General features: G+C 42.6%; 2 protein-coding genes across 3 annotated transcripts; one reads left to right on the top strand and one right to left on the bottom strand.

Annotated features, from left to right (window-relative positions):
* The first annotated feature begins 14276 nt into the window (after positions 1 to 14276).
* FDX1 (ferredoxin 1) lies at positions 14277 to 31518 on the top strand. Its single transcript, XM_071554525.1, has 4 exons — positions 14277 to 14614; positions 22028 to 22152; positions 25414 to 25543; positions 29315 to 31518. Exons 1-4 carry the CDS (start codon positions 14445 to 14447, stop codon positions 29427 to 29429), a joined length of 540 nt encoding a protein of 179 aa, XP_071410626.1. The 5' UTR covers positions 14277 to 14444; the 3' UTR covers positions 29430 to 31518.
* Positions 31519 to 57129: 25611 nt separating this feature from the next.
* Positions 57130 to 125587, bottom strand: ARHGAP20 (Rho GTPase activating protein 20). 2 transcript variants are annotated; one of them, XM_071571293.1, is made up of 15 exons: positions 125413 to 125587; positions 115316 to 115401; positions 94148 to 94318; positions 84328 to 84477; positions 82413 to 82454; positions 81375 to 81459; positions 78489 to 78566; positions 74736 to 74802; positions 72656 to 72838; positions 68165 to 68343; positions 65069 to 65230; positions 63364 to 63473; positions 62246 to 62435; positions 61703 to 61814; positions 57130 to 60118 (listed from the first exon to the last, which is right to left on the bottom strand). In XM_071571293.1, exons 1-15 carry the CDS (start codon positions 125512 to 125514, stop codon positions 59025 to 59027), a joined length of 2811 nt encoding a protein of 936 aa, XP_071427394.1. In that variant the 5' UTR covers positions 125515 to 125587; the 3' UTR covers positions 57130 to 59024. The 2 variants fall into 2 exon arrangements, with proteins under 2 accessions (XP_071427394.1, XP_071427403.1); XM_071571302.1 differs by lacking the exon at positions 125413 to 125587 and adding an exon at positions 122385 to 122463.
* Positions 125588 to 140445: the final 14858 nt, after the last annotated feature.

Below are 140445 nucleotides of genomic sequence, written 5' to 3'. Positions count from 1 at the left end.
ATTTCTTTTTTCTTAAGAAATTAAATAAATGAGAAGAGATTGAAATATGCAGGCCTGAGGCTTGGGAAAGGGAAAAAGAAACCCAACCTGTAAAAAACAAACCAAACCAAAACCACACCAGTCCTTTTCTGACCACTGCATAGGAACAGAAAACCAAGAGGGGGTGAGTGCACCACTGACATCCTGTGCACAGAAAAGGAGCTGAACAGAAACGAGCAAGCTTGAAACATTCTTTTGAAAGGTTATGCTTTGTTGTATTTCTGATACTAGGTCAGACACTGAGAAAAAATATGGTATAGATTTGAAACTGTGATGTAATTGCGTTAATGTGTGAAAAGCCTGGGCAAACTAGCTCAGCATAAATGTGCTCAGGGCTAGCAGTCATCTGAATCTAAAACCTCTCTCTGAGCCTGGGGTTGCAGCAGCTCCTAGCACAGAAAACTCTGTAAAAAACAATCTTCCTGCAGCAACAAGGATTATTTGTGTCTTTACATGTGATTCCTATGAGAAAGCATAAAATTACGAGCAAGTGACTAACAAAAAGCAACAGCCAGCAGGATGGGCAGTAGGAAAGGAGAGCAGAGGACTGGGATCAACTAACTCAAATTACATGGTGACACTCCCAACACACAACAGCCTAAATTGAGGCAAGTGGTCAACCCATTGGACTTGGCATTAACTGCCAATGAAAAAAGTCCAACCTAAGGAGGTAAGTAGCTGTCACCTGCCCTGAGAAATCAGAGGAACACTCTGAAGTTATGACTACTGTCTTTTAGGGAAAGTGTAATTGCTGTCCCATTTCCCTTCCTTTACTTTCCTCCTTTCTAAGTTCTGTTTTGTTGTTTGTAAATGGGAAGTACAGTATTACTTAGGCCACTTTTTTGTAAATATTCCCTATACATTCTGCATCAAGGTCGAGCAAAAAGATTGCAAACATAAAAATGGCACAGAGATTGTAGTTTGTAAGCTTTAAATTTTTTATTCTTGTAGTACAAGAGGAGGCAGACTCTGTAGCTGACAACTCATATATTTGAAACCAAGAGTTGTCTTTTAATCAGAAAACAAAATAGACTGTGAAACTCCCTGCTCCAGGATGTTATTAAAGTCAAAATGCACAGCAGGAGTCTAAGAGGGAGGAAAATATTCTCTTGTCCCTAATTACTGTATTTCTGGATATTCTTTGTATTCATCCAAGAGGTATTAAAAGTAAAAAGACCAGCTTGAAACACAAAGTTTAAACAAGTTAGTAATTACAATGAAGTCTCCATCACCCCAGTTCTGTCAGAAATATGTTTGAGTTTGTTTTGGTTTTCATCTCAGAAGCACTGGGAATCGGCAACAGTTACAGATACACAGCCAGGCTAAATGAACCTAATGCTGTATGGCAAGTTATACGCTTCAGTGAGATCAACATTTTCTTAGAAATAAAACTAGGTTTAGTCCACAGAGAGAGCATATCAGTGATCAAACTATACTTGGCCTGAGGAAAAACAGAGGAAGGAATCTCTATGGTTTAATTTTGTAAAGCAAAGTTTCAAAGAGACTGCTGAAAAGCAAGTAATTGCTCCAAACTCCCTTTTTCTGAAAGGTCAATTTTTAGTTCCTTTTAGGAGAATGTACCCTTTAGGAGAATAAAAGAAATACATGTTACACAACTGTTCAGAAAATCCTTCATTACCGTAGGAAGTCAGTTCTTCTAGGCAACTTGAGCTTTTTGGGAAATTCATTTATACAGAGATTCATTTCAGATGTTACTGTACAACTAGTGGGGCTTAGAAAACCTTGCTTGCAAATGCAACAGACCATGAAAATGGTGAGTTAGAATCCTGTTTATAGCTCTGCTTAGCAATTAAAATTTCTAACTTAAAAATGCAATTGTCAGCTATTAAGATCTTTGAAAGCACTGCCATTCCCTGTGGAATGGTCTGTCACAATTACACCCAAAATTCTTTATAGCTCACTATATTTGCAAAGGCTCATTTTGATATTCAATCTTCCACATATCTAAAATTGGATGTCAGTAGTCCTGCTATACAACTGCATGGAAGAGGATAGTTCTCACTGTAACTTATCTTTCAAATAGTAGCATAGTCACAGTGTTCCTGCAATAGCAGCAGAGCAGCATCAATTTTTGTTTTTGTGTCATTTTCATTAGTAGTTGTATGACAACACTGAAACACTACATCCTGAAAAATACAGTGAGGGAGGCTGTATTGTTAAGGTGGCTTTACAAGCAAAATGAAAATACACTCGAAGTCTGCTTGAGAGCTTTTAATCAAGATGCTGTGTGTAAAACCAGCAGCAGTACTGTCACCTGCACTGACATGTAGGCACGTTCCATGCCCACTTCTTCACTTTGTCACATGAGAACTACTGCTGAAATGTCTTCATCAAGACTAGAGCCTTCAGAGCTATGCTTTATAAATGTTTCAGGCCTTCTTCAAGATGCTAGTATAACCTGATGTCATTTGCTTCTCATCAGGTTTTCAAAATCCCTGGAAGAGATTTTTAATTGCTAACATTTTTCTTCATCAGTTTAAGATTCACAACCGGCTAATCTGTATCTTAATATATTCAGAAATCAGTTACAAAAATATTTGTGTAGTACCTAACATAATCTATTATTCAAAAGCTCACTACATTCTATAGCAGTAAATTAAAATACAGAGTACAATTAGTCTCACAAGACCTATGAGTCTCATTAGTAGTACTGATGATTTCAGTCAAAGAACTGCTATGCATTTTGGTTTGCAGAACGGATGATCTAAGTTTTTCCAGATTCAGTGAAATCTAAACCACCAGACTGGTATTTTTCCTATGGAGTAGGCAAAGCCACAAAGAAATCTGTGGGAGAAGACTGACAATTCAGCAAATCAAGCAAAGATGGATTACAAGATACTACTTACCCTAAATTAAGCCATGACCATTATATTTCTTTACACAAGATGTCAGAGCTCTAGCAGAAATCTGGGAGAAGAACACAGGATTTTCCCCAGATTTTTTTTTTCTTGTGAAGCAGAGGCAGATGCACTTGAGACATCAATACTGCAAAGAAGGATGTAGGTGATTCTGGTTCCATATTTGGTCTGAGTGGGTGTATGTCAGCTGCCTTTTGAGGGATGTTCCTCACTCTTCCTGTAGAATAGATGCACCCTGTCAGGCATAAACCCAGCTGTGCAGCATCAAGCCACGTGCTGGCGCATGGGGATCTGAGAGCCTCAGGGAAGCTCAGAGGTTGGTTCACAGTAAGTCAGCTTGGCCACCACTCTGCATTGGTACAGAGACAGGATGCCCATGGGCTGTCTATGAGCATTTCTGCAGGTGTCACGTGGGCTGACACCTGCATGAGGGACAGGCACACCTCGACACAGGTCATGCTCCAATGTGGTGCTGAAGGGTGGATGCTGTTCTAGCTGCTGACTTCTGTTATACTTCTATGAAAGTATAATACAGTCAAATGAAAGCATGGAACTCTGTGACTCTGTGCTTGAATTGAAGTATTTTTCCTTCAGTAAAATGTGTTTTGTGATAATCCAGATGTAAAAGTCCAAGTATTTTTCCTTTACCTGTTGTGCGACATCTTGGTCTTTCAGGCAGTGAGACTATTCTTTTGAATACAACTATTCATATGTTTGCAGTGGCAGGAACATCCATCTTTCATACACACCCTCTTAACTATTAACCCAGGATAGGTAGATACAAAAGGAAACAAGTTCAGTCTAATTGTATGTCCCAGCTAGCAAATAGCAAAGGCAGAGGAGACCTGCAATGACTACAGCAATAGCGGCCTAGGGAACAACCCACACATCCCTACCCTCCTTCAATAAACAAATAGTAATTTCTGGTAAAGCATTTGCTTCTCCATTATATAACTGAATAGTTCGAATTTCTCCCACCATAGCAAGACAGCAGTCTACAGATAAAATCTGTCAAGTGTAACAAACACCAGTCCTAAAATCACAACTGCAGGCAAGTCAGTGAGATCAGAATGTCTCAAGGAAACTTTAAAAGGCATTTGCTTTTAAGGTTACTAAAAGAAGTATCACGATTAATCACAGAGGGCATAAAAGCTGGAGCTAGACTTTGATTTACTTGTCTTGACACAGGCCTCTACATCATGATGGTGAACCCAGCTTCGAGCTGGTGTAACACAGCAGGACTCCCCTAACTTCACAGTTTAAATCACAGAATTTGGCCTGTTTTAAGACTTGAGAGGTGCGTCATTCTGTTATCCTTGTTTCTATGTAGAAAACAAGCGTATAAAAGAATAATGGGGTAGAGCACTACCTCAGCAGTTTGGAAAGGCACTGGTACCACCACGGGTTACTAACTTGAACCTTGTGCCCACAGTTTGGCTGAGAGCCTTCTGAGCAGTGCAAGAGAAACCTACTGTATGATACATATACACCAGCAGAGTGCTCTGCCTTGAAATAAGAGCCGACAGGCAAAGCCAGTGGAATACATTGGAAGCATTGTTTTATTGCTGCTTTACTGCTGAGATTCCTGAACGGTCAGGAAAATGCCTGACGCTGCTGCCGCACTGTTCCAGCAGGAACCTGCTGCGGGATGTGGCTGAACACTGTGTCTCTGTGGTGTGCAGCAGCAGCTGAAGAACTGGAAATATCAGACACGTTCTCTCTATGCAACTGATTTCCAGCAGCTGGACTACTGCCAGCTAAACTAGCACAATTTACAAGTAAATCAGAATTTCTACACCAGCAGGAGCATGTCAGCTGCACTAAACCCACATAGAAGCTGGTACCAGGAAAGCAAGTGAGATGTTGGCTCCTCACCCCAGCCCTGCTGGCCCACACTGTGAGCTGGGCCCCACAGCTTTGGGTCACTTTATTCATTTCATGCTTAAAGGTTCTTGACTGCACACAGCAATCTTGGATTACAAAGGAGCATAGGCTACATCTCAACTGTTTTAAGTGCTGCCAAAACAAAAAGGGGACTTGGGTCAAGCCCAAGCTAGCCAAGAACAGAACTGACAAACCAAGGCTTTCAATAAATCACTTCCCAGAAAGTCATGAGACTAGCATTAAAAAACAAAACTCAGGAGGACTTAAAAATAGTTTGAGCTTGTCTTTATTTCCTTTCTGTGTTCTTCTATTCCGGTTTCTCTTCAAGTCCAGGAAGAGAACTTCTTCCTTGCTTGGGTTTAGATTTTCAATTCCTAGCTGATTGCCAGATTTTGAAATTTACATAAAAGAATATTCTAGGTACAATATTTTAAAAATTACAAAATTTAGCACCTTTGAAAACTACAGTTCACATTCCTGATGTGCTATACATGCTCCTGGGGTGTCAGAGAGAAGGATCCCCATATCTAACTCCAGTTAGGCTGTCAGAGGAGGAGCATAACTGATAAGCTTAGTACATCATGGATTCTCATGAAGTCCCAAATATGCAAGTACTTATTTGTAAGCTTCTAGCTGCTTTTGCTATCTTTTTTATATTAAGATAGAGCAGATATCGTCCTTCACACAATAAACATTTCCAGCTTCACATGGTGTGGTTCTTGGCGTAGTCCCATGCAGTGCCAGGAGCTGGTCTTCAATGATTCTTGTGGGTCCCTTCCAACTCATGATATTCTATGGTTCTCAGGATATTCTATGATTCTAACCTTGTCCTTCTTCACATGCACATGGAGGTATCTAATTTGGTCTCTTACATAACTGCCAGTGTATACTTTAAGAAGCTGAGCCCCAGTATTGCTTTATACACTGCTTAGCATTTTTATTTTTCAGTCATATCACTTATGGCTTCCAATGACTGTGAACAACAGCAACAAAATTTATTTGAAATTATAGCCTTTGACCAGAGAACATTTTGACATATATGCATTTTATCCAGCCTCTTGTCAGTTATCCACATTTCCATTTTTTATTCTAAAATCTCCCCATTTTCTTTTGGACTTAAAAATCTGACTAAAACTTTTGCTTCCCTTCACTGCTAGTACATGCAGCCTGTTCAGGGCTGTGACCAAGACAGAGCCTGTGCTTGCTATGCCTCCTAGAGGACACACAAACCTCCTGCCTCAGTACACTACCTTTGTGCACCACACTTTCCCTAACAATCCTATTCTGAAGTCTTTCTCATGTGTACATGAGCTGCTTCCCATTACAAACCAACAGGCTACCACTTAGAGTAAACACATTCCTTTGTAGAAGTCTAAACAAAAGCGTATTTTTCAAAGCTAGTAAAGACCAGCATGCAGGACCTCATACATCACTCACTACTGACAGCACAGCATGACCTGCAGCATCTACAGCAATCAACGCACTTGCCTAATGGAGAGATTTTGCTTTCGCCTTGTTGCATGTGTTCTTAGAGAACAACTGTATGGAATTCTGGGAAGAGAGCTAAAATGTGTTACTGTGAATTCGTAACAGCATTATCCAGAGAAGAGAAGAGGGCACCAGTAGACAAGAGGAGTGAATATCAGGCTGTAATTCACTGACAGTGCCAATTTTGTGCAGTTAGAAATGCTTTTTGCTTTCATTGGAGATGAAGTTTACTGTCTTGATCAGAAGTGGGACACTGGTAGTGATTGACCCAACACAAATTTACTAGGAAAGGTGTGCTGGATTTTGGTCCTCAACTCCTGTCCTCCAGTAAGAACAAGTCCAATTTCAGGGAGTTATTATACAAAAGAAAATTAGGAAGGCATTAGACTAAAGAGTCATCTGTTTTACGTTACACCAAAGATCTCTCAAGCCCTGCGTTTTGTCTCCAGCAACTGTAAAAGTTGATACCTGGGAAAGAACGTAACAATGGAGCAAGCATTGACTTCCCCAGAATACTTTCCCATCTTCCAGCATTGTGCAGATGAAGGACTTCAGACATGAGCTGGACATGGTGTTTTTGTACTGCATAGCCTGCAGTGGTTTTCCCTTTTATGACATCGTATGGTTGTGTTTTGAACACACTTTAAGGTCCCCTACAGATGGAGACAAATAACCACAATGGAAATCTGGCTCTAACTCAGTGATGACAAATTCTGCTGTTTTGAAAATTTCACATTACGCTGTCCGTATATTTTTTCAACCTACCATAGGAAGGAGCTGTTTCTATGAAATGTTATGTATAACATGGAGTAGAAGAATTTCTGAAATTCAGAAGAGTAAGAAAAGTCTTTCTGTGGACAAAGTCACACATCTTTCTATTAAAGAGTATCAAGGCTTTCAGAAAACTAACTTTAATATACCCTTCTCAGAGATGCAAATTCCCATACAGATTTCTGTCTATTATGTGTGACAGAACCATGGTTTGAAGCAATAGATTATTTACAGTTTAGCAGAATTCCTCTGCAATAATTCCCCTTCCTGTCATAAGACAGACTCAACTTCTCTGCTTTCCTCTCTGAGTGGATAATACCAGGCTCTGGCATATTCTGAGAGCAACACCTCTTTGAATGACAAAACTCCAAATATTTGTATCTGTTTTCAGCTGTATTTTGGGTGCATTCATGCCATGGTCTCTTTTAGACAGAAAACTAGGTCTCAGATAATCTGTAGTAATATATAGAAATTTTTTGCTGACAATTGGTATTGAACCTTGGAATTCTATGCTAAATAGAAGAATATCTGATACTTTTGCTCAGCAGCATAAACCAACCCAAACTGGGACTGTGTTTTTCCCAGAACACATCGTGTTCTCCACAGTGGGTCTGTAGGCTGGTTGATGAATCTGAAATGTCTGGAAACAGCTTGCTTTCTTCTTTTTCCTTTCCTTTTTCTTTTCCTGTTAGTTGTTGCAAAAACCACCTCTGTGAATCCAGTCCACAACTGACTTATGAATACTAGAATGGCAAAAGGGAGGGAGAGGCAGCGAGGAGAAGGACTGTGTAAGTTTCACCCCAGATTTCTATGAATTGTCATGCAATGACATGCTATGGACTCAATGATCACAGAATCACGGAATGGTTTGGGTTGGAAGGAACCTTAAAATTCATGAAGTTCCAGCCCATCTTCCATGGGAAGAGACACCTCCCACAAGACAAGGTTGCTCAGGACCCTTCAACCTGGTCTTGAGCACTTCCAGGGATGAGGCATCCACATCTGGTCAACCTGTGCCAGTGTCTCACCATCCTCAGAGTAAAGAATTTTCTTTCTAACATCCAATCTAAATCTCTCCTCTATCAGTTTGAAGCCATTTCTCTGTGCCCTATCACTACACACTCTTGTCCAAAGTCCTTCTCCAGCTCTCTTGCAGCTCTCTTATGGTAACGGAAGGCTGCAATGAGGTCTCTCCAGACCTTTCTCTCCTCCAGGGGAACAACTCCAACCCTCTCCATCTGTCTTCATAAGAGAGGTGGTCTAGCCCTTTGATCATCTTTGTGGCTGTGGTAGTTTTAGCTCAGTCTCAAATTAGCAGGCTCAGAGAATCTACGTAGATTAAGAGAGACAAGGTATCACCTGACTTAAGCAACCAAAGAAATATTTCATACCAGATGACGCAAACCTGAGATATGAATACTGGAGTAGGAGGTCTTTTCTCAGTTCCATCATGGCTGAAGTAGAGGCAAGACACGCAGCTGCTCCCCTGCTGGAGTGGGCCCTGCTGCTGCTGCCACTACTTGCATTTGGATTTAGTTTCAAAGAAGTAAAGACATTTTGTTGTTATACTTTCTGTTTTTTGCTGGGTGTCTTTTAAGATGCTTATGGATCTAGAGTGATAGAATCAGTTTTCAGTGGGAAGTAAAAAACTGTTGTTATATCTAACTTCCATGTGTGGTATATTGTAGTTTTCATTTTCTCTTTTCTGTATAAATACATATATAGCTAGTTTAAGTTTAAATCTAGTTTAAAGTTGGGGGTTTTTTCCCTTTCTCCCTTTTCTCAGCTGGGAAGAAGAGAGAGACTGACTCTGTATTGGGCAGTTGGCATTTTGCAAGCCCAACCCAAGACAGTGGCCTTCCTCTAGACTCACTCCAGTAGGTCCAGTCCATGAAGCTGGACAGAAACAGAATGATGAAGCTGAGGACACAGAAGGTTGTATGAATAACCATCGTCTTGCTGAAACTGTTTGCCCTCTAGTGGTTTGTTGGCCGCCTACCAATACAAACTTAAACATAATAAAGAACTGGAGGATATAATTTCAGAAAAAAAAATGTTTGCATTACAATCTGTTCCATACAAAAAAAGATGAGTGCCTCTTGCAAAGTGTTTGCCATTAGAATGAACATCCCATGGAGACAAGCAACAAAAACTTGGACACAACCAAGGTGAGAGTCAGACAAAGGTATACATCATTGGTAATTTTTCTCTTCTTTATTTCACTTTATTACTATTATTGTGTCGAGATGTCCTGACCTAAATTGCTCCCCTATTTCCTTCAAGCTTGTCCACCCAAAACCGTACATTATATAGAAACCATGAGGGCATTAGGAGGGCTCTGTGTCTGGGGGTGGAAGCAGCATGAGCTGGCTGCTCTGCAATAGGAGGTGTGCCAGGAGCTAAGCACAATACTGAGGTGTGTTGGTACAGAAAAATCACAAGTGAGCAATTCAGATCTATGTAAGATCCTGTAGGACTGAAACCAGCCTGCACCAACCCTGTGAGACTGAAGGCAGCTAAGAATAAACAAGTCACAGCTGCTTTGAGGAGTTAGCTACTCCCTAGAGGTTTCTCATGGGAGCTCCTCAGGTTTCTTACAGCACACCTGAGAGGTTCTTGAAAACATCTAGAGTAAGTTCTCCAAAACACTGGACCTGTGAGATATGGGTTATAACCCATTAAAATTTGTGGCTTGATGGTGTTAGGTTTAACCTAGCTAATGGTGTGTACCTTTAAGACTATATAAACCATGTGTGGTATATAATAAATGGGCATTCACTCGATCACATTGATCTCTGTGTGGTGTCCAGTTCCTCCGCCGTATATTTATTTCTTTAGAGGTGGGTGAAAGCAGTCACCTCACCAACAAGAAGCCAGGATGTGGAGCAGCAACCCACGGCCAAGCTTGGGTTGAGAGACAGTGGTCAGGGTCAGACACAGCCCAGTGGTAACAAAGCAGGGCCACAGTGACAAGGCAGGTCTGTGGCCAAGCCAGGATCCCAAGTCAGCAAGTCTGGATCAGGGCCAGACAGTGCAAACCGAGCTGCTGCACAGCTGCACTGGGGCACAGATGAGGGCCAGCACAAAGCCTCAGCTACAAATTGGCTCTCAAAGGAAAGGAAAGGCAGGCCCTGCTACTGGCTTTTCTCACAACTGCTCTTATCAGTGGAGGAGCTGACCTTGGATTCTGCCAAATAAACTTCTGCATAGGGGTAACGTGCTCAGGGCCATGTCAGTCAGAGGGCTGGAACAGAGCTATGGAACATATCCAGCACAGGGATAAAGCAGGGTAATGGCCTTCCTCATTAAAATGGTATGTGAGTGAAAACCCCACATGAAAACAGATCGAAGCAAAGTTCAAAGAGCTTACTGTATTCAGTTGGGGTGAATCAAGAACTCTTGATGTTAATGATGGCTTCATTAATGAGAAGCAGCAAAGGATATCTGAATTATTAACTGATCACACTGATTTAAAGCTCACTGATTTGAGGCTGCTAATTTAATTTGTACATGAAAAAAGATCAAATACAATCCTAGGATGTATCAGGGCCATAGATTTCTACTGGAGACACTGTACAAGACCTGAAGTGAACATACTAACTAGTCACCCATGTTTAACAATGGGGAATTCAAACTAACATATGCATAAATGGATCAGTGGGATAATCAGGAGAACAGTGAGAGTTTCCTGTCTTATGGAAGGAGATTAGTAATAACAATGGCTAAAATAAACTGAAGGAGACAAGTTACAACAGAGGCTAAAATAACAGGACTGGAGGGGCTACAACAAATGACAGGTGAATGTCAGAAAAAACCAAAAACTATATAAATTCACAAGTAGCCCTGGCCAGGAAAAAATCAGCATAAATAATTTTATATACTAAGAATTAAACTAAGAGAATAAATTATTTGAAAATTGATAAATAATTAGGCCTTCTCCACTTTCAAGGAATGAAATCTTGGGAATTTATCAGTGCAGTTAATACCAGCAAGAAAACTCTAAGACATGAGCAAATATTCAGTTAAAAATTTATTTAGTTACTTGAGATGCATATGACAGTAAAGGTTTACATTAGAAGGTCCAGAGAATCCCTTTCAGACTTATTTCTTGCATTAACCATTAATTTGTAACAAAGAACCTTCTGGTTGAAGTCAAACTAGACTGTATGATGCACTCTTTTGGCTTTACAATATTAGAAGTCTGGCTAGAGCTGTATGTATTTAGCTATATACTGCCTTAGGATTACTCATATATGACTCCATGCTATAGTGACAGCATTGGAATAAACTGTATTATTTGTGGTCACATTCTCTTATGTTGCAAAAGAAACCAATGAAAAAGAGCTCAGTGTGGGTGAGGAGGTACCAGTAACGTAGCTGAGGATCTAGCCCTCAGAGTATTGATTTTGGTGACTTCTCTGTGATATATTCACATATTTTAACTGCATTTACATTGATATATGATTTAATAAACATATTGAGTGCATTGATTTCAGTTATATTTTTAAAATACTATTCTTTGTGTGGTATATTGAACAAATGCAATTATTTTGCTAGTAATCAAAGAATAACTGAAAGTTCTTCTGCCTGTATTGTACACAGTGGCAACGTGTGCCAAGTTACTGCAGTCTCTGTGACAGGTAAAATTTCTAAGGAAATTGCATAGAAAACATGGTCAGCCTCATGTCAGCTGAAATGTAGAGACACATTGTGTGTGCAGGTAATGGTATGTGTTTAAAATCCAATGCTAAATCTAGATGGGGAGAGCAGTAAATTTGTTTTTGTGGAAAGAATACTGTGATGTAAAGGATAACGAGATGAAACAAATTTGGTTTTACAGCATAGGTGCTGCAAAAGCTGCTTTGACATAGCAACAGTTGAAATAAGTATAAAAGACAAGATGCTGACTATGTAAAATATCATGTTTGCCATATTTGTAATGGGTAAAGGGAATCCCTCTAACAAGACTAAGCCTAATTTTGAGGGTAGTAACTACACACCCGAAGTAGGGAAAATTGGCACTTTCAAGTCACTTGGCCAGAGAGTTTGGAAGCTTTTGACACTTCCACCAGAACCTTTTCTCCTTGAAGAAAATGCACTGGTTCCAGTTATATAGTACGATGTTTGCTCCCTCTTTGATATTACTCTGATGCAACAAAAGCATAAGGCATCAGGAATAACGTTAGCAACTTCAAGAGCATCAGAGGGAAACAACATTTCCTCTTTTTACCCATTTATTTCCACTCCCATTTGATCAATTATTTCAAAGTACAGGCTCCATTTCTTCTCGTTCACCCAGAACTCTTTAGTCTGGGTGAGTTAGAGTGAAGGGTTTCTATATAACCATCTAATCAAAACCTGTAGAGAGACAAATCTACATGTGCAGTCTGTAGTTGCTCAGGAAATCTCAAAATTTCCTATTGCACATACTGATCTTTGAGTTAGTCACCATGAGTGCTCACCCCCTGTTTGATCCTCTGATAGCACATCTGTCCCTTTGCTGTCGCCTGGATTTTAGCAGTTGGATCTTCTGTCATAAGAAATAGTAATGAATTAAGAAACAATCAAATCCAATAGAATAGAACAAAATTCTTCCTTTTATTCAGCACTGGGAACATGGGGGATAATTCCACCAAAGACACGTTCAGCGAGACTACCTGAAGGGAAGTTCTAGCCAGGTGGGGGTTGGTCTCTTCTCCCAGGCACTCAGCAATAGGACAAGGGGGCACGGGCTCAAGCTCTGCCAGGGGAAATTTAAGTTGGAGATCAGAAAAAAATTCTTTCTAGAGAAAGTAATCAGGCATTGGAATGGCCTGCCCAGAGAGGTGGTGGATTCCCCATCCCTGGAGGTTTTTAAACTGAGGTTGGACGTGACACTGAGTGCCATGATCTGGTAAATGGACTGGAGTTGGACCAAGGGTTGGACTTGATGACCTCGGAGATCTTTTCCAATCCAATTGATTCTATGATTCTATGACACTTTTGCGTTTCCAGGTTTATATACTTACTTAGAACTGATAACCCCTCCCCAAAGTTAAGCTGTATATTTTGGATGACTTTTAACAGATCTAATGGGCTGCTCTTATCTATGCAGACCCATATTTCCTTTTAACTAAACAATGTTACAGATTCAAGTCTCAACCTGGACAGGTTTTCTGATTTATTTCTTTCAGTTTATCTTCTAAACAAGGTTTTGGGTTATTTCTTAAAGTTCAGCTTACAGCTACAGGGTTAATTCCTCTTTGTCTAAACCTATGCATGGTTAAGATAACTGACAAATTAAGCTACAAGCTAAAATCAAAATTAATATAAAATACAAAGTTAGTACAGGTCTGATTAAAAATTAGTAAAGATCACATGTTTTTATGGAGAAGGGATAAAATCCATTTTCTTGAGGGGTCCCTATATCAGTAAGGAGGAAGTGGGAATTTCCCTATGGTCCTGCATGGACAACCCTGCGGTCAGCTCAGACTCCACCAATGCCAGCTCCACTTCCCTGGGAGTTCCACACGTATATATGGCCAGACTTTGCGAACGCAGATTTGGGCAGGGCTCTCCCCACCTGGGTGTGCCCTTCCAGCCTGCACAGTGGATTTTTAGGTCAGGCACAGCGTGCGCAGAACTGGCCCCACCGCTTAAGTCCTGAGGTCCATCTGCCACGGCCGAGCGAGCTTGGACAGTGACAGTGAAGTCCTCGGGACTGTCACAGCACCTGGTACTAACCGGGGCTGACCCTGCTGAGTGAGCATCCGAGATGTGACGGGATGGGATGGCAGGGAGGCATTGAACTGCCAGGGGACGGTCCCACTGAGACTGGAACTCATGTCCTTGGGATTCAGAGTCCAGAGTGCTCTCCTTTACACCACGGGACCGCCCCGAGTTCCATCATAATATCAGCTATTTCAGTGGGGTTCCGGGTTGCACCGACCACTTGCCCAGCCCGGAGCTGGAGCTGGATCCCGGCCCCCCGCAGGTCGCGCTTCCCAGAGGGGCATTTGGGATGTAGTGACGACCCTCTGGGTGACACCTCCATGACCAGAAGCCCTCACTGGCCCAGCCGGACCAGGGGCTCAGCACCTGTCGGGTTTCCCTGCGCCTCCCTGGGAGGTGCAGGGCTGGTATGGAGCGCTGTGCGGTGTGAGCGCTCTGCGCCGTTTCCGTAGGGCCCGGTCCCTCCCCTCCGCGCATTTTGCGTAACCCCGCGAGGTTACGTAGGCGGGGCTGGGCCTCGCGCTGCGTAAGCGGCTGCGAGAATCGCCGCCGGGCGTGCCGGAGGCCGTAGGCGGCGGGACTTTGCCCCCGCCCCGGTGCCGGTGCCGCCACCGCCACCGCTGCCGAGGCCCCGCGCTCCCGTCCCGTCCCGTCCCGTCCCGTCCCGCCGCCATGACCGCCCCGGGGCCGGCGCGGCTCCTCCGGGCCGCCGCCGCTTCCTCCCGCCGCTGGCTCTTCTCCTCCACCTCGCCAGCAGCCGGGATGAGGCCGGGCCATGGCAGCGCCGCCGCTGCCGGGAGGGCAGCGCGGCTGTTCAGCCTGTCCGCCCGGGCGGTGCTCAGGTAAGGAGGTCGCATCATGAGGCCCGGAGGAGCCGGGCCGTGCTCGGCGCTGGGGGCACCCGCGGCCAGCGGCTGCCCGTGGCACGGAGTGACCTTCCCTTCAGGGCCGCGTCGCGCTCCTCCTCTCGCCGTGGCGGTGGCACCGGAGCGCTCTGGGGCCCTTCCGCCCAGCTGTGCCCCGCGGCCGGGCCGGGGCTGCGCCGGGGCCCGGCTGCGGCCCGAGGCGGTGGGACCCGCAACCCCCTTGGAACGGCTTGTGGTACCGAACGGTAAACCAGGGCTCCTCATGCTCAGGCTAGTTTTCTAAAAGGTTGTGACCTTACCAAAGTTGCTTTTTTTTCTTTCTATTTTTTTCTTTCTATTTTTTCTTTCTATTTTTTTCTTTCTATTTTTTTCTTTCTATTTTTTTCTTTCTATTTTTTTCTTTCTATTTTTTCTTTCTATTTTTTCTTTCTATTTTTTCTTTCTATTTTTTCTTTCTATTTTTTCTTTCTATTTTTTCTTTCTATTTTTTTCTTTCTATTTTTTTCTTTCTATTTTTTCTTTTTTCCTTTCCTTTTTTCCTTTCCTTTTTTTTCCTTTCCTTTTTTTCCTTTCCTTTTTTTTCCTTTCCTTTTTTTTCCTTTCCTTTTTTTCCTTTCCTTTTTTTTACTTTCCTTTTTTTTACTTTCCTTTTTTTTTACTTTCCTTTTTTTTTACTTTCCTTTTTTTTTACTTTCCTTTTTTTTTACTTTCCTTTTTTTTTCCTTTCCTTTTTTTTTCCTTTCCTTTTTTTTTCCTTTCCTTTTTTTTTCCTTTCCTTTTGTTTTTCCTTTCCTTTTTTTTTTCCTTTCCTTTTTTTTTTCCTTTCCTTTTTTTTTCCTTTCCTTTTTTTTTCCTTTCCTTTTTTTTTCCTTTCCTTTTTTTTTCCTTTCCTTTTTTTTGTCCTTTCCTTTTTTTTGTCCTTTCCTTTTTTTTGTCCTTTCCTTTTTTTTGTCCTTTCCTTTTTTTTGTCCTTTCCTTTTTTTTGTCTTTCCTTTTTTTTTCCTTTCCTTTTTTTTTCCTTTCCTTTTTTTTCCTTTCCTTTTTTTTCCTTTCCTTTTTTTTTCCTTTCCTTTTTTTTTCCTTTCCTTTTTTTTTTCCTTTCCTTTTTTTTTTCCTTTCCTTTTTTTTTCCTTTCCTTTTTTTTTCCTTTCCTTTTTTTTTCCTTTCCTTTTTTTTTCCTTTCCTTTTTTTCCTTTCTTTTTTTTATTCCTTTCCTTTTTTCCCTTTCCTTTTCTTTTCCTTTCCTTTTTTTCCTTTTCCTTTCCTTTTTTTCCTTTTCCTTTCCTTTTTTTCCTTTTCCTTTCCTTTTTTTCCTTTTCCTTTCCTTTTTTCCCTTTCCTTTCCTTTTTTTCCCTTTCCTTTTTTTTCCCTTTCCTTTTCTTTTTTCCCTTTCCTTTTCTTTTTTCCCTTTCCTTTTCTTTTTTCCCTTTTCTTTTTTCCCTTTTCTTTTTTCCCTTTTCTTTTTTCCCTTTCCTTTTCTTTTTTCCCTTTCCTTTTCTTTTTTCCCTTTCCTTTTCTTTTTTCCCTTTCCTTTTCTTTTTTCCCTTTCCTTTTCTTTTTTCCCTTTCCTTTTCTTTTTTTCCTTTCCTTTTCTTTTTTCCTTTCCTTTTCTTTTTTCCTTTTCCCCTTTTTTTCCTTATTTTTTCCTTTCTTTTTTATTCTTCCTTTTTTTCTTTTCTATTCTTCCTTTTTTTTCTTTCTTTTTCTTTCTTCCTTTTCCTTTTTTTTTTTTAAATTTCTGTTTCCTATTAAAGTCTGGCTAGGCTTGTGCTAAAAATACAGCACGTAATAATAGCAAACCCAATACTGAAAATCTCTTCTGCCTTTGATACAATTTTACCACTGCTGAAGAACATTTGTGCATCTTTCTCCAAGGAAAGACTGGACGTGGCAAGTGCCACGGTCTGGTTTGTGTTGCTGGACTCGATGATCTCAGAGGTGTTTTCCAGCTGCATTGATTCTGTGATCCAGGTGTGCAGAACCCCTCCTCTCCTCACCAGCATGTATGAGCAGGTGTTTCAAAGTGCCTTACATCCATAGACATTTAATATTCCACAGTCCACAACTATAGTTTTGAGACATGTTGTCAGAGACTATGCACAGCCTTCTGGCTGGTAGTCTGTATATTGGAAGGTAGGTCAGAGTCTACAGCAAACTTTCACTATTTAAAATGCACAGATTTTAAAAGCCTGGTCTACGTGGCTGTCAGAAAAGTGTCCTTGAGTCAGGACAGGACTCACAATCACCTCCCCCTCTTTCAAGGGGGTTGGGTAACACCCTCATGGTCAGAGCTGTTTCAGTAGCTTGCTTTTAAACTTTCCCCTAGATGTTCTTTGTCTTTGTTCCAGCAGATACTTTTCGTATGGAGAGAGAAACTTAACTTTTTATTCTAGGACTCCCATGTGAGATGGTTAAATTATTAGTCATATCTCTTCTCTGAGTGACCCTGTCAGTGATCAGTTGATTTTGAAGTCCCTGATTTGCAACTTTTAATTAAAAAAAAAAAAGTAAGATACTGTCAGGCTTTTTTAAAGGTATTAAAAAAAGAAACAGGGTAAAAGTAGGGGAGAAAAGAATACTAGGAAGGGAAAACATTTCCTTGCCTAACAGTAATAGAAGACCTGCAATCCATCAGGTCTTTCACAAACAAGCTGAATACAGAATGAGTTTATTCACACTAACTGTGCAAGCACACCAGCAGAAAAGCTTAGGCAAGCAAGTATTTAAAATATGTTGTTTATATACTCCATGTCTTAATCTGACTGAGTGAGTCGGGGTAAAAATGAACATGTTTGTATACTATTTTCTCCATTTATGTGCGAGCTGTTTTCTCTAGTCCAGCCATTTCTGGACACTGTATTATTTGAGACCTAGTGCCTGACCTTTACATAGTCAGCCAGTGTTATTTCAGCAAAAAGATACATCAGTGTTTATATATGTAAAATTACCTGTATTTGTGCCTAGAGGATGAAGACTTCACTGTGCAAAACATTACCTGAGGTGATTCTTGTGAGCAGAGGTTCCCAAGGGTTTCACTGAGGCATCAGGCGTTATGTTTGCATTTCCATTTCCTCTTTTGCTCTATTTTTTCCTATTCTTCTGTTTCATGTCAGGGTGAACAGTAGTTACTAGTATCAGTTGGGATAGCTGTACAGTGTTTCTGGTGCACAGCATAATTACTGCATGCTTTAAAGATTAGTTCAGGTTTTGTAACTTCTGTATTTTAATTGAGGCCTGTGTAATAGTTTCAGTCATTAAACTCTTCAGGCATTTAGGGCTGTTGGATTTGCTGTTTATTAAAACATCTGGAAATAACAGAATTGGCCTTGCCATGTGCAACACCAGGCTACAGTTGTTACCTTTGTTTTGTTCATAGGAATGTAAGAGGTGATTCTTAACTTGGAAGTAATATCTCAGACTAAAAATGATATTTCTTTTAAGGAGGAAGAGGTAGCTGTCAGGATTCTTACAGTATTTACTCTTTTTTGCACTGAGCAATGAACAGTTCTCTTCTGTGCATTTGGAGTATGCTCAATTTAGATTATCCTAGTGAAGCTTGATAAAAAAGCTGGTAGTGCTGTGACAACCATATGAAGAGATTAATTGAATTTTCAATCTGGTGAAAAGGGTTTATGTGAGAATGAATCGGGGTATTTGTGTTTCATGCTGCTAACACAAACTATGTTTTGTTGTTCTTGGTAATCCTAAGGCTACTCAGACGTGCAGAGACCTGATGAATGTTTTATGTTAATTGCCTGTGACTAGTTCACAGCATGTTGGTAGTTGTTGATTGTTTCTCTTCACGCAAACAGTGTCTGGGTAGACAAAAGCCATGATACTTGAAATTTATAAAGCCAAAGTATTGTTGTGTGCAGGTGTGAATTTTATTTTTTTTATGGTGTCCCCCACTCATTAAAAGGATCTACTCAGTGTGTGTTTTGAATGTCTGACTAGTCTAACTATTACATATGCATAATTCTGAAAGTATTTTCACCACTCCATAAAGCCTCAGTGATTTTTTTAAATTAAACATTTTGGCTACATGAAGAGTGGTAAAGGTGGCAATAGCAGAAAACCAGATCATATTGGAAGAGACACCTTGAGTACTGTGTTCAGTTCTGGGCCCCTCAGTTCAGAAAGGATATTGAGGTGCTGAAGCGGGTCCAGAGAAGAGCAACAAGGCTGGTGAAGGGACTGGAGCACAAGTCCTATGGGGAGAGGCTGAGGGAGCTGGGGTTGTTTAACCTGGAGAAGAGGAGACTCAGAGGTGATCTCATCACTGTCCAGAACTACCTGAAGGGCAGTTCTAGCCAGGTGGGGCTGGTCTCTTCTCCCAGGCACTCAGCAATAGGACAAGAGGACACGGGCTCAAGCTCTGCCAGGGGAAATTGAAGTTGGAGATCAGGAAAAAATTCTTTCCAGAGAGAGTAATCAGGCATTGGAATGGGCTGCCCAGAGAGGTGGTGGATTCCCCATCCCTGGAGGTTTTTAAACTGAGACTGGACGTGGCACTGAGTGCCATGATCTGGTAAATGGACTGGAGTTGGACCAAGGGTTGGACTTGATGATCTCAGAGGTCTCTTCCAACCCAGTCGATTCTATGATTCTATGATTTAAGAAGGCCGTGTCTAACTTAACACAAATAAATAAATTTTAGTTTCAGTTTTAAATCAGGGTAGATTTAGGTCCTGTAGAAAGATTAATTGCATCAGTCTTTAGCAAAAGGCAGTGACTTTTGAAGAAGTGGTATTTTTGTTTGTCTCCTTGCTGCACCCACACCAGTTAGGCAAGCACAGCCACAGTGCAGGTCCACAACTGGCTGAACCAAGTGTAAGATTGCTCCTACTGGAAAAGGGATCCTACTGCTGGTTCCTCATTTTTGTTGTGGGCAGTGGCACTTTTGTCAGTTTTGCTTTCTGGTCCAGCTGGGACTACTTTGTTTTTATGGTTAATTTTCATCCAGATTAGCAAAATTAGTTGACTTGTGGTAATACTGATGTAAGGATGATGGCAGGGCGATTTGAAGTGGGGGTCACCCAAACCCACATTTTTATACTATAAAGAGGTTGGTTTAGTCTGATTGTGAAGCTTAGGTTGTGTCATTGCATTATGAAGTTGCAATAACACAACTGTTCTAAACCAGTGTAAATTCTGTCTGAGGGTCAGATCCGACTGTGCTGACTCTGACATTCGTGCACCCACTGACCTATGGAGCTTGGCTTGGAGCCAGTTTTGTTTCCAGACCCAGTTTACCCCATGGCAAAGTATGAGCTCTGGAGAGAGAAGGAACAAAGCAGCGGGGTCAGGACTGTTCTTGTGAGGCTGTGGTTTTGTACTACATTAAAGTGTAATCACACATGAAAACAGTTTAAAGTGAGTTTTGAAAACTGGGAGCTGACTTGTCATTTAGGAAAGTTCCAGTAATATAACAGACATCTTGCTTCTTGGTCTGTGTTTGTTGCAATTGCCTCATCCTACAGTAGGGTAAAGGGTATATTTAGGGTATTGGAATAAATATTTAGTACTTGCCATGTACTGAAGGTGCCCAGAAGTGCAAGTATATCTGGCATTGTGTCTCCTGTCACAGTTGTGCTTGTCATCTTGACAGAAATATTTCATCAGAGTGTAATTTGAGCTCTATAAGGGCTTTCTGCAGCAGTTTTAAATTGCACTGTCAGTGGTTTACCTTGGCTCTCAGAATGTGACCCTTTCCAGATGCAGTCTAAACCCATCAGTCTTAAACTCCCCATGGAGGAGGTGAATTTTGTACTGGTTTATTTAAATGGGCGCTTTTTTCCTTGGTTCTGCTGTGGGAGGTGTTAACATAGCAGAGGAGCAAAACAAAAAGCAGAGTGGTAACTTAGACCCCCACAGAATGGTTTGCTGGAGGTGGGCTTTGGATATCGCAGGTGACTGTGTGTCATTAATTACATTTTGTGAAGATACATCTCTAAGACTTCGTAATTTTATTATAGTGCATGCTTCAGTTGTATGGCAGATCAGCAATTATAGTTTTGGAATGAATTAATAGTTTGTAATAGCTTGTGGCTGCCTTCTGGAGAATGGTCTGAGGGATGATAGGAAAACAATCGAGCATGACATCATAATGAGTCATCATGGCACACACAACTGAGCTTACAGTTGTGGCAAGTATAGAAATAAAGTCTACAGCAACAAACATTTGTTGTTTTTCGTAACAAGCTAGGACTCATATTGCTAAAAATGCATTTTCTTTTACAGCCAGTTACAAAAATAATTTTGCAGTGATGTTCCAGCAGGGCAACTTTCATTATTGCTTCAATATTCAGCTCTACAGGTTAGAGTTTTCCAGAGGATGACTGGATTTCAAGCTTGTATATTTTGTATGCCATAGATTACTCAAGGCCCACAGTTAGTAAACAGAGTACAGGTAATAAGAAGCATTTGGTTCCTAAGTATGGATTTCACATGGAAACGTGACTTTTTGCATCACCTTTTGCTTGTTCTCTTTGTGTATCTCATCTCTTGGAAGATTTCTTCACTGTCCATACAACAAGTTTTTCTTGTTTTGCTCACTTACTATAGGAAAGAAAATAGTCTGTGTAAAATAGAGCAAACTGTATCTCATCAGTTTATTTAAAGCCTTCCTTTAATTTACATGTGAAATAACATAATAGGGAATGCAAAACCCTCTTTTTTCATATTAAAAGCTTTAGTTTTAAGACATTTTTAAGCAGACCGCAAGAGAGTTTTTCTTAAATAATTGTCTGAAAACAGAAAAATACAAAACCGTCTTTCTTTGAAACTGATGTAAAAACTTTGAGCTTCACCAGAATTAATATTTACAAGTCAAACTCCTAAGAGAATCTGTGCCTAAAAACAGCAGAATGTTTTTGGAGTATTCTTTGCCAGTTTTGGCAGGAGAATAGAATTAAATTTTGAAACTAATAAAGTAAAAAAGCTAAAACTCTAAGCAGAAATGGGAAAACTTACAATGTATCCTAAATGATAATGATGAGAACAATAGAAATTTCATAAATCCAGAGCAAGAGTCCACAGAAAGGTGGGGAGAGAAACACTGAATTAAGCTGTTTTATTTGTTAAAAATACAAATATTGTGCCTAAAATAAAATAGCTTTGATGCTCTTTGGTGAAAGGCTAAACATCAAGATGCCATGTATCTTCTAGTGACAAACCCAATCCAAGGTTTTTGGGTTTTTTGTTTTTCATGATCTTTGTTCAATGTGCAGCAGTAAATGCCTGCACCTGTTACAGATTTTAAAAGCCAAAAATTCAGGTTTCTCTGCTCTTAGAGTTGATAGTGATTATTAGTTTAGTAGTATTCAATCAATTATAAAGCTCAGAGACTTCTAGATTTCTTTAATTCTGTTATATAATTTTCTTTTGCAGCTCAGAAGATAAAATAACTGTCCATTTCATAAATCGCGATGGTGACAAACTGACAGCCAAGGGAAAACCTGGGGATTCACTGCTGGATGTTGTTGTTGATAACAATCTAGACATAGATGGTTTTGGTAAGTAGATTCATGGAGTACTTTATTCAGTGTCTAGAAATTATGTTCCAATTTATGCGTAAATGTTTATAGTATCATTTAGAATGGGAAAGTCCCTTAAGATCATCGAGTCTGACAGGGAGCTCAACATGTCCCAACAGTGTGCCCAGGTGGCCAAGAAGGCCAATGGGATCCTGTCCTGTATCAAAAATAGTATGACCAGCAGGACCAGGGAAGTGATCCTTCCCCTGTACTCTGCGTTGGTGAGGCCACACCTTGAGTACTGTGTTCAGTTCTGGGCCCCTCAGTTCAGGAAAGATATTGAGGTGCTGGAGCGAGTCCAGAGAAGAGCAACAAGGCTGGTGAAGGGACTGGAGCACAAGCCCTGTGGGGAGAGGCTGAGGGAGCTGGGGTTGTTTAGCCTGGAGAAGAGGAGGCTCAGAGGTGACCTCATCACTGTCCAGAACTACCTGAAAGGAAGTTCTAGCCAGGTGGGGGTTGGTCTCTTCTCCCAGGCACTCAGCAATAGGACAAGAGGACACGGGCTCAAGCTCTGCCAGGGGAAATTGAAGTTGGAGATCAGGAAAAAATTCTTTCCAGAGTGAGTAATCAGGCATTGGAATGGCCTGCCCAGAGAGGTGGTGGATTCCCCATCCCTGAAGGTTTTTAAACTGAGACTGGACGTGGCACTGAGTGCCATGATCTGGTAAATGGACTGGAGTTGGACCAAGGGTTGGACTTGATGGTCTCGGAGATCTTTTCCAACCCAATCGATTCTATGATTCTATGAATGGTTCTGGAGGCAACACAACACTGATGTATTTCTAAAAGTGTCTGGTTACTTCTGTAGTGTCATACTATCTCAATTTATTATCAGGCTTTTTGTAGCAAAGTTTGCTGTAGTGTTTGAGTGCAAAGTTAAATAAACAACCAAATCCATGTCAGTTAGCAGGGAAGAGCAAGAAGTTTAATTCTTGTTGAAGAACTGGAGTGAAAGAGACCAATGCTCTGGTGAAATTCTAAAGTAGTATGAGTTCTGTTTAAAATCATCATAGGAAGAAGTTGTAATTTCTCCCTATTTCTTCAAATTTTTGCACTTCCCATAGTTCTCATCATAGAATGGTTTGAGTTGGAAGGGAACTTGAAGACTGTTTAGTTCCAAGCCTCCTCCAGTGGGCACCTCCCACTAAACTACATTGCTAAAAGGTAGTTCCACTGAAGTTGTAGGATTCTGCCCATGCAAAGCAGCAGTATTAGGAAATGACAAATACCTTGGGAGAGGTGTTTTTATGAATATGAGCTGAAGAATTAATAGAACTAAAGCAGGAAGTGGAAGTACAATTTGCAAGACTGAATGTGCAACAGGAAGCCATGGGAAATGGAAAAAAGCAGAGAATTGTAGCAATTTGACATCTGAGGCATTTTAGTTAAATGCAAGTAAGTTTTACTGCTAGCAATAAAATCTTTTATGTGATTTGAAATATCATACTTAGTATCTGAGACAACTCCTACGTCTAGAGCTGCATACATCTGGGGAAGAGGAATTGTCTCTTGAAAATATGTTATGCATTGGGTGAACCAGCTTTATGTATTACTTGCTAAAAATGACTCAGGCTTATGGCTGGTCTGCTTGTATCCTACAGTAAATGTTATCTGTGTAAATACTAGCTGTGTTCAGGCATTGTGGTAAAGTGGGAAAAATAATGCTGTCAATAAACAGAAGCCAAACTGAAAAAAAATTTTGAATCCTGTAAGAATCTTTAATTATGACATATGCTAGTCTCATGTCAATAATGACTTGCTAATGAACATCATTCTAGGGCAGAGAAATAATGCAGTAATAATGCATGTTCTGTATTTAGAATAAAGATAATGAGGGAAAAGTAAAATGTAAGCCTTATCTATTTGCTTCTATCACTAGGGGGCATCCCGTGTGCAGTAATAGTAATAGAAATATCTTTATATAAAGGCTTACAAAACTTTTGAGTCATTTGTCTGCACTCTGTTTGTTTGTTACTGCTGACTTTACAGTTGTGGAAAGACCTTCCACTGTCCAAAGAGACTGGACAGTGTTCTTTCCTTCCCGCCTCGCTCCTTCCCTCACCTTCCCAACATTCAAGATCCTTAAACTGCTGACAAGACGAATTTTATATTTGGCTCCTAATTTAAACTTTACGTTTTCATGTGCAGTTGAAGACGTGGTGTATTTTAAAAATCAAATGTTCTAGTACAGTGTCATTCTCACTTTGAATATCTGCTGTTGATACTGTTACTGCCTGTAACAGCATCCTGTGCTTTCTGTATGGTTCTTGTGGTCTGATGATAAATTCCACTGTTTTTTCATAGCAGTGGTTTTGCATGCAATCTTCCTTCCCTTATTTCCATAATGAGTACAAAGGTGATGTGATCACAGTATTCTCGGTTCTGCTTTCCCTGGAAATGAGTAAATAAATGAAAATTGACTTATGTGTTACCTGCTCTCTCCTATCAATTTAAATCAGCACCTGAGGTTTCTGTGCCCCAGTCCCAGTTTCCACAATATTCAACCTTTCCCCACGCATTGAAGTTGCATGTTTCCTTTTCAACAATGTGAAAAACTTGGTGTCAGCCCAATACAGTGACAAATTTGTTACTGTCCTAGCTTTTACTGTCCTGTGATGACCTAATTGCTGTAGCATGTAGGGGTAGCTGATACTTGGTCAGCTGAACCCCAGCAAATTACTAGATCCTTGACTCATAATATATATAGGCCTCTTTAGCACAGATAAAACCATCTCTCACTGTCCTGACTGCCTTTTAGTGTTCTGCTGAGTGAGAAGAAATACCAAGTATAAAATCCCTCCTTCATGTATTTCTGAGGAATTTTTTATGTGTAGCAGATATCTTCTGATAAACTTCTGGAGAAAACCACCTCAAAACCATGGGAAAGAGAGATAAGAAGGATCAGCCTTGGAAATAAATCAAGTAGTGCTGATTGACAATACTGTCTGCTTTTGCATTCTTATAGTAGAAAACTTCCCTTCCTCTACATGGTGGAAAGGGAATTAGTGAAGTATTTTAACTAATTACAACATTTAAATAAATCTTACCATTATAGGAACTGCAGAAATACTATTGACAGTTGAATGCAGAGTAAGTATCACCTAATGCTACATGAAACATTAATTTTACTAATCAACAGAGACTTCGTGTATGAGACAAACACATATGTAGGATTTCTTCTGAAATTCTGCTGCAATTTGAAACTTGGATTTTCTGTTCCTGGTTTATTTTTCCCTTTAGGTGCATGTGAAGGAACACTAGCCTGTTCAACTTGCCATTTAATATTTGAAGACCACATATTTGAGAAACTAGATGCAATTACTGATGAAGAGATGGACATGCTGGACCTGGCATATGGCCTCACAGAAACGTAAGGCAACCAACACTTCATTGCACCAAAGAATGGAAAGAAGGATTTGCAGATAGGGCAGTCCAATATTCTTGGAGCACCTTAATCAGCTTTCAAGGAATAGCTGGATTCTGTTACAGAAATGGGACTGACAAATTTAAATACTGTTTATCCAAATTCATACTAAAAGATGTCAGTGTTGCTTTTGTAACTAAAAAGTGTCAGTTGCCAGTACTTGTCTTCAGAGGTGCCTGGTGCAAAAACATTAGATACTAAAGTATGACTGAAAACCCAGCTCCTTCAACAGAAGCTCTGCTGCTCCTGTCCTGTGTGTGATTTTTCTTGTACTTGTTTCTCTTCCCTTCTGTTTTTGTCTCTGTTAGTGTGTAGCTAGTTAATTAATTTTATGAATGTGTTTACATTAGTATTTTAGGGTTTGGTCAGATCTTCTTTTCGCAGAATCACAGAAGGGTTGAGTTTGGAGGGGACCTCTTGAGGTCAACTGGTCCAACCCCCTGCTCAAGCAGGGCCACCTAGATCCGATGCCCAGGGGCCATGTTCAGATGGCTTTTGAATATCTCCAGGGATGGAGACTCCACAACCTCTCTGGTACTAATGTACATTGTTAAGATCCCTCCTCCAAAGCCTTCCCTACGACTGTCCCGTATGTCAGTGTAACCTACTCATAATGCCTTGATTCATATCAGAGTGCTCTCCGTGCACACAAACCAGATTCCCTTTTGGGTGAAACTGATCACGAAGTGTGCTCTGACTGCTGATAGGCATTAGGATTAGACTAGCATTAGTCTAAAGTAACCCTTTGTTCTGCATCCCCCCCCCCCCCACCATCACATGTCTTGGTAATTAGGGTGTCACATCCTCGTCACAGTCCCATTTCTAGTGGGCTGTTCTACTTCCTTGATCATAGACCATGCCCACATGAGCAGGAGGCAGCTGTGCCTTGCAAGGTTTCATAAGCCCTTTTCTTCACCCTTCAGTGCAACTGCTTATTGATGTTTTGAGAATCTTTCCAGTGGTACCAAAAGCTTTATAGCTGGCCTGTACAGCATAGAGGTTTTTATGTCTCTGCAAAGAAGTGCTCTGAGTTAACTCATCTGTCTCCTTATATCAATACTGAGAGTCCCATACACATAATTTCTATATAAGAATATACTTTCTTACTTCAGACAAATCTGAACTTTTGTGGGAGGTTGCAAAGGCAAAGAAGTCAAGCTACAAAATACTTGTTGCAGCTTCTTTTGTTTCATTCTTTTTGCCCATCTCACAAAAACCCATTTTCAGATTTGAAAAAAACATAAGCACGTTAAGTGTGAATTTAATTTGCTCTTACCATTTACTGTAATTGCCCTGAATTTTTAGTTTAAGGGCCAAAATAATTCCTAAATAGCTCTGAAGGCAAGTGATCTAATAAAAACCTTTTTTCTTTGGCTAACTTTTAGTTAAATGTTTAAAACAATGAGATTTTACTGAATAATTCAATAACAGTAGAAATCCAGAGCCTGTTGTTTAAATGGTTCTATTTTCTCTCTAAGTTCTTCATACCAAATTAAGTTTTAGACCCTCTGAAGATGTTTGCTACTTCTATTAGGTTTTCCTAGCATCATGTGTTTTTCCTATGGCCAAGGACCTTTCTATGTGTGACAGGATGACTCTTCTGGAAGATGGAGCTTTAAGTTACTGGTATTTGCTGCAGGTTACCTGGGCTCCTGTGCTGATACAAATTTTTGTAATGGAGGTGCACTTCTATGCTCTGCCATAAGTATAAGGCTAAAAGCTTTTTCTTGTCAGTGACACTATATTTGGGAAAGTTTCAGGTAGCAACTGCCATGGAAGTCATGTTTTTTAAAATGATGGATTAATTATGAAGGTTAAAATGAAATAGTTTTGATTAACTGCAGAACAGTAGAGATTATTAAAAGTAGTAAGATAGGGGAATCCAACTCTGCCAAGTTAAATATTTAAGAAGAATATTGAAGCAAAAAATAAGCTGAGAAACAGCTTCCAAAAAGTAGAAAAATACCTGTTTCTAATATATGAGAAGGAGGAACCTGTCTACATGAAGAGCTGGTGAGTGATATAGAAGGTGCACTTAAAATAGAAAAAGCAAAATTTCCTTTGTGTTGTTGTCTCTAGAGATGTTATGGGATGTCCCTGTACTGGAAGGTCTCTTTGCAGAGGGCTTCCTGGAGTATTCCATGATCTTCCTTCATCTTCCTGATGTGTCTGTAGAAGTAGTGTTTAAGCAGATAAGTAAAATGAGTAGTAACAAATGGTAATAACTAGGTAGAATTCACCAGGAGCTCTATAAGAATTCAGTATGGCATTTCTGAACTGCTGTCTGCAAGGCTTAAGCAGTTGGTTTAAAAACGCTTCCACATCAAAGGAGTGGGAAGGTAGCAACCCAACTTTTAAAATGAGGTGATCAAAAGTGAAGAGAATCCTGAAGCTCTATACTGGGCACTTTAATCTTGTGTCTCTGTTGCTTTTCTATACTATCTACTGTGGGTCGAATTCAACAGGAAAGAATTGAACAGAGGTTTTGTAGAGGGATGAAGCAGATATGGGAGTTCTTCAGATAAGTCACTGAACCATGAAGAAAGATCTTGCAGTTCATGTAATTTATTTAGGTCTACAAATCCTTTAAGTCTTGAGTTGCAATAAGATAAGAAGATAAGAGCAAAGGCCCTGTAAAGGGTGAGTAATTGGTTAAGAAAAAGTAACATGGTAGAGTATGATAAGAGTATGTGATCAACAGTGTGATCTAAAAGTGATTGGTGCTAGGGTTTAATGAGCATGTTTGTGGAAGACTTGGGAAAACACAGAGTAAGGTTTGTGTATAGTGCTGTGCTACTCTGTGGTAATATCAATAACTGTCAGTGAGGATGTGAGGATCTTGTGCTACTGAGCAGTAGGCGATTGGGTTTGGCGTTAAAAGGTGCAGAGAAATGCATGTGGAGAGGTGGATGGAAGAGTGGTAACTTTTACATTCTTGAAATAGGCTGTCAGCTGGTGTCTTCCCAGGCGCTAGTGCTACAGGACACTGCCCATCCTTGCTGATGTTTTCCAGTATTCTATACTTGAGTACCAAGATATGGACACTGAACTAAAAATATCCTAGCAATAAAAGTGGTTTGTGATGTCTACAGAATTTTGATGTTCTATTAAAGCTTCTGATTTTAATTGCTTACGTGCATTATCTTTTTTTTTTGTTCATGCTAGGAAGGTAGAAAAATGAAGGATGGCGTCTCCTCAGGTGGCTTGAGTGTTTTATCCTTTTATCCTTCTCCTTCCCGTATTTCTTGTCTTTTCACTCTTTTCTGGTGTAATGACCCAGTCTTGAGCTTTTTCGTTTGAAAACATTGGACCCTGGATGGGGGGGGGGGGGGTTGTGCTGTGGTTTTTCTGAGGCTTTCATTCAGATTCATTGCCTTCATCTTTTCAGAGGTGCCAAATACCCTTGACTGACTTGCTAGTGACCCACTGAATGGAAGGGCCACCCTTTTTATGTATTGTCTCAGCAAGCAGAAGTACTCGGTGTATTACTTGCCAATGTACTGAACTCTGATGCTGAACAGAAATCATTATTGTTACCATACAGACCTTTGTGTTGATGTGTGGGGTTCGCTACTGGGCTTGATTAAGGCCACACACTAGAGTGGCTATTTCTAATCCATGGTATGTTTGGGATGCCTCAATGTTGGAGGCATAAGGGGGGTAAATGCTATGAGACATCTGGTGGGCCAGTACTAACAACGTCATGTTTCCCTACAGATCACGTTTAGGCTGCCAAATCTGCTTGAAGAAATCAATGAATGATATGACTGTTCGAGTACCAGAAGCTGTTGCTGACGCCAGACAATCAGTAGATATGAGTAAAAACTCCTAAAAGAAAATACCTTGGGGGTTTTAAAGAAGCGTAATTATTTTTATAACTTATTTTTAAATGTGTAATTAAATACGGAAACTTACATAATTGTGAGTTATTTTATATGACTATCAATATTAGATTAATGCTATTTTAATTTTCTTTATAGAACCTCTTATATTTTTACGCTTAAAATGCAATAATACTTCTTATAAGTAATCATCAGATTATAAACATTAACAACTGTATTACAGATTTCATATAACATTTTTTTGCCAAAACATTTAATGACATTTGGAAACTGGATCATTTCTACAAGACGTTTCCTAAAGAAACCCGTAGTATTTCTCGGTTTCAGACCTGGTTATATAAGAAGACAAAACTTAAAAGACTTCATGGAGTCTTTTTGAAGTGTTGTCATTAAAGAGCCAATTCACATTTTCAGTGAACATGATGCTTCCTCGGCAAATAGTGGATTTTCAGGGTAGGAATTTTCCAAACTTTGGAATGGTGGTAAGATGTACCAAATTTTATCTTGCAAAAATACTGCTAAACTCATTCTGGGTGCCATGTTATGGTTTAACCCAACACCACACAGCCATTTGTTTGCACATCACTGCCCCCACCCCCACCCAAAGCAGAGTGGGAGATAGACTTGGGATGGGGTGGGGGGGAAGTGAGAGATAAAGACAGTTTAGTAGGACAAAAACAGAAGGGAAAACAACAATAATAAGGATAAAATAATTACAATATACAAAACAAGTGATGCACAGTGCAGTTGCTCACCACTTGCTAACTGATGTCCAGAAAGCTCCTGAGCAGTGACCCCTGGCCAACTTTCCTCCAGTTTAGCATTTTGAGTGTGACACTGTCTGGTCTGGGGCATCCCTTTGGTCAGTTGGGGTCACCTGTCCTGGCTGTGTCCCCTCTGAACTCCCTGTGCACCCCCAGCCCACTCACTTGTGGAGAGGGGTGGGGAACTAAAAAGTCTTCGTTGTTGCTAAGCCATGTTTACACTAAAACACCAGTGTGTTATAAATATTATTTTAATTATAAATCCAAAACACAGCACTGTAACAGCTACTGGGAAGAAAATTAACCCTCTTCCAGGTGAAACCAGGACAAGCTGATGCAGAATTTTGGCACCTGCAGCTTAACTGTTGCCCAAATCGGATGTCAATAAACCTCAACAGAATTTGCATTTGACTACACCACAAATACAGGGATACACAGGGCTTAGAAGAGTGAAGCCTTGGAGATGTCTAATGAGAGAACATAACCACTGGATTTGCAATTTATCTGTCAACTTCTGGCTGTTCTCTCAAGATGGCTGAGTTGAGGTTGAATGGGGAAGTGTTTGTCAACATAAGATTTGTTCTGAAATCTTTATCCCTTTCTCAGTTTTGAGCTTGTGCAGGAGGCAGTCTGATGTTAGCCAGGCTGCTCAGCTTGAAGAGATTCCTCCTTTGTCCTGAGCTCATCTGTATACAGTAATCATTATTAAATCTTGACCTTTTTTTTTATTATTTTTACATGAGACACTGCTCATTATCTTCCAGGAGAGGCAACTGGGGTCATAGCTTGATGTATTGTGCATTCTTAACATCAAAAAGAAACCCAAGGTTTCGGTACAGCTGTGAGAGTTAGGGATAAATGTTCATACTTAATGAGTTTGGGAATCTTCTTGGGTTTTGTTTTGGGTTTACAGGGGAATTTTATTGGGTTGTTTGGGGTGTTTTTCATACAGCACTTCTTGTGGGAATCTTGAAGTGCTTAACACTGTGGTAAACAAATGTGAAACAGCCCTCATGTGACAGTTTTCTTTCCAAGCCAAGATTGTTTCATCACCTGTTTCCTGTGACAGCTTCTTGTTACAAAGACTGACTCTCCCATAGTGTGCCTGTGAAAGGAATTACTCAGCACAGCAAGGCAAAAAAGGACACTTTGAAGTTCATAATGAATTCTAGAGGTATCCCATATTGCATGCAAATGGAAATCTCAGAAGGCAAAGGAACTGACTTGCAGTCCCCCAAATGCACAGCTCGGAGATACTAGTTTGTTGTCAAAATGATTTGCAAATAAATATTATTTTTGACCTCTTTTAGACACATTATGGTTGTATGGATTTTTCTTTCTTCTCTAAGCCATTGGATGTATTTATTGCTGAAAAGTGGAACTTAACAGTTAATGGTAGACATCCCAGTCCTAAGTATGAATTCTTGTGCAGTGACACAATTATACCATGAAAACTAATTGGATACATACTTATTTCCTTGTCCGAATAAAGATTACAGGTAACTTGCTTTCTAAAACCATTTCCTTTCTCTGTTAAAACATCGAGTCAGTGGGTCTTTCCTGTCTCTCCCCCCTTAAAAGTGATGAGCAAATCAAAACTGACTTTTTTTCTTTTGCTTATAAAGTTTAGTTTACAGCACATGCTCAAAGTCTGGTGCTGAAACAGATCTTTAATTCACAAGCAGTGAATTAGGGGAGTGGTGGGGTGTGCTGTCTTCTGTTGCTTGGGTGTAGAAAGGTCCTTTGGATGGGGTTGGCTTTGTGAGGAAGCCAGGCCACAAGCATCCCTTTGCTTTTCCAAGAATGCAGCAGAGCTGGTCTGTGGGTCTGGGTCATGTCCCCTCCACCTTGTTAAATCACAGGCACAAGCCAGCAGTCCCCACCTGTGTGACGTGTGGTGTGTTTGTGTGATGTCTGAGGGGAAGGAAGGGTGCACCTCACGTTCCCCCATCATTGTGTCACGGTATGTCAGATGTTCCTGTTGTCTGGACTGCAAGCTGTCAGGTGAGACAAAAAAGGCAAGTTCTCCAGGCAGTTTCTGGCTTTTCAGACAACAAAACTAAATCTTAAAGGTTCACTCGTTTTGGCTACAGGGTGTCCAAAGATAAAAGGCAGCTATGTCCAAATTCAAATGACATCCCAGTTAGAGGCAAGCTGGAAAGGCTGTGTCCAAAAACTGCAGTGAAAGGGGCAGTGCTTGTCCTGCTCAAGGTCCAGGAGAGATCAGGGAAGGATTCTCTACAGCCTGTGTTCTGCCCTCACCAGGGACAATGTGATGTACAAAGATAGGGTAGACAAAAATCATTTGTCTAAGAAGAGATGCTCAAGATGTCACTGAGTTAGAAAACTCTCTGAAGAGTCTGCAGCTGCTTTAGAAGATTTCTCCTCAAATGATCTGAAAAAGAAGCAAAAGGGGAATGGGAATTTCCTGCATCATGGCAGGGGCTGTTCTCTCTGTGGATGGCCGTGTTAGATCCATGTGCTGCTGTAGCCTGCAGCGCCTTGGTGCTTCTTCTCTCCTTACTGTGCTGCCAGGAGAGTGACAAGCAGCGTGGTCCAGCCATAAAAAAACAAGCATTAAAAGTAACCCTGAGGGTTACTTTCTAATCCACTTGCTTTTTTATGAAGTTAGCTGGTTTTTTGATGTGAACTAATCAAAAATTTTAAAATGCCTTAAAAAGTCATTTCTAGCCAGCAGTGATTTATCATTTGAAATGTGGGTAAACTCTTAATCTGAGAGCTGTTGCCTCATTGTGCTCGGAGAAGCATATTCAAGACCACCTTCCGTGGTTCCGCAAACTCCCTTGACCTCAGCCCAGCAGAGAAAACACTATTCTGAGCATTACACAGCCTGTGTTCTTCCATGTGCTGTGTTACTTCAGTGGAGGCAGCGTGATTCCTCCCTATGCCTACCCACTTCCATAGTACAGCGCCGCCTTCTCCGAACAGGCATTCGGGCGCGTCCCTCGCGTCTGCTGGAGATGAGAGTTTAAAAAGCGGTTTGAACCGGCTTGGTATGACCTTCCTCAGGTCTGCTGAGATACAGAGGAGCTTTCCCGCTTCTGGGAAAGAGCAGGTTTGTGCCAGAAATTCTCTCGGCTGGTGCTGACCCCAGGTGGTAAATCCCTGCAGCACAGAGCTAGTGGGCATTAAAATTCGCGTGTGGGAGCAGCGCAGAATGTTGAAGCAGTTGAATGTGTAAGCCCAGCTCAGGTCGCGCTCCCGATGAAGCTGCTTGCTGTGAAGCCGGCTGGGATGCCTGTTGCTGTGAGAGAAACGCGTCTTTGGTGTTACAGTGGGAAAGAGCTATTGCTGGATCGGGCCGGGCTGCCCCGGCGCCGGTACCCGCGCCCAGCCGGCGACAAGGCTAAGCATGTGGTCCTGTAGACGGACAGATGCACAGACACACAGACATCGGTGAAATGCAGACAGAAAACACGGCTCCAGCCATCTGTCCCGTGAGCCCCCAGCCCTGCAGGCAACACCCTCCATCTGGGAGCCTGTGCCGTTGGCCCTGGGACTGGTGTCTCCCCATGACAATCCTGGAAGCAATGCTGTCAGTGGGTCAGCCACCTCTGTTGGGGCTGTTGGGTTCCCCTGCCTGTCGTGGTGCCTCCGTTCATGGCAATGAGCCATGGACCACATAACCTAACACTGTTCAGTGTGGGACATTTGTGCTCCTGGTTTCTCCAGCACTGCAGCAGGTAAGAGAGGATGGATGCATTGCATGTGAGAAGTGATAACAGCATGGGGATGCTGTTACCCTGTAAGTAACCTCTTCCAGGTACTCCAAGGAAGTCTGCAGCCACCTGTGGCTGTAATACCCGGGTTGCAGCTATGGCTGAATTGGTTTTCTTCCCTCTGGCAGCAAAATGCCACTGGCAGCTGGTGGGCTGAAATCTCTGGGTTTGGAGACGTGTGTGCCAGTTCTCACTGAAGGAATGCCAGGCTATGGATGGTGTTTCTCTTTCAGGCTGTGTTTCATGAAAAATGGTTCTACTTAAGGATCCAGTTTTGGTTCAACAAATGCCCAGATAAGCTGGATGTTCTTACTCCATCCAAGTGCATCTGAGCAGCTTCAGAGGTGGGTTGGCAGCCTGTTTTCATTTTACCCTTCCTTGAGTAACAGCCCTGCCTTGCACAGGTAAGCCAGCACTAGCTTTTCTTCTGATGAGTGCTTATAGGCTTTTTGAGTAATGATTTGGAAGAACACGGGCATTGCCTTCCTCAAAAACTGACTGGAGGGGAGAAAGAGGGAGAGGGAGTTGACACAAGATCACAGTGCTGCAGCTGCATCTTCTTGGATCCAGGACAGAGGCAGACATATACCACCCAGGGAGCAAGCAATGGGTTTTGGCTTTAGATAAAGGTAGAAGGTGTCATCTCAGAGGAATGTTTAACAACAGATGAAAACAGCAGTAAAAGAAAACAAATGGTGTCACAGAGACGAGGCATATGGTAGCTCAGAGTGATGGGGAAGCTCATTCAAGGCTGTGGTTCAGTTCCAGGGACTGATGACTTTCAGGGGGAAGCACATCAGGGGATGGCTGGAGCAGGAGAATCTCTGCTTCAGCTATCAGCATTTTTTTTCCTTCCAGCATAAGTGAGTTCTTACGATCATCACAGGCATTGGATTTTTGTCAGAAAATTAGGAAAAACACATTCTGTCCTGGCATGGGAAAGAAAAAACAATCAATGTCATTTCCCTTGAATTTTTCGTGCCCTTCTAGGGCTGTCCTTAAAGGAGGAGGGCACCACAGGACTCTGAGGCAGAGGGCTGGGAGGGCAAAGTAGAACTGCCCTGAGGGTGAATGTTGTGCTGTCAGGGAATCTCAGGAGACTGGGATCTCCCTCTGCTGAGTGATGTATATAGAAAATATATTTCCAACTCGGTCAGCCTGTATCTGAACATTGAATGTGAGCTTCACATTAAAAACCTCATTGCTGGTCTTTATTATCTACTATTTTGCATTTTATCAAGTTTTGTCTTTGGATAAGAAGGGTGGGAAAGGTCTAGTGAGTTCCCTGTCATAGTACTTACTTTTGGAGGTAAAAATACCTAAAGGAGGCACAGGGCATCAGAGACCTTTACAGCAGCACACCGAAATAAAGTGGGAAAACCAATTACTGGGGAACAGGAGCTATTTCTTAGAATAAAATTACAGAGCAACTGCCAGATATTTGCTATGATATTTCACTGCTTATGTAACTGGTTAATCAGTCCTGCCAACTGCCCAGCACTGCACTGCTCCTGGTTTGCCATAAAGCCACCATATACAATACATTTAATCCATTTCCATTTCCTTCCACCTGAAGAGCCTCCTTAATGGCTTTAGATCACGAGAATTTTGTAACATTAAACTTCCTCTGACGGTCATGTGCCAGAAATTCTTACTCTGGCAAAATCATTTCCCCAAATCATTTGCCAATGACTGAAAAATCAGCTCCAATCCTGAGGTTAGCTTGAGCTGCAGTATAATCAGTGCAAGTACAGCTGCCCCAGCACTCAGTGTACTGCCCAATGCAGACACAGGCAGTATTTCATGGTTTCTGCAATGAGATGTTATTTCCCAGACCAATAGGGTTTTTTTTCTCTTTCAAATCTGGAAAGCACTCAAAAATACGTAGGAAGGTCCTTTTCGTGGTCACCCTCAAGGATGGAAAGAGACCTGCAAGGAGTTCATTCCTGGCAGCAAGTTTGGGTGGATGCTGCTCTGACAGCAGGTTTCAATCTGTAAAAAATTGACCCAAATCCACTGAGAGAAGAAAAAGACTCTTTAACCAATCCTTGCCTCATGCTCCTCACCTCTCCAAAATAAAGAGACTGGTATGTTTTGGTTTAGCAAAAATGTTGAAACAAATTATATTTGATACAAGTCACAGTACTATTTCAGAAGTGAAAACCACAATATTTCTTCCAGAGAATGCTGAATATTTAGAAATAAAAATAAACCACCTGGCCAGGCCCCACGGTGTATGCACTAATCTTTCAGCCCTCTCTGCTGTTACCTCCTACGCTGCTTCTGCTGGAGAGCTCCTGATTTATTGACTGTTTCCCTCCCACTCCATTGCCTGTAGTTTCTCATGACTTCCACTCACTCAATGGGTACATCTGTTCAGATTTTTTTTCTGTTCAGTTTATGTCCTTTTTATGGTGTTTCTTTGGCAGAGAGAAATCAGGTATCCTGCAAAAATTCCCTTTATACCACACAACTCAATATTTGCCTTGAAAGCAAGCTTTGCTCATTTCAATAATAACAATACTCTTCAGATTTCTCTTACTTTCCAAGTAACCATGGTGCCTGGAATCCCTGGTAGAGTAAATTTCTGGTGGAAATACAAGCCTTCTGGGAGCTGCCGAAGGTAAAAAGGAAGGGGTTCAGGAGCAGCTCCTGTCTCCAGTGCCACATCCTTGTGTTTCAGTACTGGCTATGGACCCTCTCCCATTCCCCAGGAGCTGTAGGAGGAACCCAGGCCTTGATCCCAGCATGATGCTGAGTTGCAGCTCAGTGCCCAGGGCCATAGAGGAGCAGCTGAATGAATTTGTGGATCAGATGCGTTCTCAGAGACGTGCAATGCCAGAAAACCTCACATTTCTGCTGCGTGGCTTTCGTCAAAGCTCCTGCTGCAAAAGTGCTGGAGCTGCATTGGATGACTGAGCACACAGCAAAAGATTAGTGACAACAAGGAAACCTCATGGCTGAGCAGCTTCACCTGGGGCTGCATCCTCTGCATGCTGCCTCTGCCAGGCAGGGCTCGCTCTTCTAACTGCTATTGACTTTGATATGCTCCTTGAAACTTTATCATGCTTTCTTCTGAAGAGATGAAGCAGCAGAAATCTGGAGCCTGCTTTGCTGTTTTCTACCAGGTTATCCACGGATCTGATGCCATCTGTAATGTCACAGTGCTCTTTTTCTAATTTCATAGCCTTGTTATTAGGGCTTTTGACAAAAGTCTCTATTGCTGACAACTTGTCAAGGTCCTGGCTGGGAGCTTTTTGATTTTCAAACTGAATTTCAGGCTATTTTCTCAATTACCACATCCACTTTCTTGTGGAAAATGTGAGATAAACTGCTGAATAAAATAATCCTCTTTTTTAAAAAAAAAATTGTGTGAAATTCAAATATTTTTCTTTTTCTATTTCTCTTCATACAGTGAAATCTGTTCATTTAAAATTCATATGCAGAAAATCAATTCTGCTGGTTTACATATGATACCATTTAATTCTGGTAAGCTTGTTCATAATGTTTTCCAAATCTGGTAAATACTAAAATTATCTCTCTAGAGCACAGACTGTAAAATATCTTTTTTAATCTTGCAATGTTTCCCAAAATGACAGACAGAGGTCTATAAACCCCAGAGATTTGGCTGGGAGTCACACAACCTCAGAAAGGTTTGAGTTGGAAGGGACCTTCAGAGATCACCCACTCCAATCCACTGTGTACCTGATTAGGGAACTGTACAAACTTTGTACATTGGACAAGTTTATTGCATAAAATTTCTAGTGTGTGTGATAAATTTATTGCCAAACTTGTCCAGATTTTTGAGGAAATGGACTGTATTGAAAGTTGGTGTGTTTTCACAGACTTCATTGGTTTAATATCTTAAATAATTCATGGTACATTATAAACCAGTTTTCATTAACATTTTTCATTTGCTCCAGTATGCCAGGAGTATTGCCCACATGTGACAATTTCTCAATATGATCTATAAGGGGGGGGGGGGGGGAAATTACAATTTTTTCCAATTAAAACCCCAAGAACTATAACAAATAAACCAAAAAGAACTGAAAGTGTGGATTCCATCTTCCCACCCAAGAGCTTAATGAGGCTGAAGATGCTGGACACAGTGATTATGAGCCCATGGTAAGTGGCCATTAGATAACTCTCAACTTGTTGGAAGAGTAACAGAGAGGATTAAGGTCATGTTAGACAGTGTCTTGTCATGGTTTAACCCCCACCAGCAACTAAGTACCAGCACCCTTGAGGAAATGAGCCATCGTGGGGACTTGTTGGTACCCACAGCCTGGAAGAGGCTGGATACAGCAGCTAAGCAGTACAAAACATTACAGATGAGAACATTAAGAATAGCTTTAAAGAGAGGAGCTGTCAGTCTGAAGTCTGACAGAAAAAGTCAATCAGGCCTGATAATTTGTAGAGAGAAGTCCAGTGACAACTAAGTGCAGACCAGATTGCTGCTTCTCAGCTGTGTTTGCTCATGAAGAGTCAAGTACAAATAAATCTAAAAGTTACCCTAAACTACAGCCAGTTACGTTATACTCTGATCCTTGGAGGATCATGGGCTATAAAAGTGGTTTTGTTTCTGTTTTTTGTAAATATAAATCCCAGGAGCAAGGATTCAGTTGAAGAGATAGTTCAAAGGTTATTTTAAGTGTAGAGTCTCTGGTGTGACATATGTGAACTCAGTGTGTCTTATCCTGACATGAGCTGAGTGGCCACCATGGGAATACATTGCTTTAGGAGGCAGAACTGTTCTCCTGGCAAATTAAAAAAGTCTGAAAAAAGCTCTTCAGAGATCAGGGCTGAGAAGAGAATTGTTAGGTAACCTCTCAGTTGGAAAAACAACCAAGTTCATGGAGTCCATGATATTTAGTGTCCGAAGTAATCATGAATATCTCTTCCAAGTTTTACCTTTTGAAAGTGGCTGTTTCCCTTGAGAATCTGAATCTGAGAGCAAGTGGAGTGCTTTGAATGTCAGTCTCTTGTGGGTAACTGGATACTTCTGGGTTTTTATCAGCTCTCCCAGTTCATCAGTTTGAGTCACTAATTTAGTTTTTACCCAAATAATTTTCACAAAGGTATTTTGATTGAACACAACTGTCACCTATGGCTTTTGATGTTTCTGTCATGGGGACACATCGTAGAGCTGTATCGCTGTATCAGCCTGTTTTGTATGTGGTTTGGCAAGATCTGTCTCCATTAGGTGTTTGTTGGGCACAAGGGATCTTGCTTCTGGTGATGAGACTGAAATGGGTGGGAGGTGCCTGAAGGGACAGAGACGTTATGGGGAAAAAAGGAGGAGAATACTTAGGATCTTGGGGGGGTAGATGGGTCTTTTTGTTTTCCTGTCAGTCTGCATGAAATATGTAAATACTCAGAGGATATCATTTGTCTTGGGAAATTAAGGAAATTAGAGTGGGAGGATTAGAGGCATTTTTAATCGGCCCTGGCTCTGCATCCAAGGACTTTTTCCTGATTCATCTTCATCATGGCAAGGAACTTCTATGTTGCACCTCAGAGGGTGCAAACCCTTAGGCCCATTTGCCACTGCTGAAGGGCTGACTTCTCATCTCTCCATTTGTGGATCTTGGACTGGTTTAGTCATCTGCATGTAGGAAGTTTGGTACGGTGCGCCTCTGCTCCCAGGGCTGTGTACCCCCTCCCTGCTTGTGCTGTCCTGCCTCCCAGCCCCTCGTGGGAGGCAGCAGCTCAGGGATGGCACAGGGACACATTGACAACCTTGTGACCACCAAGGCACCTACATAAGATAGGTACATATGTCCCTCCAAAACCTTCTGTCCATAACAGTGGCACGGGATAAGGGGTGATCTGAGGAGCCTTTACGGCTCATTTATTTCCCTGGAGTCTCTCTGGAGGCAAGCTTTTTTTTTTAAATTTTTGGTGGGTATTGATGAAGAGTGACAGTCATCTAAGGTCTAGCTCAGTACTTCACAATAGATGTTTCTGCTCACTGGGTGTTTGCTGTGCCTGTGTTTGTTTTAGTGGTTTTATATCTTATATTTGATGGAGCTGTATGGTCAAAATATTTACTAACCCCAGTTTTATCAAGGACTACACAAAAAAGTGCCTTAATGCATCCTCTCTACTTAATCTTTGTTGTTCAAATGGAATTTGAAGTTCAAATGGACTCATAATCTCTTCTTTTTTACAGTGGGCATTTTCAATCGATTTGTAAGTTGAGTGTGTGGGTGCTGCTTTCTTGTTTTCCATGTTAGGACAGTACCCTTTACAACAGAGTATCTTTCTGTCTTAGGAAATGATCTTTGCAAGGTGTCCTGAGGATGTATAATTACAATAGCTTCAGAAATAGAAATGTGACATTTACTTATTACGCCAAATATTAAGAAGCAAACAGGGAGTTAAAAGGGTAATACAGCAACTGAATTTTTCAATGTATTTAGTTGCTAATGCTGATGAGTGGTGAGGACATTATTGGAAAGCTTTTGTTAGAGGGAAGGATAAAAATAGAATTAATATCTCCCACAGGCAATTACTTTTAAAAATCACAGCTTGTTCCCTGTCTTAGAAGCTTGGTGGGATGGATGATGGAGCTCTTGTATGGGAACAGAAAGGATGAGAAACCTCAACCCTTGCTTTGTGCCAGGTTTCTCTCTGTGAATTTCCCCCCACTCTGCCACACTTTGCTCTTACCTCTACAAGAGCAAGAGAAGGTAAACCCTAGGCAGCTTGAGAGGTTCAAAGGGCACTTGCACACACAGGAGCCCCTTGGTAGTCCAAAGCAAGGGTTATGTGGTGAGTCATGGCTGCTGCTGTCAGTGGGTGGGCTGCAGTGTTTCTGCCAAAGGCAACTCTGGCTTCAAGCAGCCTCTGGGATGTGCAATGCACAAACCCCTTCCTATGTCAACCACTACACCTAGGTCACAGCTAACAGTTTGTGACTGGCTTTCAGTGTACTGCAGATAGTAAAATAGTAGCTGTGGCTAGAGCGGTCCTTTTACATCCCACCTAAACTAGGATTTAATCTAAATTCCACCTAAATGCACATAAATCCTAGAGAACCACTTGATTTCCTGCCTAGTTCTATGCAGCATGACACCTATTCCAGAATATGTCTCCTTGCTGGAACTTCAGTTTCCTTGTACCTAAAGCTGGAAGTGGGTGAATGCTGGGATGCCCTGCCCTGGGGGAAGGGGGTGGTCCTTTCTCACCTGAGCTTGCTGCAGTCCAGAAGGTTGTCTGTAACTCTGAAAAAGCCTTTTAGTTTTTAAACAGAAGCCAGTTATTTTCTTTAAGGGGTAGAAGGAGTGAATTGCAAGGGAGTTTGCTGTTTGTACCTTGCACAGTGTACAAGAAGGGATAGGACCTCATGTAGATGGTCTAAGTTGCTCTCTGGGGGCACCTGATCTTAGTGTACAGTGAACAGAGAGCCACAGATGCTTAACTTCACATGCCCTGGATTAGGCTCTGGAAACTTGAGTCCCCACCAAGGGAGACTTGGTGTCATGGTATCTCTTGACTGGACTTGGAAGTACCTTCAGCTGTACCTCCATCTCCCTGGCAGGTACCTGGCAGGCAGGTGGTGGTACTAAATCAGTGGTTGAGTATTGAAGAAGGCATTCATCATGAAGGACAGCTAGGGGTGGGAGAAGACACAATCCTTCAGCTATAGAAGAAACCTAGCACCAATTTAACACTAATTCTTGGATGGATAAAACCTCACCTAGGCCTTAGGAAAGTGGGTCATCTCCTTAATTAGCAGCCTAATATTCAGGCACAAATAGACCTGCAACACATGGCACCTTCAGCAACTTTGGCTCGTTTGTGTTGCAGTTTGTATCTTCTCAGTCACTGCACACATAGAGTACCAGATTTTCCCATCATCACTCCTGACTGTTCTTGTCCTACATGCAAGCATCATCACTGAAGCCTTATGCCTTTAGTGATGGCTGGTCCCCATGAACTATGCTAGGAAAGACTGCTCTGCTAGATGGGGGAACATCGACTCCATCCTACACATGGCAGCTGACTGGTGTCAGACCAGGCTTGAATTAAAAAGGATTTAAGAAAGTCTGGCACCCATAAAATCAGCAAACCTAAGACAGGGGTATCCCATCTCCCCGCTCACTGACCCTGAGCCTCTGAGTTGCTTCTCCAGGTTTTAATAAGCCCAGAAAAAATCTGGGCTACAAAGAGTCCCACAGCCAGCCCCTGAAGGTGAAATGTGCTCTTGGTCTAAAAGAATGGCACCTCAATTTTTCTTTACAGCAAAGATGCAAGACAATTAAATGCCACCCTGTCACCCAATCCCATCAGATCTTGGAAGCTAAGCAGGGTCAGCCCTGGTTGGTACTTGGATGGGAGACCTCCTGGGAATACCAGGGGCTGTAGGTTCTAGTCCTGAGGACTTCACTGGCACTGTCCAAACTCACTCAGCCGTGGCAGATGAACCTTAGGAGGAGCTATCGGTGGGGCCAGTTCTGCACACGCTGTGCCTCACCTAAAAAATCCACTGCTCAGGCTGGAAGGGCACACCCACATGGGGAGAGCCCTGCCCAAATCTGCATTCATGAAGCCGAGCCATCATCACAGCAAAGATGTGCTCAGTGAACTCTGCAGCCAAAAGCTAGTGCAGTTTTTCTGTAGGGAAGGATCTGAGAAATGTAAATAAACTGGATCGATGCAGTTAGTTAAGAGCATGTTACAAGAGTGTTTCATGATTTCCCTGGAATTATGTTCCCCTAAAAAACAAGACTTCTGGCAGTGGCAAAGACTGGTTGGCAAAGTGGCTGTACCTCCTTTGCTGACTGTTTCCTCTTGCACAGCCATACAACACTGGGTACAGTACCAGCTCTTCCTCCTTTCTCCTCCTCCAAACAGCACATAATCCTGGGTGGAAAGCTGTTGAGCACAGCTTGCAATGGTAATGTCGTTCATGACACCACTCAACAACACCCAACAAAGGGACTTTGGAATAGAATAGTGCACCATCTCAAGAAGGAAGCAACCTCCCTATTTCATCAGCATGTTAGCATGAATCTCTCCTCACTGATGTCTGAGCACAGCCTCACAGCACAGCATGAGGAAGTGTTCTTTTTGTCACATCATACTGGAGTCCAAAACTGTAATAAACTGCTTGAAAGTAAATGCAGTTTTAGATAACAACTCGGGCTGGATTCAGTCATGCAGATCCTTCAGCTGCAAGGCAGCTTTGCCTTGAGCCAGCTTGCAAATCAAGGCCATGGACATTATTCCTGAGAGGCCCTATGACTCTGTGGGGTATATGGCATGGCTGGGATGGGTGACTTGCACCCCCAGCCTGTCATGTTGCATCAAGGTGGGACTTGTCACATCACTTGCTCCAGAACAGGAACTTAGTGGGAGCCTGCAGGGTTGCAGAAACAATGGAGGGGCTTGAAAACACCCCAGGAGACAACCACAAGTGCTTTGTAAGTGTGTGCTCAGTGTGAGAGGAACTACCCTGCCTCCTGAGCTGGGCTGTGGTCATCTGTCCCCCATGGTTAATGAGAAAAAACTCCTCCAATAATTATTCCTAGAGCAAGATGCTCAATGGGGAGCTCTGACCTTTGTGTTTTAGAGCATTGCTGGATCAACTTGCTTTGCTTTCCTTGTCTGAGCTAATTTCTCTGATGCAGAGAGATGCTCACTCTTCTTGCTTCATTAGATGCTGTTCAGCATGTCCCTGGCTGCTGAGGGTGCACACTAATGGTCATTGTAAAAGCATTTTCTCGGCCTAATTAAGGAGGAAGAGTTCATTTGGCTAGATAGAAATTGTTAATAAAGCCTGAGCCACTGTTCTGGTGAAAAGTTCCCCATAATATCCATGAGATGGAGAAAAATTATGGTTCTGGGTGCAGAGCAGTCTGCCCAATTGAGCCCAGCAGAAGTCTCCTGCCCTACAAGCACACACAGGCTGGCCAGCAGCCTTCCCCTCTCCTGCTCAAACTTTGTTCAATTCAAACAGAGATAGAAATTTGAAAAATAAATTACTTCAGTTAGAAAAATCTACTGTAAAAATTACTTTGTCTGTCTCTTTTGTCTTCTCATTATTTTCTTACTCCGAGAATCACCTTAGTAAAAGGAGCTGAAGAAGGCAGTACATACTCTGTATATGTTGAATTTTGATGCCAACAATCATGGCATGCTTACAAGGAACAGGATAAAAATGGCATGGACAAAGAGCTGCCTTTGAAGAGTGGTTACCAGCAGATGGAAGGGCCCCTGGCTGTTTGCACTGGAAAGGGTTACACATGGTTCTTTCCTTCCCTGCTTGCCTCTGAACCTCAAGACGATTTAGATATTGGAACTGAGATAACGCTTTTGCAGACAATGCTAAGGTAAAAGGGATGTGGGTCTGGGATTCAGACTGGATGTGGGCTCTTCGGGTGCTCCCTCAGGATCAGGGGTGTACACACAGGTTTCCACGTGTGAGCTAAGTCCTGATCTCTCGTGGTAGCTGCTGAATATCCAGTCAATATGGTCAGCAGCGTTCAGAAATGAATCCATTCCTCTAAAGCAAGCCCCAGGAAAGCATCTGGCTGCCAAAGCATAGGTGCCTAATGCCACATTGGAGACTGAACCTGGTCTCCAGCTGCTGTCTCAGCGGGTCAGGGACCCTCCACATTCCCTGTGGCATCTTCCAGCCCTGTGCAGATGCATCTACTGTCCTAGGACATTTTGAATAACTGATGCAATGTATCTCATCTGCCAAACCCCTCTTTATGCCAACAGAAACATCTAAATTCAAAAGGACCTGATGGCACTGGAGTTGTAACAAGACATCAGGAAGCTGATGTTCAGCCATGAGGGGCTGTAGCACATCCAGGGTGGGATAACTCTCTGGATCACAGTGCAGGAGGACTATCTGATTATCTTGGTCTTCTTACCCACCACTTATGTACCCTCAGGGAGCACCCAGTCCCTCCCCCTGGGCGGGGACTCACACAATGGGTGATTAACTCTGGGAGCCAGGGGGTATTGAACTGTTGATGGCCCATTAGCAGCTCTGCCCCCCTCAGGCTGGGTGTGAAGGTGATAATGGCTCCCTGGGCAGCTGCTGCTAATGGCCCATTGAGCTTGGGGAGTGAATAGAGGGGGTAGAATAGACAGCTTTGATCACCTCCACACAGGGTTAGCTCCCTCCTGCTGAACTAGGACACTCACTCAGGCACCCCACATCCTCCTCCCAGCAGATTGCTCAGGCTGCAAAGACTTAAACGTTTCTCAACAAAAAGAGAAAATGAAGCAAATTGCATGGAATCAAATAGAACCTTTAATTCCACTTGTGATATTGATTTTCTGACTTTTTCCTTGACACTTCTAAAAGTGTGTAATAAATTGAAGTTAGATCTAAAGTAGAATATCATTTTACTTTTTTCATCTACAATGTCAGAAGAATATGTGGATTTTCACATAAAATGTAAATAAAGGGAACAGAGCTTCAACACTTTTTGAACAGAAACAATTTTTTAAAAATTATGTGTATTTATGAAATGTTTCCATATGACTGAAACCCTTGTCTTCCAACCAAAAATATTTTGACCAAAAATCTCCACCCAGCCTTTTTTTGATCTACAGCATCACCTGCAAGAAGCACACTGCAACAGCTGAAGACAAGCACCATAAGCTCAAATCTCCTACCTCCCCTTCTGCTGCTCTCTAGTCACTACTGCAGCAGTAATGATAATTGCCAAGAATTTGCATTTTTGCTTATCCTAAAGCTTGGTATTTCAAAGCAGAGACTTCAGAGAACTAATTAGCGCAGAGATTCATTAAATCTAAGAAATGCTGTCACTAGATAGATGGAGCATCCAGACCCTTAACCCATTTCCCAAAGGCAAACGCCTTTCTGCTTGTTGAGGCTTTAAACTCAGAGCGATCTAAATCCCTTAAGCTGCACAAGCATAGGGAAGGCCAGTTTATATCCTCTACCAGCCTTTTGCCTCAGCACTGGGGGCCTGGGGCTGCCCCAGGGCCATGGTGGGGCTGAGGCAGCACCAAGCCCCATGCTATGGCAGTGTGGGTTCAGCTCATCCCTTGCTGCTGTAACAAGCGACCCGCACAGGGCAGTGTTGCCAAAATGTGGCAGTGAGCCAAGATCAGCCTGCAGCCAGTGTGTGTCTGGAGAGAGGGAGAAAACTAAAGGGACACTATAGCAGCTCTGCGCTCTCATTCTCCTCCAATTCTTTCTCAGAACCTAAAGAAATGGCTGTGGCTTTGTGTGGAAGTTAATTAATGATAGTAAATAATATTCCTTTGTGCTAGGAGTGAATAGCGCCCTTTATTGGGGGATCTCAGTGTGCTTAATGCTCTGTATTTAATCCAGCTTCACAGCAAAAGCTAGCTGAATTATTCATTGCAAATAAATTATCTGAAGAATACAGTCTTTTTTTTTTTTGCTGCCTGTGAGCCGTCTGCTTTCTTTGATGCCCTTTTCCATAGCCAGCAGTGTCTTTACAACAATTTGGGCAACCGACCCACAGTGCACAGCTCGTTGTGCTGTTTGCTAATTGTGAGAGTGTGTGTGCACGTGTCAGGAGGCAGCAGGAGGAGGGACACAGCCTCCAGGTCCTGCTAAAGGTCTGAGTGAACCTTCGAATGGGGGAGAAAGCAATAAGCAATGCTGAGCATGTTCCTCATCTGCCTGCATAGATGAATACACACACATGCATATGTATATGGAGCTTTTCATATGCACATGCTGGGGATTCATGGAGTGCCCAGACTCCAGCTAAGACCAATTACATATGGTAAATCCACAAAGAAAGGGATTGAGATGACATCCTTCTGAACTGATTTTGGTATGAGGCTCAATGTTCGTTTAGAACACATCCAGTTCCTGATATTCAGGCAAATTAAAACCTCTCCCCACACCCTCAACAAGTAAAAAGCTCTGTATTGAAAAGTAGAGAGATTTGATTATTCAAAGTGAATGTGAACTCCATTGCTTCAGGAAAGCAACAGTCTGTATGTGACCCGGCTGCTTGAGGAGGACAAGGCCCTGCAGAACATACATTCAGGCCTGTCGACATCTGTATCCCTGGGCTTTTTTTATGTCCTGGGCCTGAGGAGGCATTGGTTGTGATTTTAGTCAGCCCTTCATCAGCACTTTGTTGCAGGTGGCAGATTTGAAACAAAGTCTTAGGATGCCATTTTCCCTGCAGGCAGAGCTCAGCTGAGAACTCACTGCTACCAGCAGGTTCGAGATGTCAAAAGTTGGTGTGGACCCAAAAAGCTCTTTGCTTAATTCACCTACACAGAAAAGTGGAGACATCACTGTGCAAGGAGCAGAGCTGGCCCTCGTCTCCCATGTCCCCACTGGCTGCCTGCAAGGAGGGAGGAGGGAGAATGGAGGTAGAGCCAGCGCTGGCTCCAGCCCCCAAGCTGCAGGGAAACTTTTCCCGTATGGATGGTCCCATCACCGAGCACGGGACAGCCCTGTCCTCACCTTCCCATCTCCAGAAAGAGTTGCTTCTCTGGGCAATTTTGTCAAGAGCAGTATTTACTTTAGTATTTGATGTGTGTCTGTGTTCTTGAACAATGAACCACCCAGATATGAGGGCCACCAGGGAGCCTCTCAAGGACAGCTCCCCATGGGGCTTGTTAGGAGCTGGATTGGACATGGCTGGTCCTCAATCAACAGCTGCACATATGGCAATGTGTCTCCAAATCTCTAGGTTAAGTGTCATGGTAAATGAATGTGTGACTGAAAATTATGAGTTTCCATGCTTTTAACATAGAATTTTTCCTGGCTGTTTTTTGTTATTGTTTTATCTGTTTATTTATTTTAAACAATAAGCTCACCTTTGTAAGAAGCGCTTGGGGTTTTTTGTTTAAGAAGATCATTCTGTGCAAATTTTTTCCCTTTGGAAATAGTTAAGCTGACAGAAAAAGAAATCTTACGTGCATGCTTTTGTCAGTTCCTTGTAATCAGTAACACCCACATAAAAAGCGCCAAAATCAGCAAGGAAACAGGCTGAATCCATAACAGTTGGGCTGACATTTTGTAATCACATTTGCTGAGAGGAAAATAAATGAAAGTATTCTAGTCTCCTTCCTCAAACCTGTTGTGTTATCTGCCCTCCAAGCACCGAGTAAGAAAAGCACTCAGACACCTTGACTGGGGTTCAGTGTGGATGTGATGTTCAACAGATGGCAAGAGCAGGGTGACTCCATCTTGAGAATGAGGTTTTGTGGTGGGCTGGCCCCATCTGGGTGCCAGGTACCTCCTAAAGCCTTTCCATCACTGCCTTCCACAACTGGACAGGGGAGAGAAAATATAACAAAAGGCTCATGACATGAGATAAGGATGAGGCGAGATCACAAATCAATTACTGTCATGGGCAAAACAGACTCAACTTGGGAAATATGAATTGTATTTATTACCAATCAAAAACAGGGTAGGATAATGAGAAGTAAAACGAATCTTAAAAACACCCTTCCCTCACCCATCCTTTGTTCATGGGCTCTAGCTCCTCTCCTCCATTGGCACAGGAAGGGGAAATGGGGGTTATGATCAGTTCATCACAGCTTGTTTCTACAACTGCTCAGGGAGAGAGGAATCCTTCCCCTACTCCCTGTGGGGACTGTCTCATAGGCTGCAGTTCTTCAAGGACTGCTGCAACATGGTTTCCTTTCCATGGGTTGCAGTCCTTCAAGAACAGTCTGCTCCAGCATGGCCTCCTTTCTCCATGGGTCATCAAGTCCCTGACAGGTTCCAAGTGTCCCTGGCTGCCTCTGTCCCTGTCCTGCTCTGGAGGACTGTCCTTTCCCTGTCCCTCCTCAGAAAGTATTTCAAAGCCCAGCTGGTGACACAGACCCGAAGAGCAGAGAGGTGTTGTCCCTTAAATTTGGCATTTGGCAGCCAATCCCACCTTCTCCCATTCATGGCAATAAACCCCAATAAATTTTTTTTTTTAAATAAGTAGGTTCAAGGATCTGATTCTGCATCAGTCACAGAAGAAAATCAGATTTGAGAGAATCCAGCCTTTCATGAGAGCCTAAGCAATCCTAACAGAAAACTAAGTATGGGGACTGTGTTAAGGCTATAAATACCTTCCTGACATCCGATCCCGTCAGATCTCGGAAGCTCAGCAGGGTCAGCCCCAGATTAGTACTTGGATGGGAGACCTCCTGGGAAATGCCGGGTGCTGTAGGTTCTAGTCCTGAGGACTTCACTGTCACTGTCCAAGCTCGCTCGGCCGTGGCAGATGGACCTCAGGACTTAAACGGTGGGGCCAGTTCTGCGCACGCTGTGCCTCACCTAAAATCCACTGCGCAGGCTGGAAGGGCACCCACATGGGGACAGCCCTTCCCAAATCTTCGTTCGCGAAGCCGAGCCACACACACACAGGATTGTCCAGACCTTGGAGTGATGAGCCTGGAGTAACAGCCCATTTTACAATGGGACCCACTCTGTATCCACACTGTGTGGGTCACCTCACTCCGAGGCAGGGCTGAGATTTTGTTCACAGAGACCTGTTTTCAGAATTAGGGCTTTTATGGCCTTTCAGAATGTGAGAAAAGTGAAGAATTTACATAGTAAAAATTCTTGGCAAAGTTGGAACCTCCAGTGTCTGTATAATAAACCAATTACTATGTTGTTGAATTTACACAGTTCAGACAAGTGGACTGCAAATTCATATCCCAAGGTAAAAAAATGCGAAAAATTCAGACTTTGGTTTTGCCAAACATTTTATTACAAATTCTTCTTCTTTTTTTTTTAATTAAATCTAGACAGGATGTGTAAGAATTGAATACTTTTTATTATTTCTTACATATTGAAAGAATATTTTGGAAGCCATTACTTTATAATAGGTAGATCTCTGTAATATAAATTAAAATTGTAAATGGAAACTTCATAGGAATCTTTTTTTTTTCAGCAATGTAGGAACATCTGGTATGGTTTCTAATTTATTTAGAAAAGAGGCACATAGGCTGCAGTCCAGTAAGGAATGTAAGTGCAGAAGCAATCTTATTTGACTTCTCTGGGACTGTTTACACATTTAAGCTAAGCCCAAGCCCAGGCACTCTGCTGAATGTGACCTTCCATAGCTCTTCATGCTATCTCTGTATGAAAAGTATTATGTCATTTAGATGCTGCACATTTCTGCAAGTATTTGGATATCTAGTAGAGGGATAGCAATGCCCCAGAAGCAATCAGATGGGCCTAAGCAATGAAGAGCATCTTTCAATGGCAAGCATCTGTGGAGACCAAGTCCTGCTTGGAAAGGTGACTTTCTTGGCTGTCTGGCACCTCAGGTTCCTCAAGTCAAAAGCACCTGTGGTCATGGTGTGAGATGCTCCTTTCCCAGTCAGGTGTGCCAATAAAACACCTAAGCACAGCCCTGCCACCCCCTCCAGCCCTTCTTAGGGAACTTTCAGTGGTGCTTTCAATGGTGTTTTAGATAAAACCAGTTTGTTCAGGTAAAACATTTGAAGTAGGAGCATTAACAAAGCTGCTATTGCCTGCTGTGAGGTCAGAGTCCACATGAGCTGTCACCTGTAGCGACTGACCTTGGTGGCTTTGACTGGATCTGGGGACATCACCTCCCTTCTGCACGAAGTCCTTTCAAAGCATTTTGCACTACATCCTTTGTGCAAGCTGTCCATGAGGCAGCTGACATTTAAAAATCCTCTTCTTGTTCAAAACTGCTTGCTGACTCTGTTGTAAGGCAGCCCCTTGCACACGGTGCTTACACACCATGAACAGCACAGGCAACGGGTACTGCTCCTCTCCAGCTTGTCAGGATTAACATCAGCTTGTGACATCTGTACTCACACATGGAAAATGACTCTCCTTGGTATCTGGCATTAACCACTCAGTCTGTCCCAGAGCAGACCCCAGGCTCCAGTTCCCCCAGGTGCTGCCACTGGCACCCTCCAGCTCTGAGGTTTGTGGTCCCGTTCCAGTTGCCAGCACTCAGCTCAGGTGCTGCTGCCCACTCATCTGGCTTGAAGGTTGCTGGTGGTCTCTCACATAGGCTCAGAGTAGAGAACATGTCCACACAGAGGGTCAGCTGGGAGAATGTAAGAGTAATTATTAGTAGTGATGAATAATTAATTACATACAGACTGTAGGGCAGCATGTGGTGATGAGGTACTGGGCACAGTCAGAGAAGTGTGTATTGTCCAGTCAAGCTGTCACCCAGACCAGCCCCTTTTTATCCCATTTTCCCTGTATTTTCTCATGCTGGTTCCTCCCCAGTCTACCTTGACCCCTCCCTTTCCCTGCCTTTGATCCTTACCCTAAGCATCCTGTAACAAGTCTTATACATTTCTACAGACCCCTTAAAACACCTCTTAAGAGGTTGTCCAATGTCCTCAAATACTTTCCCCTCCCCAGCCCCCCTGAGTCTTGTGCCCCTGCAGATACTGATCCCTGCCACTCTGCAGGGCCTTCTGGGCACTGGGCAGCCCTGCTGATGCCTTGGTGGGGTTCACCCAGGAACCCTGAGCTGACCACTCTCCTCTGACAGTCCAAGGGAATGGGTTGGGGCTCCCCTGGTGCAGGTGGGGTGACTGGAACCCCAACCAGCATTGTCCTCTGATCCCTTGGGGGATCCTCTACAGTCCAGGCTTAACCACCGCTGGGTGCTCTCTGTGGGCCACTTTTAATTCATTAGCCCTTACTGTTAGGGCTTATTGCCTAAACTCTCAGCAGGGACTGTGTGGCCTCAGCTGGGCACACTGGCAGCACAGTCCTGTCCCTTCTCTCCCTGGCTGGCAGACAACCCAGCCTCCACTGCCTGCCCCAGTGCCTGAGGCAACAGGGAATCCTGTGAAAGCTCTCCAAACCCAGGAGGAGAAGGAGGAAGAGGAGGACAGCCTTGCCTTCAATGGTCACATCAGAATTACTGCTGTGCCTGAGAGCAGATTTGTAACATGTTGACAGAAATAGTTTGTGACAAGAGAATCAAGTGCAGAGAAATAATTTCTGTACTGAAAACACCTCTCCCATGTAGGATCACAGAATGGCTAAATTCTGAAATATTTAACTTAATGCAACTGGCAGTAGCTACCGAGTACTTGTCCTCAAGGAACTGCTGACATTTGCAGTGAAGCCACAATGAAGCTGACAAAATAGGGCCTGAAGCAAACCTAGTATCAAGGAAAAATCATTACAGACTGCATTGTACATATTTATAAAACATAAATGATGTCAAAAACCTTTAGGCCCTGTGTGGCAACCATGTCCTAACAGAAATATTCAACACCTTTAACCAAAGGGTCTCCCCTTCTGGACACCAGTGGGTCAATTAGTTTAGCTTGACAATGGCCTCAATACAGAGACGTCGGTAACGAATCTGGAGAGTAATGAAACCATGCAAGCATGTCTGTGAATGAGAGAGCTGGCTTCCTTCCCTTGCTGTGTGTGCAGGGCTCTGCTCAGCCAGCAGACATTATGCTCCACTGCCTCTTACACTTGGCAGGAGCAAAGGAGTCTTCCACGGGGAATTGGCGTTGCACAAATGCCAAAGACGAGGCTCAGTGCAGCCGCAGCTTCTTCCTCAGGCTCTTCCCACATCAGCCCTTGGTGAAGGAAAAGCATTCAGTGTGGGTGATTCCTTGAGCCTCTCTCTAGATGATTCCTCAAAGTACTGTGAGTGCATGAGGATGTCCAGTGGTGTCACTGAGACTATCTCCTTATGCATATTCAGGTATTCTGGACAAAGGGTGTGGGGAGATGTTAAATACTGAAGGGAAAACATGTATCATAGCCTCTGTTCCTAATATATAAGCTTATTGGGATAACCTGAAGATTGGGTGTAAGACTACAGCTTTTACTGGTTTCTCAAGACATCTTCTGGGTTATTTAAGAAATCATCATCATAATCTGTTCCAAAACATTTTATTTATTTGTTTGAGTTAGGCACTTTTAGCAAATTTCTCCGGCTGCGATAAACATTGCTGTCCCTCCTCCAGACACGAGCAACATCTTTGACACAAGCCTTCAACACTGTCTCCTGAAGCATTCTCCTGGAGCAACTGGTAGCTCGTGGCTTGGACAGGTGAACTCTTTGCAGAATGAAAAATTGGATGTATATCTGGGCCAAGATAGTGGAGGGGAATGGAGTCAAATCCAGCTAGTTGCCAGTCACAAGAAATGTCCCACAGGGGAAAGAGGCTGGAAAACTGCCCAGTGGAAAAGGACCTGGGGGGTGCTGGTTGACCCTGGCTGGACATGAGCCAGCAGTGTGCCCAGGTGTGCAAGAAGGCCAGTGGCATCCTGGTCTGTATCAGCACCATTGCCCAGATCCCCCACACACAGTACCCTGCTTTTTGCTGGGTGCTGTGCAAACACCAGCAACGATCAGCTTGCCCCAGCAAACCAGGATATTTAGAGAAAAACTAGTAGTGCAAAATGGGGAACACAGGAGACAAAGAGCTTGGCCAAATGTCATACAGCAGATCAGAAACAGAGCTGGAAATGAGATGTCGACCACCAGGTCCTGTAGCCACATATGTCCCTAGAACAAAAAAGGAGCTGGAACAGCAGATATAAACAGAAATCCAGTGATTCAGAGTCATGGATAGAGACATCTTCAGTTTAAAGGTCATGCTTCATTCCCTGGACCTATAATCTATTTTGCTTGAACTCTACAAACTAGCTTAAACAAGAAGTAGATCATACATGTCTTTCCACTTCCTGGATTGGGCGGTTCTGGAAAGATAAAACTTGCAGGGATAAAGCAGTAGCTTTTATGAGATCAATGAAGAAGAATGGAAAAGCCCACAAACAAACCCCTCAAAAACCCAAATGGTGACATTTCCAGCACAGAAGTCTTTTACCAGGGCTAAAAAAAGACAAAAACTTTCAATGCAGTTTGAGGACAAATTACTCTAAATTCATATTATATTAGTCTCTGAAGTTACCTGAAAGAAATGATGGTTAGAACTTGTAAAACAGAGGCAAGCCGATCATTGTTATGAACAAGAACATGAACCCCTGTGGATCAGAAAGTCCAAGTGAGTGAGGTAATTTGTCACTTTGCTTTGTTTTGTGCCCTTGACAGCAGTGGATGAGGAGTTACTGCCACTGTTTCTTCTCTAACTCAGTCCTCTTTTTATTCTATTGTTTTCCTGCAAGGTTTTGCTACCTTGTGAAAGAAGAAAACATTTGGAAAACATCTTACCTACCAATTGTCACAAAAACTTGGGCACTTCCTCCAAAGCAGCCGCTGTAGTTTATGGAGGCAGGCAGCTGGAGAGGACGTGCTGACCCACAGCGAGCAGGACCTCGGTGGGACCTTGCCTAGAGCCCCCAGTGTTTGGGGCACCTTGCTGGAATCAGGGCAGAAGAGGGGGCTCAGTCCTTGGGGCCACCCCTCCCACACCACCATCTCTCAGGATGTACTGGGTTTGTGTAGCAAGGTTATGGTTGCCAGAGCTATGGGGGTGGGGGGTGGTGGTGGTGGTGGTGGTGTCTGTGAGATGCCAGAAGCTTCCCTCATGCCCAACAGATTCAATGCCAGCCAGCTCCAAGATGGTCGAGGTTGAGCCCAGCAGCTGGGATAACAGAGTTAAGAAGGGGGAAAAGATGCACAAGGGCAGCTGGAGAGAGAAGTGAGAATATGTGAGAGAAACAGCCCTGCAGACACCCAGGTCAGTGAAGAAGGACGGGGAGGAGATGCTCCAGGCACTGGAGCTGAGGTTCCCCTGAAGCCCGTGGTGCAGACCATGGTGAGGCAGCTGTGCCCTTGCAACCCACGGAAGTCCATGTGGGAGCTGAGATCCACCTGCAGCCCCTGGAGGAGCCCATGCTGGAGCAGGTGGATGCCTGGAGGAGGCTGTGACCCCATGGGAAGCCCACACTTGAGCAGACTTATGGCAGGACCAGGGGCCCATGAAAAGAGGAGCCCATGCTGGAACAGGTTTGCCGGCAGGACTTGCAACCCTGCAAGGGACCCATGTTGGAGCAGCCTGTTCCTGAAGGACTGCACCCCATGGAAGTGACCTGTGTTGGAACAGTTCACAAAGAACTGGAGCCTGTTGGAAGGACTCACATTGGAGAAGTTTGTGGAGAACTGTCTCCCAATGAGAGGGACTACAGGCTGAGGCAGGGGAAAAGTGTGAGGAGCCTGCTCCTGAGGAGGAAGGAGCGGCAGAGACAGTGTAAGATTAACTGAATGGAGCACCCATTCCCCCTTCCCCTGTGCCACTGGCAGGGAGGAGGTAGAGAAAATTTCAAATGAACTCAAGCCCAGCAAGAAGGGAGGGATGGGAGGAAGGTGTTTTAAGAATTAGGTTTTTGCTTCTCATTACCCTACTCTGATTTGTTTGGTAGTAAATGAAACCAATTTCCCAAAGTCAAGTCTGTTTTGCCCTGGCAGAAATAGGTGAGTTATCTTGACCCAATGAGCCTTTTCTTATATTTTTCTCCCCTGGCCAGCTGAGAAGTGGAGCAATAGACCAGCTTTGGTGGGCACCCAGACAGGGTCAACCCACCACACAGGCCATGAGCAAAGCCATAAAGAAGTTACAACTTTATTTTTAATATTACTTGGACCCAAGATCTCATTCCAGCTCGCCAGCGTGTGCAGGAGGAGAGCAGCAGGGATCTCTCTACATTAAATGCTGGCTTCCCAACAACAACATATCTAAAGCTGCTGTTTACTGCAGTGTTTAGAGTCACATCTGACACTCTGAAAACGTTCACTACAATTAATTTTGGATCTCAACAGCATTTAATTCCCTCACTAAGGCATTGCAGACAGTGATGTCCATCAGTGCTCTTTTTTGTGCTTGTCACAGAACATGCCTCGTGCAGCAGCCGTGTATGTCTTGTAAGACAGAAGTACATTTTAAATTGTGCTGGGTCTACATCCAACTTGTTCACCGTGTATTTGAAGCTCAAAACACTCCAGCATTAGCTGCAGCTTAAAAGCAGACACATAATTTGTTTCACATTGAAGCACACTTGGATATACTCTTTCTTCAGAGCAGCAGAGATAAATGACTTGCTGGAAGATACCATTTGTAGGACAGAACATTTATTTTGCAGAGACTAGAGATTTTCTAAAGCTTTATTATTTTTGCAATGAATCAGTATTGCTCCTTGATGTAATCTTGGCAGTGCAGCAATATACTGTTTCCAAAAGAAATGCAGAGTAGCTGACTTATTAAAAAATACATCTTTTTTTTGTTTGTTTTGAAGGAGATGCATATGTAGGGCTATTAGATGGCAGGCCTCACAATGCATACAAAGTATGTAACCTTTGGAAGGTGACAATTACAGATGAGATTCTGCATAGTACCTTTTTCATTAAAATAGCTGATTATGAAAAAGAACAAATTGCAGTCAAGTCTGCGAGTCTGCACACAATTGTACATGCTGGTATTGCTCTAAGTGCATGATGGCTTATTGCATTACGTGGGTCTCCACAAATGCAGTTTTGCTTACAACATTTGCAGGATTAGAGCCCAAAATAATAGCCGTCTGAGTCTATATTTTCAAGCAAAGGTATTTCTAACCTTGTTAGCAGACTTTCCTCCCTTGTTCACATCTGCCTGAGAGTATCCATTCTGCTTCATACAGAGCTAAAAGCCTGTTATGCTGATAATACTTGGGAACAGCTTAGTGCACTGGACAGTGTTTATTTACATTTTTCAGAAATGTGAGTGACTTAGGAGCACCAGCACCTCTAGGAAGCATAATTAAGCAGAACAGGATCTGAAACTCCAATGCTGGCCAGTATTAACTGTAGCTGGGGAAGGCTTTTGGAAACAGAACGCTAAGGAAACAATCACTGAAATTCCAGAAGCATTGTATGCATGCACACACTCAGATGTGTCTAGTTTAGTCCTGCCATTCTTACTTTCTCTATAACACTGCTGATAAAATACAAAAAATCTTGGTCTTATCCAGTGGCTTGCTCCCCTCCTTCCCTTCCTCCCAACCCTTATACCTATTACCCCAAAGAGCTCTCTTGACCTTGCACTGTTAATTGCATGCCATTAGCTGAAAGCACCATCCTACTTATAGATGAAGAGACTACAACTAGCAATTCTTGTTTGAATATTACTAAAATTTACAAAAGTCCACAGGATGATGCCAAGCAGCATGAATTATGCCACCCAAAGGAGAGGAAAAAGATTTGCAGTGGCATCACTGGGACTTTTGCTTCAGCAAAAGCTTGTAGAACTGACACATAAAAAAATTACACAGAATATAAATTGAATTTATGACATAACAAATAATATTTAATAGATAGCATTGAATGCATACACATCAATACCAGTGCTGTAACCACAAAACAGAACTTGTAAAATTAGCAGCAGTTTTTTGCAAGTACAAAAATACACATTTTTTTCAGAACATATATAATAGCAAAATTGAACAGGATATATTATACAAACTCAAAGCATTTAGATAATGCATTACTTTAATATATTATATGATGTATGACACAGACAGTGAGATCATCGAGTGCACTCTCAGCAAGTTTGCAGATAACACGAAGCTGAGAGGAGCAGTTGACACAACAGAAGGACAGGATCCCATCCAGAGGGGCCTGGATAAGCTCAAAAAGAGGGTCCATAGGAATCTCATGAGGTTTAACAAGTCTAAGGGCAAGGTACTGCACCTTGCCCCGGATCGGGACAATCCCAGATATGGGTACAGACTGGGAGAACTCTTTGAGAGCAGCCGTGTGGAGAAGACCTTGGGGATGCTGGTGGATGAGAGGCTGGACATGAGGTGACAATGTGCACTCTCAGCCCAGAAAGCCAGTTGTGTCCTGGGCTGCATCAAAAGCAGCATGGCCAGCAGGTTGAGGAAGGGGATTGTGCCCATCTATTCCACTCTGGTGAAACCCCACCTGGAGCACTGGATCCAGCTCTGGGGTCCCCAGCACAGGAAAGACATGGATCAGTTAGGAGGGGCCCAGAGGAGGGCCACAAAGAATATTAGAGGAAAGGAACACCTCTTCTGTGAGAAAATGCTGACAGAGTTGGTGTTGTTAAGACTGAAGAAGAGAAGGCTTCAGGAAGACCTCACTTCAGCCTTCCAGTACCTTAAGGGGGCTTATAAAAAGATGGAGAGATGACTTTTTATATGGGAAGATAGTGATGGGACAAGGGGCAATGGTTTTAAACTGAAAAAGTGCAGATTTAGATTAGATATTAGGAAGAAATTCTTTACTCAGAGAGTGGGGAAGCACTGGAACAGGTTGACCCAAGAAGCTGTGGCTGCCCCATCCCTGGAAGGGTTAAAGACCAGGCTGGATGGGGCTCTGAGCAACCTGGTCCCACGGAAGGTGTCCCTGCCCATAGCAGAGGTGTTGGAACTACATGACCTTTAAGATCCCTTCCAACCCAAACCATTCCACAATTCTGTGATTCTTCTATGTTTTAGATGCTGCATAATAAAATTACATGTGTTCTGCTTGCAATAATACACAATGCCATTTACAGCAATGTTAAGAAACTATCCACAACTTAAACATGAACAGAACAGCCAACAAAGCACAATAAATGAAACACACAGAGTTGCAAGGTGTTAGTTACAAGCTTCTGCGTTTCTCTTTAAATATTTTGAACTTACTTTTTTCTTTCCTTTGCAGTGTGAAAGGAATAACTACACCTATCAAACATACCGTATAAACATACAGAAAACAACACACTCCTTGGAGGACAATGAAAGTAATATTTATCAGTTTCAGAACAGTAGTATAATACCACAGTTATGGAATCTATGCTGACTTTGCACACTACATCAAAAGCACAAAGGACTGGGACTTACATCTGCAAGGCTCAACACTCGAGTGGTCAAGGGGAGAGGCCCAGCAGGCACCCCACTGCCATGGCAGGGTCAGAGAACGGGGCACTGGCCTAAGTCACCTCCTGGGTCCCTTCCAGATTTTCAGGAGATTTCCATTTGCTTGCTTTTTAGCAATTTTTATTATTCTTACAATGTTCTTGCAAAGCTTTATGTCAGAACATTACTCAAAAAGTTTCCTAAAACAAGAAAACTTGTGAGTCTGGGGACTGCTCAATTAAATTTGAACAACCTGGATGTTAAACTTAAAATGAACACACATTAACACCAAAGGCATTTTCTTTATGGTGTTTATTTTAAGCACTAAGATTCCTCTGCAAAAAAGCTTTGGTCAGTCTCTTTAAACTTTGAATTGCTGTAATATTTTTCTAGACCACCTCTTTCATCATGATGACTGTCTCTTTCTGTGACTTTCAGAGGCAATGGTTGAATTTTAGATTTAATCAAATAGCCCTGAACTCCATCAGTAGGTTTCAGGGGTGCTGGCCTGCTGTTGGGTTCCACCAAGCCCCCCTCAGACAAAGTGTCAGACGCAGGTTGTGGAGATGGTGGTGCCTTGGTGGGCATAACCAAATAGTCACCAGCCACAGCAGCAGCAGTGTCTTCATGTTTCTTTAGCGACTGAAAAGTGCTGTCAAAAGGGCAGGAGATTTCGCTTAGAGTAAACAGAGTCTGGTCTGAAAAGTGAGAGAAAGCACTGTCCATAGAGCAAATTGATGACACAGAGGGAGATGTTGCAGAAGAAGACTGGCTAGAAGAGCTAAATCCTGAGCAAATATTTAATCCCTCTGGCGTTGGAGGCAGGAGACAATGGGAAACATCTTTCCTTTCAATGTTTTGGTTTGTGTTGTCACTTTTACCAACATTAATCCCTATAATAAAGCTCTGATTGCTCAGCTTTTGCCTCTCCATCTGCAACGACTGAAGCTGACAGAGATAGTCTTCATCTTCCTGAGACAGGACAACATCACAGCTGGCTTTGCGTGTTGCCTTCTCAAGACCATCATCAATGTGGACAAAACTGGAGGCAAGGAGGGCAACTGCAGGCTCTGAGGAGCGCCTGTGCCTCCTCAAAGGTTTGAGAGCACCTGAGGTAGCTGCCAAGGAGAAACCCAGTGCACCAGAGCACAGAGACTCATTCTCTGAGTTTTCTTGTGATGAAAACTTCAGGTGCTTGTCAACAGAAATTGCCAACTGCTTCGATTTGGCCTCGCTCTGTATTTCATCCACCTCTGTCTGCTCCGAATCACCATCGCTCAGAGTGAAGACAGACTCCCTGCTTCTGTTATCCTGATCACGGGTTCTAATCCAGTCACTAGAAGAAGAATCAGCTTCATCATTCGCCTCATTTTCCAGGCTGTCATAGGAAGAATCATTCTGATGGAGAGAAGCAACATCTGCAAGAACAAATGAAGTGTTAACACACCAGTGACTGAACCACCCCATAGACAAGCAGCTCTTTTTTTTTTTTTTGGCAAGTGTCCCTTACTTTCAGGAGCATTTGCACTTCAAACATTCTTTACGCAGAAATACCAATAATTTCAGAAAAAAGTACTGTCTAATTTTGAAATGGAAAAGCTCTAGTGAGTGCTAAGCTGCAATTCAGTCAAGAAATACAGGATAACGGCACAAATAAGGGTTAGGGGTTTTTTTTGCTGTGCTTTTATTGGTTTGGTTTGTTTGTTCTAAGTGGGGAACTTTAGTAGCAGATAATCTAGCTGTAAACAATTACATATGTACATATATTTAACTGGCAAATTATTGATTTTTTCTTTTCATTACTGAATATTGAAAACAACATTTAACCTTTCTTTACTTCTTTCAGACAAATGAAGAAAACACGGCATACTTCGTATTTCTGTGGTGTTCCAGAAAATACAATATTTTTAAGAGCAACACTGTGAAGTTTTAGTCTGAGTTTAAACAGTCACCTCACTTCCACTGAGCAGTGCACACCTGGGTCCTATCTTGTATCTGCGATAATTGGAATTACATTAAGTCTCTTTTGCTCCAGGCCAGTCTAACCTGAGTTATCTCACATTTTCAGCAGACACATTTCACACATGGGCAGTCACACACACACCTCAGTGCGTGCCTCAAAACTTGTTCAGCTGCCATAACCTATCGTGGATCTGAGCTCTCAGTCCCAGCACATCCCAGCACAGTAGATCCCATGTACTTCACTCCTGGGGAGGGGGCAAGCCAAATATCACTGGATTTCACCAAATCTCATGGGAGGCAGAGCATAAGGAGCTCAGAACAGCCATGCCGATGCAAGTGCCATTACCCCTTTCAGCATAGGCCGGCTGTGACAAAATTTATTTTACAAAAATGCTGCTTTTGAAATATTTTAAGGAAAGACACAAAACTTCAGTCAAAATCAGTGCTGTCACAGAGCTGGAGAGAAAAAGAGCATTAATGATAATCCAAAAAGTTCTGTCAACTAGTCTGTCAGACAATTTCAGTCATCAGTTCCATGACTTTTCTGTGCTAGTAGCAAAATCTGGATGTCCCATTGAAATTCTGGAGATCTCTGGAGATCTCTCTCTTTTGATAGTAAAGAATAGATATTTTCAGTCCTAATATAATGGTGTGACATGACAGCTGTATTATAACCATTGTTGGTCACTGCCTTCCTGATATTCTGGAGGCTGAGGCAAAAGTTCTAGACTTAAGATGAACCTTTCTCCAGACTTTTTCATTTTTTAACTTTGTTTCCCCTTCCTTCTTTTTTTACCATAGTGGCTCAGATGACTGGTAGAGGAGCAAGAGAATATTTGTGAGAGCATTTTGTAATATGGCCCAGGTCTGTGGTAAGTTGAATCAGTTTTTATGACCAATCCTTTGGGCAGAGCAAAGAGAACAGCAGTATCTGGGAACACCACATGGAGAGGGAACAGCATTCTTCCATGGAATATACTGATCTTTTTTCTGGCTGAGTTTAGCCATCTTAAGGGGATCAAAACATCCATCTATATTACCTGAGCTGTTCTCTCTCTTGCATGTCATCAGTATTTCTCCAAAGAGGGAGGTAATTTCATCTCCAAAAATCCTGCAGCAATTCTCAATGAGGAACTGTACCAGACTAGAAATCTGCAACAAAGCAATGAGAGAGAGATGTCTTGTCAGATTTTCTATTACTGGACTTAGAGCAAGCTCACCACAGAGACGAGAAACAGGAGCAGGAACTACTCTCTCAGTCTCCTGGACCCAGATAAAATATCCTGGTATACACCATTGTGCACATCTTTTCCATTTCTACTCTCTCCTGTTCCGAGGTCACCACAACCACAGATCTTTCTGAGAGGGAAGCACTTTGCTAATGCACTGGGTATTGCTTTATGATCTCCCCCCACTTCTTCCAGGTAGATTGTGAGAATGGATAGATGAATGTTCCTGGAGCCCTGAAAAGAGGACAAATCCTGACCTGAAGAGGTACTGACTGTTTCCACATTTGTAACCAACAGCCTGGTTGAACAGGAAGAAGGTTGTTTGTTTTCTTACTGCACTTAAATGTCTCTTACCTTTTTTATAAATTCACTTTCTATATCAGGAGTGGAGGATACAGGAGGCCAGAGCAGGCTAGGTGCAATGCAAACAGCCAGATTAAATGCATTCATCTGGTTCTCTTCAGATCTCATTTCTATACTGTGCAGCACGCCAAAGATGTAACGTAAGAGAACAACATTAGCTCTGGGGAGCTGCTCTATTAACCTGAAAACACAAATGTAATTCTTCAAGTTAGTGACCATTTTTCATAGATACACACAAGTCAAGGTAAGGGAAATACAGAAATAGGGTAACTTGGTCCACTGATTAAAGCAGGGAGTGTGTCAAAGAGGTGTTCTTGCTCAGCTGCTTTCCCTCACTGTGTCTCTGAACAGTTTTCTGGTACGACAGCAAACACTGTAACACATAATTAAAATTATGCTCTGTCCAACTAATGAACCAAGTACAATGTATGCTATGAAACTGCACTTCACCCAAGTTGCCTGATAATTTACTGTTCACTTAACCAAACAGTTCAGCTGTCTCTCCATGCCATCTAGTTGCCTTAAGTATGTATGTGTGTAAGCACGTGTGAGGTCAGCCAGTGTACAAAGCTCTGCTGCCCATGACATAAACTTTGCCTACTTTCTGTTTTATAGCACCTGCAAGGATGGAGGCTTCCCTTGTCACTATGCTCCAGCATTTCATTCACAATTCCACCTTGGCTTCAGAATTGTTACTAAAATTTGAGATGAATGAGGGGAACTGTATGAGGAACTGACTTCAGCTTCACTTTCACCCAGGACTCCAAAGTTCCCTGCAGGTGGTTTTGGATTTGACATCAGGCAGAAATTCAGATCTTGGACAGTATATTTACAAATAATATAAGTTGGTTTGTTTTTTTCATGAAAGGATATTAAATTTATTTACTGATATCCACAAAAGGCAGAAAAGTGGGACAAAGGAGAGTCAGAAAATTCTCTCATACAAACAATTGCTTAAGTATATATACATATTTGAATGTTCTGTCATATATAAAGATACTTTTAGCATCTATTTAAAAAAAAATTAATTGCAAGTTGAATATTTGTGATTCTGCATTCTGGGATATGCATTTATAGGAAAAAAAGGCAGAGAATATAAGTAACTCTACCTTTGTATGCTTTTTATCTTCTCTTCATTATTTCCTTGCTCCAGCACAGAGACCCACTTATCACAGAGCTGGGATGACAAAATGCTGCCTGGGATGTTGCGAAGAAAATCCTTATCAAGAGAAAAAAAGAACAAAACACATGAACAGCTGTTCTGGAGCACGTGAGGGAGTAGGAATAAAATACACAGATAAAAGAGGATGTAGCTGTGGAACGGCACTCATTGACAAGCATATTATTATACACAGCAACCAGAAGCAGAAGAAAATCATCCGAGATAAAGAAGTACTTTAGATTATCCTTAAAGTGAATATTTTCTTGCCCTTTCCTTACCCTTTTCTGTCAAAATAGGGGTATTTGGATGTTTCATCTGAGACTGCTGAACTAAAACATCTGCAGTGAGACCAGGTATTTTGATGTTGCATGATGTCTGTCTTCACTCATCACTTAATTTCATCTGTAGTCCCTGTTTCTTCTCCTTAACTGACAAGCTCCAATACGTCCAGACCATAAGCACTCCAAGGCATCCCTACCTTCCTTGCCCTAATCAATCCTTTTTGGTAATGGAGTACTTACGCTAGTCATGGATAGTCTTGCTGCTCCTCTTCCTAATAGCTCAACCACTGTCAGGGCACTGTTGCAGCTTAGGAAGAAACCCAAATCCCAGCTTCCCAAACAAGCTAGGGTAAGGAAAGCTCCTGATACCAAAGGGTTTTAGATTTTTTGATTTTTTCATTTTTACAGATTTTAGAAGTACTTGTAACTGTAGTAAAATGTAGATTTAGTGCGCTAATATGTCTAACAGCTTAAGTTCAATGTTTATACATGCCAACCTATCCCACATATCAGTAGCTCAAATTCTTTTAGTTGTTTAGACTCTTTCCAAGGTAAAAAACTTAAGACTATCAGAAAGGCCTGCAGAATGAGACATAAACACGAGCCACCAACCTTGTGTCTAAAAACACTGGAAAAGCTCCAAGAGCCCTATGTGTGCTGAGGAAGACAAAAATGAAGAACAGAGGGTCCCACTGACCCCAGACTCAAATCCTAAGGGGGTGAGATCAAGGCTGGATCGAGAGATGTGTGAACTGGGGATTGGGTAGACCATATTATACAAACCATTGAAACCAGTGTTCAGGGGTGTGTTGATATGTATTCCTGTGGGCCCTCGGCCTGATATTAAAGGACTCACTTTTATCTTATCCCACACTAACTTGGCTCAGAGTCCTGTTTTGTTGGGGTCTCTCACGGCATCACTATGACGCTTTTTTGCACAAGGAACATTGGTTTTAACATACAAGATTGAAAGAAAACATAATGCATGGAAAAAAATCTAAATGTTTATGGCAACACTGTAAACTGACCAAGGTTTGTAGTGTAGGGTATTACTGAGACATGAGGAAACAGGTCTGCAAACATGCATTTTTAGTATTTCGTGTGCAGAGATAAAGAGAGTAACAGAACCAGGTTGTTACAGAGCCCTCGGGAAAGCCATCAGGAAAACAAGCTGGCTATTCTCTTCCTCATCCTAATTCAGTGGTAAACACCTTTGGAGATCCTCACAACATTATTGTGCCAGCCCATTCTTCTTAATTCAGCCCACCAATTCCTCTTTGGGCATCTCCCTGCAGAAAAGCCCTGCTTGCCTGTGCACAGGATCTGTGCTGCTCTCAGCCAAAAAGGGAGAAAGGAACATTCTTCACATACCTTAAACAAAGATGCAGTCACAAATATGGATTCACATGCTAGGTCCACTTCAGTGCCTGAATCAAGCTTTTCCTTAAGCTCTTTGAAGGTTTTTGCACTTGCAGAGCGTCTGAAAATACCCTTGGTGGAAGGGCCCTCTTGGTAAAGAAGGGAAAGCATGTCCTAAAAAAATTAGAAGGTAGAGAGGATTTCTCATAAATACATTTTATTGTCCTGTGCCACTAAAATGTAGTTTTACCACTTTGGCCACAGATAAAAACCTTTGAGTCCTAAAAAAGTTCAGAAATCAAACACAAGTCAAGGCTCACCCTCCAAACCATGCCCAAACTGCACAGCAAAGCTGTGACCTGGGGCTTTCATTTTGGAAAATCTCAGAAATCCCGTGCTGCCACTGCTGAGCACTAACTTCCTGCAGGATCTTCCAGGACTTGTGCAAGTTTCAGTCAAGTCATTTAAATATATAAACATTGTGGTATGAGAAAAGGAGAGCGGTCTACTTAACTCAAAGCTCTGCATCTGGCAGTGGCCTCAGACAGACACCACTTTATAAGAAGACACAAGACCCTCACTACTCATCACTGTGGTCAATATTATCACTGACCAGAGAAAGACTTCTGTTCCACTGCTGATGTCTGAAAAAACATAGATTTTTATCTAAGGCAGAAATTGTTTTGTTTGTTAATATCTATCTGCACTTCTACAGCAGATCAGTGTCAGATTTTTACTCCCTTTGCTGCTCGTGAGTGGTTGTGTACTCCGCAAACAGCTCAGGGCTGTCAGAGGGATCACCTCTGGGGCAAGGTGTTCCTGCCTGGGAGGTCACCCAGAGGGGGCTAAAGCTCAGCTTACAGCTCCTCTGAAGCTAAAGAAGCTGCAAGAATTAAACAAGTAGGCAGCTTACTACATAAGATATTTAAAAGAAAAGGGAAAGCAAGCAGATTCCTGCCTAGCTTTTACAGTAATAGGAGCGACTCATTGCTTCTGCTAAATAAAAGAGGAAAACAAGCAGAATAGGAAATGCTGAAACTTCTTCTGGGGTAATATGCACATGATATTTGCCAGATGCTTATTTCTCTGCAGTCTCCTGTGGGTCATCTCCCAGACATTCCAGTCACCTCTTGCAGGCCTGCTCCAAGCGATACAGAACTTGTCATGTTTATCTCTTCCACAGGAGAAACACATGCAGACCTTCTCTGGTATTATGTGTATGCACACAGTGGTCTGAAGACCAAGTTATCAAAAGAGATGGCAAGAAAAGGGACACTGGGGGAGAGTCTATCATCATTAAAGTGAATTACTGAACAGTAATGGCTAAGAAGTGGGGTCTGGGGACTTTCCTAGTCTGGGCTGTAAGGTAGGTCTTCTTGACATACAGCAGTGCAAGTAAGTCTAATTGAAACTATTATTTTTACTTTTCTTCTTTAATGTTTCTTTCTCATTCTTCCAGATGTTGAAGGCTGAGAATTCATGTAAGTGCAAATACTCTCATGGCAGCAGGACTTGTGTCAGCATTTTCATTTTCTTTGCAGGAATTTAGAGCTCTGCCGTCAAAACAGGCTGAGTCCCACACAACAGGATATTAGCACGTGAACAAACACTTTGCAAATGTATTTTGCACAAAATATCTACAAGATAAAGGTGGGAAGTTTGTGTTAAAGTAGCAAACCCAGACAAAATTACAGGAATGAAGTTAATGGTACAAGACAATTTAGTGTGGCAGTGGCTAAAAGAGCACCCTTCAGCTGTGAAAGTAGCCTCTGAAGCAGAGATATCAAACACACCTGCAACATTCATCTGTAATACTTTCCTTCTCTTGCAGGTAAATCCCACACAGTCCCCAGTATTCCATTCTCCATAGATGATGTGTGAGTTCAGAATTAAATTACATTTTGTGGCATAAATGCAATGTTTAAGATTCAAAGCATGAAGTCTACCAAGCTATGATTCTATTCTTAGTAACTCTTGGGATTTTTTTCAGATAAAAATTTACTAATATTTATGTTTTGGAGCAGTTTCTGATATGCAGCATTGGCTCATCTCTTAAACACAGAGCATGAGGGATCAGATATTCATATTCTTACAGTCCATCTCTGGAGGGCTTTTTTAAAATAACCTAAATTATAAAAATGCACACTTCTCCCTCAAAAGAAAATAACAAACCCACACTATTCAAAGACCTGAAAAGTCCTTATATGATTCACTATTCAGGCAGTGATAAAGCAGCACATCAAGGACAAGCTTAGTAGACAAAACATCTCTTCTTGTAAACTGGTGTAGCCCCACTGATTTCAGTGGGGCTCTGGCAAAGTTTTCTAGCCAAAAGTCGGGCCATTAGGATGCAGGGCCCAATCCTGCGAGGCTCACTCCAACTCTGTAAATACTTTGACTGCTGCACTGATAACAGGGCAGCCCTCAGTTCTGACCAAAAATGCCACTTATATGTCTTAGTTATGCCTAGGAATGGGCTCTCGGACAACCTTTTTCATGTTCCTAGACTGGTTTTGAGAGCACCCACAGCACCAGAGGTCTCTCAAGACAGGATGAAAAGAGGCTCTGTAGCCTCTGCATTTCCACCTGTTTTTGCAGTGGTGCTGTCGGATCACAAATGAGGACTCAGAGTGCTTCTCTGCCCTGGAATGCCCTCAAGAAAGGCTCTGAAACTGCCTAGGTATGGGCAGGTGGTAATTTTATGCACGCGTAGGCTGTCTATATGGGACAGTAGATGACACATTTATGGATTTGGGGATTTTATAGAGATCTTGGGAGTGGTTTAAAAAGTATATGTGAACGTGGCATTTATTTACACTGCATAAGTGAGGATTAGGGAACCAGCCTTATAACAGGGGCTATAAAGAAGAAACAGCCCAGAGCAGCAGACTGATCACATATATTTCTCAAGATGTTTTAAACTAAGCCTGACCACAGCATATATTAAAAACCAAAGTTCTCACTGAGAACCACAAATGAGGTTTCCTTTTGGAAACCTTTCTGCTTTCTTTCTTGGGTAATTTCAATATCCGATTTACAAACATGTTCTCATTTACTACACAAAGAAATTCCACCACTGTAAGACTCAACCATGAGTCTGGGACTCACCAAAAGAGGTTTGGGCAGGTTGTCATCCTCACAGATGGCTGTTAGCAGGAGGCCAAAGAGCTTCCCAGGAGCAGCAGATGTTGTGGAGACGGGTGCATTGTCCAAGTGAGTGCCTGGGCCACGCCAAAAAGCCCAGTTTATGATAGATCTTTTCCTTTTAAATGACTTTTGGCTTAAGTCTGGGGAAAGAGAAAGGTGTTTATTAGAAAAAATGCATTTCAATTCTAGTTCCAGTATTTGGTTTTTGGTGGTTGCTATGGTTTCCAAGGAAAAAATGTCATGAACTCAATCAACTACTTGGCATGCAACTAAGCCTAATCCACCATGCACATACCTGTGTGTGTGCGTGTGTGTGTGTGGAGAATGTGTTGCCTTACTCATGCCCTGAAGAGGATACAGGATCTGCACTGCAGTGCTGGACCAGTGTCAGCACTTACCACCAAGTGCAGGGTGGCAAACCTCAGCCTGCTGACTTCACACAGAACTGGACTCTGATAAGTAACTCATTTTCCACCCACAGGAGCAAACCCTCGGACCTTCTTTGGAAAAGAAGGTGTCCACTGTCCTCATCTTGGCTTGCTGTCCAGAGACATCCTAGTTCCCCTGGCAATGACGGAGAGCACCCACTCTCCCCACAAGTAACACCAGCAAATAAACTAATGGAGTGAGATGTTTTCAGATCAGGAAAAAACACTGTTTCTGCTGTCTTATCTGCAACACGAGAGTATCATTACTGTCCTCATTCCAAGTGTCTGCTGATCATGGCGCAGAGACAGTGCTTGTTTTTTAATCAATGCCTTCCAGATGGCATTTCAGCATGCTGCCGAATCACTGATGGGCTCTGTTTGTCTTAATTTTAGCATATTTCATGAGATATCAAAAGACCACCACTAACTGAAGCTCTTATTCTCTTATTTGCTGTGTACAAAGAAGGAAATACTGGTATTGGGATACAAAAAGGTATTTTTTTCATATGACCTTTCTCAACATCAGACAGTGTAAAGTCTCCTAACAGCGCAGGCTACTGCTAAGGAGGGAGGAGGCAGGGACAGTTTATGATAGAAACGCTAACTGGGAAAGACTTATTCTGATATATTTTTCCTTTTCAAGGTGTACTCAAAACGAACCAGCACTGATTTAGTTGCTTGCCTCCCCTATACACTTTTTTGTTAGGTCATTCTTCCACCTGGTCAAACATTTTACTCTCTGCTGTGGTGGAGGGCAGAAGCAAGGCTTGCAAAACAATATCAGATTTTCCTTTCTGATACTTTATTCTCTCCCATACTTTTTATAACTGTTTTTTTAACTCAGAGAGGGATTTTCATTATACGCCATTCCATTCCAGATCATGTTCCCTTTGGGAATGGGTGGAAGTCTTTTCATTAGATGCTTACAGGGTGAAAAGTTACAGTTTAATTCAAAATGTGAACATATGAATGTGGAAGCCTGATGAAAAATCCTTTTCATAAAATATAATGAGGATATACATTTTAAGAAGTGTAAGTCTGGCAGTGTCTAAGGCTTTAGTCGATACGTCATGTTTTGGGAGAACATAACTAACCTGTAACTTTCAAAACAACATTTTTTTCTTTCAGATGAGCTGAAATAAGGTTTGCTTCACTTGGAGTTATAGTCACATGATGGCAAATATACACAAGTGTTTTTTTCTATCAATTTTGTAGGTCTCGGTGGAAGTAGAAATTAAGAAAAGATGCTATTTTGGAGAACAAAGAATGGCAGAAGTGGACAAAAAAGGGGTATTAAAATTAGGAACTCTTCTTAGTCTCTAACTTTTTGGTCGCCTCTTAAAAGCCATGTCTCAAACTGACAGTGTGAGCAAGGGGTAATTGTAACTAACTGCAGCTATCTTTGAGGACAGGAAGGAAATCTTAACCAGTGTTCTTCAACATACCAGGGCAGAAACCAAAAACTGATGTACAGCAATGAAATGCCATGTCTCTTAAAAACCTAACATTCACTGAACAACAGGAAAACTCATCCTTTTTGGATTTCTTTTTCAAAGGGGTTGAGAAGTCTTAAGTGAAAGAGTAGCCAAGACAGGCACTAATTATTGCTCTGCTGAAGTACTTCCTTACAAAAACCTCAGGATCCTGCTCTGGTGGATTATTCTAGGCCAGAATCAGAAAAAAGGCAATACTGATTTGATGGAAGACTTTGCTCAGAGCTCACAGCAGCCATCTCTTCTGCTCATATTTTACATGAAGGGAATTTCCATTCATAGATAGTGTCCCAGTCATTGAAGTGGCATTTCCTCTTCTTGAAACTATTCAGAAACTTCTAAATAAAACTTCAGATCTAGTTAACAGTGTAGCATCTTTTCTGATCAAACCCTTAACTGTCAAACAGTTTTCAAAGACCTCCTTTCTGTATTGAGACTAATTTGTTGAAACTTTGTTTTCTAACAGACAATTAAATAATAATTTGGATTACAGAGTAGCCACTGGCAGCAGTTTCAAATTAAACTTTAAGCAAATAAGTATGATACTTTTTAGACATTTGCCCATGAGCATTACTTAATGGCTATGTTTAACAAGTAGATGACCATTCTGGTTACACATGGAAAGGCTACACAGGAGAGGTGACAAACACTTCAGTTCTTCCACACAATAAATTCTCCTATACTTTTTTTAACCATCCTGCCAGGACAGCTAATGCAACTACACCACCACAGCTGGTGTCCACACAGCTATTTATTTGACATGACAGCCAGTTGTCAGTCATGCCTGCCTGTCAGCACAGACACTGCTGCCTAACCCTGGCACACACTGGTGAAGCTGGGCAGCTGCTCCTCGCTGCCTGCAGAAAGCACAGCATGCCCAGCATAGTGGTATCAATGCAGGGAAGAGATGGGAGGCAGAACAGTACAGCAAGTGGCAGTGAAATGTGGGGTTACAGACGCCACTCTCTGTAAATCTGCCCTGTATGTGACAGTGTGCTTAGCAGTTAACCAACAACACACACATTTTGGCTTGCTGATCTGAATCTGAGCCTAAAGGCAGATCAGAGCCTTGCCTTGCACACAGGTAACTTTTGCCACTTTTCAAGACCGAAATAGGTGAGAAGGAGCTAGGAAGAGCACAATAAACAGTGCTGTATGTGAGATAACCTGCTCTGCTAGCAGTCAGACTATACATCACTTTAAAAGGTTTTGTCTGATGAAAGAAGAAAAGGTGAATTGACTAAAAGCCTTTCTCCCATCCAGTGCAATCCCTCTGCATGACCTGCAGGCTGCCCTAGGTTTCTGCTGCCCCAAGACAGCCTCACCTCCTCTCCTGCAGCTTGCACAGCACTGATGATAACACATCTGCATTAGAACTCTACAGGCCTGATTTGCATTTCTATTTTCTGTTGCCAGTCAACATCAGCTGCCAAAGCAGGCTCTGTAAACCTAATTACACCCTTTGCTAGATTGCCTCATTCTTGAAACATGCCATGAAGTAATATGTGATACAAATTACTGTGAAGGTGGAGGGATGAAGGCATGTGGAAAGGAAATTAATATATATAAAATGTAATCAATTTCCAGAATATTTTACAATAGACACTAGTATACCTTCCCTATATTTACTGTCTAAAAACATTACAAATGGATTTTATTAATATACTGTGGGAGATCTTAGCTACTGGGGAATGCATAAGCTAACACTGTGCATGTTATTTTTTATGATACAGTCATTAATGGTGAAGTAGGGCAGAGCTCCTAAATGAACTGATTATGTCAGTGTGTTAAGCACATTTAAAACACACCATGGGATGTATCCTTGCCCTAAGTCTAATGCTCCAATCCTGTAAAGATCTCCTTATTTCTTTTATCATGAGCAGTGCACAGTCATTGTGTTGTTGACAACAGAGTGCACAACAGAGAGCAGGTGCTCATATTTTTGCAAGATCAAGGCCAAAGGCAGAATAAAACATTTTCTTCATTTTGCTCAAAGAGTACTGGAATAAAGAAGTTCTATCCGCTCACCTCATCTAGGTACTCAAGTACATGTCTAGACTTTGCCACTTGAGGGTCCCAGTGAGGTAGTGTATAGTCCTAAGTACCTTATTGAGATAAAGGATGATGCCAAATGTTGCATGGGAATTCTGTGGCGAAGCGAAGTCTTGACTCCTGAACCACAAAACCCCTCTGCCTTGCTGCAGAGCATAGCAAGAGCTACAGAGAGAAGCTCAGCTAATAGACTGACAAAAAATTGCAGGGGAGGGATTCTGTCTTTCTTTTGCTGGTTTTAGAACAATCATTTGACAGGCAGCTTGTCAAAATGTAACTTACAAAGACGACACATATACAACAGCACACTCAGACTGGGGAGAGCTACATTGCAAAACCCCTGTGAGGCTGGAAGGTACAACTGCATGTTCCTCTTCACTTTTCACTACCCCCATCCCAGCACATTGGCTTTTTGTCGCAGAGCCAGAGAGGTAGCCAGGCTGCGGGTGAATGTTGCTGGGGTGAGCAGGACAACATACCGTTCAGCTGCTGGCACACAGCCACTTGGCTTGGCTTCAGCACAAACTGGCACTGCAGCTCCTGGGGCAGCTGCTCCGTCAGAAAAGACTCCTGAAGCTGCCTGGGGCAGGCACAGTGCTTTGATCCATGGGGCATAGCATCGCGAATGTGGCTCATTTTAATTCCAAAGGGATATTCATGTCCTGTTCAAAGAGAAAACATAATAATCTGTGTTGGATTGACTGGAGACTTGCAAAACTCCACTTGCCCTGGATGGAAGCAGATTTTGCTTGCTGGCCTGCAGCACTTTCAGTAATCTACAAATTGACACTTTTCTCCATATTTACACAGGCACAAATAATACATTGGCAGATAGGGAGGTGTAGATGTAAAAGTAAATTCAGACCTCTTACAGCTGTATCACATAAAAGTCCATCAGAAAAATATAAAAGAGTATTTCTGAATTCAGCGTTTATTATTGCTACTGTTTTCCTTATAGCACTGCAAGTTTAGGTATCGATTGCTCATATCATTCTAGAGAGAAATGAGATTTTGGGAACAGTCATTTTTGCTAAGCATGTAAAACCCCAAAAATCCAGTGTGAAAATGATCTTCCCCTCTTCTCCATGTTAAGTGTAAGAACCACCAACTCAGTCAAACGAGACACAATTATGGTTCCTGTCTGAGACTGAAACAGGAAGGAAACGTTAATCACAAGGCTAATGCAAATGAGCTACGCTTGGCTTTAACCAGCATCTTTGGGGACTACACAGATGCAATTCATTTCTGGAGGAGCTTTCAAAAATGCCACCGGAAAGATGTTTTTCAGACTTGTCTAAAGACCTGGCAAATGAAATATATTAAATATGGATGCAATGCTAAGATGTTTTAGTTAGCTTGCAGTTAGACTTGAACACTCGCAGTGGAAGAGATGCTATTTGAGATTACAGATAGTATGAAGCTGTGGTACAGTCAAAACTCTGCTCCTGATAGCTACCTATGATAAAAGCTGGCTTTATCTAATAAAACTTTGCATAAATGTCAAGAACAGCATCACTTTCATTTTCCAAGGACTCTTCATTTCCAAAGATTGTAACTCGAATCTGCAGTGAGAATCAGTCAATTAGAAAGGCCTTTACCATTTCTGAATTCTCTGGTTCTATGTCTAGAGCTGTGGATATGATTTGTCCTGAAGAAGATACACAATAATGGTCAGAAAGCCAAAGTCTGATATATTTCAAAGGCAGAACAGTTTGCACTGTCTATAACGTGCACAAGTTAGGCATTTTATAAATATTAATGTTGTCTGACTCCAGCAAAGTATTTGTAGCTAAGGCTGCTTTGAGAAGGAATGCTAAGATTTACTGGGGATAGATCTGTAGCAAGTAAAGATAGAAAATCTGACAGTTTTTCTTGTTCTAATCATCTGCAAACTCATAGCACAAGTAATGCTGGGCTTCTACAGGTTCTTAGTAATGGGAAGGGATTTGTCCTTAGTGAATCATGTGCCAAAATCAAATCACTCCATCCAATCACTTCTGAGATTTGGGTTGATTCCTGGGGATGAAATGTTTTGATTTTTAGAAGGAGAATAAGCACTAATTTGTTCCTAATCAGAGGGGAGCTGTCAGCCAGTATGAAAAACAGAGGCTTGAAAAGGACCTCTTGAATCACTTAACTTGAGTTGTGGAAGAACAGAACGTTTCTCAAAACTCTGCTGAGTTTTGCTGAGGACGGAAGTAAACAATGCTATGGACGTATAGGAAGAAATACTGTAAAGCTGGACCACCTCCAGGGGAGGAGGTGAGTGGAGAGGCCAACTCTGCAGAAAGGCTGGGCCTTATGCAGCATAACTGGGGCAGATACAATGAACTTTTTCAACCTCTTAGTGACACAAGCAGACAATTGCTCTTCAAAACAAAGGATCAGCATCTGACTAGCTCCCCAGATAGGCAAACTTCTGTCACAGGGAAGTAAGAGAAAAAACAGGAAAAACAACACAAAAGAGGAAACTGAAGTTCAGTCATCCCTGTATTTGTTGCTTCCTTCAGCACTAAAAACTGAGTGAATGTTGAAAACAAAACAACATCAAGAACTTACCAATAAGAGGGTAAGGAGCATGTTCTCTTCCTGAAATCACCCACAGCTTGTAGTCTTTTTCAGAGCCCTTTAAAACCAAAATCAAGAATAAGTTTGCCAGCTGTTAAGGACAGGCTCACTCAAGGTTTCTCATAATATAAGGATAACCTGAACCTTGTCAGCAGCATTTACTTTGCAGTGCCCAAGTTTGCCACCAGCAAAGTTTGTGTCTGTTGTGGTTGTGTGACCAAGGGTCAGCTCTGAGAATTGAGAGGTGCTCAAGCCCATAATTTCTGAGGGAAAAGGGGATGATTTTCCCCAATTCTTTCACTGCTCCTGGAAGCAGAGGGATGGATGTCCCAGCCCACTTTCTGCACCCAGCCCCAAGGAGAGACAGGTCTGATTCCTCAGAGGGATTACAGCCAAGCAGCACGAGGAGGAGGCCTGCTGCAGAGCATGTGGCAGACAGCAGGCAGTCCTGTGACCTAAGGTGACCCTTCAGCTCTGTCCTGAGTACCAGGAAAACCTCTCCTCCACCATCTCCGCAGCTTCTCTACATCCCCTGCAAGCAATCCCCTGCTTGTGAGCCAACAGCATCCTGTGACCCATGCAGGGCAGGAGCACCTTCACCTGAGACCTGAGTCCACCCTGATGATGTCAAAGCAAGGATAGCACCCATGGGGCTCCTGGCACTCAACACTGCCCCAAAATCTCCTTGTAGGGCTGCTGTCCTTTTGTGTGAAAGGGCTTGGGAGTACTGGCTGGTGCTTTAATAAGACTGCCAAGCCCTCTTTAAAATGTACAGCAGAGAGAAAAAATTTACGTAAAAGGAGACAATTTTCAAAAGACTGGAGAGTGTGATCATCTTTGGGAAAAGCTGTGTAAGACCTCTGATTTGAAAGCAAATTCAAAATAATGCCTTTAGCATAAATACACAAGTCAATGTTGCAGTTTAATTGAAGAAAGGTAATAGTACTCATTTCAAATATGACGGTGAGACAATAGAAATAAAAAGAATGACATTTAATATAAACCACACTGAGGGCAAAAGGAAATAGCAAGTGGATAAATACACTGCATTAAAAGTGATCTCCTTTAGTTTAAATTACTTTTCAGTGATACTGCTAAATCAGGATAATTAAAATTGAAAAGCTTTCTGGCTACAAAAGGTGATAAATACCTCATGACAGTATTTATTTAGTTTTAAAGTTAAACCCTACCTCCTCTTAAACAGATTTGCCTACTATCCTCATTGACTGGACCTTCACCCAGTGTCCCTGAGGCTCCTGAAACTCTTCCTACTTGCTGCATGCACCTGGTGTAATGCTGATACATCCAATAAAGCGTTTGCAGTTTGCTCTCTGACTGACAGAGCTTTCTGGCCCATATTAGCACTGCTGTTAAGTCAGCTAGCAGGGGGCAGAAGGAAAATAAATAGGCTTTGGAGACATCTCTGATGCCTCAGGGCAAGCAGCCAGGAGTAAATAAATACAGCTGAGTAGCACAAGAAAGGGTATTTGCTTTTCCTTTTACATATATATATGAAAGGGTTAGTCACCGAGAAGGGGAAGCAGGGGAAGGGGAAGAGAGAGTAAGCCTGGTTTCAGCAGGCACACTGTTCATCTTCTGACTGCAAATGCTGTCCCTTATGGGCTTTATGAGGCCATGTGTCAGTATAAATCTGACTGTCCCAGAAAAGTCAGCGTGTGCACTTACAGAGCTGGGAAACTCAAGGCCTTTCTTTCTGCTCCACTTGATAATTTGGAACAGATGATCAATGCCATTTTGCACGAGCTAGTTGTCATTTTACCACAGAAACCATAGAGGAAAAACCCCTGATGTGTTAAACCAGAGTGAACTCAGTCAAAGTAATAGCCCCATTAATCAGACAATATGTGAAATGTAGTTTCGATAATTGCCATTGAAAAGTCATTGAGCTTCTTTCAAGTGGTTCTCTCTGGACATAAATAAAAACCCTCACATAAGGTGAAGCTTCCTCACACTCAGAACAATCCTGAGAGGGGGCTAGGTATTTGATGGATACACAGGCTACAGCTTAATTTATTTAGGTTGTTTGATTTTATTGCTAATCTTATGATATGCTTCTAGTGAAAAAGGGCTTTATGCTATTAAAAAGCAGAGAAAAAATATAGTATATTACTTGGGCAATAATTCTGCAGGCAAAATTTTACATCTTTCAGATGGCTTTCCTTCTTTTTCCACTCAAAATAAAAACATAAAGAAGAGGAAAGGGTTGATTGTGACACACACAAAAGAACGTAAGGCTGAAACCTAACCAGCTCCTCCTCCTGGTCATCTCAGACAAAGTATTCTCTTTGAATATTACCATTTTCCTGGGGGTTTTTGTACACACAATGAGGAAGTGCAAATGACCCCCATAAAATGGGTAAAAAGGAAGCACATCACAATATAGCATAGTCTGATTTTTGATGCACACTAGGGGAGATAATCTGCAATTAAAATCCTAATTTTAACTCACATCTTATCCTTTCCTCCTTGTAACCCCTCCATCAACTACAGAGCTTCTTTATCAGACAGATTCTGAGCTCAGGCCAGAGCCCCAGCCCTGGTGTAAATGGGACGTCAAGGTGGGTAGACAGAAATTGCTGTGCCTGGGAAATGCCAAGCTAGAAGAATAGAACCCTGCACTGAAAGCCTGTATAAATAGGGATATTGGATGCTAGGGAATGCAAATTCTCAGGTTACTTCAATTTGTGCTGTGAGTGTCCAGAAGCCCCAGAGAAGCATAAGAGTGGCAAGGAAAGACTTGTCAGATTCTATGCAATGAGTTCAGCATATGCATCAAGAGTAAGACATTTTAAAAAATCTTGTTACCCAAACAGCAGACTGGCAGGCCAGTTAAAAAGCTGTCATCCATGACCTTCTATATTATCACTGGTGCTGGCTGTAGGCTCATTGTGAAATAGAATAAGGGAGCCAGAATTCTTGCCTTTGGCACTGATTCATTATTACACCTGAGGCACCACCTGGTCTGGTTTTGGGCAAAGGAAGCCAGCTGAGGTGGTACTTGATCTAGCAGGGATCACTGCAGCTATTCGGTGCACTACCCTGCATTACCATAAGTCCTGTGAAAGCCTTTTTTCCAAAACAGTTTCAGGACACTGCTTTAATTGGGTGCATTCAGATTCAGTGCATTCATATTCCCTGCATTACTGTAAGTCTTGTAAAAGCCTTTTCCCAAATCAGTTTCAGGACATTGCTTAAATTGGGTGCATTCAGATTCTGTGCAATCACTTAGTTACATTCTTGTCTCACCTAACACTAAAGGTCCATGGATATTTAGAGTACCTGAATTGGACAATTGGCAGCTTGTACTTGCAGTCTGGGGGCACAGCTTATCATGCATGTTTGCACATTTTGAAACCACCTAACAAGCAGGTCAGTAGGTTTCCTGTTCACACTGAAGCATGCAAAAGGAGCTCATCAAACCCTCCCATCTTGTGTCAAGATGTCTTCTCTTAGGCATCCACAAAACAGATTTAAAAGCAACTTGAAACATGACCAATCCCTTACAGAGATGAGAGACTTCCACAAAACTTTAAAGGCACTTGTTAGTCTCTGGAGGTCTATATATTAACAAGGCACTTCTGCTGCATTTCAACAACTCTGAATTGCTATGTTAAAGAATTTAATTAATGTTCATATCCTAAAACTTGGGAAAAGTGCATGGGAAGATCTGATTGTTAAAAGTGACTACAAAAAAGACTCATTAAAACTGGTGCAAGGACTTACATTAATTCCCAGCTGCTGCAGGGCCATCAGAATTACATCATTTGCTGTATCAACATTGGTTACACTTAGGGTTTTTGACTGTCAACAGAAAAAAAGAAGAAGGGGAAAATGCCATTAAAATTTGGATTTGCAAAGAGTATTTGAAGTGCAGTAATTCTACATAATTCATTGTTGAAAAAATTGAGAATATCTTGTTATAATTTTACTTGTTAAATAAATTATACTATGTAGATAAAGGTGCAGCTGTCTGAGACCAAGGTTTGATTTCCTCTGCTTTGTCACATACTTTCTGTATTTGCTCTCTGCCCCAGCAGCTCCATCAGAAGAGAGAGTGCCATGATTACTGGGGACATGACTTCCACATTAAAATATGCAAAAAGACAGAACTAACTGCACTTTAGACACTACATAAGGAAAACATAATGGTTTGACTAATTTAAAAGCATGCAAGTTTCCTTCAAAAAAATGAAATATTCCAGTGACTTTTTTCAGTGAAATATCAATAGTTAATAATCTCTGCCCTTTTCAACAGAAGTTCTCCCTGGGAGGAAAATATTGTACACAGGCTGTTCATCTCTATCAGCTTTGCCACATTCTATATAGATTTCTCAAAGCTAGATTTGGCCTAGTACCAGAAACACTTCCTCTTGGTAATCTTTCATCCATTTAAAATGCTACCTCTCCAGCAGCCTCCAGAATCTGCTGATTGGCACTGTGGGAAAGCATGGAGTAGCAGAGACACCAGTTCCTAAATAGCTACGGTGACCAACATGGAATGCCAAGCTTTGTGTTGGCAAAAGTGCTGCTTTCCACATGGAAGTCTTCCCAGAGTGAGATTTCAGCAGCTGCTGCCTGGAACCAGCATTACTCCGGTACCACTGGGCAATGCTCCGTACCTCAGCTCCATGGGTTGCTCTTATGCATCAAACACACTACAATTAATGACTCCATCCTCAGCCAGGCTGGAATATGGCAGCACCACTGCCATCACCTTGCAGAGGCAAAAAATTGGTGAAAGTGTTTCCAGAGTTGTTTCTGCTTGCGGCATCAAACCCATGCTGGTGTCACTTCCAAGCCAAGAGGCAACTCACACACACCAAGCCCAAGTTACTAAGCCCTCTTTAGAGTCTTGACTACACTAACAGCACTACACAGCTTTTTAGATTGCAGCTGGTTCCTGGACAGATTAAAGCCTTGGCAGAAGAAAGGCATGTCCACTGCAACAAACCACCTGGGTGTATCTGATGGCCCAAAGAGGGGAAGGTGGCACAGCTGGGATGTCGATGTTCACTGTCAGTCCCAAGACAATTTGCAACACCCTGACACCTTCTGTAGCATATCAATTTTATGCTGGCCATAAGGTGTTCAGGTGAAACAGCACTATGACATTCTGCATTTAGAAGAGATCTGAGCTGTACATTTGTGTAAGTTCCTGACGGTAACAAGCTGCCATGGCAATGAAAGGAAAGTAGTGAGAATACTATTATGTCTCGCTTCAGGACATATCTGAATGCTCATACCATAAAAAATTCAACATTTGCCTGAAGCAATGACATCTGGCTCTCAGGAGTAGGTCAGCACATTTGCATAAGTTTTGCTCTTGGCTAGAATATAATAAAATGGTTTGTACCTTGTGTTCAGCCTTCCCTACTGTCCAAAAATTAAATAATTCTTGGGATCTCCAGCTGCTATAGCACAGGAACCACAGTGCCATAAGAACTATTTGCATCCTCCTCTGTTTTATTACTGACAATATCTACACTACAGTGTGTCGTTTCTAGGACTGTCAGGATCAGGAGACCATATCTGGCACATGAACTAATTATAGCAAAGGAGAAAAGACCATTAAAAAATCCCCACCAAACTCTGGTACAAGACTGCAACCCGAGTGCCTTTATGATTTACAGACTTTGACACCTGAGCAGACTTTGGTCTGCAGTCCTACAGTTCCTGCATTTGAATGGTCACAATTTTTGGTATTGTTTATTAATTTTTGTCTTAGAAACCTGTATTATTATTTAACTTAATAATTATTTTCTGAAACAAAAAGGCAGACTCCTTTACACTTTCATCTATTCAAATACAGAATACTAAGGAGATTCACTGGAGGCCAAAGACTCCAGTGAAATCTAACTTCTGTAAAAATTTCTCATTCCCTTGCACATGCTCTTTAGGGTTCTGACTCGAAATACAAATGTTATAAGCACAGTTCGAAAGAAAAGACAGATGTAAAAGAAGCAAAGGAAAACCAGAGATATTACCACTGAATGCCAGGGTATCCCTATGGAACTGGCTACATTCAAGAATTTAGTTTAAATTGGTTAAAAATTACTTCATCAAAAAGGTGCAAATCACCCCGTGGATGACCTTTTTTACTACTTACTTTTTCCCTATAAATTTACCAGCATCAATTAGCTGATGAAAAACACACTTAGGGCAATTTCAAGGTGTACTTACACACTGCTTTATTGAATTAAGATCATTATAAACAATAAAACACATCACAGCCTTGCAGAATTGAATGAAGGCAGTTGTGGGTTTAGATGAGTTTTACAAGCAAACAAAAGGGTACATTGTACTGGCATTTCTGAAGATGCTTATGCATAAGTTCCGCTAGAGATGTTTCTTGGGACTTCACACTGAACAGTCTTCAGTTTGTAGGGCACAGCCAGTATTTCTTTAAATGTCTTTAAAACGGAAACCAGGCATTGAGCACAGAGAACAAACATTTCCGGGCTGCATATCCCACATCTTTTCAAGGGGCTGAATCCTTAAAGGAGATTGCAAACCAAAGGAACCCTTTCAATGTCCAATGTCCAAAGTGCAGGTCACTAGCACTGATAGGTGATATGGATTTAGACACCTGTTTAGCTCAAGAGCACTTACATATGCACAAGTTCCCACGTCCTTTGCAATTATCGTCAGAGGAATTCTTTTAGGATTGTCTTTTTCCTTCTCTTCTCTTATTCGACTGACAAAACAAGTACAAAACAAGTAAATTTTTAATATTGTAAATATAAATAGCAATACAGATATTTAAATAGCAATCAAGCAGTAACTGGATATGAAGCAGATTGTTTGCAGATGTACTGCAGTAGAAAGATCTCTGAGCACCAGCAGTATCTGGAAGGGATGGTGATTTTGGCCCCCAGTAATGCCCTGTTATAATGAAGCTCCTTGTAGAAATCAGAGTAATCAGTAGAGAAAAGTGAATAGAAAAAATCAAGCTAAAACTGCTCATTGTGATGCCTGAGTCTGCACTAAAGGCTCCTATTGGAATCAGTTACATCAGCACAGACTAGTTCAAAGGACTGAACAGGAAAAGAATGATCTGGAAATCATGTCAGTAAGGGTGATTTAAACAATCCACAAACTCTGAATAATCAGACAAAGACACAAACCACAAGCACAAGAACTGAGTGACCAGAAAACAGAACCATCACTAATAGTTTTCTGTCCGAACACTGAAGGAAATAAGACAGTTCTATTTATGCAAACCCTCCCACCATACCCTCCAGCTTGGGTTATGTTCTGTAAGACCAAAATATAGCCAGCCATGAGCAGCATGGTTAGGGTAGGTTAGGGCAGAGGTTCCTGAGCTGAGCTTGCTTAGATGCCATCACTATGGAAAGAACTCGGGGTTCAACTAGAGTGGTAGTGGCAAAGGCTCCTGCTGCTGCGTTGGGAAGGAACAATGTGTGACAGGTTTTGTGCTGAGCACAGGGAAGTGATTCCCTCCTTGCACAGTAATTGTTGCATAAAAGGCACACACCATTTTCTGCAGGGAGAAGACTAAGATTTAATTTTTTAATATCACTTTGAAAGAAATTATCTATCATGATGGCATAGGCACCACAGCTTGGGAATTGCTGGTCTAGACTGGGCCTCTTTTCAATGTCTTTAAAGACCATTTGAAAAAAGTACCTTTGCAAAAAAGACAGCCATGTTTCCTTTTGTTCTGCAGACCTGTAAAAAATTAAAGAAAAACAGGAACAAATCAGCCATCATTCCAATACCAAAACAGTTCTTGTACAAATCACAGTGGAATGGACTGTTCCTTGGCTGCAATTTCATAAATACCTACAAAACCTAAAAGATTTATCCAAATTTGAATGAAAGGTCTGCTTCCCTGCAAAGTCACCTGAAAAGCCTGCCATGGAGATCAAAAGCTGCAGTTACCAGTTTTTGTCACAGAAGTTAAAGCTTTATCAATGAATTCAGTAGGAAATGCATTGAGTTCTTAAACTAATATCCAAACAGAAGAGGAGAGCATTTTAAAATAAGAGCTTAATTCAAAAGTTTAAAGGCATTTCTTCAGGTATACAGACTTCTTTCCACTTTCACTAGTCTAATTACCTTCTTATTTATTAGTTGCTTTATCAGCACATCACAAAGTACACATATACCCATCATACCTAGTAGGGTTTAATTTTGGACATTTTAAGGCTTATCTCTTATCTTTCTCTCATTTCTACACTTTCAAGGATACAAAGCTGCCCAGTTAAATGTAGCTAATAATAGGACAGTTCAACGAATCTAACCTAATTTTGCTTTAACTTTCTTGATTAAAATCCTGTTCCAGATGGAGTAACTCCTATTCCCACTCTGCTGCTTTTTCAAATCAAGTTCTTCAAATTTTCAGAGCAGGCATTTAGGGAACTACAAACCTACTGAATGATGTGCAGGTAATGCATTTTGTAAATATTACAAATATGACTCTGCTTTGGCTATTTCAGTTCTGTTGGACAGGCATCTGGATTCACCCATGGCATTTTAGATTTTTGTTTTTTCGGTGTACCTCCAGACATACAATAATTTCACTCCTATAAGATCTCTGACTCTTTTTTGATTGAAGCTATTGCTTTCCTATTCAACTACTTTCTGATATCTATAAAGGATCACATACTGTCTCTAGATCAAAGCTCATGTTTATTGGCAAGAGTAAAACTGAAAATCAATAGAAAATTTCATCTTTGTTTCAGGCCTATCAAGTGTAAAAAACATAGACAGCACAACCAGCTCAACAGAGCGCAGTTTGTACACAGCATTCTCTTTGGGACAATAGAAATGAAGCTGGGTACTTCAGCTTTTGATCGTTGTTGATACAGAAGAAAATGCATTTTCCAAGACTCAGGCAAATTACTGTGGCTAAGCAGCTGGGATTTCAGGGGGATAGTGCCCTCCCTCCTCCAAAGTGACGACAGAGCCCTCCTGCTGAGACTAAAATTAGCCTAATCACTGAAATTACCTTCACAGCCCTTATGTGTCCTACAGTCAATGCTGCAAAGGCAGACCAAAAATCTTTCTCTCTATTAAAATTCAGACATTCTGCCTTAAGAGGAATTTTTACATTTTCTCTTGCACAATTAAACTGAAAAGAGAAATAGGACAAGGTCAGTATTTCACTGTATGTTTCTTTCTATTTCCAGTACATGCTCTTCTGTTTAAAACTGTCTTATCAGAGTCTCTTTGATCCTTTCATTAGCTTGGCTGTTTAATATTTGTAGTTCATCTTACTAATTAGCCAAGGTGTTCATCAAGTTATACCAAAAAAAAAAGGTAATTTTCACTAAGCAAGTTTGCAGCACAAACAGTGCTTTGCCAAATCATGTATTTTCTCAATATTTAAGATGATGAGTGAGTACCACTGCCCCATTTGCAGAGACAGAAGATGAGGTATGGAGGGTGACTTGCTCACAGCAGTAGAACTGGTTCATGAATCAGCTAGTTCCTGTCCCCCACATTCCCTGGTGCTGAAATGAATCTGTCATAGCCTTGCTACCTGTCAGCCTAAAGATATTTAAGTAAGTTGGTAAATAAAACGTATCTCAATTCTTACCTGAAATTTGCCACACAGTTTGTGGTGGGCCAGCCCAAAACAAAGGACCTCTCTGGGTCTGTGCTGCCTTCACAAACTTCTTCTGTACAAAATGCTGTCCACATCTCACAGAGACGTGCTTGGCACTTTAGTTTGAAATGAGAGTGTGACCTGCAGGCAGAAATTCACAGGTAAGTCACACACGTGAAAACAGCACAGCAGATTAAACAACTAGAGATTTTTCTTCCTTCAGGCACATGTGAAGCTTGCATTGGAGCCAATAGAAGCAGCTCTTCCACTTCAGTTAGAGAAAACAATGTTTTATTTGGTTATATACAAAAACATCAACTCCTCATTTAAAGGGGATCAACAGATCTTTTATTTGTGGAATAAACAGATTGCTTGTGGCGTCCCTGGGAATCCCTGTTCTTGGGGGAAAACCTCTTTTCATGTCTAGAGTTCTCCTCCAAATCTCGCCATGAGGCAAAGATGGTCACTTGTATTTGATTCTCCTTCCAGTGACTTTAATGCTACCAAGGAGTTTATAATACAGCTCCATTGCTTAGCCCCAGGGTCAAAAACTATGATGAGTTTAAGAAGTGACAACTAGGCCATGGTAAATGAAGCAATCCTGAAGAAAGAAGAAGCAGAAAAGTGCCATTTTTGTTAACTACAGCACAGGTCACCATACAGCCTCCACAAACCAGCTGCATGGTAGCTTTAGGCCCACATCACTTAGAGAATGAGCCAAAACTTCACACATTCTAGAAATATTTACTCATCTACAAGGAAGACACATAATTTCCCCAATTTTAAAAAATTTGGCCCTTCCTGTGTTTTCTCCTACTGAACAATAAAGTTCAATTTACAGATTTTCATGCTTTAATTTCAACTCTTTTCTTCAACCTAATTTCTCATTAGAAGTCTCCTTCCTTTGTAGGATTGGTGAGTGATAGTGGTGAATGAGAAACAAGCAAAAACTCACAAAGTCAATGCAGCTCTGTACCACTGCAACAGCCACTCACTTCAAGCCTTGCAGACTAATCACCTGAGCTGTGGATTTCCTGGGCCAGCAGGAAAAGACCAAAGGAAGAGTGTTCAGTCCCTGAAACCAAGGGGACATGCAAGCAAGAGTATGTCAGCTCACCACTGTGTTGCAAATATGGATGGGGACAGTGCCCAGCACCACAGTGACTAGTGCTCTGTAAATAAATATGCCAGGTAAGCAGTTTCTTAAGAGCTTTGATACACATGGGCTACTTTCTTTGAGTTTAGTCTCACTTACAAGGTATTTGACTTAGAACAGACTGAATAATACAGTCTGAAATGTGAAAGTACTTGAACCTTGTGGTTTTAAAGAGGACATAGATGAACTTGCAGTACCCTGACTGGTCTGAGGTTTCCAGCTGACACTGTACCAAAAGGTGTGGTGAGACAGTGTGCAGCATTGTTCACAGTGTTGGGCCAGAAAGGACTGTCTATGCATACCAAACCTGGCAAAAAGGGGCACTTCAATTTGATTGTCATAAAATACTGTACAATACCATCTCATGTTCCTGTATTTTTTTAACTAAAAGCTAAATACCATGTTCAGCTAAACCAAGACCATGGTGTTTCCTCATCAGGTGAACATTTTGCCTCTCTTCACTCTATTATGTTCTGCTACCTGATCAAAGAGAAACTTAAAGTACAGGAGAACATTTTAACATGCTCATTAAAAATTAGTTTATGAGTAAGGTCTGTCATGAATACAAAAATAACTGTATTCTGACTGACCACAGAATGAACCGTAAAAATGTAACTCACAAAAAAACCCCAGCTGTGAATTCTAATGTAGATAATCTGACTCCACTGAATCAATCTGTTGACCCTCCCTTTCTCCTCAACTTCTTTTTCCCATTACTCAGTACAATGAATACTCTATATGTTGTTTCACTTTTTAACATTTATAGTTCATAAAGCAAGACCTCTACAGTGCCAGTAGCAGGTGTCAGCAGGCTGTTGGCAGAAGCACAACGATATTCTCCAGTCATGCTTGATGTATATTCTTACCCTGTTTGCCATGCCTAGTCACAGCTTTCAGCTATTATCAGTATTCAAGTGGCCTGGTTTCCAGAGGCACTGAAACTGTAAACCTCCACTAACATCTAAAGAGCCTGAAGTATAATTTTATCCCTATATGCCATCTCCTCTATGCAATCCATGGGTTCTCAGCACTTTGTGAAACGTGGCTCTCCTTCTTAAATGCCTAAGCAATACCTCTAGAAATTAATATATCATCACTAAGGAAGCAGCATGACTGAACATTTGAAAAAAGGGTAAAATTCTAATGAATATTATATTTATTTTTAAGGAGTCTCCTAGCAAATGTTTCTGTAGCTATCAGGCAGATCCCAGGTCCGCTGAAATCAACAGAAAAATCACGAACACCAGTGGTGTAGGTATTGATGCCCTCCAAATTATGCCACGTCTGCAGAGCACATGCAGTTCCTCCTTTTGCTTGCAACTGGATACCTTGTAACTGATAACAAATGGAAGATTAACTTCTCACTGGATTTACTAATCTCCTTAATAGGAGCCCCTGACAAAAGCATTAATGGATCTACTGTGAGATTGCTACCATAATTCCATGTATGTACTCAACCATTAATTTCTATGTGCAGCCATGTTGGGAAAATAACCTTAAAGAGCATGTGTATATACGTGGGTGGGCATGACAAAAGAGGAAGAGGAAACCATTTCTCTGTGCCTCCCACACAAAAACTTGTGAGAAACCTTCTTGAACTGACAGATCTTTGAAATATTTACTCTGCAAATAAAAACACATGCTCTCTGTAAGAACTCTAATCAATATACAGAAAAGAGTATGTAACATTTACATGCTTAACTTTGGTTTAGTGAGAAAAACTCTTTCAAACAATTCATTTGTGACTTAATCCCCACATGAAGGCAGCAAAGGACAGGGCAGCAGAGGAGCACAGCACATGAGTATTATGCTTAATTATTATAAGCTGTAATAATGCATGATAAGAAAACATAACACTGTACATTTCAGAAATTATTAGAAAGAAGCAAAAAAATCAACCTATGGGCTCCTTGTCCAAAGTCATACATGGACCAGGTGTGGAGAGGACTTATTCCTCACAAATTTCCATGGGAGCAATGACAACTGGCTGCCTTTAAGCAGGAGCACAGTCCTGTACAGTAGTTTACTCAGCAAGCTCAGAGGATTCCCTGGTAGGCTTTGTTTGCTGCTCCTTCAGCTATCAGCAGGTGACTCAGAGGGGAGTCGGAGGTGTGGCTTGCTCGTTAGCAGGAGAGTGAGAAGGCTTTAAAAACATCTTTAGGGAGTGCAAGCGACCTGGAGCGCACGTCAGTGAGGGCGTGGCACGGCAGTTCGCACAGGCAGGGCAGAAGCCTAGGTATTTCTGAGGCTTTTTTTTTTCTCTGTTTGTTTGTTTCTCTTTTCTACCTTTCCCCACAGCTCAAGGCAGTCATGCCTCCCAAAAAAATGAAAGCTGTTGCTCCTGTTACCGGTAGAGGGGAGTCAATACAGACAGAACCCTCTAAAAAGGATGCAGCCACTCAGGCCTCTGGCTGCATAGACTGTCTGAGCCTGGACCTACTACCAGAGGACAGTATGAGAAGCGCCTGCATACGATGTGAGCAGGTGAACAATTTGTGGGTCTGGTGGCAGAGCTAAAGGAAGAGGTCGATAGGCTCAGAAACATAAGGGAGAGTGAAAGGGAAATTGACTGGAGGAGTCACACCCTTTCCACTCCTAAGGAAGCCCAGCAGGAGGTGGTGAAGCCCAGCCCCTCCTGCCATCGGGCAGACAGAACAGACCATAGGAATGGGGACGAATGGAAACAGGTGCCTGGTCGTAGAAGCAAAAACACCCCCTCTCGACCCCTTTCACCTGCCAGGGTGCCCTTAAAAAACAGGTATATGGCCCTGGACTCGGACAATCTGTTGGAGGACAGTCAGGAGGAGGATCTGTCTACAAGGTCTTCTGGTTACCCCTGTCTACCAGACGGGTTACGACTACAGGTAAGAGAAAAAAGAGAAGGGTTGTTGTAATCGGTGACTCCATTCTGAGGGGAACTGAGGGCCCTATATGTTGGCCAGACCCGTCCCACAGGGAAGTTTGCTGCCTTCCTGGGGCCAGGGTGAGGGATATTACCAAAAGACTTCCTAAGCTTATCCAACCCTCAGACTATTACCCGCTGTTGGTTGTCCAGGTTGGAAGTGATGACATTAATAAAAGGAGTACCAGAGTAATTAAAAAAGATTTCAAGGCACTGACCCGATCTCTTCAGGGGACAGGAGCACAGGTAGTAATTGCCTCAGTTCCTGTGCTAGCTGGGATGAATGAGGAGAGGTTTAGGAAAGCCCAGCTTACCAATAGGTGGCTTAGGGGATGGTGCTATCGTCAAAATTTTGGGTTTTTGGATCATGGCGCAAACTCCATGTTGCCCAGTCTCATCAAAGCAGATGGGCTTCATTTATCTAGGAAGGGCAAAAGAACTGTAGCCCATAAGTTGGCAGGGTTGGTTAGGAGGGCTTTAAACTGGGTTTGAAGGGGGAAGGGACGGCAACTGGGCTCTCCAGAGATAGGCCTAAGGGCACAGAGCCCGATGGCCCAGCTGAAGTGCATGTACACCAATGCACGCAGTATGGGAAACAAACAAGAGGAGCTGGAAGCCATAGTGCAGCAGGAAAACTATGACATAGTTGCTGTCACAGAAACGTTGGTGGGATGACTCACATGACTGGAGTGCTGCTATAGGGGGGCTACAAACTCTTCAGAAAGGACAGGCAGGGAAGGAGAGGTGGAGGGGTGGCTTTATATGTTAGAGAGTCTCTTGACTCTGTTGAAGTTGAGGTCAGCAGTGACAAGGTTGAGTGCCTGTGGGCCAGAATCAGGGGCAAGGCCAACAAGGCTGACACCCTTGTGGGTGTCTGTTACAGACCGCCCAACCAGGATGATGAAGGGGATGAATTATTCTACAAGCAGCTGGCAGATGTCTCAAAATCTCCAGCCCTTGTTCTTGTGGGTGACTTTAACCTGCCAGATATCTGCTGGGAGCTTCATACTGCAGAGAAGAGGCAGTCAAAGAGGTTTCTGGAGTGTATAGAGGACAATTTCCTTCATCAACTGGTAAATGAGCCTACCAGGGGGAAGGCCCTGCCAGACCTACTGTTTACAAACAGAGAGGGGCTGGTAGATGATGTAGTGGTTGGAGGCCGCCTGGGGCATAGTGACCATGAAATAATAGAATTTTCAGTCCTCAGGGATGTAAGGGAAGTCACCATTAAAACCTCTACTTTGGACTTCCGGAGAGCAGATTTTGGCCTATTCAAAAAACTGATTCAGAGCATACCCTGGGAAACAACCCTTAAAGGCAAGGGGGTCCAGGAGGGATGGACATGTTTTAAGAGGGAGATTTTGAATGCACAGCAATAGGCTGTCCCAGTGTGCCGAAAGGCCAGCCGGAGGGGAAGATGGCCCGCTTGGTTAAATAGGGAGATTCTGAAAGAAATCAGGGATAAAAAGACAGTTTACAGACTATGGAAAAAAGGGCTGGCTACTTACAAAGAATTTACAGATAGAGCTAGGTCATGCAGGAAAAAAATTAGGGAAAGAAAAGGGGAATTTGAAGTAAATTTGGCTATTTCAGTTAGGGATAACAAAAAGTCCTTTTATAAATACATTAATAACAAACTGAGGGGCAAGGAAAACCTCCATTCTCTGTTGGACTTGAAGGGAAATATAGTTAAGGAAGATGAGGAGAAGGCTGAGGTACTTAACACCTACTTTGCCTCAGTTTTCACCAGTAAGACAGGTGGCCCTCAAGACAACTGGCCTCTGGAGCTGGTAGACAGGGAGAGGGAGCTGAATAGCCCTCCTGTATTCCAGGAGGATATAGTTACTGATTTACTGAGCCAGCTGGATCCTAATAAGTCTATGGGACCAGACAGGATCCATCCCAGGGTGATGAGGGAGCTGGCAGAAGAGCTTGCCAAACCGCTCTCCATCATCTTCCAACAGTCCTGGCTCTCTGGGGAGGTCCCAGATGATTGTAAGTTGGCCAATGTCACCCCAATCCACAAAAAGGGCGGCAAGCAGGACCCTGGCAACTACAGGCCTGTCAGCCTGACCTCCGTGCCTGGCAGGGTTATGGAGCAGTTCATCCTGAGTGCAATCACACAGCACCTTCAGGGTGGACAATGGATTAGACCCAGCCAGCATGGGTTTAGGAGGGGCAGGTCCTGTCTGACCAACCTGATCTCTTTTTACGATCAGGTGACCCACCTGGTGGATGAGGGGAAGGCTGTGGATGTGGTCTATCTGGACTTCAGCAAGGCCTTTGATACTGTCTCCCATAATATACTCCTGGAAAAGCTGGTAGCCCATGGCCTGGACAAGTGTACCCTCTCCTGGATTAAGAGCTGGCTGGAGGGTCAGGCCCAGAGAGTGCTGGTGAACGGAGCTGCATCCAGCTGGCGGCCAGTCACCAGTGGTGTTCCCCAGGGGCCTGTGTTGGGTCCAGTCCTGTTTAACATCTTTATTGATGATTTAGATGAGGTGATTGAGTCCATCAACAGCAAATTTGCTGATGACACCAAGCTGGGAAGGAGTGTCGATCTGCTGGAAGGCAGGAGGGCTCTGCAGAGGGATCTGGATAGACTTGAGAGATGGGCTGATTCCAATGGGATGAAGTTCAACAAGGCCAAGTGCCGGGTCCTGCACTTTGGCCACAACAACCCCCTGCAGCGCTACAGGCTGGGCACAGTGTGGCTGGAGAGCAGACAGGCAGAAAGGGAACTTGGAGTACTAATTGACAGGAAGCTCAACATGAGCCAACAATGTGCCCAGGTGGCCAAGAAGGCCAATGGGATCCTGTCCTGTATCAAAAATAGCATGGCCAGCAGGACCAGGGAAGTGATCCTTTCCCTGTACTCTGTGCTGGTGAGGCCACACCTTGAGTACTGTGTTCAGTTCTGGGCCCCTCAGTTCAGAAAGGATATTGAGGGGCTGGAGCGAGTCCAGAGAAGAGCAACAAGGCTGGTGAAGGGACTGGAGCACAAGCCCTATGGGGAGAGGCTGAGGGAGCTGGGGTTGTTTAGCCTGGGGAAGAGGAGGCTCAGAGGTGACCTCATCACTGTCCAGAACTACCTGAAGGGAAGTTCTAGCCAGGTGGGGGCTGGTCTCTTCTCCCAGGCACTCAGCAATAGGACAAGGGGGCACAGGCTTAAGCTCTGCCTGGGGAAATTTAAGTTGGATATCAGAAAAAAATTCTTTATAGAGAGAGTAATCAGGCATTGGAATGGGCTGCCCAGAGAGGTGGTGGATTCACCATCCCTAGAGATTTTTAAACTGAGATTGGACGTGGCGCTGAGTGCCATGATCTGGTAAATGGACTAGAGTTGGACCAAGGGTTGGACTTGATGATCTCTGAGGTCTTTTCCAACCCAATCGATTCTATGATTCTATTCTATGACACAAAATGCTTGTTCCTCTCTTTAGGAAAAACTTGTACCTGTTTGCTGACCATATGAAGCCCAATTATACATGAGCTCCCTTTGTACTGTAACTGGCTACGTGCAGCTGAACTGGCACCAGCACAGTGCCAAGCTGTACACAAGATGCTGTAGGGGTTCATATGCCCCAAGCTGAAAAACTACTTAAGACAAAAGAGTATTACAAATTTTTAGCACCTTCACAAGGCCTAATTCTGAAGTTAAGATTCAACTGTATCATTAATTCTGTCCTGGTCTGACTCCTTTGACTCTGCACCAGGCTATTAAAAATCAATAGCAATCAACAGTCATGGCCACATAGCAATACACACACTCAGGTTTTCCTTCTAGGAATCAGCACTGGCATCTTAGTGTGAAACAGTTTTAAAAATGCTGATTTTTAAGTAGTATTCATTAGTGACAGCTCTGATGCTTTAATTGCTGACAGGGCAGCTGTAGAGAGAACATCCCAATTAGATCTTCAAAATACATGAAGTAATATCACTCAAAATACTATTTTCACCATTTCTAGAAAAGACTTGCATTTCCCCCTGCCCCTTTTTCACAAGCAAAAGCACAATTTGTTCTCTTCCACCTTTTTTCAAACATAGCAGTCTCTTCACCACATTAAATCACATGCTGTAGGAGCTGTTATTACTCCCTGGGGACCAGATTTTTGTGTGGTTACACCAAACAGTGCTTTCCTATGCAAATAGTCCCATTGGGACCCAGCCAAACCTGCAGTAATGTGCAGCTCAGCCTGGAGCTCTAATATTGCTTCTGCTTGGCATGCTGACCAGAGTGGGAGAGATTTACCCTTTCTGACTTCAGCTTTCTACAATTTAGGAGCTACGCTAGTGGACAATGCCCACTGAATAGCCAGTGTACGGAGTGAGAGACCCCAAATAACAAGACTCCCCTTGCCCACTATCAACACCTTTCAGCTTCAGGTGAGTTCACTGCAGTAAGGTGCTGTTTTTTGCCTCAGTGACAATAAGAGGAGTCTAGAAACCTGGGTAAGTTGCAAATAAATCACATTTTAAAACTGAAATTAGGTGAGGTGAATTCCACTCTAAACAAACAACAAACATCAATCAATACAGCAATAATGTTGTCATTGCTACTGCTGGAAGAATAGCAAGATTTCCCCTAAATATCTTTATGTTCACCACCCACCCATAGTGGAACATGTTTGGTGTAGAACATCCTCTGTGTTGTCACACTGCATCAAGTGAGGGAGTTCAGCTGGGGGGTTAAGTTTACCATGTGTGATTCAAACAGACACAGTTCGGATTTCTACAGAAAACACAGATTTCTTCTGGCTTTTCCCAGAAGCCCCTGAAACAATTGCTTAAGCGAAATGACACATTGCAAAAGCCCAGGATTCACATTGAGGTTGCCCACCCTGTGAAACCACAACACAGTGCCTAACAGAGAGTGAAGCTACATCAGGATTTTTTATCATTCTTTCCCCATAACCCATAACAACAAGTGAAAGCACGCCCTAAAATTGCCTTAAACCACAAATGTCGCATGAAGCTGGCATACTAGGCACAGCTTGTAAATGTGATTTAATTGTGAATGGTAGAGTGAATAATCAGAGCTCAGCAGTAAGCCTGATTACACACGAACACTACCCAGACTGCTCAGCATCGCTTCCCCTTCTCCTTCCCCACACTCCTTCTGGCACAGGACGCACTACAGAAACATACACTGCAATGCCATCTGCAATCACTCCTTTTATACAGCTGCTCATCACTGGTGTGTACCCAAAGCAGCTTCCAGGTGAGGGTTCAGACCTCTAACCCCTCTGCGGCACAACCACTGGTATTCGCACACTGCATGCAACTGAAGATGACCTGTCTAAAACATGACAAGTTGAAGGCAGAACAACAGAGAAGAGCAACAAGGCTGGTGAAGAGAGCTGGGGGTGTTTAGCCTGGAGAAGAGGAGGCTCAGCAGAGGTGACCTCATCACTGTCTAGAACTACCTGAAGGGCAGTTCTAGCCAGGTGGGGGTTGGTCTCTTCTCCCAGGCACTCAGCAATAGGACAAGGGGGCACGGGCTCAAGCTCTGCCAGGGGAAATTTAAGTTGGTGATCAGAAAAAAATTCTTTCCAGAGAGAATAATCAGGCATTAGAATGGCCTGCCCATAGAGGTGGTGGATTCACTGTCCGTGGAGGTTTTTAAACTGAGATTGGGTGTGGCACTGAGTGCCATGATCTGGTAAAGGGCCTGGAGTTGGACCAAGGGTTGGACTTGATGATCTCAGAGGTCTTTTCCAACCCAATCAATTCTATGATTCTGTAATACTCACTTGGATTTGGCAACAACCAAGATGTCTGTGAAGAGGAAAAGGTGTCGCTCTTGGGTTTGCAGACTCGTCTTCAGCTGTACGTGGCCATCCAGGATGAATGTTCGATTGTGGCATATGAAAGATTGGACAAGAGGCCATGCCTCTGGGCTGATGGGGGACAAGCAGCCTTCCCTGCAAAAGGAAATAAAATAAATGGGACAAAGGAAAGCAAATCAGTCAGTTGTCTGTGAGTGAGAAACAGGCATTCCCATACCTGCTGCCAAAAGACAATTTATTTGACCACATTTCAGTGAAAGGTGAAAGAGACTAAGAGGATAATTCAGCAGTCAGATTCTGACACAAAATCTATTAGGGACCGTCTGCACTGAGTCTTTTACAGCCCAACCACATTTCCAGCATTTAGCAAAGGACATAATTTAGACAACACAGCCCTCTCTATTTTATCTATTTGCATTTGCTTCCCGTTGTATTGAATTCTTAGACAAAATACTTCATCTTCTCCAAAACGAGAGAGGAGACATATTCATGATGAACAGATACCTGCACACCCATCTTGGTCATAGTAGGACTCATATTCACAGTTAAAAGAGCTTTATAGAAATTATTCAAAACCAAGGACAAATATAATGTGTAACTGAACCTTGCTAGAGACAGACAATGTACTAGATGCAACATGAGAAGAGGCTGCTCTGCCTTTCTCCCTCCCAGCACACAACCAGAAGCATTGAAGTAAACTCCTGCTGCAGATTTCGTGGTGTGACTGGAGCTATGCTTGTCTGAGGCTGCTGGGTAATCCAAACCCAGGTCTATGGGGAAAAAAATCAGACTCTCTCCTGGAAGACACTGATCTTTTCCAGGGAGGTATTGAATAGGTTTCAGCTCAAGATGGATTCTCTCCACCCCTCCTGTTCTGCATAAAGTAGCAGAATAGTTATGAGAGCAGAAATAGAGTTTCTCTAGCACGATGGTCAGCTCCCTCACCCAGACAGGATATCCCTCATTTCTGAGCCTGGCTCTAACAAATGACTATATGGAGCTGAACTGCAAGAATGTGAGGGTCTGAGAGGGGTCGCTAATGCTTATTGTAGGTCAGGCTCTCCCTTTGAAAGCCAGAGACATGACTTCAAATTCTCGCAGGAAGGTGAGAGAACAGAACATTGGTCTCCTACACTCTAATGTACCTTAAACAATGAATTTCTGAATTAAAACCGGGACCCATCAGTATCTTTACTTATGATTTTGAAATCTGATTTTCCAATTATTTGCTTTCCCTAGAGATGCCTCTAGATGAACCATCTCCCTTTCATAGAATGAAACGGTTCATTTTTTATTCAAACGTGTTTACTTTTTTTTTCTCGTTAAAAAAACAATTAAGCTAACATTCGACAGGCTCAGCTTGGCAAGAACAGACTGAAGTTAACAGCTTTGGAATTCTAGTTTACTCTGGTCCCACTGGAATGGATGACAAACACCTAACGACTTTGCTGGGAGAAGAAATGGAGCTTATACAGTGAAAGTCACAAAACGAAATAGGAGGGAAATGAAAGAAAACGAGAGTGAGCAGAGAAAACCTTCAAAGAAGGTCATAAACCTTCTTGTACCTCTCCTTAGAGCTGAGACGACTCATGACCCTCCTCTCCTTGACACCTGTGGCTGGATTATGCAGGAAATTATTTAGGAAATCCTGACAGATGGGAGAGAAAGGATAAGCTCTGAGATTGGCCTACATTAGCAGGACATACTTTCACTGATGTGTAAGGAGCTGGTGAGGATGTTTACTTGCTGGAGAGAGCCTTGTTTGGCCTTGGATTCCCCTTTCTGTCTGAACTTTTAAAAGAATTCCTCAATTTATTTTGTCTTAAGCTTGTCTTTCATTGCCTACTCCTTCAGGGAAGAGAGCAGGAAGCAGAAGGGGTGTCCAGGAGTGTGGAGGTTAAAGCAGAGAGAAGTTTAGGTCCAGTACAACTGTGTGGCCAGCTACAGGAATTAGGGGAACAACAAGCATCTGTCCTACTCTGCCACTTCCATTGGACAAAGAATTTGTCAAAGGGCGGTCCTGTGGTTTAATGGAGAGCACTCCAGACTCCGAATCCCAAGGACCTGAGTTCCAGTCTCAGGCAGTTCCCTGGCAGTTCAATGCCTCCCTGCCATCCCATCCCGTCACATCTCGGATGCTCAGCAGGGTCCCGAGGACTTCCCTGTCTCTGTCCAAGCTCACTCAGCCGTGGCAGATGGACCTGAAGACTGAAACGGTGGGGCCAGTTCTGCACATGCTGTGCCTCACCTAAAAAATCCACTGCGCAGGCTGGAAGGGCACACCCACGTGGGGAGAGCCCTTCCCAGATCTTCGTTCATGAAGTCTGGCCATACATACATACATAGGAATTTGTCAATTCACCAGTTCATCAGTGAGTTTTAGGTAATTGGGAGTTCATTTCATTAACTCCCTAGCAGTACCTGGCATAGAAATTTAGGCAGAAATCAGGAATGATGATGAGTCCATCTGCATGAAAGCCATGCATGGCCCTTACCTCAAAGATTGTCAGGATATACTCACTTGTATTTGAATCCAGTAACAACAATAGTTAGGAAACCCTCTTCATGTTACACTGCTGTAACCAAATTGGTAGAAGCATTCTTAAAATCATATAGGCAACTCTGATTATACCCGTTTGTCTATTTTCTACATCCTGATTTGTAAGGCCAGGAACCTCTCAAATTAAACTAAGCAAAATCTTTGTCACATAGGCACATAAATGAAGGTGGAGTAGGTTTAGTAATGCCAGCAGGGTCAAACAAATTGTACTGCATTTTGACCCATTGCCTTTCAAGCACATCTGACATCTGAACTCTAATAAGCACTCTTACATACTCTGATATTAGAGTTTACCTGATAAGCCTTATTAAAAAAAAAAAAAAAAAGGACACTATTTTCTTCCCTGCAAACAAAGTAGAAAAAAATCAGTCATTAATTCATCCAGAATCCTTTAAGGCTCCAGGAACAAGGAGCATGGAGGAAATTCAAATCAGCAGTGCCAAAAATGTCTTTTGGAAAGAATGCTTTTGATCCTCTCAATTAATGTTCCATTGTTACAAGAGATGAATGAAACCGACTGTTGTTACATTGAAGAAAATGCAAATCAGCAATACCCTCAGGCATAGGGATTCATATGAGAGAGGTGTTTCTGCAGTTCAGCTTTTAATGGCTCAATGATTTTTCTGGCCACTAAATAGGTCTAGTTTTGAAGAAGTGCTAAGTACACAAATACTGATTCTTTGAAAATTCATTTTAATAGCATTAGGCAAAACTCAGTACTTAAGTCAACGTGATTTCTGATATAATTGAAGTCAGTGATGTAGGGCTCTTTCTGCCTTCACTGTATTTCCCTAGAAGTCACTTTATGATTAACACAAGTAAAAGTCCCACAAAATAACATCTTTCCAGTATGGCAGAAAAAAATCCCATCATCCAGGTTTGTTAAGAAGGAACTGTGAACTTATTCCCAAACAATGGGGATAGATGGGAATCCTGCAGAGCCAGCAATCAGTCATGTTCCACTTTGTGTAGAAGCAAGGCTGACACTGATGTTTTGATGACACTGCCATTGTAAAACTAGTCTTAAGTGGACATTTTTTCTTAAAATGCTGTTTTGGAGGTCTGTGGAATTTTAAGTAAGGAGAAATTTTTGTAATTTGAGGATATCTACAAGTTATTCTTGACTTATTTAGAAAAAAACTAAAATCACTGTACTGGCTGAAATCAGTTGAAGGATAATTGAAGACTTCTCTCCTGGCATTTTCAGAACATAAATTCTTATACCTGTTATTTTTCAAATTAATCAAAACAGGCATTTTGTGCCTATTCAAAAGCCACTACAGCTTAAAAGAACTCTTCAGTTTTGTAGGTGCAATATATGAAGTTGAATGCCACAGTAGTCAGCCAAACACTGAAAAATACATCCCAGCTGCATTCAGTTTGAAAGCAAACACATCAATGCTCACTTCATCGATCCTGTATTTAGCAGAAACCACAAAGCACAAAAAAAATTTCTCCCTTCCCCTGCAGAGCTTCCTTGGAGTTTCCAATAAAACTGATACCTGAATGGCATGACCCACAAAATGTTAGTCTTGGTGTTAATGGAGATGTCACCTTTATTCTCTGTTTTTAGTGAAAACAATGAAAGAAATTATACTTTCTGAAGGAGTGTTTAACAGCGTATGTTAAGTGGATAATAAATCCATGATTCAAATGTCATCTATGCCATGGGAAGCTTTCCTCTGATTTCAGTTGATGATTACTTCAGCCTATCTATGGTTTAGATTAAGCTATAAGATGTCTCAGGGGAACAATCTGTTCTAGGGTAGCTAAGCTGGAATGAGCTACTGCAGGTACCTCAGCTATAAGACATCCCTCTTAGACTTCTCATGCTCCATCCTAAACCTCACTCCATTGTATTGGTTACTGTTCTCTGCTAGAACTTTTTTCCACTGCTGATATTGTTGCTGTCACAGAAGTCAATTTCCTCTTATGATGCAGCATCAACACTCTCCACACAACTAATACCTATTGAAATAAAATGCCATTTTGCTTTTAACCTCTGAAGTCCTTCACAAGAGGTAGGTGAGAAATTCACCTTTTCAGCTGCAGCTGCAGTGTAGTAAAATGGCAGCTATTCAAAAGGCTGAAACCTGAGTCAGTCCAGCCACATGAGAGGCTGTCCTTAGTCTGTCCAACACACATGCGTAATACCTTTCCAAATTCCACTTACAGTGAACAACTTCACCTATATTAATTTCACACATATGTACTGTAAGCAAAAATACTGCATGCCTCCAGCAGTGCTGAAGCCTGAGTAAGGACCAGAAGCACTTTCCAGTTTTCAACAGAATCAATCATAGAATCGTAGAATATCCTGATTTGGAAGGTATCAACAAGGATAATCAAATCATAGAGTCATAGACTAGCTTGGGTTGGAATAGATCTTTAAAGGTTATCTAGTCCCATTCCCCTACAGTGAGCAAAGACATCTTCAAATACATCAGGTTGCTCAGAGCACCAACTAACCTGACCTTGAATCTTTCCAGGCATGGGGCATCTTAACACCTCTCAAGGCTACCTTTCTTATAGGCCACCTTTAGGTACTGAATGGCTGCTCTAAAGTCTCCCTGGAGCCTTCTTTTCTCTCCAGGCTGAACAGTTCTAATTCTTTCAGCCTTTCCTCACAGGAGAGGTGTTCCACCCTAATCATCTTCATGGTTCTCCTCTGGACCTTCTCCAACAGGTTCATGTCCTTTCTGTGCTGAGGACTCCAGAGCTGGACACAGAACTCACTGTGGAGTCTCACCAGCGCAGAGCAGAGGGGCAGAATCACCTCTCTCGACTTGCTGGGCACACTCCTTTTGATGCACCCCAGGATCCCCAGGTCCTTTTCCATGGCAGTGCTCTCCAGCCTCCAGTTCCCCAGTCTGTATGAACATCTGAGGTTGCCCCATCCCAGATGCAGAATCCATCACTGTCCCTTGCTCAGCTTCACACGGTTGGGGACTGCCCAGTCCTCTAATATGTTGGGGTCTCTCTGCAGGGCCTCCCTGCCCTCAAGGGAGTCAACAGCTCCTCCTAACTTTTTGTCATCGGCAAACTTACCTAGTGTACCTTCTAGTCCTGCATCCAAGTCATTTATAATGATGTTGAAGAGAATGTGCCTACACACACAGAGCTTGTAGCTAAATCTAACCTTGTTTTGGCTACAGACTAGAGAGGCCACCAAGCAGAGCACATGCCAACCCTCCTCATGGTGTTCAGAGACAGCAGACTTATTTTCTGTATCTCAAATGCCAGTTTTGGATGGCTCTAAAAAACTCATCATTTATGTCTTAGGAAAAATAAAGTCAATGGATTTTCAACTTTAGTGTCTCAGTAAAGCATTTACTTTACCATCACAGAGTCACAGCTTTGGGCTAGAGCAACCCACTGAGAGAGGCAGGAGCTATTCACATCCTTTCAAGGCTAGTGAAAACAGCAGATATCTGCACAGTAAAAAACATCCACAGCTCAGCCCATATTACAGATTTTTGCCAAAATGGATTATCAGTCAGGGACAACATGGGATTTGTTACCATTAATGATACCCCCAAAAGCAAGCTTGATCGAGAAGGTAAGTTCCTCCATTCTTTTAATAGAGCTTAATTGGAAATTGGGTGACAATATTTGCACTTTTTTTCTGTGCTTCCTACTCGGACCCTTAAGCTCTTAAAAAGTCCTGTGAGAAGGAACTTCAATAGCAGCTTAATAGATGCTTGCTTCATATATTTGCTAATGAAGCAGGACTTGCTAGCTGAAGCTTGGAAGGCAAGATGGTTTACAGCTGGAAATCCTTTAACACATAAGACATATTAGCCATATTGTGTGGCTAGGGGGTGTTTGGCATTCAAGATACTTAATAAGGTATTGAGAACAAGTCTTTAACTAACCAAAAGCAAAGAGCTCCAATTTTCTGTGCAAGAGCTTGCCAAACAAGGTGAGATTAGATGAAAAAATCCCCAAACCTGTAACACAGCAGTGAGTACTGATCTGCCTTGCAGGGCTTCTTGTAGTGCACCAAAGTGCAATGTTCAGATTTCAGGACTCTGACACATACCAATCATCATAATAAATGATAATTGGGATGTGACTTGCACTATATTCTAGCGAACTTGACAAAATCATCACAGATTTTGCCAAAATCATCACACAAAACAGATTATCACATTCTGTACGCAAAAAAAAAGGGAAGAGTGAAAAACAAAATTAAAGGAGAGCATTTCTTGTACGCTGAAAACAACTGCCCATGCTTGGGACTGAACAGAAGACAACGGAGATGGTCCTGTTCATACTCCTAATTAATTTAGCCTCTATCATGCTGGTAGCTATTAAAGAATATGGCTTGAAGAGTCACTCCTCACTCTAGAAGGGCTGTGAAGAGAAAGCAGACCTACCTCCAAAATTTATCAGCAAGGGACTTTGTCTTTGAAAAACAGTGGAGGAACATGCAAAGCCCCCAAAGCCTCCATCATTTGCTCAAACCAGCTGTAGATGGAAAAGGGCAGAAACAGGGAGCTACTACATGGTTCTGCACACTAATCCTATCTAGCTGGGCATGTTCTTGTGACATGGCTTCTGGCTTGGCACAAACTCACAAACCATGGAGCAAGGAGCTGAAAACAGGCATGCCAACCATCATGCCCATTTCCCATGACTTGCTCAGTCCAGCCTACTCCATCCCCCACTGCCCATTTAGCATGACCATGCAAAGCCCTGTTGGCTTCAGGGATGAGTGTTCACTGCTCCTTTTGCCATAGACAAGGCAACATGCAGACAAGGCTCACCCACACAAAGCAATCTGCAGCTCACAACCCTACTTAGACAGACAGATATATATACACATATACATAAAAATCCTCTGCATTTTTAAAGGTGCTAACTACTCCTTTCTCTCACTGCCTCCCAACTGTGACCAGTGCCCTCGGTGAGTCACCCACATGCTCGGGGTCTGCCCACTTCAAATCCAGAATATGCATTTAATCTAAGTTTATAAGGCATTTTACTGTAATAAATAATAATTATACCTGGAGGGCAAAGGTAAGCACAAAAAGTATGAGTTTGGAGTGTAGGAGTGTTTTCCAGGAAGGTGGTAGGTAAGATATGGGCCAGCACAAAGTTAGTATGCAGTTGTAAACTTACACTGACTATTTATAGAAGAGACTTGAATAGACAAGCATAAAACTCTCTTAATCACATGGGCTGCCAACACATTTCTGAAAGTCTGCTGTCAATTGATCCCTGTTTTGCCAAGGGAGCTTCGTTCTGAGGATGCTGGGCATGTTTGCTTGTTGTTATCCATGGTAAATCTTATGCAGTTGAAGCAACACTTTGTGAAAACAGTGCAGCATTCCAGAAATAGCAAGTCTGTTTTCTGCAGCACTCTGTTAAAGTCCCCTAGGCCATCCCTGTTGCATGTATAGTAGCTTTTGTACCATGAAATAAGTGAAATCTGCTGGGTTTTTCAAAAAGCATTAGTTACTAAGATTTAAAAAGCCTGCTTTACTTTACAAGTATTCTTTACTGGTTCCAGGTTCTTTTTGACAAGTAATGTATTTGAACAAATCTAAGGCAGTGACCCTGTACCCCCGCATTTTCCCTTATGGACTGTGGATCTCACAGAGAGCTCTCTGCCCTGGAGCACACGTCGGCCTCAGTTCAGAGCCTCGAGAGCAGGGCTGTCCTCACTTTCCCTGTGCAAGCAGCTGGACCTCAGAAAGCTACAGTGGAAAATACAGCAACCAAGATCAAGCCGTGAGTCCCAACAGGGTCACAGAGACTTCAGAGACTTCAGGCTGTGTGTGCTGCAACCCCCTCTCCACCACGGGCAGGGCAAGCACAAGCCTGGACAGTGGGAAGGAAGATGAATACTAATTAGGAGCAAATTTTACTCAGATAAATAGACAAATTTACATTTTAGGGCAGAAATCAGTTTATATATATATTTTATATATCACTTATATTTAGGAAATTGGATACCACTCCTCTGCTTCTAAAACCTAGTGTACACATTTTAATGCAGTGTACATTGAAAAAATATTCCAACTTAGATTATAATAGGATTCTAAAAATTGCTTTGTATCATCTCTGCAGGATGTCAAATTCTTATTAAACATCATAAAAATTATTATGATGAATAGCATGGTTAACACTAAATGTTCCAGGTGTTGAGGCACATAACTATTACTTTTCTGTAGTCAGGCAGTAAAATACCACATAGCTGTAGGGTAAAATGCATGATTAAAACAAAATCCTGACACATTTCAGGATCGAGGCTTGGGAGCTTAACTGAAAACAAGCTGCACTTAAGTAATTTTTACATAGCCAAAAGGACAATATTCTCCACAGAGCAAATATGCACTACAGTATGGAGGCTGGAGACAGGAAACACGCTTGTGGTTTGGTTTGCTTTCAAGCCATTTTATTTTATTTTAACAAACAGCTGCAAGGTGTTTACTCTGAAAATTTAGCACAAGGGCAAAAGTCTCTATTGATGTAAATTAGCACCACATATCTTGGTCACATTTTGCCTATTTCCACCAGAAAAGAATTCAGTACAAGTTATTTAAATCCTATTGAAAAGCTCTCGCAGTGTGGGTGTCCTCCACTTCTGCTCTACAGCTCTGACAGCAATCCCTGAGCAGGGGAGAGGTTTAGGAGAGGACACATTCACATGTGGAAGTCAATAAAAGTTTTTTGGCCTTTGGAATAATTGATCCTCTGTTTACCACTGCAGCTCCCTCTCATTTTTACTGACTGACATAGTAGCACCACCTTGAGTTACTCTCATCCCAGTTGCACCAGGGAAATGCATTCCAGGCATTGTCTACCCAAACAGAGATTTCATTGTTCAGACAAAAACCCCAAACAAAAGTCACCAAAAAAGTGACCTTTAGGAGGAAAAAAAAAAAAGAATGATAATAAAGAAAAAAAAAGGAAAAAGGTAGGATGAACAAAGGGCAAAGAAAAGGCCAGAACTTAACACCCCAGTCCTGCAGTTCTGCACTATGGTTGTCTGGGCTTTTTGGAACTTCTTGTGGCTTACAAGAAATCTGGAGGCACAGGCTACTTTCAACCCAGCTTCTTCCTACCCATTCTGAGGAGGGATACAAGGGAGCACTCTGGAATCTCAAGTTCATCCATATCCCACTGGGAGGATCCAGTGCTAGACTTCAAATATGTGGACAGCCAAATCAAACCTGGAATCCACTAGCTGCTGTTCCCTGATTGTCCTTTTTCAGGAGAAAACTTGCTGATTATAAACAAAGTAATCACACACAAAGTGACCTATAAATAGCTTCAAGTACTGCCTTTAAAAGATAAGCTCCTTCACCATGCTTTATCCTTCCACAGACTACAGCTGTCATTGGAGCCACTGCTGACTGGCATTGCCTGTATCCCCAAAACGTAACAGCAACCTGGGAAGAGTACAGAGACGAAGTGGAGTGAGGAAGTCCAAGGCAAAGCTGGAACTGAACCTGGGAAGGGACACAAAGAATAGTAAGAAGGGCTTCCACAGATATGTCAGCCAGGAAAGGAACCAAAGAAGGTGTTCCCCCCTGATAAACAATGCTGGTAAACTGGTAACAATAGATGAGAAGACTGAGGTACCCCACAAACTTTTGCCTCAGTCTTCCATGGCAGTGTCTCTTCCCACACCTCTCAAGTGGATGGACAGCAGGATGGGAACTGGAGGAGCAGAGAGATTCTCACTGTAAGAGAAGATCAGGTTCATAACTACCTGAGGAACCTGAATGTACATAAATCTACAGAACCTGATGAGATGCATCCTGAGGGATGTCCTGAGGAGTCCTGAGGGAACTGGTGATGTAGTTGCTAAGCCACTCTCCACGATATTTGAAAAGTCATGGTGGTCAGGTGAAGTACCAGATGAGTGGGAAAAGGGAAATATTGTACCTATCTTTAAAAGGAGTAGAAAAGAGGACTCTGGGAACTACCAGCCTGTCAAACTCACATCTGTGCCTGGGAAGATCATGTAACAGATCCTCCTAGAAGTGATGCTAAGGCACATGTAGGTGATTTGAGAGGTGATTTGAAACAGCCAGCATGGCTTCACCAAGGGCAATTACTGCCTGACCAATGCAGTGGCCTTCTATGATGGAGTGATTACTGCAGTGGACAAGAGAAGAGCTATGGATGTAATTTAACTGAAAGGACAGATCACAGAATATTATGAATTGGAAGGAACCCACAAAGATCATCAAGTCCCACTCTTAAGTGAATGGCCCATGAGGGGATCAAACACACAATCTCGCTGTTATTAGCACTATACTCTAACCAACTGAGCTAATCTGTGGATCAATAGACTTCTATAAAGCCTTTGACATGGTCCTCCACAACATCCTTGTCTCTAAATTGGAGTAATAGATTTGTGATACTGTAGGGATTCTTTATGCCTCGTTGGTGTTGAGTTATACGGATGCAGTCAGCAACGATATGGTGATTCTCCTGGCCCTGGGGTTTAGTCCATAACCTAGGAGAAAATGTGCTCCCTGTCCTCCCTTACCACGTGGTCACTGAGAGCCCCAGAGAAAGGACACACAGAGACCACCAGAGAGGGAGAGGAACAAAGAGGAAGTTTATTCGTGGTCAAGGGTTTATATGGACTTTGGAGGGATTCAAACCACCAATAAGAGACAAGAGGGGAGTCTGGCTTTGGGCCAATAAGAGTAAGGGGATTTACAGACCGTGGGAGAGGGTTTCAGGTAGCATGATGTCACAATCTTCCCCCAGCTCCCTGAGCTTGCAGGGTGTTCTGGGAAGAAGGAACAGTGACTTGGCAAAAAAGACACTTCACCAGACCTTCTGTGCATTCAAACAACATTAAAAACATCAGTTGTTAAAGCATTATCAGTGGCTGGTTGATTCTCTTCACCAGCCCATTTCTGGCAGGACTTTCTCCATGCCATATATTGTGAATCCATCCCGACAGATTTGATGGATGGAGTGTTAGATGTATTAGGAATTGGTTGGATGGTCGCATCCAGAGGTCAATGGGTTGGAGTCCCAATGGACATCAGTGACAAGTGGTGTTCCTCAGGGATCCATATGGGAACCAGTGTTATTTAGTATCTTCATTAATGACAGAGATGAAGAGATCAAGTGCACCCCCAGCAAATCTGCAGATGACATCAAGCTGAGGGGTTTGGTTCACAAACCTGAATGACAGCATGCCATCCAGAGGGACCCGGACAAGCTTGAGAAGTGGGCCCATGGGAATCTCATGAGGTTTAACAAGGCCAAGGGCAAGGTGCTGCACCTGGGTCAGGGCAACCCACAATATATCAATACGGGCTGAGGAATGAAGCAATGGGAGAAGCGCTGCCAGGGAGGACTTGGGGGATCTTGTGGATGAGAGGCTGGACATGACCCAGCAATATGCTCTCATAGCCCAGAAAGCCAATTGTGTCCCAAGTTGCATCAAAAGCAGTGTGGCTAGAAGGTCAAGGGAGGGGATTCTGCCCCTTTACTCTGCTGTTGCGAGACCCCAGTTGGAGTATTGCAGCCAGCTCTGGGGTCCTCTGCACAGGAAGGACATGGACTAGTTGGAACAAGTTCAGAGGAGGGCCACCAAGATGATTAGAGGGATGGAGCACCTCTCCTACAAGGAAATGTTGAGAGAATTAGAACTGTTCATCCTAGAAAAGAGAAGGTTTTGGAGTGACCTAGTTGCAGCCTTCCAGTACTCGAAGGGAGCCTACAAGAAAGATGGAGAGAAACTATTTACAAGGACTTGTAGTAAAAGGACAAAGGTCAATGGCTTCCAACTGGAAGAGGGTAGGTTTAGATTAGATGTTAGGAAGAAAATCTTTCCCGTGAGGGTGATGACGCACTGGAACAGTTTGCTCAAAGAAGTTGTGGATGTGCCATCCCTGGAAGTGTTCAAGGCCAGGTTGGATGGGGCCCTGAGCAAGCTGGTCTAGTGGAAGGTGTCCCTGTCCATCCAGGAAAGCTGGAACTAGATGATCTTTAAGGGCCCTTCCAGCACAAGCCACCCTATGATTCTGTGATTCCATGAACTGTGGGACTCTGTGGGATGAACTTCACAAAGCCCCACTACAAACGTGAAGAGAGGATGTGCCCAGCCCTTGTACTGGCTTAAGATTTTAAGGATCACTTCCCTAAGAGGGACAACCAATATGGGTGGCATATGGAAGACAGGATTGTCACTTCACCTGTCCCAGCTGTAACAGGAAAAATCTGGCTTTGGTTTGCCTCAAGGGCTTTAAACTATATTTTAATACTAGTACTACAGCACAGGAATTATCCTATTACAGTGAAGGGATTACTTGGTACTCCTGCTGTTGCCAGCTATTGCAAGCATAATGACCCAGATTTCTTATGAACAGCCATGCAGCCACATGCACCTGTTTTCTCTCTGTAACTATCTGCCTACCTATTCAACAAGTGTTTCATGTAGCTACTCAGGCAGGTTACTCAGAGGTTCCTACTTGACCTGAGCTGGGGAAAAAAGCTACTAAAGGATTTCCCATATCCCTACATCTTATAACAGTAGTTATCTGTTCAGTGTTGCCAGCAGTCGTGCTGTACTGGGATCCATGAAAGCACAAGGTGTTTGGGGAGCCCTCTGGTCAGCAGGAGGGTGTCTAAAGAACAGAGGTACTAGAGAGGTCAGGAAGCCTCTGAGACGATGTTTTTTAAATCACAGTTTTAGATTCAGGTACTGGAATTATTACCATATCTTGCCCTTGAGGCTTATTATCCTTTACTGGATCTAGCCCCTGGTACTCAAACACTTCAGCCATGGGCACAGAAGAGATCTAAAGACAGACTGTTACTCCCATGGTGTGATTACAACTCCTCGCCAGCAGCTTTGTGCGTGAGGGATCAGCTGGAACAGGAGAAGCAAAACATATCAGCCCAGAGAAGAGTTCAATGCCTATTTAATGCTGACCCTTGTCAGAGGTGAGAGCACCAGAGGCTGCACATCAGCCCTCACATCATTAGAGCCCTTCTACTTGTTTACACAAGATAAATGATCATAAAGCAGTCTGAGCTAGTTGGTCTGTAATTTCCTCAGGTAGGCTGCTGCCCAAACTGCTTGGCCAGACTGTCATTTGGCAGAGATTTTGTTGTCTAAAATCAGGGATACACAATGGTTGGACAACAGCTGTACTCTGCCAGACCTCCAGGCTTAATCCAGAAAGTCCTTAAAATGGGCTGCAGCCAAAAGCACATGTGGACACTGAGACATCTGGACCAGCAGAGCCCCTGCACTCACCCTGATGAGCAGTGCCCCTCACTGTCTTCATCTTAAAACTGTCACAACTCTATCCAAAAGGGAATTGGCCTAAAGCGCTAGTGTTAAACTATTAGTCATTTATTGGAAAATTAATCCCTCATTTAAACTTCAATACCCTGCTTTCAAGCCTTTCTTCTTGTTTCCTCTCATTCCCCTTTAATAGGAGAGAAGCGCATCTCTGAGAGACGCAGCTCATTTCAATCTCCAGATGTACAAACATCACTGTAAGCCAGTTTGTATGTCATAGATGAAGAACTGAGGGGTTATAAAAAACAAACATATGCACACATACACACACACAAAACAAAACATCGAAAACACAGCAGACAGGAATGCCAACCTCTGAGTTAAAAGGCCATTTGAGGTCTCAGAAAGTTCACTTTGTTCCTTGTTAACAGTTCATAAAATTCTATCCCAGCTATTATGATGTAAAAATAACTTTTATGTTCAAGTGCATGGTTTAAGGAAATAATACTCATGTCATAATTAGCTGAAATGAAGCATGAATCTGAAATACCATAAAAATGACAACTTGTACAATATCATCACAAGTTGTTTTAATTATGTGCAATTCCATTAAAAAGGAAGAGCAATTTGATATGAAATAACAACTGAAAAAACCCCACTCAACACTACTTTTTTACAAATTCATATATCCTTATATTACGCAGGGAAGCACGACATACTGAGGGGAGAAATCCAGGGAATTTCTCATGCAGAGATTTCTGCCCGTTCTGACTAAGTACAAAACGTTAAAACATCAAAATTTTTCATGAAATGGAAAAATTTCATAAAAAATCCTGATCAACTGTTTTGAGGCTGAACTAAGTCTAAAAATTAGACTCAGAAGCAAAGAACTTTTCATTTGCTTTGTTGACTATTTAGCAACAGGATTTTCCATTCTTATTGATGACTAGCTGGAGCTGGAGCTTTGTGAAAAAAGTGATGAAGTATGACAAATCAAAATAAAATACATGGTGTCCGTATTTAATCCCTCTCATTGGGATTTTGTGGGATTTTGCCCTTTTTCTTACTTTGACTCATGGAACAGCTCTTCTGTATTCTTGAGTATATTGAGTCTCTCCAACAAAGGACTGTAAGATGAGGGATGGAGGACACAGGGCTGTCCCAGGGGCGCTGCCACTTTGATTTTCACCTTGGAGGACCACTCTGACAACAGTGACAACCCTTCTGCTTCCCAAAAAACCACAAGCCCTGTGGCTTCCAGAAGACTTGCCTTGCAAGGACTTCCTTCCATGGCATGCCTCTTCCTATGGGTGGACGAAGGTGCCATAGAGGCCTCATCCCTTTTGACCACAGCTTTTGAGTGGCTGAGAGCACAGTGAGTGGCCTTGACTACCCCAAACAGTGGGAATCTGTGTCCCTGTGCCCAAAGCACCTGTGTGAAGTGGACAGTTCCCCCATTAGCCTCTCCCCTCCCCTATCCTCTGCAGCCTTCCAGGGAACCCCCTGCACCCAAACTGTGGTTGCAACCCAAACTGCACCCAAACCCAGGGTTTGGAATGGGGGCAGGCTCAGTGGTACCTGTCCATGCTGACTCCCACGCCAGTCCTGAGCCTGCCTCCTCCCTGCTGCGGGCTGTGCCAGGGACAAACACTCAGTGACCACCCATATAAGGAACACATGGAAAATGGCACATACAGAAACTGTCATACATGGAAACTGGCACATATGGAAACTGGCACATACAGAAACTGGCACACATGGAAACTGGCAAACATGGAAACCAACACACCTGGAAACCAGCACATATGGAAACCAACACATACGGAAACTGGCACACATGGAAAGTGGCACATACGGAAACTGGCACACATGGAAACCGGCACACATGGAAACCGGAACACATACAGAAACTGGCACACATGGAAAGTGGCACAAATGGAACTGGAAAACATACGAAAACTGGCACACGTGGAAACCGGCGCACATGGAAACTGGCACACATGGAAACTGGAACACATACAGAAACTGGCACACATGGAAAGTGGCACACATGGAACTGGAAAACATACGGAAACTGGCACACGTGGAAACCGGCGCACATGGAAACTGGCACACATGGAAACTGGCACACATGGAAACTGGAACACATACAGAAACTGGCACACATGGAACTGGAAAACATACGGAAACTGGCACACGTGGAAACCGGCGCACATGGAAACCGGCGCACATGGAAACTGGCACACATGGAACTGGAACACATGGAAACTGGCACACATGGAAACTAGCACACATGGAAAACGGCACATACGGAAACTAGCACACATGGAAACTGGCACACACAGAAACTGGCACACACAGAAACTGGTGTACACACACATAGCCTTTGCCTCTCAGAGCCCCTCAAAATCAGCCACCTGGCTCACACTATCCCTGTGCCAGAGTGACCCTAAGCCATGCCCCATAACCCACCAGCAGTGGCACCATCGCCAGCCCAGCTGTGGCAGTCCTGGCCAAGGGTGCTGACCCCAGCAGAGGGGTGGCCTCAGCCTTGCACGCTGGTTCTGATCCCTCTCCAACACATGCTGCCATGCTGTGTGAGAGCAAGACCCACCTTGACATGGACAGGCAGGGTACCAGGCGGGCAAGAGTCTCTGTCATGAAGGCCTCGCACTGCCCCAGCCGGTAAAAACGGCTGTGACGGCCGAGTGCCTGGAGCACCCTCCCTGCACACCCTCCCTGCCCACGGCACCGAGGCGCTGAGCCTCACCAAACCAACACACCCTAACGAGGTCACACCGCCAGGCAACATTATTCGCTATCAAGGAAATGACTGAAGAGTGAGCAAAGTTATTACAATCGAAGTATCTACTTAATAGGGTGGTCCTGTGGTTTAAAGGAGAGCACTCAGGACTCTGAATCCCAAGGACCTGAGTTCCAGTCTCAGTGGGACCGTCCCCTGGCAGTTCAATGCCTCCCTGCCATCCCATCCCGTCACATCTCGGATGCTCAGCAGGGTCAGCCCCGGTTAGTACCGGGTGCTGTGACAGTCCCGAGGACTTCCCTGTCACTGTCCAAGCTCGCTCGGCTGTGGCAGATGGACCTCAGGACTTAAACGGTGGGGCCAGTTCTGCGCACGCTGTGCCTCACCTAAAAAATCCACTGTGCAGGCTGGAAGGGCACACCCACGTGGGGAGAGCCCTGCCCAAATCTGCATTCGCAAAGTCTGGCCATGCATACATATATCTACTTAGTGAGCTAGTTAACTTGCAACAAACTTTTATTCCCTCCCTCCCCACAGTCAGTTTTGCCTGTATCACCAACCACTCATCCTCCCTGTGAAAAAGAGACAGTTAAAGCCCTCTGGCAATTTACATTTATTAAAAGTCTCTATTTTTGTCTTCTTCTGGTCACATAGCTTGGATCATCCACATACCTCCTGATTAAAACCCAAAATACACAATGTCCAAGACTCTGGGAACACTCTGTATTTGACTAGCGCCAAGTGGAATGTATTACTAGATTACACATATGATCTTCGTTATCTGGGATATTTAGCCTTTGGCACAGGACCCCTGGAAGATAACATGCCAGAATCACTTACTGTGCACTGGGAGAAGGAAGAGCAGCCTCTCTGTGAATGACATAACACTACCTCTACGTACAGAAGGGGAGAAAACACCTTGGAAACTTGTGAAATCCTCAGTTTTTACCTTCCACTTCTTCAGCCATAAAAGCCACATAATAAAATTGGGTAGGGATGACATTTTAGGACATTCCTTCTTGTGTTCTTTGGAGATTTGTTCATAAAACCTTTTGAAAAATATCCTCCAGGTTTTTTAAACAGCCTCTGCTTGTAGGTTGCACCAAAATTACATCATAAACACACATCATGATGTAAAAAAGAGTTGTTTCATTTTCATATTTTAACACCTTTAGTGTGTGCAGACACTGATCTCTAAATGGTTGTGCAGACTGAGAAATTGTGAAATTATATTAATAAGTTTCAGCATGCAAAAATATCACTTTCAGTGATCTGGTAAGGTGTGCAACAGAAAAGGGGAAGCTGCCAGTGACTGCAGCATGTCGTTTGGCTGCCCCTGCAAAGTATCTGAGATGTGAGCAGAAGTCTGATAACACAGAACAAAAACTTGGGGTTTGTCACAAATGAAAATTGTTTGAGGGACATCAGAACAAAGGCTGAAAATCTGACTTGAAACAAGTCTTTATTATTCTCTACCAATTACTTTGAAATTACAATACCTGATACTTTAAATCCAGGCTTTTAATCTGTTTCAAGCCTGTAATTTGTGTTGCACTGAACTGTATCATTGAGTTGTGAATGTTTCATTAAAGGAAACCAAGAAAAAGTAAGAGGAAAATTACATCTGCAGAACAAGTCCAGGGCCAAATACAACTAACCCAAATCCTTTGCTAATTTCATACACATTAACAGAGTTAACAATCAAACATTTTTCCTGCATCTGAGTATCAGCCAAGAAAAATACCAAAAGATTACTTTTTCAATGTATTTCTACGATAACTTTACTCAAAGTGCTTCCAAAGAGGACATCTGATGATGTGGAACAGCCTTTACATGCCTATTCATCACCATTTTGTGATGAAAAAGAAGCTGTGCAGAAAAAAAGGAAGAGAAACCAGAACAGGAAGCAATGGAATAGTCTGTGTATTTTCACCTCTTGGGTGTAAGGGCCCAAATTCCACTATAATATCTGCACTAGTTACTATGTTCCTCTGCTGACTGCAGGTACAAGTCAAGTGAGGCAGGGATTACAGCATGATTGGACATCTAAGGTGCCATACAGCCATCCCAGAATTCTTCTGCAGGCCAAATATCTTGTACCTCCTTTTATATGACTGACATGGCAAGGCAAGATTTGTAAGGAAGGCTGAACTTTCATTAAAGCAAATGCTGTAGCTGGAGAAAAAGAAGACAAGATTTTAAGCACACAAGACTTTCAGGTCTGCTACTTTTTCAGGACTGGATAAGAGGACAATAGTACAAACAAGTATCAGCTGTTTCCAGCTAGATAATTTTGCCTTGGTCACATCCTCATGGCATCACAGCTACAAAACCTCTGAATGCTAAATAGCCATCTCCAGATGTTACAATGGGTTCTTTGAATAAATAGCATTAATAAATTTTAAAATGCCCCAAAGTAAAACTGTCTAAAGTCAGTGCCACTACATTTTATGAACGTGCCCTGATTATAAACCAGGGACACCTGACACATAAAGTGGTATAAAAAGTACAAACTGACTTGGCTTCTAAGTATTTCCTGCCTTTTTAAACTTTGCACTTGTTCATTAATTTCAACAAATACTGAGGTGAGCCAGCTGCTGAGGTGAGAGCATTCAAATAAATCCCTCACAGATGTTTGTTAACTTCAGATAGGAGCTTTATTATCTACAAGTCATTAATCAACCATTAACAAGTAAGTGTTATGGAGTCGTAGTATTAAGGTTCACTGCCAGAGAAGAATAATGGATTTTGCAGACTGGCTGTGTCTACAAGAAGGAGAACTAAGAGCTGAGACAGGTCTGAGGTAAAACATTTGGAGGAGATTAGAAAACATGAGAAGTCATTTTGTTGCTCTTCAGCTCTCCTTCAGGGAAAGCACTTCGCAAGAGCTAAGCATTTACACAACAAACTGAGTGGAAAGATCAAATTCATCCATCAGTTTGGTGATGGAGAGGAATGTGCTTTGCACAGCCAAACAGGGAAGTCAGGCACAGGTGAGAACTGCTGCTTCTGTGAACAATAATAAACACCATCCGAAGTGTCCCCCTCTGTAACTGGAAGACTCTGAAGCTACAAAACACTTGCTCTGGCTTCAGAGTCCTCAGACTTCACCCAATACCTCTCATAAAGGCCACAGGCTTTAGTTCAGAAGCAGTCAAATTGTTGCATGCCACAGAAGGAGGACAGGCATGACTGAGGCAGCATGACTGAGTTGTAAAAACAGGAAGGTCGGTCGGGTAGACAAAGCATTGCCCTTACTGCAGAATAAGGCAACAAGTTCCCCTCTTTGGTCCTCTCCACCACAAAGTTTCTGCCAACTGGCCTTACAAAAAAAATCCTTTCACACACTAGAAATAACTCTGATCTGGGCTATACGAGCAAGACATATTTACACTTCAGAAAGCATAAAATTCTTAGGTGAAAACTTACTGAGTGTGTACCACACTGGGTGTCTCTCCAGCTATTTCCAATTTCTGATACTTATGGAGCAGGCAATAAAACAAACTAAACAGCAGAATTGAAGAAAAATGTGAATGTCTGCACTCCAGCAGGCAAATGAAATTTGCCTTTCCTATTTTGCAACTCTGATTTCTTCACAGAATACTTTCCCCCGGTTTCTGAAATTCTGTGGAGTCCTACATGATATCAAATCAGGTATTAGTTAGATCAAACAAAAAAACTTTCTGAAGATCACACACTGACTATTTAACACATTACAGAGTAGGAAAAACTATTCCTTGCAAAGCCATACTCTAATTTCCCTTAATAACATTTCTTTGTAAAGAGCAATACACAGCTGGAAGCATTAACAGCCTACCAGATGGTTCACTTCTCGATAAACACATTTTGTAAGTTTAAAGTCTAATGAACTGTCGTGCAGGGAGACATAAGTTATGTATGCAGAGTGGTTCAAATAGCAGGTCAAGGCTGTGGCTGGACAGAGGACCAGCACCTTAGAAACTTCCATTTCTACGGCACCTTTATGTTGAAAGAGGGAAGGAGGAGGAAGGGCTGTTTCTGGCAGAGGAAAAGGACAAAGAATGCCAAATGCTTAACATCCACATATTCAGCCTGACAAGCGCTAATACTGGACAAGAGAAGGCTTGAGATTCAGGCTCACAGCATTGCCCTGAATCAGCAGGTGCTTCCAGAGCCCTAGAGAGCCTGTACCATTCAGCAGGCTAGGAGAGAAGAAACTTAGCTCAAATTAAATTGAACAATTCCACAATAAGCAATCCTGAGCTATGCCTGGCACTGCGTAAGTGTACTAGGCGGAAGTAGGAAACATCTTCTTCTGCCCATGCCATCTAAGCAGCCCAAATGTCACATGCCCAGCTGCAAACTGAGGAACAGCTTTGCCCACCCTATGGGGTATAAACAGCTCACCGTAGCAGCTCTGGAGAAACCCTTTCTAGGAGATCAGCTGGCATCTGGGCTGGCTCCATCACATCTTTCAGCAGGCTTTATAGTTGTGCAGCTACCAAGCAGCCTGAATTGGTGTGGACCTCAAAAACATGTCAAGTTTGCATCCGAGAAAGTGCAAAACACTACAGCCAGCAAAACTCACTGACTCACCTTGAGGCCGATCTAGATCTGCTAAGTGCTTTGACAAAGATCAAAGATGGCGCAGACTGGCGTCTCTGGGCCAAACTCTTCATTTTCTGATTGGAAAGAGAAACAAAATGAAATCATAGGTGAGATTCAGAACAGTAACTGCATTCATACAGACTGGCTGCATACAGACTCCAGTTTCAGACCATGGGAAAAAGGCTGTTATTGCCATCAGCAAGCCTAGTGGGGGAAAGTGGTTGTAAAATATCACCTATTGAGAAAAACAAAAGCATGACCAGAGAGCCAGTGATAAAGAAAAGCTGATAGTGTCTATATACAGATACCCAAGGTACACTGCATACATGAACTAAACACCTAGAGCTGGTCATCAAGCACTTTTTCACTCTTAATAATTTATTGTACTTTAAATTTATCAAATACCCAGATGGTGGTTTAAATTTCAAATGCCTCATACATTTCTCTGTCAGATCTGACATCTCCCATAAAATAAGGTTTGGATTCTACCCACCTAACCTTATGTGCTACATTAGCCTAACTTTTTTTCCCCAAATCTTTAGAGATGAGTGCATTTTCCTTCCCTACTAATCTAGCTGGGGCATTACATCTTGCCTCTCAGTAGTCAATAATGACGTTTTTTTCATTCCTAATTATATATGGGAAAAATAAGATACCGGGAGGCAGCAATGTTGTTAGCACAGAACTAGGAAAAGAATGAGAAAAAGGAGACACTCAAAGACAGAGAACACAGTGGGGGGAAAAAAAGACAAAGCACAAGAAGAGCTGCAAATGTTAGTAGCTAACAAGAGAGCAGGGATTTCCATTCAGTGAAGTTGAACAGTACAATCAAAATATTAAGCAAAGAAACCACACTGTTTTCCCCAGAGGTAGAAATTTTCAAAATCACCCACAAGAGACAAAACCCCACATTTCCCTGAACACAAATGTATTCACCACAATATATTCACTCTCCTTCTTGTGGCCAGAAGCAGGACTGAGCAGTCCTGGCCCTAACCCTGGAGCGGCTCTCTTGAACCGGTTGTGCAGCCTGCTGCCAAGGTGCATGACCTGTCCTCTCAATGACCCTCCACCAAAATGGGGATTGCTACCTTATTTAGCTCAAATACTTCCCAGAATAAACTGGTGAACAAAAGAACCGGGGTCAAACTCCTCCTGAGACCCCAACAGGACAGTATTCAAACCTGCAGTGGCCCCTTACACCACCCTGGCCACCACTGAGAGCCCACAGACAGGTGAGCCTTTGACAGTCATGAAGTCTGTTCTCAGCTAATCCCAAAGCACGACTTTCTTCCTTCTACTAAAAATAACCACTGGCCACCAGGACAAATATGTTAGAACAGTCAGAACAACTGATTCTTCTATCAATGTATGTGCTGGATGTGGCACACATTTTGTTTGGGCAGGTGCACAGCGTGCTCCCCTTGGAGAAATTGAACTCCACAGAACTACGCATTTTACTTGCTTTTGACAAGGGCATTTCTTCTATTCACTGCAGTGCATCTGCTATTGTGTCATTTTTTGGTTCTCCCTTTATTTATGTAAAGCATGCTTGTTTGTTTTGTCAGACACTCAGTTACAGCTATTGTGCAGCAATTGTTATAAACTCAACTGTGTAATTTCAATTCACCTTTAAAAATTATGCCCTTCTCCCTATTTTACCAAAAATTAACCTCCAAAAGATTGATAAATTAAGTCTGGGAACATTTAGCTGCCTCTCATTGCACTATAACTGGATAACAACAGACTGCTAACAAAACAGATGCCAAATTCTGATAGATTTGAAATAAATAAGCAAATAAATATCCGAATTTTTTGTAGTGAATGAAATCACTTTGTCTTACTGCTAGCAAATCTGAAAAGCTGTTAGCAGTTTTAAAAGTAGCATAGTTGCAAATATGAAGGCAAAAAGAGTCCTGTGTAACAATGCAATCTAACATCCTACAGAAAATCAGCCACATATTTCACACAACCAGCAGATTTTAGAAGTTTATATAAAGTATCAGCTCTCAATGGGAAATTCATTGCAATTTATTCATTATTGGGCAGATGGCTTTTGGAGGGGTAAAAACTGGAACATATCGGCTCCTGCAAAAGCAGTGGAACTTTGGTATATTTTCAGAGGGATCTTAATTCCTTTGACTTCTCAAGTCTGAAAATAAAGGAGCATTTTAAAATCTATGGCAATTATGGCAATTCTTTTCATGCTTGGGTTAGCAGTGCTGAATAGTGCCTACGGCAGTAAGAGTCTAGTCTTGACTTATATGTCTGAAGACCAAGGTAAAGTCTAAGATGACAGCAAGTTTAATCAGAGCTCAAATAATGGGCAGAGATAAATCTGTTGAAGGGCATCCCAGGAGGTCTGTGATCCAACCTCTCTGAACCTGCTGAGAGAAAGATGCATTTGAACAGGCTGCTCTAGGCCACCTCCAGCCCAGGTCTGTGTTGCCTCCAAGGATGACATTCCCCAGCCTCTCTGGCCACAGTCTTAGCACAGCTATTAAGCAAATCTTAGCAGAGAAAAAAAAAGAGACTCAAAACATAAAAAGATCACTGATGAGAAAAGGAAGGTTTTCACAGTGAAACTGAAATGAGTCAGATCAGCTGTATGCAAATAAAAACATTACACTGAGACATTGACTACAGACATAAAGAGGTGGTTTGTTTTTATTTTGCTAAGTACAGAGTTTGGGAAGAGAAAATAAGTGACCATCATGACAACTTGAATTGATTCACTTTGAGAAGGAAGAGGAAAAATTCATTTTTGGCTAAGTGAGACCCAGATGCCTGTTCTCCCCAGTTTCACTGCCTTTACATGTGCAAGAATGGCAATGTGGAGAAGAGGAGATACATCCTGAACAGCTGTAGTGAGAGCAGATGTTTGGGAGCAAAAGGAGATGCAACGGCCAGTTATCTAAGCATGGGACACAAAAGCATTTCTCAACATATGTCCCACATCATTACCTCCCATTTTTTCATGTAAAAATTAGAAAGGTCAACACAAAGAGAAATCCTCATACTTGTTGGCTGAGTCACACCCATGAGAAATGCATCATAAAATCAGTATCTGTAATGAATGTTTACAGTGTGCCAGATGCAAAGATGATAATCCTGTATCAGATAAGACAAACTAGAGTTATTTTTGTCTTACATTCAAAAGCTTGAGTTCCTGCCCACTCCCCACCAATTCAGGTTTAACTTCATACTTTCTGCATTTCTGGTGATGGTTGTCTTGACTGCTTTTTAACAGAAACTAAAGGGTTTTGCATTTTCAGTCGTTGGATTGGCAGCAGTATTTGGCCAATTTCTCATCTGATATAAGCAGACACAGGTCTATAGATTTCAAAATAATGAATTTACACTAGATCCTGATTAGCCCTACACTCTGAAACACTGTTTTGTAAACTGTGATGGAAGGTCGTTTATAAGCAGATTAGCCCACCATGCTGAGGACAATAAGCTTGCAAACCATCACTGAAAATATCCTATCCTGTGGATTACAGTAAAACTTGCATAAGGATCTCACAAGTCATCAGATGGAGGAAAAATCTATTCCTGACTGCCAGTATTCAACTAATTTTGCCTCACAGTTGAAGTGGATAATGGTACTGTGTGAAATTTACATAAAATAACATATTGCCAAGTTATGGTATTGATTTCCATTCTGTGAAAAAGGTAACATAGAGCAGCATCTTCATAATGAGATCAAAAGAACTGGAACTGCCTTGCACTTAATGTATTTCTCTTAACTATATCGTGCTTAGAAAGAGAACAGCAGAGTGTGAATTAAATAAAGAATGCATGAAAGCAATGTTAGTTATTATTTATTTTGTGATGGAATATAACTGACGTAACACATATACAGTGTTTGTAATATTTTAAAGTATCTAGAAGAGTTAAAATCTATGCAATAAGCAGATACCCTGCAGCAGCTACTGCAAACACACAGGAGTTTGGAGCAGGCAGGCTAAGGCAGGGACTGTGTGCTGTGATTCCCAAGGAGCACACTGCCCACGTTGCCAGGTTGTGATGCCTGACCCATACAATGGTCAGACATGTGCAGGAGGATTCCTCTCATTCAGCCTCACTCAGAAACCTGAGCTGTTTTACCCTATGCTTCTTTTGTAGCCAACAGAGAGAAAAGGACACATTTAGGGCACAATTCATCTTGTCCAAGAACTTTTCCTCCTACTGATTGTAACAGAAAACTAAGGTAATCAAGAAATTGAGTTAATCATCTCAATCTTCTTCTAGCTGTCTGAGCAAAGGACAAGGAACAAGCAAATTTGTGAGCTCGGTAGCATAAGGAGCAATTGTCTTCTTGTAGTGGTTGGAGCTTAACGAGGAGAAAATTATGTTTCCTGATGCCTATTTAAGAGACTCATACAAAATAGTTGAAAAATTATTTAGCTCCGCCTCCTCAGCAATGTGCAGACAACCTTGTTAAAGCCTCCTCAGACACTAAAGGATTTCAGGCTCCTGATTTGCAGGCTCAATCCAGAAGTGGGTCAAGGCTAGGACATCTACCTGGGTCATTTAACTGGGTGACAGGGACAACCCTCAGATGTGCCAATATCTTGAGCTGAGGATTGCACTCAAATGGCTAAGCTCTCCCTTTCACTGCTTTATTTTTCTAATAAAAGGAAGTCTCATTTTAACAAAGCCTACTCTTTGAAAGTATCTAAGTTAATAACTGTGAGGGATTTCACCCATGCAAACTCTGCTACTGTTGTCTGAGCAACAAAACATATCTGTGGCATGCAGTTCTGGTTCAGCTAGACATGAACCAAAGCACAGAATACAAACCCTTATCCTTTGTTTGGCAAAGTTCAATTAAGTGCCTGACAATCAAAAAATCAAAACAACTCTCAGCATATAGCAGTTAAATTTTTCAGGACAAGTGGACATCACTCTTTCCCCATATCACTGGGCTGCTTATGAGAGGCAATAGATTATTTTTCCTACATACTACAGTCCAGTATTTGTTAGATTGATAGAGCAGGGTTGTCTAAAAGTACCAAAAATAACAAGAATGTCGTATACTTTGGTAAAGGAAGAAATGGAACTATATTGACCTATAACATTCTTGGACCCTCATAAACAGGGTGAGAAGATGACTGCATTTGATCTGCTGGCTCAGGCAGCAGAGATGTAGGTCTCTCAGAGAGACCATTTACCATAAAGGCAGAGCAGGTGACAAAACTATGTGCTTTTGTTTATGCTGGTAGAATACTTTTACTTACAAGGACTTTCCTAAAAATAAAGCCATTTTTGGATGGATAATTGAGGAGAAAACAATCACAGGGGCATAAGAGGAAAAGAGCTATAACATGGTGGAAAGCAAAAGCACATCAACATGGAACAGCAGCTGCTAGGGAGCTGAGCAAAGATGGAGACTAAAGGCCATCTCAGAGTAGAAAGAAAAATGGATGAAAGAAACTAAGAGCAAAACATGTTCTGCCAACTACTTCCAAAGGATTCAAATCTTTGGAAGCACTGATATGGATGTCTTCAAAAGATCTCATCCATCCACATCACAAGAAGGAGATGTATAAGGTTAGTAAAAATGCAGAGTCAGGCATTGAGTATTTCACTTGTGGATCCTACAGTCAGCTCACTGCACCCACAGTGCTCACATCAGTAACTCTGTGGTGGGTTTGATGAAGCCCAAAATCTTCTTTCAAGCCTGACACAAGGCAGGAAGGTTAACACATGGACACAATTCTGCCCCAGTTTCTATAGAGCAAGGCTTTCTCAAGAGCAGTTTGCAGATGACAGAGAGAGGACATTCCCCTCATTCCATATGGATACTTCAGGCAACATTAAATAAGCAGGTAATAATTTGATATCTGCAGTTCTTGGGTATTATAACCCACATCACTTGTCAATCCCCTCTCTCTCCTATTGCTACCATGAGGGACAAAAAAACCCCAAGACTAGGAAAATCAAAACTAGCATAATGTTCAGTTTCTCTAATGGACAGACAGAGGATGGATTGTTAACACTAGTTCATAATTAAAGCAGTATCAGGAGGTACATCACAACAGTAAGTTATCATAATGCAGCACAGTCCACCAAGGTGATTTTAACCTAAGGACCACCTAGGCAGATGATTTCATTAAAACAGGGGCTTTTTTGGTCCTCACCAGAGACAGAATTCCTGCAGGATATGTCTGCAGGATGACAGGAATTGTCCACCACTTCCCTAAAATGTGCCGTAAGTGTTCCTGGGCATCTGAGATTTCCAACACTACCAGGTGTGATTTTGGCAGCAACCCACCAGATCCTTAGCTGAGATCATAGTAAACAGGATAGAGTCTTTCAGGAAGAAGAAATATCTGCTTAAGGAGCTTTATGTTAAAAAACATAGACAGAGGGGCATGAGATCAAGTTATCATCAAATATAATGGGAAATACATACCTGATTCATCTTTGCAGAATAAGAAAAGTAAAGGGATAAAGATTATGTATGACTACCTTTACTCTTCCAATGAGATTAATTTGCCTGAATTATATCCATTTAGTACACTGTAGGGAAACACTATAGCTCTCCTTTCTCTGTCAGTAAACTGTTGTATTTGTGATGAAAATCACAAAGAAATATGCATTTATGATGATGGAATACCTTATTTCAAATCTCAAACCATAAATACTACGTTGCTAGGTGTGCAAAATTAGTATTTTTGCACGCACTGTAGAAGTAAATATTAAAAATTGCTAAGTCTCCAAAACATTTTAAGCCATTACTTGAAATCTTCAGGGAGGCAGCAAAAAACCCAAGTGTGACTCCTTGTGATACCAGATACTGTTTTGTGTAAAATATTTAGGACTGGTTGGAATCTAAAAAGAGAGATGTGAAACACCAAGAACTTATAAATATGGTTAAACGACCACAGCTGCTACTGCTGACATAGTTACACTGGCATAAAAGATATCTCTGCTGTATAGTTTGTTTTGATAAATTTGTAAAAATAAGCTCTATCTGTATAATCACTGTTACTCATGTTACTTCAATGCACTTCAGAGTTGCATCAATTTACTGGTATTGGTTACTAACCTAAACAGTCAATACAAAACTTCTCTGTACGGCAAGCACACAAAGTCCAGTGACTCCAGTATGTCCAGTAAAGGAGAGAATCAGTCCAGAATTTTTCAAGAGCATTAAATAAAACACTGCATTTCAATGTCACCTTTTAGCAGAGTGTCTTGAGTGCCTTGTAAGCATTTAACAGAGAGAACCTCCCACTGCCTGTGAGGTAGGTTAGCAGTGCAAAACATTTTGTGTGCCAAGAAAAGGAAAAGAAACAGTTCCAGGAAATCAGTTTAAAGGCTCATACTAAATCCATGAAAAAAGAAAAACCTAGACATTTTCTGTCTCTCTTCTGGTTCTATGGTGTGATCAAACGTGATCCTTCAGCTTCACTCTGACAGCCAAGCACAAGATGACGTTGGAGTTCAGAAAACCACAAAATGATGTAGCAAACCTCAGTTAATTTGAGAAAGGATAGTCAGGATAATAAAAGGGAGAAAGGTTCAGTGGTCACTTAGTGTCACATATTTGGGGATATTTTTTTGCCAGAAAGTAAAACAATTAACATTAAATACATATTTGCAACAAAATTGTTCAACTTCACATGTTGTGTCACCAGTATCCAAACTGATTTCTTGCCAACACATTCTTCCATTTAACTTTATGCAACCAATACAAACAATGTAAGCTCCCTGGTAGCAAGAAGGACTTTTTGTGTTGTAAAAACACTTGATGCTTTGGCACAGAGTGGAAGACAAAACAGAGGCATATATAGAGGCCATGGGACCCAAGCAGCGAAAGAAATATTTGAACTGTCGCTGAGATCCAGATTCAGGCAAAATTAGGAACAGCCCACTGCTATACATGCGTAAAGGTAGGAATCTTCTTCCACAGAGAGGTGCAAAGAGGTGGCATGTTAGTAGTCTCAAGGGAGCACCACAAGCATCTGAGCAGTTGGCTGGATGTTGGTGGCTGCCTCTGCTGGCTGTGCATGGTGTGCAAACTGCCATGCACTGCATGGCCCAGCCAGGGCCTCAAGCTGCTTCTTCACAGGAGGATCTCCATCTGTACCCCTACTGCATGTGCCTCCATGCTGAGGAATTCCAAAAAAGCTGCCAAGATCCGTAAAAAGCAATATCCCCGCTCTCTTGTCAGCACTGGCAAAAACAAGGTCTGCATTCCTTTGACTGTGGGCTCTTTGGCGCAAGAATAGGAAACACAAGTGTTACCATTAATATTTGTCCTCAGGATGCTGAATTATATGGTAGAACTTCTAAGAATAAAACCATTCATCATCATAGTACTTGAACATAAATTCTCATTTCAGGCAGGTGCCTAACATCACGGTTCTGCCAGGTTGGAAGGTACATGGTAGTCTATCTTCAGCAAAAATGAAAGAAATGGTAGACAAAAATCAAAGCTGCACATTTAGCCATGTCAAATAGATCACAGTACTTGGAGAAGGTGAGTATCTACTTTATCATTTTGCCCAGCTGGGCAGCAGGAGGTATTCCACCACTCTATGTAGGTGTATCATATGCCCACTTCAGAAACAAATCAGGTAATAACTGCAGTGTAGTAGAAGTCTTAGCCAAATTCTTTCCAGGCAACCACTTCACCACTGAGAGGAGCTGCCATAGGAAGGAGTCCGCAGGGCTGCAGTCAGGCTGGAGCACTATGTGGCTTGGTGGGACATAGCACACATGGACACAACCCATGGAAACACACAGCATCACTTCCCAGCCCTAAGAGACACATCAGCAGGAGAGGGATCAGGACTCCTTTCTGCACCACTGTGCCATGGCCAGCGAAGTCCCAACGACCACTTAGGCACAGGACTAACACAAGCTCAGCCTCTACTACCATGGATCCTAAATTCATATCACCAGCTGGACAGATTTAGTAAAGGACAATATAACCTGGCCCGTCATTCTAATCCTGACAGCCTATTTGGCAGTGCTCTGAAGTGCACCTCTAAAGACAAGGCAGTGGTTAGATTTAAATAACATTGTGAGCAAAACTGGCAAGGCAGGTAAGTACCAGCTCTGCTTTGGATAGAAAAACACTACAACACTTGCTAAACCAAAGAGAAAAATAGAAAAAAAGAATTCCTGCTTTATACACTGGGAAGAATGTAGTTATTATAGCTTGTTCTTTATAGCTAAATACAAGGCAGAAACAAGTGCTTGGCTGTATGCAGAAAGAAGCATTTTGCACTCGATCATGTCAGATGCTGAAAAGCAATTTGAGACATCAAACAGATTTTACAGCCGTTTTTGAAGATGGGATGAGGCTCTTCTGCCATCAATTGTGATATACTTAGTGCAAGGCGCTTCTCCAGGAAGCCTCTTACATGTCTCTTGCACAAAGCACGTGCGAGAGCAGCCAGCAAACACCCTCATCTCCAGTAAACCCTTCTCTCGCTCTCCCTAGGCACACATGCAGCAGATGCCTCTTAGATCCTCTGGATAACCATTCCGCAAACCTTTCCCCAGCTCTCTCTGAAACCCACCCAGCAAAACCTCCAGACATCCATCCAGCAAAGCTCCCTTTAGGTCTCCCCAGGACATCCATGCAGCGAACCCCTTTATCGTCCCAGCACATCCATGCATCAACATCCGTCGCTCCAAATCACCGGGAAATCCATGCAGCGAAGCCCCCTGGCTCCACTGAACACCATCCAGCAAACCCTTCCCGAGCTCCCCGGGACAGCTGTGCAGCGGCGCTCCTCTCCGATCCCGGACATTCAGGCAGCAGCCTCCCTTTGCTCCCGGGAGACGTGCACCAACCTCCCCGAGGTCCCGGGGCTTATCCACTTGGCAGAGCCCGCTGAGTCCCACCGGGCACCGCCGCACCTCCAGCTCCCCGGGGCACCCGTGCACAAGCCCTTCCCGCCGACAGCGCCGGCTGACTCGGCGGCTCCCCCGGCACTCCCGGTCCCCACGGCGGTGTGCAGGACCCGTGGGCGACGGCGCGACGAAGCGCCCGATGGGGCCGCGGGGGGCTCCGGGACCGGGGGAGCGCTTTCCCGTGCGGTCTCCGGGGGCGGCCTCACCTTCTTGCTGTCGGCGGCGGCGGCGAAGCCCCTGTTCTCGCCGCTCACCGAGGACGAACGGCCCGGCCCGAGGTGCTCCTGTTGCGGGGACATCACGTCCATGCAGCCCCGCGCCGCCGCGCTCCCGCCGCGGGGACACCCGCACCATGGACAGGGCGCGCCGCGCCCGGACACGCCCCCGTGGGAGGGACACGCCCCCAAAGGCCACGCCCCCCGGGTCGGGCCCCGCTGCACAGAAGAGGGCTGGAGGCGGGCGGGGAGCGGCTAAGGCGCATGCGCAGCTGCGGGGCTGGGCGAGGGGGTGGTGCAGTGGTCCAGGAATCCATGAGCATCAGGATGAGAGCACTGGCTGCGCCGATGCACGGCGCTGGCTCGAGAACTAATGAGTGCAAATAGGCTGTGAATAAGTCTCGTGGTGTAGTGGAGAGCAGTCCGGACTTCGAGTAGGGACCGTCCTCTGGCAGTTCAATGCCTCCCTGCCATTCCATCCCGTCACATCTCGAACGCTTAGCAGGGTCAGCTCCGGTTAGTACCGGGTGCTGTGACAGTCCTGAGGACTTCACTGTCACTGTCCAAGCTCGCTCGGCCGTGGCAGATAGACCTCAGGACTGAAACGGTGGGGCCAGTTCTGCACACGCTGTGCCTGACCTAAAAAATTCACTGCGCAGGCTGGAAGGGCACACCCACGTGGGGAGAGCCCTGCCCAAATCTGCGTTCATGAAGTTTGGCTATACATACAAGTCTCAGCTGCAGAAGGAAAGAAAGTGTACTGATCCCTACTGACTCCGAGAGGAGGAGGTTGTGGAGGGTCCCTGCCAGGCAGGAGCAGAAGCTGTAGGTCTGTGAATGGTGGTGGTTTAATACAGCTGCCATGGTTCTACGATATCGCATATCCCCATTAAATGTGGTGTCTTCGACAGCAAGGGGCTACTCCCGGTCAGCCAGGAGGTTCTTTGTAACCCTGCCTTTCTACACCTTGTGAGGAGTAGTTTTATCTCCAGCCTTTCCAGCTGTTACGAACTCTACATGCATTTCCTCCCACACTGATCACAAAAAAGCAAAGCAGAAAAAAGAGAGATCCTGCCTTCTCATGTGCCTTCTGCAAAAAGAGGTTTTACATCCCTGTGGTGAATTTGATTTGGCATTGTAGCTTTAACAAGGTCACTCTTCCTCTGGACTACCCTGTCTGCTTCTCCTGCTGAAGACACAAATTGGTGTGCTGCTCCATGACGTGGTGGCAGTGACTCTTGCTATATATGTCTGAAACAGCAATACACAATGAATTTGGTTCCATGTTGTGGAGCCACCCCAGATAGGTTATTTAGGTTCAGCATGTCTATGTGATAGTCGCTTCAGTGATCTCTGTGTTGAGATTAATATGGGCATCTGCCCTCTCCTTGCACCTTCGTTTCTGCAAATCAGTGGAGTCGTGTAAGTGTAAGTAAAGCAAAGATGAAATATTAAAGGCAGGCATGCAGTATGAGTGTTTCTGTCTCCTTGGAAGGGTTTTGTGGGGTTTAGTGGACTGTCCTCCCTACTCTATGGCCGACCAATTAAAAAGTGTTATAGGTATCTATGATCACCAGGAGATCACTGCTGTGTGTCTGATCTCAGGAAAACCAGCAGGCTGCCCCTAATATCCTTGGGAAAGAGCCATGGATGGTTAGGGCAGATGTTTGTATCAGCTGTGTGTGATAGCGTGTCATGAGTTTCACCATTTCCTCTTTATTGCATTTGTAAGGTCTTTCAGCTGAAATGTAAAAACCTTGAAATGATACATTCTTGGTATCTGTACTAATTTACAGGCAGATGGCCATTGATCACTGAGGCAAAGCAACATGTAAGAAAAGACTTCTGAATTTTTAAGCACAAGTCTGAAAGCCACTATGTCAGCTAATTTTTGCACCTCTGGGCATTGGTGCAGGCCAGGCATCAGGCCAGCTCTGTGTGCCCATCCCCACATGTGGTTCAGACTTTATACTGGTGCTCTCGCAGCTTCTCCCATCCCTTTGATCATATCCCTGTTTCTCCTTCTTCCTCTCCTTCCAGCATTGTGCAAGTCCCTCGAGGGGTTAGTAGCAAGTGGAGAACAAGCAGAGTCGTAGGCTTCCTCTGGCACAGCACCCAGGTCTGTTCAACAGGGAGGCAAGTCCAATTGCTACTGCAAGCACCCAACCCAGTGGGTGATGCCATCCCCAGGCAGGTCTTCGAATTGCTGTGAGAGGGCTGAGGACAGATTCATTAAAGTAGAAAGGAAACAGTGTAAAATGTCTATTCAAAGCCCAGAATATATTTAGCAATTTGGCAACCTCTTTTCTAAAAACATTTGCAAGTGATGATATTCTCGTTGACATTTTGGAAACAGGCCTATATGTATATGTTTATTTTGCAAAGGAAATGTTACATAAGCGTTCTGAAATACTTGCACGTGTTTAGGCGTGTTCTTTTATCTACTACCATTAGCACATTTCCTACACTCTCCATTGAATACTGACTCTTTTACCTACTTGCAGAGACAAATAGATTAAAGTCTTGCCATTTGGTGACCGAGATTGGACAAGCTGTTTCTCCTTGAAGCACAAATATGTTTACATACATGCAAACATACAGGCAGCATGTTTTTGTTAGCTTCAGTTCTTCTCTGGTGCCAATGTTTCCATACCTTTCCTTAACCTTTTCTACTAGTAAAAGGGATGGGAAGTTCAGTGCTTGAGATACGAACTGGCAGGAGTGACTGGGAGGGAGCAGGGCTTTACAAGCCTTACTTCTCTTCGCAGTGGCACAAAGTACAAGGGAGCACGGAGAGCAATGTACAATACAGTAGCAATGTATAGGCAGACTAGAGCACCTTGCCTGTAAAAAGACCTTCAGTGTGACCAAAGCAGTGAATGGGTCCCATGCCTTACAGTGATTAATCTTAAAGGGTAAAAATTAGTAGATCCACTAAGAACTGTCAAAAACAGGAAAAAGGAAAAACAGGTTTTCCCCAAAAGACTGTTCAGAGCTTAACTGGTAGTTTCTTTCTGTCACACCAGGACTTTGTTTATTGATTTTCATTTGGATTTTAAGAGATCCTTGAAAATTGGGAAGGTGATCGAGGCTGGGGACATAATGCAATTGCAGCCTCTGCAGAATCCCCAGTATTGCCTCTGCCTGATGCCTCTGTGCAGAGATTCCTGATGGGATAACTATCAGCTCTCCCTCACTGCTTGCCTAGAGATGCAGAAACTCCCACATGCACTCTTGTGGGGCCAGGCACAAGGACAGGGCTGCTGCTGCCTAAGCCACCCCTGTCCCTGCCATGCCACAGCACAAAGCAGGTACACTGTGACATTGGCCAGGTTAAGGGGCACCTACTGGGTGCTGCCTCTCATAACCCCAGTGCTATCAGGGTTGTGACATCAGCCTGAGTATTTCTGGTCCATGTTGGTCTAAATAATGAAAAGTTGAGGTCTATAATTGCACCAAATCAACCTTAAACTGCACCATCATCACCACCAGCCAAAATCCTGCTTGAGCCTTGCCCCCCTCCAAAGACGTACAAGGCTCAGGAAATAACATGCATGTTCATAGCAAGATTTTCTTTCTGTTGCCTTGGCCACAATGTTGTGTGAAGAAAAATACCAGAGAGGTGGGGGGGAATTGGGACAGAGAAATATATGGGTGTTGTAGGAAAATCATGCTTGTACACAAGACAGAGGAAAATTATTCTCTGGCAAACCCATCCAGGTGGAAATGTGACCCCTGTAAATCTGCCACATTAGGGAAACCCACAGTGAACTGTTAGCAAAAGCAAGATATGCAGGCCGCCGCTACCTCCAGTTTTCATGAGCCTTCCAAGCACGTTAGCACTAGCACACATTCCCTTCCAAGAAAACTATGATATCCAAGGAACTATGTGAGGCTATAAATGAGTGAATAGTACTTAACTTGAATTAAAAAAAAATGATTCTACCAAATCTGCCCTGAAAGGGTACATTTGCCTAAACACTAGTTTTATGAACCTCACAAGTGCTCCATGCAATTAAGGACATGGAATCGTTCTGAGCTGGAAACTCCATAGGCAGTTGTATTTCAATGAGATCTGCTGCAACAACTCTCTGTTTTAATATCCCAATACTTAGAATGTCATGCTTCTCATACATTGTGGACAGCTAAAAATAGGACCATATCTTGGACAGATTGGAGCTACTTAGGTGGAGAAAAACTGAGCTGAAATGAAAGCTTGGAGAAGGAGAACAGGATGGATGGAATGGATGCTGGAACTCAGCACCAGAGCTCTTAGCAGCAGGCATTTACCCTACAGTGTGAATCCTTCATTGCTCATCTTCACAGTGTTTACTGCTGCTCCTTTCCAAAAAGGTTGTGGTAAGCTGAAAGCATCCTCTGTGTTCTGTGATCCCAGAGGGTCTGGACAGAAGGTGGCCCAGGTACCAAGTCCCACTCTTCTGTTTTGAAAGTAACCTGCTAATAAAACTGTTTAATGCTCATGTAAGCAGCTGCTAAGTGGAATTCATTAATGTCCTGGGATTCAGGCTACAGCAGTTATTAATGCTTTGTGCAGATGGGTTCAGGAACTTCCCCATTCAGTCCCTTACTATGCTATAAAGTCTGCAAGGCCTTTTGTGCCAGATACTCTGCCCCAGAGACTCCATAAGCACTGAGAAACACCTCACCTGGGTAGTTCTGCCAAAGTTTGTCAAATAAAAGAAGATCTACTCACTCTCTCTCTCCCAAGAATACAGACGGTCCCTTATGAATGTGGAGGCCAAGTCTGAAGCCATGGTTCCAGCAGCCAGGATGAGTATGCACATTGAATGGGGACTCTGGCTGACAACTCCGCTGTAGAAGTAGGCACAGGCAGAGTACAGGGAGAGTCTGAGTATTGGGATCACCCCTATGACCATCTGGAGCCATCCTCCCATGGCTACACCTGTTGCCCAGATACGAGGGAAAACTTTTATGTCTCAGCCTTGCAGATGACCCTACCAATGATCCTACCAATTCTTAACATCCCCTTCAGCCTTGTTACATATGCTCTGTGAAATTCAGTCCAGCTCATCAAAGGGAGGTTTGCCTTTGAAGGGCTGCCTGTTTCCTGCATGCAAACATGGATCTGATTTAATTAAGTTTGATTTTATAATCAGTGTAGTTAAACCAGTAAGATGTTTACGAGCAAATATGACTGGCATGAGCATCTCAATGTCTATATGGCCTGATATCAACACCTCCCGTAAGCAATTGACATTTGAATTTTCCTACCATTCACATTTTCCTTGCTTTTCCTATACCGTCTTATTTTTATGCATTATTTCTTTTGTTCACATTAATATGCTCATAGGATTGTTTATTTTTAGTTTCTCTGCACTGAAGATTTTCTCACAGTCCTTGTTCTGCATTCAGTCTTTCAATTGCAAATTGCAAGGCAAAGTTGAAAGTCAGTAACTGGATACTCATCCATGAGGGACCTCACATAGGAGATAAGTATTAGACATGAAAGGATAGCATTTCACTTAAGATAAGGCCTAATCTCTTCCCTTTGTGAGCAACATTTCTGAACTTAATCTGAGCACTTGCACCAAAGCCGTTTAACTTTGCTCTCTGTTAGGTGGGTAGTGGTGGGAGTACACAAAACTGAAACTGCAGCATAATCCTGAGTACAAAAGGCAGATGCTATTAAGAGAAGGGAGGTTGACTTTAGAAAACATCTACTAAGTGTTCAAATATGTGCAGAACACACATCTCTTCAGTATAGGCTTGAGCATTGTTGGATCTCACTGTACCCATCACATGGGCTTTCCATCCTGGAAAACCAACAATCCACAGCACTCACAGTGATACTCAGTATCAGGGTTAGTTTCTATTCATATTCAACATATTCTTGAGAAAAGACATTCTATCACCTAAAATTTGATGAGGGTGTGTTTTCAGATGCTTGTCCCAACATTACAGTTGAGAAGCACAGTTATCAGCATACAGATCATAAATAACCTGCACTATTTTTTGTGTTACAGCCAGGTGTTGCCGACAGACTCCCTGGAGCTCCACAAAGCATTGGCCACATAGACAGCCAAATTCCCACTTCAGTGGTTTGAGACACAGAGTGATAAATTAGGTAACATGAGTCAGACTGGCATATAAGTGACCAGTGAGAATTATACATTCATAACAGGAACGTTTATAGTAACTAGAATGGGAAGTTATTGAGGTTGTGCTAAGAATAGAGCATCTTTGTTTTATGGATGATGGGACTTAAATTTATTGCAAGCAGAATGTGGGCTGTTGACATTGGCTCTTTAGGAAACATGAAGGAAACTCCCATGAACAGGACACCCTTTCGAGTGTAACATACACTCATCCATAAAAGTTATCATATTATCATCCTTGCTCTGGATTCAGTTCAGGCATCACTTTGTCTCTCTAATTCATGACCTAGACATTTTTTACTGTGAGTGTGTTTAAGAACCCTGAGGGCTGTATTTTTTATCAGTTTGTGTTTTTAACATACTGATGGATTTTATTATACTTCTGATCCCACCCTAGATGTGATACTTTCCGTTCACCATAGAGAACTCCATTTTTGTAATAGCCTGTGGGGCTGTCAAGCTGTGAATGGCAGATGTTAAAAAATGATGGGCAAGATTTTTAGTTCTCCTTTCATAACACACTGCAAAATTTTTCACTGCAAGACTAGGGTACTTTCAGAAATGACTCAGATGAATAAAAAATGAGTTAGACATCCTCCCACTGAGTGGGAATCCAAGAGGAAACAGCTCTATTTTCCTTGTACAGTGTTGAATTACTCCATATAAACTGATGCACATATCTTCAGCTTCTGTAAGCCAAGGTGGGAGCCCAAACTTCACTGCATTCCGTCGAGCAAGGACTTGGCTCTCCTGCCTGTCTCAGCCATAACAGCACCACTAGCATTTTACAGATTAAATGGTCTATTATCAAGTGTGGTGGGTTGTCCCTGATTAGATGCCAAGTGCCCACCAAAGCCGCTCCATTACTCTCCTCCATCACTTGGTGGGTCATCCTTGGCCAGCGGGGAGTCTGTCTTGGAGCCAGCTGGCATTGGCTGTGTCAGACACGAGGGAAGCTTCTGGCAGCTTCTCACAGAAGCCACCCCTGTAGCACCATCCCCTCCTCACCCACCAAAAAACCCCCAACCCTTGACATGCAAACCAAATACAAAGAGGGCTGAAATTCCTGTATCTTTTGTCTAATATGGACAATGAGGACTGTCAACCTCCAAAATGCAGTTTGGCTTTCATTGCAATGTAAGGGGGTGTAATTTCTGGAAAGGGCCAAACCAGCAGGAACAAGGTAGAGAAGTGTTCAAAGTCCCTTCCAAGCTCCTACCACAATCACTGCCTCTCAAGTACTACATCCAGCATCCTAATGTCTTAGGGAAAAAAGCAGTGATTCCAGATTGCATCCAAGCTGTGCCTGCCTCCAACCTGGTAATTATAAGAAGCAGATTTAAGAAGGACCTCAGAAGACCACCTAATCTCATCATCAAGCAGCTTTACCTGGGTCTTTCCTCAAGGCCTCTTGGATAACTTGTTGTTAGAAATGAGGAGTGATGGGGAAGTGTGACCTCCCTTGGGAGCCGGTCTTTGCAATGTCCCCATCAGTGGGAACTATTTTCCCTAATGGCTGACTGAAACAATCTTCTACTCAGTTAAGCCTATGGCAACTTGTCCTAAGCCCAGGGGATATGAACAGAGTTTATTCTTTCCTCCTTAGAGCTACCTTCTACATATTTGGACACTATGTCCCCACAACTTTTATTTCTAGACTAAACAATACCAAATCCTTCAGCTTTCCTTGCAGTCAATGATTCCTGGTCCTCTGACCTGTCTTGTTTTCTGAATTCTTTCCATTTGGTACATTTCCTTTCTAAATCATAATTTCTAAAGCAGGATGTGTTTTGTTTGTAAGGATGATGTGCACATGTTTCTCTTCCTTTTACACCCCACTTTCAACCCAAATGTTTCTCTGCTTCATTATTAACTGAAGAAAGGTGTAACTGTGGGGCAAGGTATGGGGAGGTTGGCAGTACATCCTTAAGATTTTACAAAACCATTTGTTATTTCCCATGAGTGGAAAGCCCTTTACCAAAGTTAAATATATTAATTTTACATTTCGTAGGTTTAATTATAACTGTTGAAGTCAGAAAATATACATAAAACTTAAAATATTTGGATATTTTAAGTTTACATGAGATTCCAGCAGTTATTGCTATCACATTTACTTCTCAATATGAAAGCTGTGACCCAGCATTTCTCCTGAATCAGCGGGATATGTGCCCTGGTTATCAAGCAAAGCTAAATGGTTATTGGTTTTAAATTAGCAGAAAAGTTATCACTACTGAAGAGCATACGTTTACCTGGAAAGCTAAGCTGTAGGACAGTTCTGGGCTTGAATTATTTTACTATTCAAGCTTGAGAAGAAAAAAAAAGAGGGTTGTTACTGTAATCATAGAATCATAGAATGGTTTGCATTGGAAGGGACCTTAAAGGTCATCTGTTTTCAGCATCTCTGCCATAAATTCCAGATCCTTCAAAACAAGAAAACTGTTTCACAAACTTTGTTAAAAATTAAAAAAGATCAAAAAGTAGGAAAAAAATATGAAAAAGAAAAGGTTAATGGATTTGGGGGGAAAAAATCCTTTAGGTTACTGGAAAACTGAGAAAGTTCATTACCATGAATGTAGAGGATTTGGGGCACAGGGGCAGCAAAGAGGACTGGAAGGGTTGGAAGAGGCACAACGTTGTCAGCCATGGAGCTGCTGTGTCAGGAAATGCCACATGCAGCAAAAGGGGACAAGGAGGCGGCAGAGGCACAGCCCTTTGTGTCTGCCAATCAGCAGCACGGGCTTTGCTGGGTTACTGTCACAGAGATCATGGCATGTGCTCAGCTCATCAGGGCCTTGGACAGAGAGGAGAGGACACCTGAGGACTGCTCTGCTGGGTCACCAACCCTGGTGAGCAGGGCAGAGAGCAACATCACCTTGGCAAAGGAATGACTGGATCTTCCCTCAACCTAAAAATAGCAACATAAAATAAATATTGTGTACTCATTAATTATAACTGTTGCAAGGGTAGAATAGGGGAAAAAACTTATTAGTACATGTTCAAATTACTTCACTAAAAGCCATTGTTTTTTCTTAAAGGAGCATGACTTTTTTCCCCAGATGCTTAGATGATCTAATTCTCATGGGGATTTCCCCTCAAGTGAACTCTCACACATGGGGGCAGATGGCATCAGCAATGTGGCAGTGCCACTCATTACAATATTTTGCACATAACCTGAGTACAAGAACACCCTATAATTATTTTAATGCAATTGGGATATATATTAAAGGCAGGCCTGAGGGGAAATAAAACATATAGCATTGATAACCACTGTTAGATGCTCCTGTGCCATCTTCCTGGGACATGAGACAGCATGCGGGCCTAACAGCTTCACATCTTATGTATTTGCAATTATCAAAATGTAATTGACTGTGAAGATGTGTACCTGGTCATGAAAATTTGGGAAAAAAACCCCATATAAAAATCCCAGCCTAAAATTAATGTCAAGAAGACCTGTGGTATTTATTAAAAAGAAACTCAAAATCATTATCACAGGACTATCATGTTGATTCTGCTGCTGTTCAAGGTTCACAGAGTAATCCTGCACTAAAGAGATTTGCTCTTACAGGTCAGTGGAAACTGTTGATCCTGAGAGGCCTGTCAAGAAAAATGAGTGAATTATGGGGTTTGGCCAAGTCATGTGCTTATCAGGCCAATTTCAGTAACCAAGGCAGCAAAACTCCATTTCAATTAACTGAAATTAAAATGTGTAAAAATGTATAGTCTTGGTTTTACAGGATTGTCAGTGTTTTGCAGTATGACATAATGACACATATTTTTATGTCCTCAGGACACTCCTGCTGGTTTCAAAAGGTTGAGCTGACACTGATGTCACATGATCCACTTATTCTACACTATATTCTAGCCTTGCACTTTATTTAATGCTTTCCAATTTTCTTTGGATGCCATAATTTTACAGTTACCTCACTGGATCAATGAGGAAAAGCAAAAAGCTGCTAGAGGAATGTTGTTTCACACACAAAGTCATCAGCAGCCCAGGTCTCTCCTAGCTTACCTTTCCTTCTCCTCCACCTGAAAGCAAACCCATTAAAAATGGTCCAGGAAACCTCCACCTCTGCATTCACATGCAAGATGTTCATAAATCATATTTCTTTAACAGTGGTTTATAATCTGATGTTGATGAAGCCTCTGGGGTAGCACTGTGTCTGAGAAGGAGCTGGTGCCAGAAAGAAGGTTGATGTATGTTTGCAAGCCTCCAGTGTTATCAGTGGAAACCCTCAGAGTTACATCAGTGCAAGAGCTCTCGCATTCTCTTTAGTTCAAAAGTTTCTATTGGCAGAATAATAAAAATCCCCCACTGCATCTTGTGAATAGTTTACACTGCAAATTCCAGAGCTCTGGCTGCTCCATCGCATGGGTCCCAAAGCACCACAGCCAGGCTGCTTCCCATCTGCAGCCAGCCCCTTCAGACCCCTCCAGCAGCACAAAAGGCTCCATACCCCACCTGAAAGACACCTTTCCTATAAAACCTCTTTCCAGAGCTGGGTGAGTGGGAGGAGGCTGGGACACAGACACAAAGCTGTGCTACAGCCTTGCAGGACTTCACAAGGAAATATGGTGGGTGATTTTCTAAGTGATATGGTGGCTCACAGGACATAGGAGCTGCTCCTGTGCCCCCTGAGTCTGGACCTGAAGGATTAATGCCAGCTCTTTAAGTTGTATCATAAAAGCCCATCTCTTAAACCCCAGCTCCTCACACTGTCCAGCAGATTGAGGTCATTTTCAGACTCATTAACTTGCTAAATAACCAAAATATGCCACAATATTGCAGGTCCCACCTGTCTCTTCTCCTTTCAAATCCTCTGAAAACAGAGAGCTGCTGCTGATGTTTAACCCCACCAGCCACCGCTGGCCATTCCACGATACCAGCACACTCCACCCTGTCTCCCCCAGCATCCATCCCCTCTACTCTGCGGTGGCCACTCCGCATTTCAGAGCAGTGACTGCTCACTAGACTCAATGGCATTCAGCTAGGAGGGCAAGGGTTTTCAGCTCTGCCTTCAGCTGCTGCCTAACCCAAGCCAAGTCAACCCAAAAAGGTATTTCTTTAAGCTTTGTGTCTTAGAGACTGCAGGAACTAAGGTGAGTTTGATGTGCCAGCCTGTGGTTTTGGCAAAAACCTCCAAGACCTTTGCTTTTCCTTGATCTTGAAGTTAAAATTTTCCTGCCTCATAATCACTTTTCTCTCTTTGCTTTCTATAGTTACCTATGGCAAAGAATATTTTCCCAGGCATAAAAAAAAATTTGTTTTCCCTTGTTTCATCCCTATTTGTTGTTTGTTCATCTTTCTGAATAACTGCTAGCATTAGTCATTTGTTCTCAGTTGTGCTCATGTCCTGCCTGTGCCTAGAGGACTTTGAGGATAGCTGGCAGCAGCAAGCAGGCTGTAGGCAGATACTTCATGCTAGGCAGTGTATTGCCCCATGTGCAGGTTGGCTACCACTGATCCTGGCTGTTAGACCCTGCTTTTCTGTAAGAGTTAATTAAAAGCTGGTCACCCATTAGGCTTCTCTACTAGATGTTTTGTTATGCTTCATAGCACTGTGTTTGTAGCTGTCCAGCCAGTTTTCAATCCATGTGACAATGTTCATTTCCAGGCCAGTTTTGATTATTTTTGTTTGGTGTGAGATACTGTATCATTTTCTTTGCTAAAATCCCAGAATATTTCCTTTGCGTCATTGCTTTTGTCCAGTAATGGTAAAACTCCATCATAAAATGTAATCAAGACTGTCTGGCGAGTTCTTTTATTTAGAAACACATGTGGCTTATTGCACATAATTCCACTGCCCTCTTGACGTTTCATGATTATATTTTCAATCAATGTTGTATTAATGTGGAGAGAGGGGACACACACAACACATTTGTTTCATACCTGACCAATCATTTTCTATGCACTTACACATGTCCTATAATGCAGAGCACGTATGCAAGGGAGCTATGTTATTTTTCCATGTGGTTTAGGCTGTTTGTTTATTTTGTCATTAGTTCTCAGTGAGAAGGTCATCCTTTCCTCCAGATGTTTATTACTTTCCAAACCAAAAAAGATTTCTCTCATAACTTGCATTGCAGACCTAATACTTGTAAAATGCATGAGTGATGCCAACACAGTAATGGTTTCAAGAACTTTCTATACACAGAGCTGTGGTTTACCACCATGACATGGCTTATCACAATTTAGCAGAGCGCCATAGCTTTTGATTAGTAAACCAAGTCTTGGCCAATTTGAAAACAATGCATGGGTGGTAAAAAGCAAGAATGTGTGTGTGGATTTGGGAGAGATTTGAGGCACTGGTTTCTTTCAGTTTTTCTATTTACTTCCATTTTCTAAATTACTATCACATATTCCCAACAGGGAGAAAAATGGTGACAATCAGGAAACATTTGGATGTTGACAAGTTGGAAAAATCTAGTCCACATTTGTCAATTCTATTTTCACCCTTAACCTTTATGCATCTCTGGTCCTTTCTTAGGTATAAATATGTTTCTGATATACTTATGCAGGGTGCATAAGCACGGAGCTTCCTGAGGTTTAAATATATTTTCTCAGTAATTTTCTCTCAGCAGAGTTTTTGATCACTGTGAGTGTACCCAGCTACTTCTGGATAGGTTACTACTGACTGCAAGGAGAGCAGGCTTCAAAATAAACTCATACATACATTAAAGAGAACTGACAGGGATACTCATATATTACATTATAGTTTCATGTATCTATGAGCTGAGAGGTGTATATATGTATACATGTTTTGCCTTTGGAAATCTTACAAATATGTTTCCTTGAGAAGATGAAATATACATATTGAGTATGTAAAAATTAGCTGGTTGTTTGGAAGGATGTGGCTCACATTTCTGACATGTCTGAAGTTGAATTTCTTCAAATAGAGTATTTTTGCCTTGATAGCATGAAAACTGTGGTGGGACTTGCTAGAGAGATTTATTTTGCTAGCTGAAAGCTGAGTAGGCATCTCTGAGCAGCAGGTGGTAAGGACAAGAGATAAGTTGAATTAAATCACCATAATGAACAGAGTTTGATTTAAGGAGAAAGAAATTTTTTTAATGACATCAAATTCCACTTGTGACTTTCTTTTCAGCAGAGATAAGCTGTAACTACTTTATGTTGAGCAAAATATAAATCTTTTGGTCTGGTACTATAATAACCAAGATGTCAGAGGTAATGTTACTTGATTTAGACTTTGCGGCATTCACTTGACAAGGAGAGGTGAGAGCCACACTGAAGAGCACTGCAGCAATAATCATACCAAATGTTGGGACAGAAGCAGTTTCTTTCTTTTCCTCATTGTGGGATTTTCACTACAGACAAGTCCTAAACCAATATTTTATGTCAGTTGTCCTGAGGGCAAGGTCAGCAGCTATCTGCAATTCAGCATTTCTGTAAGTTTGGCCCAGAAATATTTTCATCTGAGTTTCCTGCACTTTTAAAGAAACCAAATGTCACAGTGATCAACATCCCACATGCCTGGACAGGCAGCCTTTGGGCTTGGCCAAGACGTGCAGTGAATCACCTGTGAGAGGGTTGCGACTTTTCAATGCCTTGGGGATGGGGAATTCAGATCCTGTCTCTAAATTAAGTAATCTTCTGCAAGACTGCTGAGTCAGTCTCTAAATTAACTCAAAACTGTTTTCTGTTCTGAAATCATAGGGCTCAGATGCTTTAGTTTAGCTCACAGTGGTACAGTCAGAAGCAGCAGAATGGGAAACACTGGTACCCAGCTGAAAATGAAGGGAAAATATCCTGGGGAGGGAATAATAGGGAACAATCAGACTTGAGTTGGAGGGAAGTCTGTCTCACTAAACATGTTATTAAAAGCATATAAAGACAGCTCAAGGATGTCAAGGTCTAAAATGCTTTGGATTCTGAACACCATTTTAGTTAAAAAAACTTACTAAAATATTGTTTAATTCATAAAATTCAGCTTCATAGGTAGAAGATGTAAAAATCCATCCCCTTTCTGATAGGTTCTTTTGGCTAGTATACAGAAAGGACCTAAACATCAAGTATTCTGCTAAAGTATCTCACAAGCACTGCAACAGATGGAAGTCTCAGCTGTCCTTTGCACCCTCCCAGCAACACTGTGGTCACCACCACTGGAAACCTGTGGAAACAGTCTGAACAAGGAATGCTGTGGATCAGCTCCTTCCCACTGTAGGGATGGATACTGAGGGAAATAATCTCACAAGGTAACAACCAAATTACATTTCTACAAAGCTGATACTCTTCCTCTTTTTTTAGATAAGACTGTGACTCAAACAAACAAAACAAAAGACTAAATTTCACCTCCTTCCACAAGCTTTCTGCTGCTTAAACTGGCTTTGGAGAAGGTGGTTATTATTGACCATGTAGCTTCTTATGTAAAAAATAAGAGTTTGGAGGGAGAGTTTCCTTCCTAGCTGTTGAAATTGTGAATGGAAGGATATGGAATGAATATGCAAATGCAGAAAAGAAAATAAACAGTATTTGTGTGAAAAATAGACAATATTTGTGTGTAAGACTGAAGAAATACATATGCTCCAGTTGTTTATGATTGTTGTCATCCACGGGCAAGATGACTGCAAATGACATCTCTGTCTGTTCACGTCTTTAGTGAGCTTTCCATTTCCCACCATCAGAATAGACAGGAACACTTCCCTTGTCCTTTCTAGGTGTGACTGCTCCTTAGCACGGTGTGTTCAGGCATTTTTCATCATCCTTTTCTTCATATGTCAAACCTCAATATCACACTATACCAACTCAGGCTTTCTGGAATCAAAGTAGTGGCAGATCAACACATTTTTACCTTGATCAACATAAAACAATAGCAACATGTTTCTTTTCCCCCATGACATAACAGGGAAATCCCTTTTAGAGTAAATC

Source organism: Pithys albifrons, chromosome 1 (assembly GCF_047495875.1).
Source record: "Pithys albifrons albifrons isolate INPA30051 chromosome 1, PitAlb_v1, whole genome shotgun sequence".
Lineage (NCBI taxonomy): Eukaryota > Metazoa > Chordata > Aves > Passeriformes > Thamnophilidae > Pithys > Pithys albifrons.
This window is presented reverse-complemented; position numbering and strand designations above follow the sequence as displayed.

What these genes read in the sequence shown, in the direction of transcription:
- FDX1 (XM_071554525.1), top strand. Translation starts at nt 14,445, where the DNA reads ATGACCGCCCCGGGGCCGGCGCGGCTCCTCCGGGCCGCCGCCGCTTCC. An exon ending in TCCGCCCGGGCGGTGCTCAG is followed by an intron (nt 14,615 to 22,027) that starts GTAAGGAGGTCG and finishes TTTCTTTTGCAG; the next exon opens with CTCAGAAGATAAAATAACTG. An exon ending in GCATATGGCCTCACAGAAAC is followed by an intron (nt 25,544 to 29,314) that starts GTAAGGCAACCA and finishes GTTTCCCTACAG; the next exon opens with ATCACGTTTAGGCTGCCAAA.
- ARHGAP20 (XM_071571293.1), bottom strand. Translation starts at nt 125,514, where the DNA reads ATGGACGTGATGTCCCCGCAACAGGAGCACCTCGGGCCGGGCCGTTCG. An exon ending in ACGTGGGAACTTGTGCATAT is followed by an intron (nt 78,567 to 81,374) that starts GTAAGTGCTCTT and finishes TTCTGTTGACAG; the next exon opens with TCAAAAACCCTAAGTGTAAC. An exon ending in AAAGTGAATTTATAAAAAAG is followed by an intron (nt 61,815 to 62,245) that starts GTAAGAGACATT and finishes GCTTTGTTGCAG; the next exon opens with ATTTCTAGTCTGGTACAGTT.